Source organism: Rhinolophus ferrumequinum, chromosome 7 (assembly GCF_004115265.2).
Source record: "Rhinolophus ferrumequinum isolate MPI-CBG mRhiFer1 chromosome 7, mRhiFer1_v1.p, whole genome shotgun sequence".
NCBI classification, from domain to species: Eukaryota; Metazoa; Chordata; class Mammalia; order Chiroptera; family Rhinolophidae; genus Rhinolophus; species Rhinolophus ferrumequinum.
Window position 1 is genome coordinate 83,776,220 of NC_046290.1, and position 121,896 is coordinate 83,898,115.

The window sequence follows — 121,896 nt, forward strand, 5'->3', positions numbered from 1 at the left end:
TTCTTCTGTTTTAGTGTGTTCAGAAATGAATTCTTTGAGCATGAATTCTTTGAGCTCACAACTTGAACCAAACCACATATTCGTATAAAAACTAGAGGAAAAAGAACAAATCGGAACTCTTTCCTTACAAGAAGGTTTCAATAAACATGTGAGTATTTCTTCTTCTGAACAACTGCTTAAACACATTTTAATTTCTCTAAAGTGTTCATTTTGGGGAAACGGTCTATGAAAATAAATTCTTCCCTTGGAAATTATTTCATATCCGTGTGGACTTGTTCCTGTGTCCTGTGTGGGAAAATCTGTATCTCAGCCACCTGAGACATTATATAATGCAAGACTGTCATCAGAAAGAATGTATAATCACAATTACCCGTAGGTCAAAAGGAGTTTGCAATGGACACGTAAGATAAATTGATTTGTCAAGTGTCGTTAGTAGAGTCAAAGAGAAATCTTTAAAACCTCTTGGTGGCACAATTATTTCATTCATTTGTGCTCGACGCCCTCTCCTGGTCACTGTGAGTAATGTTCAGAAGCTTATTCTTTCTAGATTCTACTTTGCTATGAAACGTACGTGCAACTGCACATGTACTCCATGCTAGGCTTTCTATATGAGGAAAGAAACCTGAAGACAAGTGACTTTTAACTTTACAAGAGGTGGCGTCTTATTTCCCTCCTTCACCCTGGCACTTTTGAGCGTCAAGTAATGTCTGATTAGCCTTGTATGGTGAAATAATACTTTTGTTTGTTAACTGCTTTTTCTCGTGACCTCGCCATCAATCCAGGGGGATCCTGCGTATGGCCTGTTTGTACATCACAGAAGTGAGGTGTCGTACCGGAAGCCCGCCAAGGTCCTGAGCCCATCGGTAACTGAACATCTCCCTCTCCCCACGTTCACTCGCACCGCCACAGCACCTGTGTAAGCTCCAGGAGCATCAAAGCCCAGGAAAGGGGGCCACCCCAATGTGACTGAGTGTCAAAACTAACTAGATGTGAAAAATCGCTGAATTTTACCAATTTTGCATTACGTTTTGGGAATCAGGTAGAATGGAGGTCTCAAAACCCGAAATTATGTGACATTCATTATTGAAAAATTATAGCTTCGTAAGCTTGTTTAAAAATGGTGAATTAGGAACTCTTATGCCTTATGACTTCAATCGGAAAACACAATTTTCAATCACAGAGCTTAGCATACCAGAGTTGAGAGTGATTACAGATGTCCCCTAGTCCAATTTCTAGTCTAGGATATACTGGAACTTTCAGTCTCATCTGAGAGGATGAGGTAAGTGTACTCCCCACACAAAGAACAGCCTTGCTTACTGTTTGTTTAAAAAAAAAAAAAAAAAAAGAAAAGCAGCGGATTCCCCAAGTTCAGTGTTCGTTAGCTATGATGCAACCCGCTCTATGTACCGAGTTCATCTGAGCATATTGGGTCATGCTGGTGGGACTTGGGGACAGAGAGAACCACTGTAAATAAGCTGAAGCTGATGCGCTTCCTGTGCCATCAGTAATAAAGTCCTGTGTTTCTGATTCAGGCGTCTCATGCCGTCAGCCAGCACTCAGGAAACAGCAACAGGCTAATGATTAGTTTGTAAGCAGGGTACAATCAAATCCCAGACCTGGCAATCGCCTCCCCACCAAGTTGTAAATATTGTTTCACTGTACCATTCTACAATTAATATTTTATACCTTCTTTATATGTTAATGAACATAGCTTATGGATTAATCTTACTTTGATAGAAATCAATTTAAAAATACTCAACATGAAAATATGTTAATCTTATAAGTATATATTTCTTATCAGAAAGCAAAATTTTAATAAGGAATGCTGTACCCTTTACTCTTCCAAACAGGTTTGAAAAGAACTCAAATCTAGCATAGATTTGATGTCTCTTTCCTGCACTAAGATTTTGAATATGTATCTATTCATTTACCACAGATAATCCAAGTTCTTACCATACTGTTCCTGCTACATAGGAGGTGCTCAATTAATATTTGTTAAATGAATTAATGAACCAGAAATACTCAAAATTTTGTTAACTCTGTAATGATGAGCCCAAGATAATTTCTCTATAAAAATGACTCCCACGTGTAAATTACAAATAATCCCTGGAATGGTCATGGGAAAGACATCTTTATTTTAGAACTGGCTTTATTTCAATTGGATACATACTGTTCCAATGATCTTTTCTTTTCCATTAAAAAAAATGATTTTGAAACGCAAGTGTAATATGCCTAAAGTAAAAAACAGGAAATGAAAGGGGAAAAAACTTTTCATTATGCAAAATTTCAAACATAAATAAAAGAAGAGAGAATAATAATATAATGAGGGGCTAGATACCCACCACCCAGCCTCAGCGATAATCAAACCTGGCCAGTCTCATTTCGTCTATAGCCCCTGCTCCTCCATTCCTACGCTGGATTCTTTTGAAACAGATTCATGAGGACATGTCAATTTATCTATAAATACTTGAGAAAAAACACATTTGTGTAGGGGAAAAAAGTTATTTTTCAGAAAGGATAGATGATTGTCATGAACTTAATATTTCTAGTCAAAATGAAACATGGCCAAAAGTGCTATTTCCCACTACAAAAGTACTTGCGTGTCTTTGGTGTGGTCAGCTCTAACCTCCATTGAGGCAGAGACATATTTTAAAGCTCGCCTTGCTTCATTTTTTTTGGTTTGTTTTGTTTTTAATTTGTATCACTGAATTTAAAATGTATTGATGATTTAACTAGATCCAGGCTAATAAGAGAAACAAGTAAAACCATTTCAACTTGAAATAAAACTTTCCATCAGAATAACAATATTTTCCAATTACTACCACTTTCCGGATAAAAATTATTAATGCCTGACTTCTGTGATGGGAAGGCTAAAAATAATTATTTTCCTCTATGAGAATAGCCATATTGGCTTTTTAAAAATAACTTCTGATAGTACAACTTAGCAACAGAAACAATTTTGGAGAATTATGTTAGTATGTGTACAAGTATGTATTTGCATGTTTGTGCATCAGTTCTGTCGTTTGCTATTATATGTTCAGTCAGCACACACACATTTAGCTGTACTTTCTAAAATAAGAAGATACTTGCAGATAAATAGGTGCTATGCTAAGCCTCCTGTGTTCCAGCTGCATAGGCTACCTGGATCTCTCCATGATCCAGCCTTAAAGTTTAAAATTTAACACAGCAGAGAGCCTGGATGACCCAGTTCTAGCATTCAGCAGCCCCCAATCTGATTGATAGGTGCCCCTGCCTTACGGATCATTCAACATTTTGAAAAACTGCTCAGGTTTAGATAGTATAGAACTGATCCAGGGAATAGATAAAAAGTGGAACAAACAGTGGCAGGAAATTAAGGAATAGTCTTAGAAAAGCAGGGTAGAGATAACTAGAAAGCCTGGCTAAGAGCTTCCTATGTGCATTTAAAAAACAAAAAAAACAAAACAGAACTCATTATTTCAAAGTGGGGAGTGACCAGGTGGGAAATAGATTATGAAGACAATAATAAAAAACCACAATAGGACTGTATAGAGTGCCTGTGCTGAACACTGCAAAGCAAATACATGAAAACAGAGTTGACTTTGTTGATAAAGGAAGCTGCTGGTGTCCTGCAGTATGAGTTTACTGGGAATGGTTTTGTAAGAAACTGTTAACTTATGACTACCTCATCAATTTGCCATACTCACCCATGTTTTCCTTTCGTCTCTGTAAAGCACGCTGATTGGGTGCCACACCTTACTGAATATTCGTGGTCATCAGGCCGCTCTCCAGTCTACCAAGCTCCTCCCAGGTGAGGCTTATGTTTACCTACATAATAGTCAGTTGTGTTTGTTCCCAAACCTGTTTATACTAGCTGTCCTTACACTTTAAATGTATGAATTATTACATAAAGTAAAGAAATATGAGTGAAAAACATGAAAATAGTTGTTGTTTCTATGAAAATTAAGTTGACAACTTTTAAAAGACTTGCTGGAGGTGAGTCACTAAAAAGTGCTATTGAATTACACGTGGACAATTAGTGTAAAAAGTTGACAGAAGGGAAAATCATTTTACTCTAGGAGTATTTTACACTCATACTGCCTTACAATTATCTTTAAAATCTCAATCTACCCTAAAGAAATAAAAATTAGAAATTATAGACAATGAATGATGAAGTCATTTATTTTTTTTTAAAAAAACAGCATATATTCACTCATTTGACAATTGGCTATACAAAAAAAGATTGTGAATAAATATGCATTCATTTGCACAGTCGTAAATAAGTGTGTATTTTTTAGAAATAAAAAATTAAAGGTAAGTACAGTTTTTTTATGAATAAGTCATTAACAAATTGTTTGATTAATGACCAACTATCAATCTAGATTGCATCAGGATTTCTACTCTATGCGACAGAAGCCACTAGAAGTTCAAAGTTATGTATGAATTCTATTTTCATAAGTATTCTATATAGAACTCTTTATAAGATTAACAGAATGGAGTAAGAGACTTGTATAAGTCTTTCCTCATGTATCTCTCTCTCATGGACGCTTTCAGGTTTGAAGAGAAGTCAGAATAAGAGTTTAAATCCTCTTGCCCTCCCCTATGTGAGAGACAGTGTGAGAAGGTGGAGTTGCTCAGAGAGGGGAGTAGCCCTGGTGTTCTGGGCTCTGACTTGGGGAGACTGGAAGCATCTGCGTCACTGTCACCTGAGGAACCAGGCTTTCCCTGGAGAGTTCTGCCTGATAGATAACTGTTAACATGTAGGAATGAAATGTATAGTGTAGTGAGGGCAGAGGTCGAAAAGTACACCAACATTCAAATCTGCAACAAAATGGCGTTTCTTTGTTCTTTAAACATCTCATCTTGCCTTGGAAACCTTATTCCTGTTGATGGCAAAAAAATAATACTAATAATTGCACTTGCCAATTAAAGGCAAGTTATTCTCTTAAAATTCAAACTTCTTATCAAGGTTAATTTTCACTTTCAATATTTTCACTCCCTTTATTTGTGTCCAAATTGGCCTCTTAGATGGAAGGAGAAGCTTATGCAGACTTGGAGCGCGGGGTGAGGGCGGTCTCTTTTTTGCCAGCCTCTGCTGAGTTTCCCTCATGTTGCCTTATTCCTGGGAGAGCCGTGCTGGGTCGGCCGAGTTGTGGCTGGTCTTGTCTGAACTGGTGCTGTGGTGCTGTGCTGGCATTTGCAGGTCAGTGATCACGGATTTAATTATTGCCTTTATGTATGGTGGCCCCTATACTACATGCCTCCTTGATCTGCTAGTACTGCTAATCCTGTATATGAGTGCCCCGCTGGGAAGCTCCAGAACCTTTGCCTGCTTTCTGCACACCTCACTGCAAGGTGCAGGATTCTGTGAGACAGCTCAAAGCCCCACCCTCAGTCATTGCTAGTCTGCTCATATGGGCTGTGTTGCCCTAAAACCAAACTGGATCTGGACCTTTGCTAAGGAATGTAATCTCTGATTGATTTTGTGAACACAGACCACTAGCTCCAGTGCTTAAATCATCCCTTACCCTGTTTGATATCTGTCCTCCTGTCACCCCAGGGACACTGACCCTGAGAAAGGAGCGAGAATACTTACATATGACCAACTCTCACCCTTCTTGGTTCTGCTCCACAACAATTTGAAGAATCGTTCCTTATTTCTTCTGTAAGACAGAGTCTTCTTCTCTTACATCACATCTTCATTCCTCTCTTTTCTATGGCTTACAATAACTATGCTCAGGCCTTCATGTTTTGTTCTTGATACAGAAAGGGAAGTTTAGAATTTATTTTTAAAACCTTGGTTTCAACAAGGATTTCAATGTTATTATATCACAAAGGATTCAAAAGAGTCTACTTTTAGACTCAAATCTGAGTGATGGCATTTTTGATCTAGGGAATATCTATCTACTACTCCTTCCTTGGAGCAGTACATTTCTGGGTCTACCGTTAATTGTGGAAGGGCAATAGTGGAGGGGGGAACTTGGATTACAGAGTGGAAAAACACATTAAATACTGGTTTTCTTCAATTCCCATTAGATATGCTCTTCCCAGGTGACATATCACCCCTCCCACTTTAAGCCCTGTTGTTTCTATCTGGATACACACCTGCCCAAAGGCATTCCTTGTTCTGACCCAAGAAAGCAATAAAAGGTCCCTGAGAAACTAGGTTTCTTGGTGAACTAAAGGGGGACTGCAAAACTGAGTAATGAAAACACCAACAGTTGGGATCTATCCATTATCTGATACAGCTGGTGGATTCTGAAAGAGATACCACTTGCATAAGCCCTTTCGTCCTAAGACTGGGAAAACAGGGCAACAGGGCCTTTGATTCTGAACATCCTCCCACTGACCCCACGCATCTCTTGCAAGCATTAAACACGAAGGAGCTTTAATAGCCTTTTCTAGACCTCCTTTGCCTGTTAAAATACAGACATAAAGTACAGACTGTGCCACAGACGGGTGTTTCCTCATTTACTGTGACTGCCCTTTCATTGGTTCTTTTCCAAAGAGAAATGGACAGTACTAGTGAGCCAGAATTCTCAACTACACACATACCATGAAGCCCACAAGATGACTTACATATTGCCTAACACTGAGAGGATTACTAATAAAAGCACATAAAAGGACTGAGTTTTTCTTAAAATAATAGTGTAGGCGACTACTTTTTTTTTTCAAACTGGGAGATTTTTAAGAGTAAAAGAGAGTATATTAATAATTAGCTGGAAATAATGGGCATTAACTAAGCATATGATTATCTTAATAACAACACAGAAGTTATTTTCTGAAAGGTGGTAAACACCAGCAAGAAAAAGATTTCTTCATCTTATAGACGTTCTACTGTGATGATTGAGAAATACTTGATACCTCCTCTGGGATGCCTAATAATGACCAGGCAGAGTTCCTCCAAGATGGAGCCAAAAGAAGTATACATTACAAGTGTAGATTTATTTGCAGAAGAAAAAAATAATGAACTTGAAGACATAGCAGTGTAAACAATCCAAAATAAAACACACAGAGAAAAAAATAATATATAAAGTTAGCATTAAAGATCTGTGAAAACTTCAAGCAGCCTAATATACATTTAATTAGAGTCTCTGAAGGATAGGGAAAGCAGAGAAAATATTTGAAGAATAATGCCATTTCAAATATCTTCAAAATTTAGTAAATGCTGACTCATACGTAGTGTTTAAAATTTCCAAATTTGGTGAGAATTATGAATAAATCTATACGTCTAAGAAACTCAACAAACCAAACCACAAATATTATGATGAAAACAACATAATCATAATCATAATCTAATTGTACAAAATCTGTTTAAAAATTTTTTGTTAAGAGGCAGAGGAAAAGAAAACCTTACGTACAAAGAAACAAAAGTAAGAATTATCTCATATTTCTTAATGAAACAATGCAGAAGACAGTGGAACATCTTTGAAATACTGAAAGAAAAAAAATCTATCAATTCAGAATTCTATACTCAGTTTTTTAAAAACTGAAGGGAAAATGAAGTCTTTCTAAGACATACAAAAGCTGAAAACATTCATCACCAACAGACCTGCATTATATGGCATTTTAAAAGAAGTCTCTCAAAAGAGAAAGAAATAATAGCAGCAGAAATGTGGATATACAGAAAAGAATAGCACGAGAAAAGGTGCAAATATATATGAGCACATATATAAGGTTTTTATTATTATATAAATTTGTTTAAAACATAATGCCTATTTAATCAGTAATATATGTGTAAGAAAAATGTGTGAAAACAATAACATAAAGGCCACAGAGAAGAAATGAAGTATTTTATTGTAAGGTTATTAAACTACACGCAAGGTGGTATAATATCACTTGACAATAAACTGTGATAAGTAAAAGGATGTATACTATAAACCTGAAACAACTAAAATAACTAAACAAAGTTATAAATAATAAGCAGAAATGGAGGTTTAAATTGAAAGCATAAAAATACTAAATTCTAAAGAGAAAATATTAAAACAACAAAATATATGACTGCGAAGCAAACAAACAACATCTGATCTACTCAATAGACACATAAAAAGCATTTACAAAAGCCAATGTCCGTTTTTTATTAGAAACAAACAGAAAACCCAAAACTCTCAGCAGACCAGGTATAGAAAGAAACTTCTTCAACCTGAGAAATGGGATTTTTTTTTAAAAATACAGTTAGCATCTTAATGGTGAAATAGTGAATGTTTTCCCAAAGATCAGGCAAGACAAGGATGTCTACTCTCACCACATCTGTTCACAATTATACTAAAGGAGCTAGCCAGTTTAACAAGGCAAAAAAATAAATAAAGGCATCCAGCATCACAAGGAAGAAAGAAAAAAACAGTATTCACAGAAGACATAATTGTTTTCGTAGAAAATCTATTGGAATCCACAAAAAAGTTCATAGAAATAGTAAGTGAGTTTAAAGAGGCTGAAGGATATTGAATCAATATATGGAAATCAATTGTATTTCTATATACTAGCACCAATCAATCAGCAATTGAAAGGAAGCGCAATACCATTTTCAGTAGTATCCTTAGATAATATGAAATGCTTAGGGATATATCTGACAACAGATATGCAAGTCTCTTACACTGCAAACTATAAAACGATGTTGAGAGAAATTAAAGAAGACCTAAATTAATGGAAAGACATTACTCGTTAATAGGTCAGGAGATGTTAAGTTACTGTTAAGATGTTAATTCTCTCCAATTGATCTACAGGTTCCACACGACTTAAAAAAATAAAATAAAATCCAAGCAAGCTTTTTTTTCAGAAATTGACAAACTGATTCTAAAACTCTTATGGAAATTTAAAAAGACAAAATAGCCACAATAAAGTGGAAAACAAAACAATATTATGATGGTTTAAAGATAAAAATTGATCAATGGGACCAAGAGTCCAGAAACAGACCCACACATGCATTGATTTTAAACAAGATGCAAAGGCAATTCAATGAAGAAAGAATATTTTTTTCAACAGATGATGCTAGTACATATGGTTATTCATATGCAAACAAATTTTCATCCATATATCACACCACAGACAAAATTTAACTCAAATGTAAAATCTAGAACTACAAAATTTCCAGAAGAAACCACAGGAGAAAAAATTTTTTTTTATCTTGGTTTAGGCAATGATATCTTAAATATAATACCAAAAGAAGAACCCAAACACAAAAAATAAATTCATAAATTAGCCTCCATCAAAATTAAAAACTTCTGCTCTCCCAACAGACCCTTTTAAGAGAATTAAGAGAAGTCCAAGACTGGGAAAAATATTTGTAAATCATATGTCTCATAAAGGTCTTATATCCAAAAAACATAAGGAAGTCTCAAAATTCAATAATGAGTAAACAAAAATTTTCAGTGGAAAAATATTTTAGCAGACTCTTCACCAAAAATATCTATGAATAGCAAATGAGCACCTGAATAGATTTTAAAAATTATCAGTCGTATGGAAACGCAAGCAAAACTAAAATGCAATATCACTACATACCTATTAGAGCGGCTAGGATTAAAGGACTAGTCATATCATGTGTTGGCAAGGATGTGGAGGAACTTTAACTTTCATATATCGCTGTTAGCAATCCAAAATGATGCAACTGCTTTGGAAAGCAATTTGGCAGTCTCTTAAAAAGTCAAGTGCAGTGCTATCATATGATGCAGACTTTCCACTCCCAGGTATTTACAACAGAAAGAAAGCGTACGTCTATGCAAAGACCTATAGACAAGTGTTCATAGCAGCTTTATTTGTAATAGTCAAAAACTGGAAACAACTGAAATATCCATTGACAGGTGAATAGATTAACAAAATTTGGCATATCCATACAATGGAATACTACTCTGCAATAAGAAGAACTGAACTATTAATGAACACACCAACACTGGTGAATCTCAAACATCATGATAAGTGAAAGAAGCCAAACAAAAGAGGGCATGTACTGTACAGTTCCATTTACATACCATTCTAGTAAATGCTGACACATATATAGTGTCAGAAGATCATCTGACAGGGTACAAAGAAAATTTCAGAGGTGATGAACACGTTCACTGTCTTGACCAGGTACCGTGTTTCCCAGAACATAAGCCCTAGTTAAGGTCGTCAGCCAGGCAGACGCATTTAGTACGTCATGTTCCAGAAGAAGATGACATGACTGTATTTGAATAAATGTAGATTGTTGTACATGAAAAAATAAGACATCCCCTGAAAATACACCCTAGTGCGTCTTTTGGAGCAAAAATTTATATAAGCCCTGGTCTTATTTTCGGAGAAATAGGGTATTGGTTTCACGTGGATATACATGTTTGCTGCATCACTATGTCAAAGCTTGCCTTTTCACTCTGGTTTACTAAAATCCCCCAACCTGAACATCGGTAAGGGTGTAACTTGAATCTGCTAGTATTCAGGTATTAAAAGCATTTTATTTATGCATTTCCTCTTAATCTGCCTGTTGATAAGGCTGAGAACAGCTAATTCTTTCTCACAACTTTCTATTAGGCCAAATAATTCCAACTCTCCAGACTTTTCTTTAGTGTAGTCAAGCATAGGTTGTGTTCAGATAGGTTCTATTTTTCCAAGAGATCATTTGCTAGCATCAAATTTGAAAAAACAGACTTAATAAACATTGAACATATTTTAGCTGATACATCTAATATATGAGCCACCTCATAAGATTTAGTAAATTACTAAAGGTTTATGTGCGCTATACTTCATAATTTTAATTTTTCAAACTATATACAAAGTCCCACTTATGGGGAAGACTCAAATACTATATGTCTATGATCAGATCGACCTTACTATTATAAAATAATCAACCTCCAATCAATGGATGTTAGGAAACAGAGAAGAGGGTCTGGTTGTTATGTTGAGGATTTAGGATGAAATTAGGCTGCCTGCATTCAAGTATGTGATTGACTCAATAGGCTTCCTTCAACTAGTATCTTATTCTGGAACTTCTAATACTTGGGCTGTCTGTTCTTCCTTCTCTCTTTACACACTCACCAAGACCCCAATTTTAATGAAATTAATTTTTTTTCCTTTCATACTACCAGAATGCTAGACAAGTGTCATCATGCTACCTAAATGATTTTATAAGGGGCCAGGGGTGTGTGCTTATTTCTAAATTGCAATATGAAAATTATATTTTCAAATCAACAAAAACACATTAGGCCTATTAGATATAACCTATCGTACTAAGTATTATTAGGCAAAGAAATATAAAAAGCCATCTTTGCTATCAAAAAGTATGAAATGGAGCTAGAGGTTAAGGAACAAAAGCTTTAAGTGAAAGAAATTAAAAGTAGAATAAAAATCTTACATAACTATTCGTTACAAATGGAATAGGTACCACTGAGAAGGCAGTACATGGTTAAGTTTCCAGTGAACATTCCAGACAATGGTTTCCATAGGAAATCAGAGGTTATCATAATCTGGGCTAGCTGGGGAAGCTTTTCTTCAAAGAAGCAAGACTGAAGTTTGGTTTTGCAGGGTTGTATAACGTGCACCAAATGTTTGGCTACACCGAGGTAACACACAATTGCTTTTAATAAATTGTTGGGCTGATATTCTCTGTTCGGAGAGTCAGTGTGTTCAGGGAATGCACTTTGCCAGTAAAAAGTTGGTCCCTTCAGATGATGATGCCGACAACCCTGCCAGTGGGTTGCCCTTCTCCCAGGCCAAGCACTGACTGAAGTCTCAAGGCGTCAGTCAGAAATAGCCCACTTGTCGGAACTGGGATGTGTTTGTGGAACTGTGTTGAAGCACCTGTGCCCACCCATGTCTGGACGTAGTTATTAGTCCTTCATTTTCCCAAGCGGTCAACTTGTTCACAGATGTTACTGAAGGGAAAGAAAATGTTCAGTGTTTATGCAGCAGATCTGCTCTGAAGAAACCATTATGCTCAACTGAGGAAATGCCATAGTTATTTTGGTATTCCTTTAATTTTGGAAGTCTGTATTATTTGAAGGGCTGACCAAAAGGCTTTTTTTTTAAATCCACAAATAAACATGAAATTCCTGTTTCACATGGTGGATGGTAACTGGTTTTTGAAAAACACAAGTTCAGTCAGTCACCCTAGTCCCGACCCAAGAGGCCGTCCTGCTATTGACACATCATAATAGGAGGCTTATCTCATTTCTGAGTTGGAACACAGGCCTCCAAAAGGAGGTCTGCAGGAAGGCCCTTTCTGCTCTTCACAGGTCTGCAGCTGGTAGCAAAGAGCATACAGAGATAAAAATAAAGCTAAAAGGAAGCTTCCAAAATTCATCTCTCATCAGCAATCAAGGAATTTCCAAGTCAAAAAAATTATCTCTAGCTCTGTAACTTAAGCTTTTTTTGAGCTGGATAAATAGAGAAGAAAGCATTTGGGTTCTTTATTCTTTTTAATGCCTAAGAAAATGTTTATTATCTCTCAGGAAATAAAGACAAAGGAATGATAATTTATAATTTTTTTCACACATGTGGAACCTGTGTTAACTGGCAAATTTAAGTAATTTTAGACTCAATTAGGGTCACCTGTCTTTTGATTAGTTTAAATAAAAGTTAATGCAAGCTCCCCTCTAGGAAATTTTACATGGAGGGTTGGTTGGATTTCTGGGAGGGTCTCTTTTTTTTCCCTTGGTCACCTCTGAGCTTACATTCCCACTTCTATTGAATTTCTTATCTCTACTCTTCATTCCACCTACAGTGTGTGAGCTTGACTCATACTTCCCTAAATATCACTGACCCAGGGCTGTGTGTGGAGAAAACTTTCCTGAATATTTGGAACAAAGGGCATGGGTGGGACTGGGTGGAGTACTTCACACTGAATATTAGGTATTTGTGTTTGTAAAAAGACTCCAGCCTTTTCTACAACCAACAGGCCCTCCTTTCTAATTAGGACCTCCCTCCTCAGTGCCAGCATTCACACACCCACGTCAGATCTCCTTGCCTCTTCTTTAGAGTTTTATTGGCCCCCAAATTCATGATTCCTATATAACAGTTCCTCTCTCAAACTCACCCCAGACTAGTGCTATCCAATAGAACTTTCTGTGATGATGGAAGTGTTCTGTAATCTCCACGTATGGCTATTGAGCACTTCAAATGAAGTAAATGTCACACTGAATTTTAATTAATTTGTATTTACAATCAATAACTACATGTGGTTATTATATTGGCTAGCACAGCTCCAGACCATCCAACACTGACCAAAAGGCCGCTGTTTTCAAACTTGACAGTCTTATTAAAGTGTATTTCTCAACACAGATATGTAAAAACAGGAACAGCTAAAATGAAAAACAGGAATAGTTGTTTTTTTCCTTTCTGCTTACTAAATATCTAATATGATCACATGTGTCCATGTGCATGAAACTTAGCCATAAAAAAATAAAATAAAAAAGGAGAAAAAACAATCTTCAGTTCAGCCTTTAGTATTCTATTGCCCCAGCCTTGCTCTTTCAAATACATTCTTTTAAACATATGATTATACATCCATTTAATGCTAGTGTACAAATATAAATTAGTAAATCATGATTCTGTTTTAAAGTACTTGACAAGTAACTTCTTAGAACAGCCTAACAGTTTACTATATCTAACTGATAGTTTTAAAGTATACCGTGTTTCCCCAAAAATAAGACCTAGACGGACCATCAGCTCTAATGCGTCTTTTGGAGTAAAAATTAATATAACTCCCGGTCTTATTTTACTATAATATAAGACCCAGTCTCATGTAATATACTATACTATACTATACTATAATATAATATAATATAATATAAATATAATACCAGGTCTTATATTAATTTTTGCTCCAAAAGACACATTATAGCTGATTGTCCAGCCAGGTCTTATTTTTGGGGAAACACGGTATAATTCATGTTTCTAATTTTTAGGCTACACTCCAGTACTCCAGTTATTATATATATATATATATATATATATATATATATATATATATATATATATAATATATATAATTATATATATATTATGTATATATAATTATATATATAATATATGATACACATAAACAAAACACACACAGACACACACGTGCCAAAAAAATCTATACACATTTTAAGAAAGGAAAAAAACTGTATGAAAATTGTAATACTCAATATATACCAATAACAAGAGATGACTACAAGTCATGTGTATACATCTTTTTGGCACCCCCGGTATATTTTGTCAGTTGCCTCTAAGGAAGTTTGGAATTCTGTACAATAGGATCATGTGCTTGATTTTCAGCTTAATACTCCTCCCTCTCAACAAAGTGAATATGCTTCTGCTAATGTGGTGTCAGTGAAGCTAATTGTTATTTCTTTTGGTATAAAGTATAAGCTCTGGAGAACTACGATTCTTTTGAAGGAAGTTTTAGTTATCCCAAGAGTGTACATTTTGTTTTACAATATATATTTGCCTTCTACATTCCTTCCTTTAAAATGTTTATTACAAATGTTAAACAGATGGGTGCATTTAATAGATGCCATGAATACTCCCTTCACAAAAAACTGTTTACTTTTCAGCCAAGGCCTGAGATGATATTTCCTTCCTGAAACATTCCCTTGGTTGGCTATCTGCTTGTTCTACCTTTACATTTCTTCTGCATTTGGCACCCAATCATTCAAGTGTTTCACATAAAAATTTAGCATTTATATTTACCAAGATCAGAGAAGCATGATACATGCTGGAGCACTTCCTGTTGTGATTAGCATCGCCACCTGCCAGGTGTGCCTTCCTGCAGCTGTCCTTGTTTTGTGGGTAGAAAGAGTTCTGCAAAAGGACATTTGTTATTGGACTAACATTTTATTTCCTGTTAATTTAGCCCACTAAATAAAACCTCTGCTTTTATCCAGTCACTAGTAGTTCCCAGTCTGTAGCATTTTATCTTTTAAATTTTCAATCATAATGGTTATTGGAACTCTTATTTTGTCACCCGTATGTATAACAATTGGCCTTTTAAGTCACAAATACCTTAATTATATAGTATAGTTAAAAAAGTAACATAATCACATGAATTCAAATATGGACTAAAGGAAAAAATAACACACGATCCACCACTATAATGCAATTATTGATTTACTTCTTTTCATATGCATGTTTCCACATGGTTAGGATAATGATGTCCATATAATTTAGATCTTACTTTGTAATCAATTAACATTTTATTACAAGGTTTTTCCATGTTGTGACACAGTCTCCCCAATTCTCTTTTTTTATAACCATCATTTCAATGGCTACATATTATTTCCATTCAGGTGTCACACCATAATTTATGTAGTTAATCCGCTATTGATGAACATTTGGAATACATCTGACATTTAAGTTTGATAACAATATGCCTAGGAGCATCTTTGTGCTTATAACATTTTACATATATTATGTAACCTAATAGTGGGATTATTCATAGATAATCTATTAATCTGCCTAGATCTATGTCGAATGGAGTATATCTGTCCATATCTATTGATCATTGCTTTACTGAAATAGTTCAATTTTTTAACCCTAACATCATGGAAGAAGACAACCAATTAGTATATTAGGAAGAGACAACTTCCTACAATGTTAAATTTATTAATTTGCTCAGAGCACTTTCAGAGCACTAACTATATCAAGTGCTATTCCCGACATAGTAAGGGGGCAACAATGACCAAGGAAGTCTCCATCTCTGTCTTCAAGAAGCTTTTCTTATTATGGATGGTTCAGACCAGTCTACCAGAGTGACCAGTACTTTGAAAGGGGAAATAGGCCATCCCCTGGAAACATAGATGGAGCTCAGCCCCCTCATTCCAGAGCCGGTTAGGCTTTCCTACCGGAGTAAGTAATGTTTACACAAAGCCTCAAGAACAAGGAAAGTCAGCAAGATGTAGGGTGGGATAGGAAAAGAAACAAGGGCACTTCAGATGCTGTAATGGCCTGTGAAAGAGTACAAGCAAGAGAGCACCTGTATCTGGGTGCACAAAAAAACTAAAACAAAGTGCATGTCTGGAGCGGGGATCACGTGTAGGAATATTTGAATGTTTCTTTTGCATTGTGCTTAACATTCATCAACAATAAGATTTAATGCTTGATTATGTATTGAGTTGATAATCCAAGCTTTCTTTCCAACAAAAGTATTTCTATTCTAATACACAGCAATGTATTAGAGGTCCAGTTAAACTGCATCCTTGCCAGCGTCAGATCCTATTTATTTTCATAGCAGTAGAATAAAAAAATACTATTTGTATTTATAACTATCATCTCAAGGTTTATGGAGTAATGTGAGGGAAAACCCCAAAGGAAGCTCTGTTCAAAGAAGAGTCCCCATAATTCTTTTCCTGAATACTGAAATTCCTATTGTTTCTCCTTTGGCTTTGGGTATTGAAAGCCCTTGTTCACTTGTAAATTTATTAGTGGAAAGGATGACATGTTCTATTTCTTTCAGCCATGAACAGTTTAAGAAAAGCTATTTTTCCATATTGGTTAACAAAGAGGTAATCTGAAAGAATGGATCACAATAGAGTTAAATTTTGATTGTGAATTTTGAGATAGAAACAGTTCCCAATAAGGGTGCTCCTTGGAAAGTGAAAACTTAGATGTTGGCATTAGCCTTGTGGAAGACCTGGAAAGTGATGGTGGAGAATGGAAAGAAGGTGTTAACCCCAAAAAATGATGAAATGGCTCCAAGACATGTCCTATTCACAAATTTTCCTAGCTCCAACCTTCTCCACAGTAGCCATTCTAGAGAAAAGTAGAAAATTCCTTTTAAATATAACTTCTTTTAAACATTAATATGAGACTTTTTGTTGCATGGCCAATTTTTCAATGTGATTGTAAACCAACAGAATCGCGGTTCCCTTCATACTCTGGCTATTAGGCCATGCATTAGTAGGCACAACCCTATCTTAGGAGTCACGAAGAGTTGCATTAGGTGGAGAGGGCAGTGATTTATCAGTTGTTGGCACCAAAATTAGATGGAGTAATTTAGTTTCAATTTGGTTATAGCAATCATCATAACTGATATTTCCAGTTCTATCATATGAACATTTGCAATTCACTGTTTATGTACCTTGGCCGTCATTGGACTATCATTATATTCTGATTGTCCTCCTTCTGGGCATGGGGTAGTCATTTTCATTCCCTACCTTCCTTAAAGCTGTGACTTTCTTTGGCTAATGGAATGGGAATGAAAGTGATGTGTGTCTCTTTCAGGTGGAGGCATTAGCCAGAGGAAGATGGGAACACATGGGCCTGCTTTGAAAGATACCCATTCAGTAGTCCTTGGGAAATGTGGGATTGTGAGGATATTGAATGAAGAATAAATTCTCATAATAATCATAGCAAGAAGGAAAATGGACAATTACAAATTAGTATTTCTCTGGCTACACTCCACCTGCTTTGTGGAAAAGCCAGTAACATACAAATTCTTCCAAAGTAGTCCTGAAAGTTCTCAGGAAACTCTTGTGTGCTCTGCTGGCAAATCATTTGACTGCAATGTTCCATTTTTGATCTTGTGTTTTGCTCCAAATCGCTATGGCAGGGGCAATGAACAGAATAGCAGCTCTTTTGACAACGCACATCAGAAGTGTTTCTGCTACAATACTGCAATTTCTGAGCCAAAATGCAGGGTCATATGCTAAGGGCAATGGCACCTAAGCCAAAGCTCTGACTGTTGCAGTTAATATAAATGCCCCTTCACTTTGTCATGGAAGCTTCTAGCATAAATATATCAATGCTATGGACTCGCAAAACTCTCGTTTGTATTCGTTTTTTATTCACTTTTTTTCATTACAGTTCTCTTTGTCTCTGAGTAAAAATATGAGATCAAGGCAGCTAAACCAGAATAACAAACAGAAATCGGGGTGTGCTCAGACTCATCCTCACCCTCTGTCCTGGCACTGCGTACTCCAAAGAAACCAATGTATCTAAAAGATGTCTTCTTGCCTTCAGAGGGTTTCACTGCTAGGAGCTGTCGTAGGCCCTCCTGCAGAGACCTGATGGATTGCAGCCTAGCCATTCTCCAGACGTGTCAGTTTTTCAGGGTGATCATTGTTTAGACCCAAGCTGGGTATTCCCCTACAAATACCTTCAGAGTTTGTAGAGTTGCTGTGATGGACAAGAATGTTGAGGATCAGTCTAAGAAGGTACTGGATTAATAGAGTTGAGTTAGAGGGAAATGGAGGAAAAGAGATAATTACATGTGGAGCCACTGAGAATTTCTGTGCAAAGGTGCATCCCATTAGGGAAAGAACATCGTTAGAAAGAGGAGGAAAATGCTATCACCATGGAAACTAAACACCTGCAGTTGTTTCTAAGGAACAGTATTTAGGCTTTTTGTTTTTTTTGTTTTTAAATCACTGTTGTTCAAGAACAGCTACAATCCCTCTGAGCCACCTGAATGAATGTGGCATAGACTGGCCCCTAGATTCATTCTTCATTTCTTTAATTAGTAATAAAATTTGAGTTTTATGTGGGCACGTGCTCCTTAAAGGCCTACACCTCTCTGAATGGAAGGGACTTCCTTTTCTTCTATCACTGCTCTGGCTGGTTGGATTGGAGATATACTGGTGGGAATGTGAACAGGCATCTTAGACCATGAGACAGAAACTCCATGATGGTGGAGCAACAAGATACAAGAATGTTGAGTCCCTGACACCATGAAAACTGCCTACCTATCTTGGACCATTTTCACTCAGACTGTTAAATGAGACATAAGTAAACTTCTATCTCATTTAACCTACTGTTATTTTGTTTTCACAGCAAACAAGATTTGAACCTCACTGATTCAATGAGAAAATTGAGACTGTAAAAAGAAAGCTACCAAACATTGCAGCAAAGTTGGAAAGATCAGAGTTTTGAGGTGGTAAAAGATACTTAACGTAAAGCAAAGAAATTAAAAATGCATTGTTGACAAAGTTTCACCACCCAGTCTTGGTTTAATATGAGAAGAAGCAAGAGTGAGGTTTTTCCCAAATAATGTACATTAGCTAATTTAATTGTATAACTTACATCCTTAGTATTGAACATCAGAAGATGCCTTTGAATGCTGAAGAGTTTCAAGAGCTAACTTCACTTTCTAAGCACAACCATGGAAAACCACTTATTCTCTCATCCCTCAGAAGAGTTTCATTAAAAGAGTAAGGCAACGGAAGAAACTCTTCAGCATCTTTTCCTCTCTCCATTCTTCTAGTCACCACTTCTGTGCCAACGGTTAAAAATCAAACTGCTCTAATCCTGAGAATAAGTTTCTTTTTCAGCAGCACATGAGTGAATGTTCTCTATTCCTAGACTTGCCACCGTAGAATCACCATTCCCGAGGCCCAGTGACTCTCTGTAAGGCATGAGCTGTAAGAGATGGGATCTGCCTCTGGGCTGATTGATGATAAACCCAGTCCTGAATGGAACAGTTTAGTTTATGTTATGGATAAGAACTGTTTGGTTGCATATAATAGAAAATATGACAAACAGTGACTTCATCTATAATGATGTTTATTATCCCATTAAATAAAAAGTCTAGAGGTAGGATGTCCAAGTTAGTTAACTACATGGGCATAATGAGATCATCAAACACCTAGACACTTTCCATTTTTCCACTTTGCTATTCTCAGCATGTTGGCTTCCATCCCTCTCGAATACAGCATGGCTGATACAACCCACACGCTTATATCCTTCTTTAATCTCATTTGAAAGCAGGATGCAGGAGGCAAGGATAGGAAGCATCTTTCTCCTTGCACACTTCTGTCCAAATCAAGAAGGAAAATCCTTGCCAGCAGCCCTCTAATACCTTGCTACTAAAATTGTGGTTGTCAGGCCATCACATTGTTCATCACCTGGGAACTTATTAAAATGTTTCAAGCCCCATCCTGATTACTGATTCCAATTCTGCATGGTAACAAGATTCCCCAGGTGATTTGAATACAGTCAAGTTTGAGGTGCACTACTCTAACGATCTTTTTCTTCTATCTTTTAGCCAGAACTTGATGACACAGCTATCCCCAGGTGGAAGGAAGGATGAGCAATCAATCTTCCTTTTCTTTGCCTCTGTAGTAGGGAACTGGAAAGGGCAACAGAAGTAGGTAATGGCTGTTGGTGGGACAACTCCCAGCATCTCCCGCGGTATTTCTCTGAAGACAGAACGATGCAGAACGCCATACTCCCTGCAGTTCCATGTCCCCACTGTGGCTCTCTAAGTTCAGATAGCCTGTGAAACCTGCCCAGAAGGGAAAGTACTGGCCCCTTCAGTGGTATTTTTACCAGCAGGTTGAAACTTTACCCATGTGGTTTTGGGAGGGTTTCTCGTTTTTACGATCTTGAGGTTTAAGAGCACTGTCTAACCCAGCGGAAGTCTAAGGAAACATATTAAATCTAGTATAATTGAAAGGAAGGTGAAAATTGTAAAATAGCAGGTTTCTTTTCAGTTGGTATGAAAATTCTTTTTCACTAGAGCAGCCAATAAAATCTATTTTCATGTACATCTGTTTCTCTGTTATGCATTAGTTTTCTGGCCTTAATGAAAATTTCTGGCCTTAATGAAAATGAAGAAGGTCGTTTATAAATATGAAATAACTGTCTTAGAAGATTTTAGGCTGATTTTAGAAGTACAAATTGTGTTGTTTCAAGGTTGAACCATTAATAAGCTAAGCCTTAAGTATTTCATCAAGTACAATTCTAGTGGACTTTCCAATCATTCAAAGTAGTAAAACATAATGATAAAATAGCACATAGAAAAATATAATAAAATAAAGGGAAAATATGGAGGACTTCTCAATCTTGGGGCAAAGACCTTGTAAACTCTAATTTGAGCGGATTTGGATTTGACTTCCTGGTGATAATGTGATGATGTATGTGTGGTAACATAAAAATGACTGTTAACAACAACAAAAAAGGTCTAGGCTGTAGTAAAGAGTAAAAAAGTGTTTATTTGAGCAAAAGAGGGATTGCAATCTGGGACACAGATTCAGGTAGCAACCTAAATTGTGCTCCAAGGGAACAAAGAAAGGCAGGATTTATAAAGAGCGAAACCATAAGAGTTGTTCTCATTTAGGTCGTCCATGTAAATGAAGGAAGTTGGCTAGGTCAGTTGGTTCTGATTAGGCCTATTACGTAAATGAAGGGTGCTGGTTGTGGAAATGGATTGGTTCTTTTCAAGGTGAAAAATACAGATGGTCTGGTCATCATGATGAGGAGGAAGTAAAGTCCATATATGTCCATGTAGCAATCATGGATCTAGAATGTTTGTTGTTTGGCCTTGAGCTGAGTTTAACAACAGTTCAGTAACTTAATTATATTTCCAAGAACTGAGACATGAGATGTGCATAGACCCCGTTTTCTCAATGGCCTCCCACCTCTGTTTAAGTGATTCTCTTAGCTATGATTTTTACCATTTTATTTTCTCCATTATCGTAACAGATGTCTTTTTCATCTCAAAATACCTCGGCATATTTATTTGAAACCTCCTAAACCAGTCATATTTCCCACTGGTTATTTAAAGGGGATTTTGCGAATGGGTTTTGGGCTATACTCCCATCTCTTCCCAACGAAATCTTTATTTTGTTTAATTCCATGGAAAACTGGATGTTCCCAATGAACCTATCTCTCTTAGTTTCCTTTGCCTGTTTGATATGATAGAATAAGTAGGGTGTAACTCCAGAGAAAAAGAAATCTTCGCAGGGGAAAGCAGAAGACTCGTCAACGTAGAGATGGCTGTTTGACTTCAGAAATGCTGCAGACACACTCAATAGTGTGCCCTTAAGTCAAAAGTTAATGGTCGTGTGCAGGCGAGCAAAGAGTTAGAGAACAGGTCACTCCCTACAACACTTGGCATGTTTTAGGTGCACATAGTTCTCATGGAATTGGCTGGGAGGCCTCTACAGAGATCTGCTGGCAGACTGGTGCCCGCTAAAACAACTGTGACTTTCAATAAAAATTCATGCCATGGGTGCCAAAGCAAACTTGTGAAAATTGTCCACTTTCAGGCAACCCGAACAAAAACCTTAGGAGGGCTGAAGTCACTATTTAAAAGGCTCTCTATAGCCAAGAGAAATGTATCCCTGATTTATTCGAATACAGGTTCTTGTAAATGGCAAAGCCACAGTTAGCCAAATTTGTATTTCATACCTGAAGCCTGGATTTGGCTCAACTTCCTTTGGCTAGTCAAAACAATGAGGCTCCTTGGTCCTTATTCTCTGAGATGCTAAATAGAGATTTCAGGAATGTGGTACAACTGGATCTTAAATTTAAAGATTTGATGATTAATTGGGGATTTGGGGTGAGTCCTGTTTTTATTCTTTCAGATAGACTGTGTTCTTTGAACTGAAAGGAAAATAATATTTTCAACAAAGCGAAAAAGCAAGTTCAATTACGAAACCAGAGGCCTTAAGAAAATATTTTTTTTCTCTTTGGTATTTGAATTTCAGATTCTCGTCAAATGTGAGTTGTATCCAGTCTGCTTAGTGGTAAATCAAAATGTCACCACTTGACCTTGGCAGAGTTACCTGGTAATGAGGATGAAAGGTGTATGGAACAATTTGTGTCTGAGTCACCAAGTTTTCCTTCAACATCGTGAATGTGTCATCTGTTTTGTCATGGCTCGTCTTGAGCAATAGAAGCCGCAGTGGCCACAGAGAGGAATTGGAAGAACACTGGCCTGCAGGTCAGGAGGTGACATTCACACATAGATATACACATGTGCGAATACATAGACTTTTTGGAAGGATGCATAAGAAACTGGTAACACAGGTTGCCACTGGGCAGGGTCCTAGAGTGGGAACCTGGTTAGTCAGGGGTGGGAAAAGATTAATGATTTTCATGTATACCGGTTTTCATTTTTTGATTTTGTGTATATATATATATATATATATATATACACACACACACACCAGGGGTGCCAAAAAACTGTATATACATTTTTAAGAGATGTTACCACTTTGGTCAACGTTGCTCAAGCAGTAGTTGGCCATAATCAGAAGTGTCTGGATGCTGATGGTAACCACTCAGAGCACCTCTTGTAACTGCAGAAGTCAAACGTGACTTGTATTCATCTTTTGCTATCAGTATGTATTAATACAGTTTTTTCTTTTCTTAAAATATGTATACTTTTTTTTGGCACCCACTGTGTATATCCCATTCAAGAAAATGAATACGAGGTGTGATCAAACAATATGGTGAATGTTTAAACAAAAACAATTATTATAGTAAAAGACGCATTGCCATTTTCCCCCTCAAAATACTCCCCCTCACTTCGAGCACACTTATCCCGTCATTCTTGCCACTTTCTGAAGCAGTTCTGAAAGTCCTCTTTCATGTTTCTTTACTTCATCCTCCATCATGACAATGCTCCGTGTCACACATCACTTCTGATACAGCAATTTCTGTCACATGAAACCATTACAGTGTGTCCTTATCCACCTTATTCACCGGGTCTGTCACCGTGCAACTTCTGGCTCTTCCCCAAAGTCAAAATCACCATGAAAGGAAAACGTTTTGAATCAATTCAGGACACTGAGGCAGGCACGACAGCGCAAGTGAAGACACTCATGAAAGAGGACTTCCAGAACTGCTTCAGAAAGTGGCAAGAACGATGGGATAAGTGTGTGCACAGCAAGTGAGAGTATTTTCAGGGGGATTAATGGCAATATGTCTTTTACTATAATAAATTTTTAAAATTTAAACATTCACTGTATTTTTTTTTTGTCACACCTCATATAATATCAAAAGAAAGAGTGAGAAAGACCATATTTTTCTTGGCTCTACATTTAACTGGAGGGATAATTTTCTTCCTCTGTACCTTTGCTACCCTTTTTCTAAAATGAAGTGGAATAGAATATAGACTACAGAAATAGCAGATATTTGTTAAAGCAGGAACTCTACAATTATAGAAAATAACATTTTTCATTCTGAGTCTGATGTTGGAGAAATAATGTATTGTTAATAATAAAAATATGAACCAAAAGCAGTATCTTACTAGCTAAAAAGTTCAGAATTCAATGGTTGTGTATTGAGTGGGTGCTCTGAGAAGTATCCTTAGGGATGTAAGAAGGGAAGGGAGAAGTTGCTTGGGGTGGAAGCTCCTGTGGGGGACAGGAGAGCAGCATGGGTAAAGGTCCAGTGGATGTAACGAACAGGGCACGTTCAAGAGCAGAACTTGGTTAGACCATATTTGCTTTATTGGGGTTATCACTTCGCAAGAACACCTGCCAGTCTCTGCTTTACGTAGGAAAAAACTTTTATATGGCTACCAGTGAGCACCCTCACTGACCTTGTGTTGGTATTTTCCTGTAACCTGGCTTTGGCTTCATACCTCAGAGAACACATTTGCCCACACTTCAGACAGCTCCTAGCTTTCATTCCTGCCCACTCTAATTCCATTACAGCTTTCCTAGGGGAAGACTCGGCTTTGTTCTCTGTCCTTGCACTTTCTCTAATTGACTTTTGCATTTCAGAAGTGATTTCACCCTTAGTCACATACAGCTGAATGTCTGCCTCCGAGCTGCTCAGGGAAGATGATGTGGAAAAGAGCATAGGCTCAGAAGGCAGTCAGGCAGGGCCCGTGCTCACATTTCAAAGGTCTCCTCCCTTGTTGGCTACAGAAAGATGACTAAGCTACTTAGACTCTGTGCCTGCTGCTTCATTTGTAATGTAATCCCTTAGTTACGCATAGTGAGTGTGGAAAGAGCCTGTTGACACAGCCTATTCTAGAAAGAAAGCATTCTCGTTTGAACACGTGGAGCGTCTAGAGCATAAGGCTCCACCTTGGCACTACTGACATTGCAACCAGATCATTCTTTGCTGTGGAGGGCTGTGCTGTGCATTGTAGGACGTTTCGGAGCATCCCAGCCCTCTGCCCACTAGATGCCAGTAGCACGCCCTCAACCGCCTATGCGACAAGCAAAAATAACCCTAGACAGGGAGCAAGCCTCATCAGTTGAGAATTACTGATTCAGAGGATGCTTTTCCTATCAAGTTTCATTTTGATTCATACAGAGTCAGACTAGGGTGGATGTCTGGAAAATATTGTCTTACTCCGGTGTCCTTTACCATCTGCCCTCTATCCAGTTTCATTCGGCCACCAGCTAGGACGATGGGGAAACAGTCTCTACAAGAGTCAGCTTAAGGCTTTCAGAATTCAGGGAGAGCCTCTACACAGCAAACAAACTTGGTCTTGCTGATATCGACTTGGGTAAAGCTTTCATGTGTTGTTGCGCTAACCCAGTTTCTGTCTCAGCAAGATCTGTAGGAAATGAGGGAGTGAGGCGAGACAAAAAACTCCCTCCTATCACAGCAAAGGGACAACTCAGTAGCAAATTGCCTGGCACAAGACTTGGTACACAACAAGAGTCACCCTTTTCTTTCTTCCTATGTCTCAGAATACAGGGCTCCCTACTAACCAGCTGCCGTCTCGCCCCTCCCACCCTCAGTGTGGTGACCAGCAGGCTCCGCACCAGAAACTGCAGGCTGCGACAGGTTTTGGACCCTTTACTTCTTGGATAGATTATATTGATTAGGTCCTAAAGGCAATCTGAGGAATTTGTACTTTTTTTTTTTTTTTTAATCAATGGGTGGTTAAGAAAGAAGAGAATGTCTACTAGGTGTGAGGGTGACAGTATAAAATCCATTAAAGGTATTGTGGGTAATGGAAACTGGACAAAACCCTTGCATGCAGTGACTGAAATGCCACTGATGCTGTTCTAAGATGTTTCAAGTGAGACTGAAGGACGGAATCCAGACGATAGGCTAGAGAGAAGGTAAAAAAACCAAAAATGAAGGAAGACACCAGGAGAGTGCGGGCAGTGACTTAGCCCACTCTTCATCAAGAAGACAGTGGATGCGCAAAGCAAATGCAGATTCTGTTTTTGAAGACAGAGGACACCTGAAACTGAAGGTTGAGGGGAAGAAGCCAGGAGAATGGAAGAAATTAAACGTGCTAGAGAGGACAGACTAATGGGGAAGCAAATTATCCGAGAAGAAACACCCCTCCCTCTCTGAGACTCGTGGGAAGAATGAGAATAAGAAGGAATTCCCTTACAACTTACTGTTTTCAATTAAGCAGTTGAAATGCTTTTTATAAAATGCACATGAAGATGTAAAATATCAGACTGTTATCAGCCATGAAGAAACTGATTTAAACCAGCTTTAGAAATCTGTGGGTAATAAACTAGTGACTAAGTATTTATTAAATATTTATTGTTCACATGCTATAGGCATTGGACTTCTCCAATTCTCTAAAAAAAAAAAAAAAGGAAGCACAATTATTTCAAAATGTTCATATTATATTAAGTAGAAAACTTAAGTATTAATCTGGCCTTAACATCTTGCAATTTTAATCATCTTCAGCCAAGCTGGTCACTATTATTAGCACTTTTAACAAAAAAGGTGTGTACCCAGCTTAGAAGGTAAATATTACTGAGCACCTACTATGTACAAATACTGTGTGTGGTTTTGGTTTAGTAGGTGTTGAAAAAGAGGTGGAGGAGCAGGGTGGAGACCTGGGCTAGGACAGCTGGGCAACCAGAAATTGTGATGAGTTGTCTAGACACATCAGTTGTCTAGACTCAGGCCCTTGAAACAGGAGGTTTTATAACATGGTGCATACAAAATATTTTATTATCAGTGGAATACCAGATATAATACTGAAGAAAGATCCCCTATCCATAAGAAGGAAGATCAAAGGGGAAAAAAATTCTTCTATGTGCCCTGGCAATGTGTTTTATTATGCCAAAGATAAAGCAAGAGAGTCCTTTGGGACTTTTTTTTGTTGGAGTCTGAGTTTACATCTGTGACACATAAACAAATAACTTACTGCCTTCTGCTGAGATGCCTCATCAATTTAAAAACAAGTCAAGCCAATATCTTTTTGCCTGAAGACAGTTGGTTGGACTACAGGCTGTTTTAAAGTCTATTTCAGCTTCAAGAGTTCTATTTTTGTGATAAAAATACTCAAATGCATAGAAAACTATAATACATTTATTGTCCTTCTCAAACAAATCCATTTTTCTCTTGAACACAGTTAAGGGATAATCTGTTGTGCTTTTTTTATTTTGGCAATTTAGACGAGTTTCCATGGTTTCAGGTTTTCTTTGTGTCAGCTTGACTATCAGATTGTCTGAAGCCAACCTTGTCAGCTCTTTGGATGTATATCCCTCGGAGGCAGTAAAAATTCGCTTTGGGGATGACATAATTTTAGATAATACATTGGTTTGTGGCCCCCCAAAAGGCCATAATACATAGATGTAAGGTGTATCTGTGGTATTAAAATTTCATGGGGGGATTTGAAAAAAGTATATAGTAAGAGACTTGGAAGAGGAGCAATAATGGAAAAAAAAAATAAGGTTGAAAAACACTACCCTAGGGTAAGGAGTCCTCAGGGATGTAAGATGTGTTTATCAGGAGTCTGATATGTCAACTATAATACTTCGTTGTTGTTGTTGTTGTTGTTGTTGTTGTTGTTTTAGTTTTAAAAGTCTGTCGTCAAAGTGTATCCTCCCTATCTCTCTTTCCAATCTACCACAGGACACTTTTTGCAATGTTTTAAATTTAGACATTTTCAAATTCAACATAGTGTATAAAAGTCAATTTATGCCTAGACTTTTCCTGTGACAAAAGGCATCTCTTATAAAACAACTCTGTGGAGGTCAGGCTGTTCTGTGTGGCAATGTGACAGCCAAGGGTTGCAGGAGGCAGCGGAAGGAGAGTCATTAGGCACCAGTAAGACGTGCTTTTCAAACCCAGATTTGCTCTGGACTAGCCTTGCAATTAGGGGCAAGTCGTTTGGAGCCCCTACACCCCCATTTTCTCTTCTGTGAATACAAGAATACTGATGTTTCACCTTGTATAGGACTGTTAAAGGATTTGAGATAACAGATGTCAGGTGGCTGGCACTTGCTGTTTCTGAGTTAAGCGGTAGGGCAAAATAAACAATAACTGGGTAGAAGAGAACAAAACGCCCAATGGACCTATTTTACCAAACTTCACAAACATCCTGTTTGAGTTCCTGCTGCTGTTGAAAAAAAAAAAAAACTTTCATGCAGGATGTAGTCCTGCCCAGTTTACATAAACCCAAAAGAATTATCAGTAGCTCTCAGAGTAAAATTTGGGCTTTGCATCAATGAAGAGACATCAGGACCATCAGAGATACTGGCAGGGAGAAGCATTTCTCCTGCTCCATGAAACCACTATGATTTATTTCTTTAATAAAAAAGTCAGGGGCCTGTGCAGGCACAACAGCTGTAGTTTTATGAAAGGAAAACAAGCCAGAATTCCTTGTGGTGTGGCTGTTGCCACAAGGGGTCAGAGCTGGATTATTGGTGGAGGCTGGCATCATCCCACAGTGGCACAAACGTGATGGGACATCAAATAGCTTGAAACAACTCACAGTTGTTTTAGGTGAGAAAAGCTGAAGCAATACCAAACCAGACTAGCTCTGTTTAAATAAGGGCTTCAGTGTCTTTGATCCGAGGTGGAGTGGAGGGTCTGGGGTGGGAACAGGAGAAGGAACACAGTTATCTTGAAGCCTGCACTGGTTGCTGGTTACCCACTCAGCAGTTGTGAGCAGTTTCACTATGAATCAAGGGCTTTTTCCCCCACGTTATAAATAGAGATGGGTAAATATTTTGGATTCATCAGCCTCCAAGTATTTTTCAGATGTTTTGTGTTCAACCAAACAGAATACATCGTGCTGAGCACATTCTCCCTTGATTTTTTAAAGAACAGTGTGTGATTTATGGGAAATGGAATCCATATGTTTCTGCTTCATTTACACTTAAATCATCAAAAGGTTGTGTTGTAAGATATAGTTAATGTCCAAGATTCCTTTTGAGCTTGATTTTTTAAAAAAGTAACATAAGCCACTTAAAAGTTTGGGTCCCTTTAAAAGACAGAGAGAAGGAAAGAGAAAAGGAGGGAGGAATAGGGAGACAGAGAGAGGGAGGCAGAGACGGGGGGAAAAGGGGCAGGCACCTAGGAAGACCTGTTTTACCAAGATGAAATAAATTTGAACACCAGGAAGTTCAATTTAAGCAGAAGCTACTAACCCATGAATTTCAAATGGGTCCAGAATTAGAGAGAAAACAAAGGCTCCTCTCCAGTCAGTTTCCGAAGCAGCTCCAATGACTGCAGAAAAGCAGCAGGCAACTTGGCAACCCCACCAGGGAAAAGAGGGCTGTGAATGCACCAAACTGTTAGCTACCCAGCTAACACGTGCCCACTGGTGCAGGAGCTGTGGCTCCCAGGCCTCCAGAGAGCAGCCGTTCCTGTCCAGAGAAAGAACTCTTTGCCCTATTTTAGCTTGAAAATACCTGCTCTCTCTGGTGTTTTCCTGGGGTTGTCCTGTCGTAGGCCAGCAGTTCCTATCTGTTCTTCTGCCATCTGGCCCAAAGAGCTGGCCACTTGACTGCATCCTGTGTGAGAATGTGGATGCCGTTTATTTATTGAGCAATTTCTTTAGAGAAATATCTCATTTAGCTCACAATAGGGCTGAGAAAGCATATGGTTTGTGTAAAGTGAGAAATATGTGAACTAGGGGCCCACAAGTTGGTCAAAAGCCAAATGTAAAACTAAGTTTTCTTACCCTCATCTCAATATATAGTCACTCTTGCAGCAACTTTTAAGTCACCTTAGACCTGCCTCATCCTTTATATGTGCCATCTTATAAAAGGTTTCCAAAGAAAAGCATCCAAATTAGAACAATTTTATGTGATGGTATAATTGAGATACCTGTACATCTCTGTAGAGGATATAACCATCTTGTGAGCATTATGGAATGTTGGTTAAGATGTGGAACTTCGTTATCCAGCAGGGACTTCAGGCTGTGTGCTCTGAAGTCATCTCAACAAAATTAACAGTGCTGTGAATTACCTATATATCCCAGTTCAGTGATGGAGGCGAGGGACAGGGTTTGGGAATCTTAGAGGTTATAGTGCTCTTTTTATCCCCAACTCCTAATCCTAAGGAACATTTAATCAAATATTTCTTCATTTCTTCATCCAGCGATTACTACTGTTAATATTTTGGAGAATGTTCTTTGAGTTAAGAGCACACCCATGCACGTGCATGCACACATATGGAGTTTAATGAGATCATACTATTCTGTTTTGTAGCTTCACTGTTGAGAAATATATCGTACTTTTTCCCATGTTCGGGAACTGTTTTACCTTATGAGCTTTAATGTGCGCAGAGTGTTTCATTGTAGGGATTGTACCACAATGAGCTCACTGTCTCAAAAGATTTTTAAATATAAGGTTTAAAAAAGTTATGCTTTCAGATATGTTTTAAAATGTTGTTGACCTTAGTTTTTTAAAATGTTTGCTATATTTTAGGGCACGTTAGAAAACAAACTAAGCATAGTTTCTATATTGGGTACTTTCTTACGTTTTAGACAAAAGCACAGAGGTCTCCCTCTTGTAGAAGAGGCCAAGCTCTCCTACACAGATGATCCTTTTTAAAAACACTAGAAAAGATCAATAAGACACTCAATAAATGTTGCTTCTTTCTCTTCCTTAAGGAATAAATTTGTTTCCACCCCATTTCCACCCCAAGGACACCTGCGTGTCCTTGTTTGATGCTTAGTCCATTTGGTCAAGTTCCTGGAGTCAACTTCAAAGAAAGCTGAGCTCCATACTTATTTTGCTGTCCGCGCCTGTGTTCCTTCGCCCCTTGTTTTGGATTTTTCCTTTTGGTTACTAGAGAACTCAGTCGTGTCCCTTTTGTTGACAGGTTGCCAGGAGACATGCAGGCAACAAAGGCTGGGGTGCCTCTACTGACAGCCTCAAATACATCGGTGACTCCTGGAGGAGGGGATGTGAATCGGGAGCTCCCAGGGATTCTGCTCCTGTTTCCACCAGCCCCCTCCCTGAGGGGCTCAACCGGCTGTGATAAAAACCAAAATAGGTAAAAGGACAAATGTTACAAGGTGAGCCTCTCAGCTGTTCTCTTCCTTTGTTGTCTGGTAGCTAGTCAGTCTCAAATCTTACCTTCAACTAATCATGGCTGCTTATTTTAGACAATCTTGATCTCTTCTACTTTTTTCTCATCAGTATGTAATAAAATACCTCAAGTACTCTGAGATAAAGTAAGTATTTTATTTCATTGAATGAAGGGATGATTTTTAAAATACTTTTCTTCAACTAAGAGTAGACATTTTTAACATTGATCCAGGGTTATATGTTTATTAGCCAAATTATCCTTGAAAGAGAAGGGGTGATAAAGGCTATACTTACTCAGTTGGCAGATTTTTTAATTAATTGAAATGAAATCTGCACGGAGTGAAATGTAACTGATCTTAAGTTCTTAAATTCAAGTTCCTAAAAATCAGTGAGTTTGATAAATACATACAACCACCTTACATCATCTTACATTAAATATAGGGTATTTTTGTTACCCAGAAAGTGTCCTCACATCCCTTCCAGTCAATCTTCCCTCCACAGCAACCACTGTTCTGATTTCTGTCACTAGAGAATAATTTGGCTGCTCATGAACTTTATGTAAGTAGAATGCACTATATACTCTTATATCTGACTTCTTTGGCTCAGCAGAATGTTTCTGAGATTCTTCCATGTTGCTGTATTTATCACTAATTCAACTCTTTTTATAGGTGAGTATTATTACATGATAGGATTATTCCACATTTGTTTATCTGTGTCCTATTGATTGGTATTTGGTGTGTTGCCAGTTTGGGTCTTCTATAACTAAAGCTGCTATAAACATTCCTGCACAAATTTTTTGGTAGACATATAAGTTTTGATTTATCTTGTGTTTAGACCTTGGATTGAAATTCATGGATCATAGGGTAGACATATCGTTTAACTTGATCATGGGTATGAAATGATATGTCACCATTGTTTAGTTTGCATTTCCCTGATGACTCATGAAGTTGAGCATTTTTCCATGAGTTTGTTAGAGATTTGTATCCCTCTTTTGTTAAGTATCTATTCACATTCTTTGCCCATTTAGATTTTTTTCATTTATATATTATCTTTACTGATGTATAATTCACAAACAGTAAAATCTACCCATTTCAAGTACACAATTTGATGAGTTTTCACAAGTGATTATATCCATATATTGTTGGTAGTCACCAACAATATCAATTTAAGAACATGTCCATTAACCTTTGTAGTCCATTCTCCATCCACCCATCTACCTGCCAAGAAATTACTGATCTACTTTCTGTCACCTACATATTAGCCTTGCTTGTTCAAGGATTTCATTTGTGGAATAATTTAGTATATACTCTCTTGTTTCTGATTTCTTTTATTTTGCATAGTACTTTTGAGAGGGATCCATGTCATTGATCAGTAGTTTCTTAATTTTTATTGTGGAGTAATATTCTCTTGCATGAATATGCCATAATTTGTTTATCCATTCACCTATTGATGTATTCTTATGTTGTTTCCAGTTTTTCACTATTAAGAGTAAAAGCTGCTATAAACATTTGGTATATGTCTTTTTATAGAAACATATTTTCACTTTTCTTCGGTAATTATTTAGGGATAGAATACTTATGTCATCAGGTAGGTATAGATTTAACTTTGTGAGAAACTGAAAAACACTTCTGCAAAGTAGTTGTAGTATTTCACATTTCCACCAGGCATGTATGGGAGTTCTGGTTTTTCCATATCCTCACTAACACTTGGTATTAGCAATCTTTTTAATTTCAGCTATTCTAGGGTGTATATAGTAGTATGTCTTTGGTCTTAATTTGCATATTTCTAATGACTAACAACCGTGTTTCCCCAAAAATAAGACCTAGCCGGACCATCAGCTCTAATGCGTCCTTTGGAGTAAAAATTATTATAAGTATAGTAAGATAAGTAAAATAAGTAAATAACTAATATAGTAAATATAGTAAATATAGTAAAATAAGACCGGATCTTATATAATATAATGTAATATAATATAATATAGACTGGGTCTTATATTAATTTTTGCTCCAAAAGATGCATTAGAGCTGATGGTCCAGCCAGGTCTTATTTTCGGGGAAACACGGGACTAATGATGTTGAGTTTTAATTCATGAGCTTATCGATTATTTATACATTTTCTGTTGTGAATAATCTATTTAAAGCTTTCACACATTTAAAAAAAACTGGGTTGATATATGTTTGCATATGATGATATAAATCATTTTCAAATATATGTCTTGCAAAAATTTCTTCCCAGTCATCTGTGGCCTGCCTTGTAGTTCTTAATGGTGTTTTTCAAAGAACAGAATTTTCTAATTTGTATGAAAGAAAGTTGTAAATTATTTTTGTTTAAGTTTAGTGATTTTTGTACTTTGTCTAAGAACTCCTTATAAACATCGAAGTCATAAAGATACTCTCCTATGCTTTCTTCTAAAAGCTTTATAGTTTTTATATTTATATATTTTATATAGCTTTCATGTTTAGTTCTATGATGCACATTGAGTTAATTTTTGTGTGTGGTGAACGTAGAGAGTTGATATTCATTTTTTCCTTACATTTATTCAGCTATTTCACCATCGTTTAAAAAGATTTTCTTCTCTCCATTAAATTGTCTTAAAAAAAAAATTCGCCACATATGTGAATCAACCATGTATTTCAGGACTCTATTCTGTTACATGAATCTATTTATCTATCTCTATGGGCATCATTAATTTTTAATAAGCCAGCTCATCTTGGCTTATAAGCAGTGAAGCAAGTATTAAAAACAAATATACAACTTGAGTCCTTCCATAACTACTTTCCAGTGGAACTATGCAACAGAGTTTGAATGAAATTGGGCATTGTTTTTTTATTTTTTTCTTGCATGTTGTTCAGATTTTCCCCTAAGCAGTCCAAGGGATAGGGGGATAAATTCCATGATCCCCAGTGGATGCCTGAAGTTATGAATAGTACCAAACCTATATATACTATGTTTTGTCCTATACATTCATACCTATGAAATATCTGTCAAAATATCTTATTGTACTCCCACTTTCACTTAAAGGAAGCATGTTGTGGCTTCTCTTTGGCATATCCTAATTGCCAGCATCACTACTCTTGTGCTTTGGGGCCATTATTAAGTAAAATAGGTGTTACTTGAACACAAGCCTTGTGACACCAAAAGAGAAAGTAGAGCTGATAACCAAGAAGGCTACTAAATGACTAATGGACCGGGAGCGTTCAGCATAGATATGCTGCACAAAGGGATGAATCATGCCCAGGTGGGACAGAGTGGGCTGGCGTGAGACCTCTACTCAGAATAGCGCACGATTTAAAATTTATAAATGGTTTACTTCTGGAATTTTTCATGGAATATTTTCAGACTGCCGTTGACCACTGGTGATCTGAAACCATGGAAAGTGAAACCTCCGATAAGGAAAGATTACTGTAATCTGATTTTAAGTGATTCTATAATAAGCAAAAGCCAAAAATATAAAGTTATACATTTATTCAAGAATGATAATGCCAGTTACAGAGATGCTTATTTCAGACCCATTTATACAGAATGTGACTTAAACTTAATTTGTGTCCGTTCACTCATTAATTTATTCAATAATTTATTGAGTGTCTACTATATTCCAGACACTGTTCTAGACAAGGAAAGAGGGAAGAAGAATATTTCTTGGTTTATAATTTCTACAAGGAAACATTATTTATAATCTTTAGTCTATTGCATATTTGACAATGTGCTTCTCACAATTGCAGAGAAAAAAATTTATACTTGGTAAAATAAGCATCAGATTAAATGCTTCATGCATTCCTATGAATTGACAGAAAATTATCAGCACTCAAATGTTTACTAAGGAGAAACATTTCCTCAGACTTTCCAAGTTTGCTATCACTGTCATAAAATACCCATTCCTTTTGAGCCTGAGAATGTAAACTACCATTCCTTGCAGTTGCACTCTTCAGTTTATTTTAGAATTTTAATTTTATATATTATTTCTAAGAGAAATTTGTCTGCAAAACTGGACCATAATTTGGCTTTTTCTTCTCTGTGTCTATGTAATTTAAGTGAATGAGTAATAATATTTTCAATAATTTTCCCAAACTCTCTGATGAATAAAACATTTTCAAGAATATACAATTCTAACAAATTGTAAATGGTGAAGAATGTGAACAATGTCAGAACAGCTTTCCCAAGGGAGCAGTGGTGATTCCTGTGGAGTTTTAAAACCATTGAAGCATTTTTTAAATATCACAGCATACAAGTATGGCAACAGGCATACACCATGCTGGGGTCAGCAGGGAGGGAGAATGTAAAGGAGACAAGTTGTTAATAGGTTAAAAGTGATGGACCAGCTGCAGATAGAATGTCCAGGGTGTAATGTGTAGACAAGCATTTTTTTGAGAGAGCCCTCTAATAGAAGCCTGATAGAGTTCTATGCAAGTAAAACTTGGTGTAGGATTCCGACTGCATTGAGTGCTGTGTTTTAAATTCACGTTGATGAATAATTGGATGTTTCACTGTTAAAATGGAGTCTCATTTGTATGTTCTAATTCAGGAGTTGTGAAACTTTTTCTATAAATACCCAAATAATAAATAATTTAGGCTTTGTAGGGCATATGGTCTGCAGTTGTAGGACAAAGGAGGCAAAGACAAATGAGTCAGTGTGGCTCTGTTCCAATAAAACTTTATGTACAAAAAAAGTAGACAGCTGGCCAGATTTGGCCATTGAGCTGTAGTTTCTTGACCTTCGTTCTAATCTTCCAGGGATTCTGATGAAATCGTTTCTAAAATCATACATTGACAGTTAAAGGCCTGTGGCCTTGAAACTGTTCTTTCTCTGAGTGCCTGGTACATTTGGCTCTCTTCAAGAAGAGATGACTTCCCAAGGAGAATGAAACTTTGAAAATCACCTATGATGGAAAGAGAACTGACTCTGGGTGGTGAACACACAATGTGAGATATAGATAAAGCATTACAGAATTGTACACGTGAAACCTATGTAACTTGACGAACCACTGTCACCCCAATAAACATTAATTTAAAAAAAATTTAAATACAAAAAACGAAAGAAAGTCACTTGCATTCAGAACACATGTGGTCAAGAGGGACAATCTATGAATAAGCTCAGCTCTGGAAAGCCGGGCTCTCTGCTTCTCCTTTAGCTTTCTACCTAGTCATACAGCAGCCAGTGCACGCGTCTACCTGGTTATATAGCCATCTCTGGCGTGCCTGTCTTGCTCCATTCTCAGTGAGGAGAGGGAGCTCCATGCCATCTATGCTGGTTGCCCATGACATGATAAACAGTCTTTATTATGAGGCACACAGCTTGACCCAGTACACAGTCTCTAGCTGGATCTTCATTCCTCCTGGATGTGGTAGTTACCCTTCCAGAGTTAGAATATTAACCCCTTGAGTTAGTAGTGTAAGGAAGATTGAACAAGGATTCTCATGTATCCTTAAGACCTGAACAAATATGTACCTCAGAACTAGCTGTTCATTCTTCCTTTCTAAAACTCCTTACATGTTTTTATGCCTCTATTTTAATAATGAGCTTGATTTCTGTTTAAAAATTTAATACAAAATCAAGCTAATGTCAGCTCATAAAAGATTCAGTGTATTTTGTGAGCACGTACAATGTGCCTGGCACTGGGCTAGGTGCTGAATACAGCTATGGAGAGAACAAACAAGCCCTAATGTCTTGAAGTTTACATCCAAATGAAGGAGGTAAACTCTACACATGTAAACAAACAATCCAAAAACACTCAGCAAATGCTGTGAGGAAAAAATAAGCAGCAACATCACTGAACATAACTATGATGGTGGTGGTGGTAGTGATATATGTATGCGTGTATGTATATGGACATGTATGTATATGGACGTGTCTCTGCGTGCATGATGTGTGTCTGCTTGTGCATTTATGTGCATATGTATGTTTGCATGTGTGTCTGTGCACATTGTACATGTGTGCCTGCATGTGTGTGTCTGTGTATGTGTTTGAGAGAGAGACTACTTGAGAATGGGTAGTCAGGAAGGGCTTCTTTGAGTTCATGATATTTAAACCGAGGCCTGAAGAACGAAATGAGAAAGCTATGCCAAGAGCTGGAAGAAGATTCTGGGCAGTGACATGAGCATGTGCATAGCCCCTTTCCAGTCCTCCCCTAAACCACCCCTGAGTGAGTACAAATTTGGCTTGTTCGAGGATCTGAAATGGGAGCATGGATGAAGCACATCGCAGACAAAAGAAAGTGAAGGGAGACAAAGACAGAGGCCTAAGGAGGCGCTGGGTTCTAGAAGGCCTTCAAGGTCAGGAGTTTGGATTTTGTTTTGAGAAAAGTGGGCCAGCCATGGAACATGTAGTCAAGGGAGGTTTAGGATTTGTTTTGTAGATTAAGTAGTTAAATATGACTACACTGAAGAAGATGGATTAGAGGTGGCACAGGTGGGAGTGGTTATTCACCCACTGTGGCTAAAACAGCATGTGGATAGATGGTGAGGCCGGTCCATTCAGCGGCCTGGCATTCAACCCAGGAGTGCTGGCAAACAATCCAAAAGGGGAAACTGGCCTTGTCAGTGATCGATAAGGAAGTGTTCCTGTATGAGTTAATATACTATCACGAGAAGTTGTCCAATATCAAAGGAGTAGAATGAAGACAGGAGTGAAAGAATGTAGGAAAGGAGATACACGAAGATACAAAAAGCAAAAGCAAAAAGAAGAGGAGATGAGAAAGTGAGCAGAAAGTAAGTATAAGCACTGAATAGAGTAGGGTAAGATGTTTACTTTCTGCCAAATCATTAATAGGCAATCATATAGGGAATGAAAAGAGGCTAAATATTTTTTTAGAATGTCTACCAATCTCTTCTATCTTTTCTCCTGTCCGCGTCTCCCCTTCCCCACGTCTGCTGTGCAAGCCCACGATAAGATCAAGAACGTAGTGCGAGAGCTGGGGAAAAGGAAAGCGTCAGGGTCATCTCAGCCTGGCCTCATCGCCAGTGTGACTTCTCCCGACTCAAAGATGTTGTCAACGTTTATTTTTAAATTATTGTGAAATGAACAAAGAATAAAATTAGAAGAAGTGAGGACTAGAGATGAAAGAAATAAACAATTGGAGAAAAACTCAGAATTCCGTTTTCAGTGAGATTTATAGCCAAAAATTGTCCTGATTAGTACCATCTGAGCTGGTTATAATCCAGTATATTATGACCAAATAAGTGTTAGGACTGGCATCCTGGCACAGATTCATTGCTAGATGAAGATTATCACAATGATTATCAGTATATTCTCTTGAACTAGAAGGAATATGGAGAAGGATGTATACAGGGGTGTGTGTGAGTGTGTGTGTGTGTGTGTGTGTGTGTGCAATTGGAAGCTAGTGGTCGATGAAGTGATAGTAAATATAACTATTAATAATCAAATTCCAGCCTCTTGCTAAGCAACTATATATATTCATCGAAAGGATGGAAATACATACATTTAATTTGTGAAAAACTATTTACATTATAGCTCATTCTTAAATCAGAAATGTGTATTAAGAAATTAGTGTTTACATTACTTGAATCAGTTCATGGCGCTTCCTCTCAGAAATACAAAATGATTGTGCAACATTAAAATACATAAATCTTGATTTGCTTTATTCAGTTCCAAGTGAACCATCTTATATATGAAACACATGACATTTCAATCCACAAAAATTAAAACCATATTTTCCTTTTCAGTTAGCGTGTTTCCTATGTCAAGTACCATGTCATGTCAGGTGGAGTTTAATTATTTTAACTATTGGGGTATTTATGGGTGACAGGAAGTTTCCAAATAAAGTTTTCAACAGAGGCTTTCAGGAAAAGCTTATTGATAAGTTGTACAGGAATACTGTACTAGCTAAAGTCATTTAAATAGACACTATCTACTGCTTGCCTAAATCAAATAAGTTGTGATTCATCAACAATTTAATCATCTTTCAATGTAACTGAATCTATTTCAATGTTAATGTTAAAACTGGCATTTAGCAATTAACTAAAAAGGATCAAGACTTGTAGCCTGAAATTGCCTCATTCTTCCACATGATATTTATAGTACACCTCCTATATCTATGCGTTTTCAAATAGTGATTCTGTAATGTCCCCAGATATGTCAGTCTCGTCTATGTATTTTTCCATATAATTATGGTATTATAATATCCTTGTATTTGAAAATTTAGAAAACTAAGAAAACTAGGAAAAATTAATGAAAACCAGTTTACAACACTTAAGTGGAAACTTAAGAAGACAACTGTGAGGAAAGAATGGTGAACAAAGAACGTAAAGCTCTTGAGAAATTTCCAAAGTCCACTGAAAGCAAATGAGGACTTTTTAAGCACAGCTCATCTGTTCCTTCCCATCCTGGGATCTAGGGTTATGACATAGTTCTCAAGATAGAGAAGAAGGAAAAGCTTTTTTAGTCAGCATAGGAGTCATTCGCCATACTTGTCTTTTAGTGGAATAGGTGGGGTTTCTGGGAGTGAAAGGCCAGGAAAGGTGAAGGAGGAGAGTGGAAGGAAGAGGACGCTCACGAGGCCTGTCGTTGATGTCCCATTGACCTAGGCTGATGGAATTCTCTGAAAAGTTCACCTGGGAGCTGGGCTACCCACACACCATCACAGAAAACCCACACAGGAAAAGAGCGCCACTAAACCCTAGGATTGGGGACCCTAGGATTGGTCCATCCGTTCTGTATGAAGACGGTGGGATGCCATCATTTAAGTAGTGCCATAGTAGTTGCATCCATGAGGGAAAGGCCAAGACCATCCCTGAAGCATTAGTATCGTTGACACTCTGTTTGCTCTTTTCAAAAAAAGACTTCTTACTTTGATGAAAAAGATATGCCTCTATTTCTTTAAGTGACTGGAGTAGGATCCTCTTTATTTGTAGTGGCACACAATTCTAACAGATACATAACTGAAGCAAACATATTGTAATAATTAGCTTGTTAACTCATGGGTGGAAGGGTTGGGTTATTTGGAAATTTCTTTAATGAATAATGTGGTGATGGTGATGGGAACGCAAAAATTATGTCACAAAATCTCTCTCCTGGGCTCCGCTGCCAGAGGCAATATTCTGGGCCGAATGAATTATTAAATAAATCTAGTTCCAGGCAGGCCTTCTTACTGGACTCAAGTGTCCTTAGACAGTGGGGCATTTATTATAAGGATACATGTGCATGGAAACACAAGGGAATCTAACAACCAGGCCTCAGGAAGCACAAGAACTACATGTTCCAGAAGAATTCCTAGCCAAAGTGTTGAGTAGACTCTGTTCTCTGGTCCAGACACCAAGATAATTAATAGGTAATTTTTCATAAAAGTTTCAGAATTCTAGAGGAAAGTCGAAGGAGCTTCTCAACCATGCTCTTTTTATTTCTGCTGACTAGAGTTTAATCATGTCTTGCCTCCCTTGGTTTTTCAGCTCTATGCTCATCAGGTCTCTGTCTTTAATTGTTTCAAAATCTGAGCAGATCGAGAGACCCCACCCCGCTTCCCTTTTTAGGAGAGGTAGAGAAAGAGGCCCATCCACAGCCAAGCTCTGTGAACTGACCTGGTCAGTGCTTTTCCACCTGCGAGGTGACCTGCTTCCCCTTTTATATTTGATGTGATTGACAGGGATAACACCGAATACAATTGTTCATTTCTCATTTTGGACATTGTGACAAAGGTTTCTTCTATATTCTAATAGGAATATCACAACGTACCAGGAGCACAGATACTCTCTAGACATAGTGTAAGAATGAAAACTAAAGAGTATCACATGTCTTTTGTACCCAAGTAGTGGTGACAGCCGCTCACGGACTTTCACCTGAATGTCCCAACATTAGCCTGTTGCCAGGCTCTACTCTGTTTCACCCGCGGTCACTTCCTTTCCTTCTGTTCTGTCTTCTTCTGCATAATTTGTTTGCCTTGCTGTTTCATGCTACTGATCAACTTCACAACTCTTTCTCAGCCTTCTCTCTGCTCTAGCAGCCACTGCTGACTATTGTCCCTCCCAAGAGAGGTATATAAGGGGACCAGTTCGTCTTTTCATGTCAGGCCATGTCATAGACTGCTATTGAGCCGATGGGTTGGCAGCCTTTGGTCTGGTGTCCAGCTCTCTTCCATTCAGCTCAGATTGGGGGTGGGGAGCTGAGCAACATGTTCCATACGCATTAGATTTGACAATTTTAGAAAATGTAAACGTATTTCTCATAACTTGTCAGTATTTCTTTCCTTTTCGGGACTGCAGGTTACAATGTCTTTTAATAAAATGTGAATAAAACGTGATCTAAGTTAGTTGGACAATGAAAACTTTGCAATTCCTCAAAATACTTTAGCAAAAGAGAGAATAATTTCAAAATTCTATACTTAGTCTCCTAATTACATTTTACAGCCTGCTGTATTATTTATGACAATATGGGGATGAAGACAGGTACTATAACCATATAACAATGATGGCATCATATGTGTCACCTACCACAGTGTACTAAGCATTTTACTTTTTTTCAACACTTACAATAACCTTGCAAGGTGAATATTATCATCCCATAAACATAAAATGAAACTGAGGCACAGGGAAGTTATGTATCCCAAGATTTCACAGCTGATGGGCACTCTGGAGTTAGCATTGGGCTAGGTCTGAGATTACAGGAAGGGTATGTAAAAATTGCTTTGGCGTGCAGACCAGTAATGTGTTACTTGATTCTTTGCTATAAGCTACTTTTTCTGTTTTTACTTAGCAAATTAGACTTTAACAGTATCTTTCACAGTTTGCTTGAACTTGTGCTTTTTTCCTAGCGGTGATAGTATCAAAATTAAGATCTGAATGACCTGATCTTATGCCACACAGAAATGGGAATGGGAATTGGTTTAGCAACCAAAGAGAAGATGCCGTTGGAAATAAACTATTTCGTTGTTTAAGCTTTATCTAAATGTAGCAAAATTCTACAGCAGAAGTTCGCTTTCTAGTCCAAAAGTATTTGTCAAGATTTTAAACCAAAATATTTAGACATATGTCAGCTACTAGTAACATAAGATGGGACACGGAGGCAACTGTCTGAACCACCATTAAACAGAATTTCAGAATTGGAAGGAACATGCAATGCAAGTCTGGCTTAGTGTAATACACATAAGTCTCATGAAGTTAGAAATGAATTACATTTTGTAAATCAGAGTGATCTATTTTGCTACTAAAAGTTTACTTTTTGAGGAAACTCTGCAATGGATTCTTTTAGGAAACTAGACAGCCTCCTTTGTGTAGTCCTTCAGTGTTAAATGTTGATGATTTCATTACTCAAGATCTTTTCTCAATCATTATGTATTATAATAAAATCTATATTCCTCATTTCCTACATGGCAATCAAAATTCATGAGATTAGCTATAATGCTCTTCATAATTTGTGTCCAATTTACTTTCCCAGTTACTGACATCAGTTATTCACCATTCTTCAGCCTCTCTCATTTGACCTACCTCGTACTACCCACCTGTGCACACATACACACACACACGCGTACACATGCATACACACACAACCACTCACATCTATCTACAAACTCATATATATGCAGCCATTTACACACTCACATACACACATCCCTACACACCAATACTCCTCTAATCAGACCTATCCACAGTGATTCATCTGCCCACACACACCTACGCACATCCATACCTCATTTCACAATTCATACCCATCTCCATACTCACATCCACTCACATAATACCATCCATTCACATTTATCCATATACACACATCCACATATGTAGACGTGCACACACCAATGCACTCATGTCCATTTGCGTGTTCATATATACATACACTCAACTACACACACTCCTATACATACCCATAATCCCACCCATTTATTCACACTCCTCCTCACGTACTCACCCACTAATATCCATCTACATACTTATGCACACACTCATCCATTCACACACTCATTTACTCACATCCATATGCTCACACCTAATTGGATACCCGCACTCATCTACTCCCGTACGTAGCTATCTGCTCAGAGACATACGCACACACAAACCCGTCCCCCCACACCGCCCACACTATACGTACACCTGTCCTTCCTGCTACAAACCAAGTCTCACCATTTTTCAAACATGTGCTCTTTTAGGTTCCCACATCTCTGCATATGCTGCTTCTGTCAGCTGGAAATGTCTTTTCACTTCTCTCCCTATCTAACTTTCAAGAACTAGCTCAAATGACACTGTTATTTTGCACGTGGATGTTTATAGTAACTTTATTTGTAATAGCCAAACTGTAATCATCCCAAATGTCCTTGAACAGGTAAAACAAATGATGGTACCTGCCACAGAATACTACTCAGCAATTAAAGGAAGCTAATTATTAATTTTTTTTTCTGAATGGCTAGCTAGTATTTCCTCGATGTGTTTTTCTTAAGTTTTTAATTCCCATCCTCCCAACATCAGCTTGTTCTCTGTATCTATGGGTCTGTTTCTGTTTTGCTTTCTTTATTCATTTATTTTGTTTTGTTTTAGAGTCCACATATAAGTGAGAGCCTGCACTATTTGTCTTTCTCTGTCTGACTTATTTCACTTAGCATAATACTCTCTAGGTCCATCCATGGCAAGATTTCATCTTTTTTATTGCTGAATAATATTCCTTTGTGTGTGTGTGTGTGTGTGTGTGTGTGTGTGTGTGTGTGCACCATGTCTTCTTTATCCATTCATCTATTGATGAACACCTAGGTTGCTTCCATACCTATTTCTAGTAATGCTGCAATGAATATGGGGTGCATGTATCTTTTCGAATTAGTGTTTATGTTTTCTTCAGATGAACACCCATAAGTGGAATTGCTGGACCATGTGGCAGCTCTATTTTTAATTTTTTGAGGAATCTCCATACAGTTCTTCATAGCAGATGCACAATTTACAATCCCACCATCAATGTACGAGGGTTCCCTTTTCTCCACATCCTCAACAGCACTTGTTATTTGTTGATTTATCGATAATAGCCATTCTGACAGGTGTGAGGTGATATCTCATTATGGCTTTGACTTGCATTTCCCTGATGATGAGTGATGTTGAGCATATTTTCATATGTCTGTTGGCCATCTGTATGTCCTCTTTGGAGAAATGTCTATTCAGGTCCTCTGCCCATTTGTTATTTGGATCGTTTGGTTTTTTGTTGTTGTTGTTACCTTGTATGAGTTCTTTATATATTTTGAATATTAATCCCTTATCAGATGTATCATTGGTGAATATTTTCTTTTATTCAATAGGCTGTATTTTCATTTTATTGATGGTTTCCTTTGCTGTGCAAAAACTGTTTAGCTTGTTGTAGTCCCATTTGTTTGGTTTTCCTTTTGTTTCCCTTGCTCGAGGAGATATACCAAAAAAAGATATTTCTAAGAGAAATGTCAACAAGTTTACTGTGAAAACAACAAATTATTCATACATGTAATAACTTGGATGACTCTCCAAGGTATTCTGCTGAGAGAAATAAAAAACAATCCCAAAAGGTTACATACTGTATAATTTCATTTATACCACATTTTGGAATGAAAAAAATTAAAAATGGAGAACAGATTAGTGATTTCTGGGAGTAAGAGATTGGGACTTGAAGAGGGCAGTGAGAGAGGGAGGTGGGTATAAAGTGGCAAAATGAGAGGTCCTTGTGGTGTTGGAACTGTTCAATATCTTGACTGCAGTGGTGGACATGTACACAGGTGGTAAAATTGTGTAGCGCTTAATATATACACACTCATGAGAGCAGGTAAAGTGCATTGTATCGATATCAATATTCTGGTTGAAATATTATACTGTAATTTTGCAAAATTTTTTTATTGGGAGAAACTTGACAAGCGTACAAGGGATCTCGGTACTATTTCTTTGATCTGCATGTGAATTTACAATTACCTCAATATAAATTGCAATTAAATATACAATTATAATGTCATTATCAGACCAAAAAAAATAATAGGAATTCTTAATATCTGAGCATCAAGATCCATTTTAAAGCATCAGGACGTGATAAAACCAAATGAGGTGAAGTGCACTTAGGAAAATGTAAACTGTGAGATCTAAATGGTCAATTTCATCAGTGCAGACAGAAGAAGACCTGGCTCGACAGCAGATCACATGAGCACAACTGCGGCCTGGGGAGACAGTGACAGGCAGACCAACCACTCACCAAGGCTTTACGCGCCACTCTCTGAGGCTGAATTACTGAGTAGGTCTTTCTTTGTGAAGGAGCACACAGGCTGGAAAACAGCAAGGGATGGCCCATGTTTTGGGTGACTACATCATGTTAATGCAGTAGGTTTCCCTGTGGACTCTCTTCTGCTCACAGAGAAGTTCCAAATATGACTCAATTATAAACAAAATAGTCGCACCCCCGTATTAAAATGAAATCTACCTCTTCTTTCTGAGTACTACAGGCAAGGTCTCCAATGTCGTTATTGCTATTTGTATATTATATGCCAAATGTCATCTTTGCTTTGCTTGTGTTTATGTAGTGTATAGGAAACAACTAAAGAGTAATGACCATGAACTATTGATGCCATTTAATGGGGTCACATAGAAAGTATAATGGAGCAGCATGTTGGGGGATCCTTTTTATTCTAAAACTCTATAGGGGAGGAAAACATTTCTCTACGCTCTTTTGGTTCCATGGCTGGGCCTGTGAAATAAACTGACAAGAGATAGATTAACAAGAGTAAAACAGAGTTTACCAGGTGCATCGTGCATATACATGGGAGAACTCAGTGATGAGTAACGCAATGAGTGGTAAGAATTTGAGGTTTATATAGCATCTTAACAAAGAACAATAAATTTATGGAGAAGTGACAAGACAAAGGAAAAGGGATTTAGGCTTGTAGGGGCAGCAGAGTATGGGAAGGTTAATATGTGGGGGGAACTAATAGAAGATAAGGGCTGTTTAGTAATGCTGTCATATAGGTTCCTCTTGGTGTCAGTTTTGGGACTGATAAGAGTCTGATTTCTCCTGGTGAGTTCTGCCTTTCCTGATATAGGAAAATGTGACACCTTTACAAATGTACGGCTGCTTTTAGGCTAATAGAGGGAGGTAGAGTCTTATATCTGCTTTTTTTCCAATTGCCTTCAGCGCAAAAAAAAATTATAAAAATAAAAATAAATTATAAATAATATCAATAATAATCCTTATGCCAACACGGCATATTCTGATACCCTACAATTCCAAACACGGAATGACTCTACAAAATGGAAATGTCTTTTCCGCTCAGAATCCAAACTGGAAGTGACCCTTCCCACTCAGGAAGGTTTAAATATCCACCTCCAATTAGAGAAGACTGAGCATGTTCCTGAGAACACAGTGGAAAGGAGAGAAAGAAAACATTTCTATGTACTTAGCACTCTCATTAACAAGAAATGTAGTCAGTTAGCCAGAAACAGTGTGTATTTAAATCAAGTGTCTGAAGGAAATAGTCAATAAAGACTCTACCTGATGTACATATGCAGATGCCAAAACAAAGACTAGAGTCTGAGAGGAAAGGGGAGAACAAGCTTGAAATGCAGACCGCAACAATGTATAAACTACACTATACAGGAGAATGCAAAATCAGAGAGGGTTATTCCCTTAGCCACACTGGTTATGGGTTCTCACCAGAGCTAGACAGAAATACTCGACCCCACGGTGTAATGTTATGTGAATATTTATCCTTTTGATAATATAAAGTGAATTGTAATTCTCATTCTAGAAGGCTGATTGGGGCTTCTCAGCAAGGCCCCTGGGATGGAGTCCAATGGAATCTAGAGCTGGGTTACCGTGAGCTGACTAAGATTCTGGACTCAGTGTGGGCAAAACTAGCTGAGCAACATTTTTGCAGAAAGCTGCATTCACAACACTGATCTCTTTCTGTTGGGGTGTTTTAGTTTTTTATTATTGCTGTAGCAAGATGCTACAGCTTGGCTGACCCCTTGATTTTAGCCTCAGGAGATCCATGGTAGACTTTTGACTTATGTAACTACATGATTAGATTGGGCCCATTACTTCTTAGCCTGCTTTCTCTAGAATATAATGGAGTTAAATGTAAGCCACACTTTTCTAGAGGTGAGCTGGTTGGCATTGCCTTATTCCTCCAGAGCAAATTAGCAGTGGCCTCAACCACAGGATGCCACATTCTTTAGTCACTTCCTAATGACACTTTGTCCTTATTGTGTTGGATCCTTCTAGACTTAAAGTGGAGACAGCCAGATAATGGAAAAAATGAAACAAACTGAAATATAGAAGATGTGAAAAGAGCCTGTTGAAAACACCAGAAAAAAATAAATCAGAATCCATAAAGTTGATTTTAAATTGAATTCTTCTAATCGAATATCCCAATCTTTCTGATCCTAGGTATGACAATACACATGGATCTTCCTTTTGTTTACTAACGGAAAACAGAACGAAGCAGTTGATATTCTGACCGCTTTGTTATTTGATAGTTATTGGGTCTGGAGTGGAAGGTGGCTTTCGGTACATTTTAAACCACAAGAACATTCAACTATAAGCTCAGAATGCTTGCAAATAAAGAGCTGTCATCACATTTCATGTTTGGCTCAGGCTCTGGGGACATGGACAATGAATGACTTGCCCCAAGAGACTCCTGTTAGTGGTTTCCTCCAGCAGACGATATCCCATGTAAGATTCCCCAGCAATGAAAGGTTGTAGTACGGAGAATTCTGAACCATCAGTGAGCTCAAACCATCGAGCCTGTGAAAGACTGCCTTGTCCCTGAGGTTGCCAGATGTCAAAGAGAAGGACAATAGCTTTTTGACGACTTACTTACCTATGATGGTGAGAGATGTGGGGAGAACAGCAACAGAAAGCCCATGTTTAGAAACAGCTTTCAGCTTGTGGCACATAACTCCCAAGTCTCCAGAGTCATGACCAGACCAGGGAAGTCATGCGGAGCACATCAGAAAATAGAGGCACATTCATTACAGACAGAGCAGAAACCCAGCCTGCCTCATGGGCTTAGCCCTGTTTTTGACTTTCTTCCCAGGGACTTTCCTCACAAACAGCTTTGGGTGGAGAGAGTGTTATTAACAAAGGGTGTTGATGTCTGTAATGAATGGTAATGACGATCAATTTCAGTGTTAGCCAGGCTCTAGGAGGCACCCACCTCCTGGAGGTGGACAGCGCTAAGGCACCACTTTGAGGCTATTGTAGGATAAGTGAGTGATGTGGCTAAAAAAATGTTCCTCCAGGATACAGTGAGGCCCATCTCTCATATGCCAATCTGTCCAGGCCAACCCACTCCCTTCAAAGGCAGCTGGATTCTTCATTATGTTTGTTTCCACCTGGACTCATTAGTGCAGTGACGACACCTCTGATACTGCCACTCTGTGGCTTGGAAGTCTGTGCTAAAAATACTGCACTGAGTTAGCACTCTGAGACAATAAATCACAAGCGTGAAGACAGTGAGAACTCTGTGCAAGCATATCACATGACGGGCGCTAGTAAACACATGCATCTATTTGCATTTTAAAAAAATTTAATACTGAAACAGGAATATTTGTAGTGTTCCTCCACTTTTTTTTTTTATTATAGTACATCAATTTTAGACACTTAATGAATATCAGGTATCTCACCCTAGGGTGAGAAGGAACTGTTGTGCTGTTCTTATACCTTTTCAATTCAAACTAATTTAGTGGTGGTACTTGACAAGATGGTCAGCTTGGTAGAAAGAGTGCACCCGATTCTGTAATCCCTACAAGGAAGCACAATTCTCTTACTGTGTATTTTCTGAAGTATTTTCAGCCCAAATCTTGGAATTGTTAATAGTTTGTTTATGGTTCACTTTATTGATGGATTTTTTTCTTTAGACAAATAAAATATCCAACATTCTTCTTCTGGGGAATCAATTAATGGTCAATCTAGGACCATTGGCTTAAGCACAAGAGTAGCTCTTATACTAAATAATTACGGGAATGTCTCCATAAAGTTCAGATGGTCTCCAAAACACATTTCTTGCTCCTTTTTGTTTTCTTTTTTCTTGTTTTCCTTCTATCATCTCTCCTGTGGCTGATCTCGAAACACTGGCTGCTCATTTTTTCTTTTTTTCTCTCTAGAATTAGATGTACCATTTTCTATGGCCCTCCAATAATTCATGAAAATTCCTTCTCAGGTCACTGGTTCTTTCTTTTCCCCTTGGATATTTCCCTCCCTCCTAGAACCAAGTATTTCAGCCTCCCTCTACTTTCATTAGGAAGTTTCCTTTCTGAATTTTTACGAACACATGTGTCATACTTTTAGTAATTGCCTCCCATAGAAAAGACTTCAACTGGATTCTCTGTTTCCTGAGGTCAAGTGCTCCTGGAAGTAATTTTCAAATATTTAATTGAGGAGAAAATAATTTAAGTGAGGTAAAGGGACATTTAAAATGGTCACAAAGTCAACTGTCTTTCAGAATCAAGCATGAATTGTAAGTTAATGGATCAAGGGGCTGATGAGAAATTTTGGAAGAGTAAAGACTTGCTCTCTGAGCTATAGGCACAGCCCTCACTCGGTGTCACCTTATGTTGGATGTTGCCTCATTGGCGTGTGGGCTCCGTATGTCCACTTTTCCAAAAGAAATAAAAAATCCAGATTAGTGTGACATCTCCCAATTTTAAAATACTGGAAGTTGATTCAAACATCTATTCAGGCCAAAAAGAATATGTCTATGGGTCAGATTTGACCTATAAATCCCTGCTTTAAAACCTTGAGCAGGAATTTGGAAGAGAGCTATGTTATTGGAATAGAACTATCCCCAATGTCAGAAAATATTGTATGTAGACTTGTGTATTGTTCTATGGCCTGACTCCCCCACTATTTTTTCTATCTTTTGAATTCTTATGCATTATAGGCCTCCAAGGTGATTATACAGATGTTTTCCATAACCAGCTCTCCACCACTCTGACTGTCAGTATTGCAATTACATGGTCATACCTGTGTGGCATTCGTGACTCTTGAGTATTCTGTGATTTGGATACTCAATATAGAGTGAAAATTACAGGCTCAATCTGGCAATAGCTGTCATGGGGTTATATTTTGAGCCTCAACAACATAAAATGTCTTTGCAGAAGGCTCTACTTAGAAGCGTAAAGAGTTCATTTCTCCCATTTTCTGTTTCCACAGCTGTCCTCATATCATAGACTATTATGTCTAGACCTGACAGATTAAATGAACGTGAAGGAACTTATTTGTTGGTTTAACATACTTTACAGTGAAAGAGGGACAAGGAAGGCGTAATTTTTCATCATCTTCAAAATCAGCATGGAAATGCTGATGTGGACAGCCTTTGAAACCATATGCCTTAGGCTAAATTATTTGCATGTTTTATCTTTCAGATACTGTTCCTGTCTTTCCCAAACCATATGGCCTTCAGTTCCCAGTTGCTCTCACATGGCCTTTTGTATACTCACATCAGAATTACAGAGAACTACCAATGCCATTGGCCCATGCGCCACCCAGAAGGGAGCATGGAGAGCCAGCTAGAGTGAGCTGAACCTGCTCCCCTTAACACTTCCTCGTCACTCTTGATCTCTGAATAAGATCATTGTATTTTGACTTCCTCTGTGGCAGTGGCGGCTTTATGGTTGAGCAGTCAGCAGCAGAAGAGTGTCATAAAATTTAGAAAAATCTGAATATGCTTAAAATGGCAGGTTTCTCCTTACGATTCAATTCAGTCACAAATGGAAGAGCAACATTTTCTAGCTCTTGAAACATGAGGATGGTGTAAAATAAAAAAAATGTGTTTTCAGTGGTCTGAATGAGTTCAGTGAATGTTAAGGTAAGCATCATATTATTTTCTAAGATGCTACAAAATAATTTATTTGAATGTATATTTATTGCAATAGTAGGGTAATGCACAACTCAACTATCACCGATTTTGATTACTTATATTCTGAGGGTGGTTATATCAATTGGAAGACAGAAACCACGCTGAGTATTTAAACAGAGAGAATTTAATATAAAGATTTGTTAACCAGGAATGAAGTTGTTACCTAGGTAACCAGCAGAGCAAAAAGAGAACACTACTATGAAAAGGAGGTGACAACTACCACCCCTAGGGGGAAGTATCAAAAGGAAGAGGTTTGAAATGTGAAAACTTAGACACTTAGAAGAGGTGCCGGATGCAGCTGAAAATCAGCTCTCCAAGGAGAAGACAGACTGGCTGGTGATGTCTGTCAGGAAGGAGGAGTGAGTCTGGTTTGCAAGTGTTGGAAAACTGTAAACTGGTTTCAGCTGCTGCTACAGGAAAGCACTGCTTCTGCCGGGATGAAGAAGTGTTGGGGGGATATTCATGGAAGCCACAAGCAGACCAGAAGCCTTTAAAAAGGAGCAAGTCCTCTCTTCCTCCTCCAACTTTGCATTCTCCCTCCGGTACCACTATTGGCAGAACATAACACAGAGCCAGCTGGCGAAACAGAAATGGGGTATGCAGGGTCGCAGTGCCAGCATCACAAAGCCGAACATCGAAAAGAGCTTTTGGAGTATGGAGACAGTATGTTAATAGCTGGCACCGCAATGATGCCTCCTAGATCTTTCAAAAGCTCTTGGAAAAAATAGGGTTTTAATTTCCTGAAGTAAAATATATTATAGAAATTTGTTCCAAAGAAAAATTCTAGGAAAGGATGGATTGTGAATCAATTTCTTAAGAACCAGTGGTTCATTATTTACAGTTTCAAGATTTTTATTTCTGATTTTTCGGGAAAAAGTATGTATTTCATAAGTGAATTTTGCCCCCAAATATATACTGTCTCAAAAAAATTTTTTCTCTTGTTAAAAAAAGAAGGTCCTAAAATTTGAAATACCACAATTGGGATTCATTTGATGTTAAAACAATGACAACTATTAAAATACAACTATATCTCGATTAGTATTAGGTTTTCATGTAAGACTTAAAAAGTGGCTAAAATACAAATTGAAATTTATTTCTTTTATGCACCTAAAGCCCAAGGGAGGCATTTCTATGGTGGTTCCAACATTATCGGGGACTCAAACACATCCAGGACTCTGCTCTGTTGTGTCAAGGTTACATGAATGCAATCTGGTCCAGTGTAGCTGCCAGAGCTCCTGCCATCACATTCATGTTCTAAGCATTAATATGAATGAAGGAAGAAGAGCATGTCGTGCCCCTACTTTTCAAGAAGAGCTCTTACAAGTCTCACCCAATACTTCACTAGCTACAAAGGAGCCCATAGACTTAACTGGGAAATCATGTGCCCAACTGAAAATTGGTGCCCTCCTTAATTGGAGGGAGTTGGGCAGAATAACTGTTGGTAGGGAACTAGCTGTCTCTGCCAGACTCTGGGAGGGATATTACCTCATCAGTCATAAGCCTTGGTGTGAATAAGTCTATCAGCTCCATTTGGAAAGTGAGATCTCATAGGTAAGTAAGACTGGACAGTATGTGAGGTTGAGGGAGAGTAGAGGCTCCTGAGCTGAACAGGGTGGATGGAGGATATTAAATACAAACCTTCTCAACTGTATAACTTTGTCCAGAGCCAGCATCAACCCCAACTCCATCTTTCTTATTTATTCATTTGTTCATTTAAAGAATTTGGATTCTACACCAACAGGGAAGGGATCACGTATCACTTATTTTGTTTCAAAGGGCAAAATTATGTTTTTTAAGATTTAATCATTTTGATCGTGTTCTTTCCCTTCTTTTATAGAGAAATACCTTCTAATGCTAAGACGAGTTTTGGATTTCCATGGTTATCATATTCATCTTTGTGAGTTTGTCTCTCTCTTCCCATGAACCCCAAAGCTCATGGGAAAATAGCATCAGATTGATAAAATGTGATGTCTTCCAAGACATTCTTTAAATCTCCTATGTGCAAATATGGTCAAAATGAATAATTCGGGCCAATTGGAGTAAACCTTTCTCCATGGGTGCATGGGGTGAAACTAGCTGGCTTTGCAAAGTGGTTCTCTTTATAAACTATCAACATTTCTTTATGATGTGTCTGGGTGACAGGCCAATTTCTTAAGCAATTTACATATATATGTATTTAGTGCTTTCCAGCACTTTTGCTTTTCAAACTAACTTACAGGGTAGAGCAGCTGACCATGCTGTGCCTTGTCAAAATCACTGGCAGAGGCATCATACGTTTTTCAGTTTCCAAAAATTTCACTCCCAGATACCTCATCTTTTATATTTCGATGCATTTAATCACAATAACATAGAAATTTCAGGAGGACATTGGTGGCGGAAAAAAATGGTAGGTAAAGAAAAGATGAAAATTCAGTTGGGAATTTTATGATGCTTACTGTGTTGGCTGCAGGGAAAATATGTGTAGCACACACACATCTACATGCATAAAGATCCATCCATAACCAAAATGATGAAGTGACTGCAAACTGAACACCATCTGGCCTCTTTGGGCGCCCTTCCCTTTCACCCACTGTACCACCCCAGTTCCCACCCAACCATTCCCGCCCCTGGTTTCAGTAATGTTGGTTTTTATGAAGGATGTGGGTGAGATCAGGAAAAAGATCTGTACTGCACGTCGTGCACGGAAAAACTTCATCTAGAAAACCGTTTACCAGCAAACTAAAACGATCCCTGTCACTTAAGGAAAAAATGCCATCTTCACTAGCCTCGTTCTCTCTCTCCCGCTTTTTCCACCTCAGAGGTTTTTCTTCTCCCGTGCCCTATTCCCCTCCTGCCTTTTGCCTCTACCTTCTTCTAATGAGGAGCATAAAGGCTGGTGAAGGCTTCGTTCCCTCTCCAGGGGGCATAGGAATCGTCCATTAAAACAAGGATACAAACTAGGAGAAGAAGCTCTGCTCGTGGAATTTTAGGCAGAATGAATAATGGAAAGAGCTGAGTATTGGAGCCAAAGAGAGTTGGCACTGACTCCCCGTTCTGTCATTTAGAAGTTGACTGCCTTGGGCAAGTTACCTGTCTTTTCTGAGTGACAATTTCTTCGTTTGTAAAATTGAAATAATACCTGCCTCATAATCATTTGAGAATTAACTAAAATGATGTATATAAAAATTAGTATAATACTTGATGCAGAGTTGACAGTCAATAAATGTTAGTTTTCTTACTTTATCCTAAGGGAAATGGAAGGAGTTGCTGGGGCAAGTCACGGGGATTTTTCAGTATTATTCTAATTTGCAGGAAACTGTATGTGCGTGAGAGAGAGAGACTGTGAGCAAGTTTAAGGGAAAGTGAGTTCATTTGATTGCATTAATGTTTCCAGTTTGTCTTCTTAACTACTTTAGCGAGCTTCAACTTCCTGGTGTCAAGGAAAATGGGAAATTAAAATGGGAGATCCTTAGTGAACAAGAAATCAGAACAAAGTAGAGTGGTTTGGGGGTTATTTTACTCATTTGCTGAGAAAACATAATGAAATAATTTTACCAGTTTCTTTGTGTTCTCTAGAACCACTTTCTCTTTTGGATGGTGCTGATCAAGCAATACATTTGGTCTCTCTAAGCTTCGTTTTCTGTGCTGGCCACGCTGGGCCCACACATTCTTTTGTCACATGTGTTAATATCACTGTCTTAGGATCTGTCAAAATGAAGAATAACTTCTTTGTCTGTGCCAGATCTGACTTGATAGTCTTAATTGCAAAGATTCAGACCTTTCTTGGCACCAAAATACAGTAACTGGGCACAGATCTCACAGCTGTTTTTGTCCTCTCTCAGGTGCAATGCATAAACAGTGTTTAGCTATTACCAACACATACTTTCAATATGGTAACAGTGCCACTTATAATGGATATTTATTTATTTCATCACTAACTGAACAAATCCTATGCACTAGTTGCTATGCTGGCCAGAGAGTATATTAGGTCAAAAAAAGAAATACTGTTTTTTATCAATGTACAGTCTAACGTGTGTGTGTGTGTGTGTGTGTGTGTGTGTGTGTGTGTGTAAAATAACTTCTTGATTTATGTTTCCCCCGCAGATCTTGGAGGCATCTGGGGTTCATGGGGCCTTTCCAGCATTCCACACTGCTGCCCTACAATGAAGCTCTGAGTCACGGTCTGTGGGTTTAAGGTTCTGGCAACGATGTGAACCCCAGGACAGCCAACCTGACTGACCTTCACCGTAAAAAGAAGCCCCAAATGAGCCCTGGCGTGGAATCAGAGCAAGCACTAGAGAAAGGCAGCTTTGTTAATGGAGAGAGGAAAGCAGAGAAGGGTTTCCAACAGATTGCAACAGACTTTCCACCATTGTAAGGAACCCACCTTCCTTATCAACCAAGCTGTTCACTCTAGTGACTCCTACTCTGGCCTTTTGCCAGAAACAGAGCATGTCAATCCTGGTGAGACAATAAAGACAAACCCTCAGAAAAACAGACCTGGAACTGTGATACTCTCAAAACGGTCCAGTAAGAGAATTATGTCGGAAAGCCAACCCAGCCCACCTGTGATCCTATCCCGCAGGCCTGGGTTCCGGATGTGCTACATCTGTGGCCGAGAATTTGGGTCCCAATCACTTGCCATTCATGAGCCTCAGTGCTTGGAGAAGTGGCATATTGAAAATAGCAAGTTGCCCAAGCACCTGAGGAGACCAGAACCCTCCAAACCACAGCCTCTCGGCGGCGGCGGGTTCTACAACCTTCAGGCAGCGAATGAGGCAGCGTTCCAGAGTTCTCAGGCTCAGCTGCTGCCCTGTGAATCCTGTGGCCGCACATTCTTGCCAGACCGTCTTCTTGTTCACCAGAGAAGCTGCAAGCCGAAGGATGAGAGGCCCAGAGCGCCAAACCCCAACAGTTCTGATGATCTTACTGGTCTTAAGAAAGCTTCTGGTGGCATCCGACCCCAACCAAGGACTCTCATCTGCTACATTTGTGGTAGGGCATTTGGCACCCTGTCCCTTCCTATTCATGAGCCCAAATGCCTGGAAAAGTGGAAAATAGAAAATGACCAGCTCCCCAGGGAGCTCCGCCGGCCGCTCCCACAGAAGCCTCAGCCCCTTCCAACCGGACAGTCCAGCCAAGAGGGGCCAAGTGAAGTTCAGCTTGTGCCCTGTCCAAATTGTAGCCAGACCTTTGCCCCCGACCTTCTTCTGGTACACCAGAGAAGTTGTAAAGCTCAACCAAGTGAGCCACAAGTTCAGAATTTGACCTTAGGGAGTAAAAGTGGCCTAAAAGCATCCACTAATTCCAAGCGGCAAAGGAACATGGCCACGCCTCCTGTGACCGATAAGGTAATTCATGGCACCTGAGATGCACTGGGTGGACCTGGGGGTTCATTCTGCCTCCAGAGAAATGAGAGGAAACTGTCCTCAACCCCTAGGATGGTGCCTTTTAATGCCTTATTTCTGACTCGGTGCAGCTTGTCCAAGTTGACCCCCTGTCGGACTCTGGGGGCTATATTTCTGTTGGCAAAGTAGACAGACATAAGAACGTCCCTGCCTAGTGGGTTCATAGTCCTCTTCTATTCTGCTGCCTGAAAGCAAGAGAGATGGACTTCTTTCTTCCCTGCTCTCTCAGACTGATGATCTTTGGGAGAGACTGTTACTTAAATGAGTCATTAATGCTATGTCCACATTACAGAACTATAATTCCCGTTCCAACAGCCAATATTTATTACCAGTTTATTTTAGTCATCTACCTTAGGAATTCATTTTTGGCAATGCTGGGTTATGCTGAGTTTATCTTACTAAAATAGAATCTGTGTCAAAAACCCCAAATGACTTTAGTAATAATTAAACACTGGAGCACTTGCAGAAATAGACATGCACTGCGGGTACGGCATGTTTCTTTTAACACTTAGGTGGTTGTGGTATGTTACGAATTAACCCCCGCTTGGACACGGAAGCAACTACACATGTGTTCATGGTTCTGGCAAGTGCTGAATTGCCGCTGCTGCTCTGTACCTTGTGTTTTGGAGGGATGTCATGCCTTGACCCCTCCCTTGGGCAATTGTAAGCAAGCATGACCTCAGGGGTCCCCAACCTGTGTGGTGAAGTGTTGCTGGGCCTTTGCCTGAAGTTTTGCCATCAATCAGAATTGGGGAAGGATGCTGATGAGCTTGGCTAGCTGTAAGACACGGCATGGCCCGTGGACTTTGTCATACCATGAAGCCCGGGGAGTGGCTATGCTGTCCTGTATCACACCTTACAGGATGTCAATTCATGAGAAATAGGAAGTAGTCAATTTTTTTTTCCCTCTATGGCTTGCTACTTGAATCACCCCACCTGTAACATTTTTTAAATGGACTGTTTTTGGGAAACTAAGGTTCCTTGAGCCATTGTAAAGGATTAAACCAGAGGTAGTGGGGGGACATCCTTTATTTTTAATCCAATTTTTTCCCTTCATCATTGCATCATTTTAGCAAATGTCTAGTACTTTTCCCTAACTTCCATGTCTAAAATGAAATGAGTATGGGTTTGGAAGATTCCAAGACAATGACCCTAAAGCTGAAGAGTCAGACTAACAGAAGCTGGGATAAGTTTTCCGATGAACATTGAAGAAAGAATGGCTGGTTTCTTTGCTGAATGAGAACTCAAACTCTAAGTGTGTCATGGACTGCAGGCTGGCCTCGTAAACATGATCTGTTTTTCCCATCTTCTGGCTGTTGCTTTTCTTCCAAAACGCGTGAGGTCTGGATTCAGAGAGCAAAAGGATCTGTGTTTCAGGGTCACAGTGAGAAGCTCTGTTCATGTGTGACTTTGAGCCCTGTTTCCTGATTGTATGCATTTACTTCCAATACTCTCATTCCAGATCTTCAGATAGGGACGAGTGGGGTCAGGGTTCCTGGGCTTGTTGTTGTAACACATACTTCGTGGTCCCAAGAGTGGAGCCAACAGGCTGAGCACAGCATGTTCTCACTCAGTCACGACTGCTAACAGAGGTTGGCCTGGGCTCACAGCTTCACAAGAAGATAACTCTTGACTCACCCCGTCATCTGGACAGGAGGAAGTCAGAAGGCGAGGCCAGCGATGGCCCTGGACTTGTGCATTTAGATCAGATTCCGGGGCGTCCTTTGGCACACAGACACCTAGAGGACATGGCTGGGTCAGAACTGAAAAGGCACGTGTCGGTGAGAAACTGGCACCCACTGCTATGAAACATGTGCTGAACCACTTGGGGACCACGAAGGCTTTACTGGAGGGCATAGAAAGGTCATCTAACTCAGGGTCCCTTTAGTTGCCAGATTGAAAGCAAGCTTGGTTTAATTACAATGGAGAAATCGAGACTTCAGAGAGGCATAAGATTCTTGAAGCAATGGACTCCCTTCCTTCGCTAAAAAAGACATTTGCCATGCCACAGTGCTTTCAGCAGGAAGCCTCTCCTGCGTACTGTAGTTTTCTCTTTTGGTTACAATTTGATCCTGTCTGTTGCTGTATTTCTTTCTTATGTCATTTAAATTTTAGATAGTGCAGTGAATCGTATATTTTCCATAAAGATCACTGCCCCATGCATTATTAGATTTCAGAATTTCATCTGCCTGTGACGGCTGACTTTTGGCTGACTGTGATGCACATGCATTCTTTCTACAGTTCAGATGTTTGCTTCCTTTCTTCTCGTCAATTACAACAGGTTCCCTCTAGAATCCTTGATCTGACTTCCGATTAGAATCATCGATCTTGCCTGATATTCTCAGGGGTCTCAGTCTTGTTGTAAATTAAGGTGGTCAAAAAAAGAAAAAGAAACATTTTCAGAACCACAATCACAGTACCTGGAAAACAGTTCATTCCAGTTGGGCAACAATGACTGTTTCGCTGGCAGAGTGAATTACCCTCTGCTCGGAATGTTCTTCCAACATAGATTGGCGCAGTTCTCTTATGACACAGATGCTTCTGTCACCTTTCAATGAAATCTAAACACAGACAAACGCCACTAAGGCAAGTTCTCCTCCAGGACTTCGGTGGGCACGTTGTTTTAGCTCTGCTCCACCCTCTAAGCACTGTACCGGCTTGTGATGTCCCATTGCTTCTCATCCAAAGCATAGGGCTGAATTCACACTTTTTGATCTCACAGGGAAGTCAGGAAGGATACTACCCATATGTAAGAGAAATAAAGCCCTCCGTGTGGATGTTTATGTAGAAGGTGTGACTGCCCTGAGCTTGTGGGTCTCCCTTATAGGGTGTCACCAGCAGCACCGAACTCCCTTTCTTTCTTCTAAAAGAATGAAAGTCTGAATAAGCAACATACAATTTAGCAAGGTTTTAACAGTGGTATTAATTCTAGGTGAAATTTTGAGGCATAATATGGAGAACCATAGATTATAATTTTTAATTTTCATATTGCAGTTATTTAGGGGGATCCGTTGATGTCTATTTTAGTGAACAGTTTCCTAAGGGATGCTGGGAAGTACAGTATCAGAGGTCATTATTGCTCCTTGTTTTAATGTGAGTGAATAAATTTTAATATTTACGTTGAATATTTGGAAAATTGTGGCCCTTTTCTAGAAGCCAGTAGTATTTCATTCTTCAGCTTTAGCTAATTGGAACACTGGTTGACACAATTAATTAAATATAACTACAAACTAAAATGAAACCTTTGTCTAATTATCTTTTATTATTTAGATGATGCTTGGAGCCATTTTGTCAGGATTTTGCTTGTAATATGTGAAACACTGTTCCTGAAAATCCTTTACTATATTACAAAGTAGGCATTATTTTTCTTTAGAGAAACTATCTTTTTTGTAAATGATTGTCTCTCTGAACGTAGTTTTAAGCTGCCTTTGCCATTCTAGATGCTCCGGTTAGAGCTCAGATCCCATCAGATACCTCTTTAGAATCTGGTGCTGCCATCTGGTGTTTTAAAGCAATGTCTTCTACACTATCAAAAATGCTGTCTTTCTGTGTTTTCTCCAGATTATATTTGAGGAGGTGCTCTTAGAATACAAACTCGAATTACTTAGGGCTACAGTTACATATTAGGTTTAATGTTATGACTTCTGTTCTGTGGCTAAGTATCTTATTCTCTAAAGGCAAAACTCTCAATAGGAAGGTCACAGCGAGAAAGACTTAGAAGGGCAGGATGGGTGTTCTCACGTTTGCAGATCTTTTGAGTGTGCACGTGTACCTATTGGGTAAGAAGTATTTGGCGTTTATTAGGAGGCACGGAATAAAGGTAACTTTTGTTGTGTACCTTTATGATCAGCACTCTACATGATCTCATTTTAATCTTCATAATATTACTATAAGACACACATTATTTTCCCCACTTTCCAGGTGGGTAGACTGAGGTTAATCAACTTTCCCAAAGAACTCAGTAGGGTTTGGTAGTGGGTGTCAGAGTCAGATCTACTTAATTCCAAAGACCCACATCTTTTCATGTGACTAAGAGAGCAGCACATGTGTGATACGAAAAGGGTATGGCTATCTTATCAGACTGTGAATTTTAAGTAGGAAACAGAGGACAGAAGTTTGTTCATTCAATACATATTGTTAGGCATTGGCTAAGTACTAAATATAGACTCGTAATAAAGAAATACAGCTCTTGAGCTCATGGGGTCTTATGGAGGAAATGGTATGAAAGAAATAAATACAAAATTTCAGATTGTCCTATGACAGTGTCTATGGTGGTGGTTGAAATTCAGGATCTTTATTAGAGAAAACCCCTGGCAGGAAGTGACATTTCAGCTGAGACATGCAAAGTATGCAAGCATTAGCCAAGAGTAAAGGTGTGGGAGGAAGGTAATGGCAGGAAGAGGAGACATTCTGGCCAAAGGTAACACGTGTAAAGGCCTTGAGGTAAGAAAGATCTTCAAATGGAACTAAGAAGTACACACGTTGCCGGAACCTAATAAAGGAGGGAAGAGGAACACAAAATAAAGCTGTAGAAACAGCATGGTCCCTTCAGCTGCTCTGGGGACAGAGGGACGTCCTTGGTTTGGGTACTGCAAGAATCCAGGTGCGAACTGATGGTGGCTTGGCCTAGGGTGTAAGTAGCAGAGATGGAGATGAGGTAAAATGAGTAGAACGTGGTGATAGTTAGGGTGTGGAGGGGTGAGGAAGGTGGTCAAGGATGACTCCTAGGTTTCTAGTTTGCGCAACTGCACCAGTTGTGCTATTTTCTAAGATGGGCAAGACTCGAAAAAGGGTTTGTTCTTGGATATTAAGATGAACAGTTCCATTCTGGGCATATCAAATTCAAAATGCTTGTGATAGATCTAAGTGAGGAAGTCCAGCTGAATATGTGTCTGGGTCTCAAAAGAGAAGACTGGGCTATGGTGTACATTTGTACAGTATTAACATATATTTAAAGTTACCAGAATTAGTATAGGGTTAGAAAATAGACCCAGGGCCGAACCCCAAGGCAGTACCATATGTAGGGGTTACAGGGGAAGGAGCTGGATGGAGAATGAGTGCCTAGAGACACTACAGAAATGACAGGAGAGTATGGTGCCATGAAAACTGAGATCAGAGAAAATGTCAAGAGTAAGAATGTGGAGATTACGTGTGTGTGTGTGTGTGTGTGTGTGTGTGTGTTGTGTATACAATATGGTCATGAGATGTAAAATACAGCATAGGGAATATAGTCAATTGTATGTTAACAGTGATGTCAGAGGGGTAGTAGACTTGGGGGGTTATCACTTTGTGAGGGGTACAAATGTCTAATCATTATGTTGTTTTGTACACCTGAAACTAATTTAAAAACAAATTGTGGAATGCTGAGAGAGGTACAGTAGGATGAAGGCCAAAAAAATATCTGATTTGGCAATGTGGATTTAGTGTGATAACCTCGGAGAGAACACATTCAGTGTAGAGGTGGGGGTTGCAGAGTATATGGATGCTAAAGATAGAATGTGTTTTTAGAAGTTTGGCTTGGAAGAGTAGGAGAGAAATAATGGGTAGGCGAGAGGTAGAGATATCGGGTTGAGAGAGGTTTCTCTAAAAGATGGGAGCTTCTAGACTATATTTGAATGTTTAGGATCATGATCCAGTGGAGAGGTGATAAGGCACATATAAAACCTGAAGGAGAAGCAGGCACCAGGGGTTGGAATCCCAGCGTATTCAGAGGGTGGGGTGTGACAGGAGGGGCACATCTGTATTTTAGCAGGAGCTTGGATGTAGAGGAAGGCAAGTTTGTAGGTGCTTGTGGGAAGATGAAGGAGTTCAGTGAAATACCAGGCAAGCTTATCAGACCTATCACATGAGAAAGAGAGAGGTATAAAGAGAGAAAAAAGGTTAATTTTAGGGGTCTACTTAGTCCTTTCTCTCTTCACGCCTTTAGTAAATGAGTTCCTGAAATCAAGATTAAGGCTCCTAGAACCCTTTGCCTCAATGATTCCTGAACACAAAATGATGTGGACGTCCTTGGAGGGAAAACATTCAGCGGGATCTTGCTGGGGGTTCTCACTCTGATAATCCTCTTCAGTAGCCCAAGTTCACCTCCTCAGCTCTGCTGCTGTCATGGAAACCAGCCTCGACCTCACAAACTGCCCCTGACGATGCTGGCCCCTAGACCACTGATATCCAACTCCGTGTGCCACTTGTTTATCTTTCCTTGGTGCCAACCATGCCTGCACATCAGGGCAGCGTTCTAGGATCCCATAGCTCTCAGGTGTACAAAGCACAACTTGAAGGTAAAAGACCAGTTTTCCTCTGCACGGTTGAGTCTAGAAACTGACCTGAAGGAATCTGTGTGTGTATATTGCATGTGTGGAGTCAGTGTGTGTTGAAGGTGGGGGAAGTTACAAATTTTAGAGCAACAGTGTCACCAGTGAACTTGGTATATAGCTTCCTAATATAAAAATTTGAAGGGTGATACTTATCTATACAAGTTACAGTCTGCTGATTATTTTTAAAAATCAGCCTCAAATTATAATTATATATCACATATCTGTGGTGGGAGAGACCATGATAGATATGGCTACCTTTCCCAGAGCCCAAAGACCAAAGCAAAAGTAGGTGGTCATTGCATCAGTGCTCTAATATGTGGCTTTCTGCTTCCCTAGAAGGAAAAATAGTGATTGTAACCTGTGTGAAAGGAGACGATCACATATTACACATTCAGATAGTATTCAGGCCTAAAATGAACAAAACTACAATATGCCCAACTCTCAAAGAATTAACCTAGCTTAAAAGATTTCATGTGTCTTCTTAACCAGCTTCCTCCTCTCATCCCCATCTCCCTGCCTCCAGCCCCAAACACAGACACCTGCATTTTTTTACTGATAGATGTGTAGTAAATCCTTCTGTCGTGACTGAACGAAGGCCCATAGTTCCTAGAAATCTAAATTCCAAGATCAACAACTAAAATCTCTCCCCAAATTCTTAGAACTTCACCTAAGGCAAAACAACGCAACCTGGAAGGAGTTCCTATTGAAACAGAGGTGATTGCCCCGTGACTAGAATCTCGCTGTTAAATGTGAGGTACAAGTTCAGCTTCCTGACCAGGTGGAGCACTGAGAATATTTGACTTAGGGCACCATCTCTTGCTTTTTCTTTATATTGTGTAATTCATCTCCTTACATCTATTGTTTCTTTCAAATATTACCTCTGTGAGGTTGTCTTATATATAAAGAAATGTCCTACAAATTGAAGAAGGGCCTAATAAATCCAGGAACTCAATAAGTTTCCATTACGCCTGCTCCAAGCATCAGTTCTGATGCCATGATCCTGTCATCTATTAATTTATAATTAATTAATTAATAATTAATAAAAGCCCCAAGAAGCTCTCATATCCCCGGCTACCTTTGTTTAGACAGTGAAGATGGAAAGATAAAAGTATCACTGGTCTGAGCCTTAAGCTTCAGGAAATCAGAGGCAGAGGGATAGGGCAAGGATAGGGTGGGATTGGGGTCAAGAACTCCGATAAGAAAAGGAAAGAAAATGTCTTCCAAGGTTAGAATTCTTTCTGGCCTATCCAAAGTGATAACTTTCTTCTTCGCTTGATTGGAAAACTTCCTTGGCTTTCCCCCTGAGCTGGGGGCCCTTTAGCGTGTAAGTTGTAGACAAATTAGGCGTTGGAAATAACCTACCTTCCCAGTGCCAGGTTGGGTAGTATCCATGCTTTCCTTCTCTTCTCCTAACTATAGTAGCTTGGAAAATTGAGTGGCTGTCTCAATTTGTGGGTTTTTCTGTCTTGCCTCCATTGCTTCCTTGTTACTTCATTTTACCCTGTGACCTGGAAGCCCTTTGACCCTGAGGGTCAGGCCTGGTGCCAAACAGAGGAGCACAGAAACCAAACACTGGGGACATCCTCTGTTCACGTTCTTCAAGGCATGTCATTCTTACAAGAGTTTGCAAAGCGATGTAATCAAACACCTTGCCTTCCAATCCATATCCTTCTAAGGAATCAGAAAAAAAGCAGTTGTATCTCAAATGAGAAAAGGAAAAGAAAAACAATTCAGCTAAGAAACCGTATTCCTTTCAGAAACAGAGACTCTTATTTGGAATTTGTTCTTTGACTTATATTTTTCAGCCTTGTATCTCAGGATGAGCAATTAAGTAATGAAAATGCCAAGCATATATTCAAAATACCAATAGTTTTTTTTGTTTATTTTTTTTAAATCAGGTACTTGACTATTCACAGCACTTCCAAAGGAATGGCCAAGTCTTTCTTACACTTAAGAAGAGCCAGAGAAAACTCCAGATCATAGGTAGCAGACTCTCTCTCTAATAGTTGGCCAATCAGTTGGTTTGGAAAATTCTTTTACGTGGCACCCAGTGATTTCCAAAAACAATTTCATTTCAAACAACGATCCTTCCAGATGTGATATTTGGGTAGAATGGTTTGAAAACCCCAGAAGTAAATGTGAAATACCAGTGGTTTCTAGACAATCAAACTCTGCAATTATTGCGGTTTGAGACGGAACGATGCAGTTACTCCTATATATTAAAATGCTACTTATACTTTGTCTGCATGTATAGGTCAGCCTGGGGGAAGGCAAACGTAATGATACACATCCAGTCTCAGTCATGTTTTTTTGAAATTGTACTTTACATGCCCACAGGCAAAATCCTGACTTTGGAAAATGAGTCTTTGGTGACCTGGCCTCATAGTCTGATCTCCTTTTTCTCTCAACACCTGTTATACCCTCCCTGCCTCTACCAACCCCCACCCCTAGATATTATCGGAAGGGAGTTGGGATAATCTGATAAATTCCTTCATAGAAAAATCTCTCATAGGACCGTTTGTGTTCTGAAAGAGGGTCAGGGAGAGGGCAGTGTTCAACCCAAAGATTGAGCTTTTGAGGCGATAGAGAGAGCAGAAGTAGGAATTCCGCTAGTTTGTCTCAAATCCCAGCCAATGGCTAACTCTAGACACATAAAGCAGAGAATGATCCTCCGCTAACCATTGATGGCCTGTTTCTAGAAGCAACTGGAATCAGATGCTAGATGCACAATGAAACCACAGGTCTTTGGGCAAATTATGTAATGACCCCCAGCCTCGGTTCCCCCACTGAGAGAGGCTGAAATGAAAGAATGTCTGCAAAGGACCTAGGATGGTGCCTGACAAATCCTCGCTTGTCAGCTCTTTCCTACCCCCTTCATAGATCCACTGGCTGGAGGAACACCATCTTCACCACTTATTAACTGCTCTGTGCCTCCATTTACTTGTTTATAAAACAGGGCCACTGAGTTTTGTCCAGAGCATTATTATGGGAATGACTGCGATAGAGCATGGTAAGTGTTTCACACAGGGCCTGATCCTTAGAAAGTGCTCGGTAATAGTTAGCTGCTACTTGGTCAGACATTTTTCAATATTGGAATACTCACAAAGATTTCCAAAAGAGGTTTTACTCTTCCTCAAGTATGGGGGGAGAAGCACTGTCCCTTTTATTTCCCCATCCAAACTTCTGCATTCTGTGATATGCCCTGTGGACTGACCACAGACATTTCAATTATTTGGCCTAATCGAAGGGATCAGGAGTGTGGAAAATCCAAAACAGCAGCTAAGGCCCAAATTCTTTGTGCAGTTTTGTCATGCGGAAAGAGGAACACTGTCAATGGAATGACACCCATTCCAACAGCTGCACATTCACAAAATTCCTTCAGACCCTGGCAGGATGGGCCCTGTTTTTGATAGCCTGGAACCCAGCTGGGAGTGACGGAAGCCAAAAATCCTCCGGCAAGTACATGACTTGAAGATTACACATGGTTACTATGTGCATGTGGTCTTGGAAATTGGTCTCATCCTTTAAACTCGGTGCTTCTGAAGCCTAAGGATAGGCTTCAAGCTCCCTGTCAAGTTCTGTTGTAATGGCCTCAGTGCTTCGATTCAAAGAGAGCAGGGAAATTTCAGTGTGACAATCACTAATGCATCACTGCATACCTTTTTTCCTCAAATGCCTCCCCTTCTACCTGGCATGCTGTTGTATTTCCACAATTAGAGATTCAGTCTTTTGACTTAAAGTACTGACTTTATAGGAGATCCCAGCTAGGATGCGAAGATTTCCCTAGATAGGTCACAAACCCTTTTTAGCCACTAGCACATTCATGTAAATTAACCATAAGTTTAGCCCATTTCTTAGAAATGAGATAGAAGGCAAATACCTTTTATGGGGAGCTGAGTGAGGAGAGGGGGTGAGAAAATAGCCTGCTCAGGCTCACAAGCTCAAAAGCTGCACATTCGGCAAAGCGAGTGGTGGAGCCTCTGGTATCCCGGAGTGTAAGTCCCACCTAAAAGATGTTCATATTACAAATGTTTAAAAACATTGTCCTGGTTGAGGAACACACGCCTGTCTGTTGGCTGAAATGGCTGTTGATCTATCCATTTATACTCTGAGCTCCAAAGGACGAGGCAGAGGGGAGGTACTTGTGAAGAGGGCAGCCTGGGTCATGAGGGACAGCGTGTGTGTGAGTTCTGTGCAGGGACCACAGGTAATATGCTTCGTGACTGAGCATAGGGTAACTCACCCCAGCAGCCAACCGGCATTTGGATCACCTGTGGGAGTCTCCAGAACAATGAGGCTCCGACATCTGGGAACCAAACCTTCTAAGAATTTTACAGGGCCACAAAAAGCCCAGGATGCTAAAGAGTTTCCACATCTGGAGAGAAGTTTTCAGAACTAATCAGTCTGAGTTCAAATAGACGAATGGACAGAGAAGTGGAGAAAATACTTCCTCCACTCAGCAGGTCCCTTTCTCACTCTGTCCTTGTTTCTTGACTGATTTTGGGTGGAACGGGCTCTGTGCGTGCCAGACAGGGACCTGTCAACCTGACTTACTGCCCCCGAGAGAGAGCTGAGTAAAAACTAAAACATAGTTCCCAAATAAAGGTGGGAAGTTAAGTATGGTCGTCCGCCCTGTTATGGCCAGTTCCCGCTTCTGAGTCTTGCACGATGCCTGGCACGTTGCCTGTGGCCAGAAAAGTCTTCCTGAGACACACATCTGGGCCACAATTGTCCTGAGGACAGCATTTTCCTCCAGATGAATGTCTATTTAGTTAAGGTCTCATCTCCCGAATCACTCTCAGCTGTGTTTTCAGCAGATGTCTCTGGTATCCTTCTTCTCACAAGGCAACTTGAGTATCAATATTTAGAATGCCATTGCTTTGCTGACTGTTGTGCAGCTGAGAGAGATATTGAACCCAGATATTTGCAGACTGGCCATACTGTGCTCGTTTCCAGTCACGCTCCGTCTGAGAAACAAAGTACCATTAACGCATAGGGCTGGTTCTAGGTCAAGTCCTGAGACAAAGTGAAGCTTGTCATCTGTGTCTCTCCCATGGCCGCCATGTTCAAATGTTTCATCTTGTGACTTGTATCATTACGGATTAATTAATAGTTTGAAAGTGTGTTAAGGTGGAGCATCATCTTTTTCTAATTTACGCAATGTCATGGTTCCATTTCAGGATGTTTTCTCACCTCTGGATTCCTTGATTTCTCTCTGACTCTTAGGCGACCGAATGTTCCCCAGTGAACACAGGGCATATGGCTGTGTTGATGCAGGGATTGTTCTGATGCAACCCAAAACAAAAATGACCATTAAACTTTCTGACTTTTTTGTTTGTCCGCTTGTTTCCAAGCAATGTGCAAAACATGTTCTTTGGGGTAAAGAGCCAGGCATTTCATTTGCATAATACTTGGTAATAAAAACAGACATCTTTTACATTTGGATATGGCTGCGTGGGCCCAGCCACTAAAACATCCTCCTCAAAAACAGAGAAAGAAAGAAAAGAAAAAGAAAAACAGGCCAGCTGCCTCAAATAAATCCAGCCCACTACTGCCTTCCAATGAGTGTGAAGGAAGGCTTCCTTCCTCTGATCTCTGGTGGTACCAGGCAGGTGATTGTGCCTGTGACCTTCTAGAGCCAAAGCTCTTGGCTCTTTCTTCATGAAGGGAATGAGTCTAAAGATGATAATAGGCTGGAGGGATGTCAAGGTCAAAGCCGAGGAAAATGTAAAGGAATGAATAGTGTGAGTCAGAGGGAGCCTTTCAGTATTCCTGAAATCAACTGAGGAAAGTGACAGAGTGTGCTTTCTCTAGCAAAAACTTGTACACACACAATCTCTCTCTCTCTCTCTCTCTCTCTCTCTCTCTCTCTCTCTCTCTCTCTCTCTCTCTCTCTCTCTCTCTCTCTCTCTCTCTTCCTCTCTCTCTCTCTCTCTCTCTCTCTCTCTCTCTCTCTCTCTCTCTCTTCCTCTCTCTCTTCCTCTCTCTCTTTTATATACTATAAGACCAAGGAGTTCCTCTTACTGAAAGATGAGAAAGTGGTATCAGTTATGTTTCCAGCCGCCCAGATGCCATATACATGGGGACAAAGGAATATCCCTGCTGTTAAGCTCCGCATCTCTGCTGCAAGTCTCAGGCTCTGACACCCTAGACTTGGGCTTTTCTTGGGCTTTTTTGTATGTGAATGGCATTAGCTGCTGAGTGTGCTTTCTCTAGCAAAACCTTAAGCATCCACTGGGGTGGGGAACCTCAGTAAAACATTTTCTAATTTTCTTCAGTTCTTTTTCTTTTTAGAGTTTTCTTCTTGTGGGGACAGAGCCCCAAAAAGCAGTTTCCAGGCTCTCAGCCTCACATAGAAAGGTGCTGGCTCAGGTAGTAAATGGCCATTGACTGTGATCAAATGGCCATCAGCTGTGGCTAGTTGGCCGTCAGCTGTAACCAGTGAGCCATTAGCCACTAATATAACTGCCGTGGCTAGGCTAGCAGAAAGAGGGGGGCTAGCAAGGAGACGGTGGCTGAGCCTGCAAGCGGCACAGTGAGGGTTGAAAATTGTGTGGCTGCTGGTTCCTGTTTCTCCAACCCAGCCGCCAGCGAGAATATAGTGGTGTGACTCCCCTACTTATGGCTCCTTGGGTGTTCCTTTTTGGCCTCACCATGTCCTGCGTTCTTATGTGGGGAGCGGGAGCAGAGACCCCACCTGACACCCCACACGACACTTCTATAGTATCGTTGTTTGTTTTTTTTTATTTTATCAATTGGAGGATTTCTTGGAAGATCAATTAAAGGGTTTAGAATCTAGATCACTTAAAAATATTCTCTAGTTCCTAGCAAAAGTCACTCAGAAATACATTGATTTTGGAATTTCAACTGACAATGTGTGCTGTTGACTTTGAACTGACGAATGTATGAGTATGGTAATGCAAAAGCACTCCACTAAACTAGGTCTGCATGAGTGGTTTTTAATCTGCCTTATTGAGGAATAATATAGAAACAATAAACTGCACACATTAAATGCATGCAATTTAATCAGTTTTGACAGTTTCATACACCTGTTATATTACCAGCATAATCAAGATACAGAACATTTTCATCTCCCCCCGAAGCTTCCAGGTAACCCCTGATTTTATTTCATTTTTTAATCATAACAGATTAGTTTGGATTTTATATAAATCGAATCATACAGTAATGTACTCTTTTGGGTCTGGCTTCTTTTAGCATAACAATTCTGTTTCATCTATGTTGGTACCCATAGCAGCAGTTCTTTTTTTTTTTTACTGCTGAGTAATAGTCCACTATTGTGTAATAGTGGTATTACATATTATCTATTCACAGATGTTTTCAGTTGATTGGTGTTGTTATTATCTCTTGGGAGTTCTTCAGTCTATTTCAGGGCAGGCAGAACCAGTTTGTATTTCTTCAATATAGAAGAACAAAAATGTTTGAGTATATGAAAATTATAAATTGCCCCCTGGTTCATTTCTTGATCTGATGCTGTCTCAAGGATAATAAGTCTTCATCCTTGTACTCAGGTGTCAACAAGATCAAGACACTTTTTGTTACTTTGCTTCTTTGCCTTCTTTTTGACTGACTCCCACAACAACACAATGCCTTGATGTGGTTGATTAGCTCTCTTAGCAGAGAAAGTATTTACTAGTACTGTCTGTCAAATCCCTACCCAGCTCCTGAAGCAGGGCTAGCTTCTAGTGACAGGAGGATGGAGTCTGGGGTCAGGACCAAGGTGGGAAGATGGAAGGACACATAGAAAAGGTGTCAACATTGTATTCTCAAAATCTGACAAAACTACCCATGTTTTGAACAGAGTGATCCTGCTTTCACACTTCCTCTAATCAGTCTTTTCACTATTGGTCTTTATAGCTTTCATATTAACAGACTACAGTTCTATTACCCAGTTGTTGAATATATCATGTTGTTTGCCTGAGGGAATTCTCCCCTCATCAGTACAGTTTCACTCATTCAACAAACCCACTTCAAATATCACCCACTTCACTGGCTTCTCATCCAAACTCTACCCTTTTTTCTTACTTCAGACTCCCTTGGCACTCTGTCTCCCTGTGGTGGCATTTAGAAATTTTGCCTTCTGATTTAATTAATAGTTTATATGCTTGTCTTTATTACGAAGAAAAGCTAAGGTTCGGAGTTCCCCGTAACCTCCAGCATGATGGAGGTGCTATATTTAATTTAAATGCTGGTTGCTGGAAGGAACAAATGAATAAAGTCACGAAGCCACCAAAGTGGAAAACTGTGGCCTCCAGCTTGGGGAATGGTGCTGAATTTGGTGTGGCTCACGACCTGATTCATGGGGCAAAGGCTGGGCATGAAAAAAGGCAGTATAAAGTATTTGGCCTTTATTCTGTAGCCATGGAGAACCACAGAAATTCCTGGTATCACATCAGACAGTCCAGATTTGTGCAAAACATTGTGAAGTGCAGAGGGAAGGGGGGCAGGTGGGACGCTGAAAATTTTTGGTGGTTTCTCACTCCGGCCACAATGGGCAACACACAGGACCCAAGGGACAGTTCACTGCAGCCATGCCCCAAATTATCTTTTTGGCTGTCACCTTCAACACAAGACGTCTAATACCATATGGTCTCATTTAGTTATTTGTAAATTCATTTTTTGACTAATGCAACCAAGTCAGGAAAACAAGCCTGAACAGAATTAAAATATCTCAAAGAGCCATATTTAGATTATCTTATGGTAGAAACGGACTCATACTACATCCTGTCCTCAGATTAATTTTTTAGGCCTTTGTTACTGCTTTTTAAAGTGATGGAGCAAAGTAATAGGACTTCAACTAAGTTGCATCACGCAAACATTTAACTGATGTATATTCAACTATGCAGAGTTGACAAAATAAAATAGTATTCTTGGAATAATGTAATTTAAGGTACTATACATATTTTCATTTTACATTGTACTTTTATGCTATGCAAAGCTGTATGCATTCCTATTATTAATTCTAATTTCAATTACTAGTTAATTCCAATATTGAACTGTATTTTATGCAAAGACAAATATCATCTTTTATCAATTATTTAAGCAATTTTCAGAAAGTTATTTGGTCTCCACTTGATTTTTCCTCTTACGACTGATGTTATTACCTAACTCCTGCTTCAGTTTTGACTCTGGAGTTGATTTTTTTTTAATTATTTTGTTTTTCTTATAAAAATGACACAATTCCATTATAAAATTTCAAACCATTAGAAAAGTATAAAATTGGCATAAAATTACCCCCAAATTAGGTTGACCTTAGTGAACATCATTTCAGGCATATCTCTATGTATACAAACGTATGTAAATTAATAGACATGCAGATTTTTTTATACAAGTGAGATCAGCATATCCAAGTTATTATTAAGAGATGTTATATTTAATTTCACTGGAATTTGGCAAAAAGAAACCAAAGTGAACCTGATGATATTACTGAACTTCAGAAAAATATTTCTTCATTAGAATGTTCTCTTTTAAAGAACTCACTAAAGTTAAAAAACAAAACAAAACAAATATACATTATTGAAAGATTTGAAAAAATTTTTTAACTCCAAAGCATGTTTTAGTTCCATACTGCTTTAATTGACCATTTGCCATGAAAAGTGAAGAACTTGGCATCATTTGTACCTCTCCTTCCCTTCCCAAGTTTTATAAGTATTTTTATTTGTCAAGGTGTATTCCTTTTATATTCTCTTTCCTAACCATAATTTCTATAGTCATTTTGCCTTAGTTCTATATTTGAATGAATATATTGCCAGTCTTATAGTCACAGCTTCAATATTTTTAAGCTTTTGTTGTTATTGTTTCATTTCTTAACTGCTTATATTTTATTAATTGATGTTTTTCAAAAAGGATTGGAAGTAGAGTGACTGTATAATTTATTGACTAAACAAGGACAATTTAGAGAGTAAAAGACAATGGGTATAATAGGGATTGTTTTAGGCAAAGCAGACTTAAGTTTACCCTAAAGCCACAAGTGGTATATTTTTCATAAGTTCCTGTGTGCTGCAACTCAGTACTTTTTGAGGCATTTAAATGGTGCCAGATGGCTCCTTAAACAAAGGAACAACTATTTGATAAAAAAGTTTGGCTCTGACTAAAAACCCAACGGCTCACTTCCTGGGGTTAATGGGTGGGTTTTTGGGAGTCCACCAATCATTCAAAATTATATGCATAATTCTGTATACATGTGTATTTTTTCGGCAGAGATGATCATAGCAGTCCTTAGATTTTCAAAAGGGCATATCGCCCCATAATATCACTTACTACTTTCTATTTCACATCAAATCTTCAAAATGCTACATCCTTGGATCACATTCCCCTAACTCTCCTGTAAATAATATTACACAACTATAATTTTACACTATTATCACTTAGTATTCATTGTGGGATTAATGGAAGAAATGACCAAATGTAGACTGTTTCTCATCTTTTATAAAACTGCTGGTAGTGGCTTCCATTTTAGTTTCAATATCTTTTTTGTTAAGATTCATGCAATAGTATTTAATGTTAGAAATATTTTGTCCTTCTGACCAATTGTTACGCTCCCTTCTATAAGGTCTATTAACTATTGAGCTGTGTAGTTCACTGTGGTTTCCTTTCAACCTGAGCTATCAGGGCAGGGAGGTCATCAAGAACTATTTGAAGCTATTTGAAATAAGCATCTTAGTCTAGGTTTTCTGGAACTATGTCCATTTTTCTTCTATCAATACTTTTCTTAAGGTTGTCAACCAATCCACTCTCTTTTCTTGGTCCTTATTCTTCCCCCGCCCTTGCTTTAATGGTGGTATTATAGCTACTTATTTTAAATTGTACAAATGCATGGATGGATGACAAGTCATGTAGCATGATTAAGAGAAAAGTTGTTAAATGTTCACTTTCGTTTGCACTGTGCAGTCCTGGCCTAAAAGATTGAACATGAGGTGTTCCTGACAAAGAAAAGACATTAACAAAAAGGATACAAAAAAATGCTGCATGGAAAATAAAATGATAATTCCAGTAGTGGCCAGCAAAATGATTGAAAACACATGAAAGTGAGCAGATTCAAGTTAAAAGAAGTGCACACATGAAAGCGTTCCCTGAAGTGTTCAAGTGCCTCTGTCTATATCCAGCCTAAATAGACTTTCCCAGGAAACTGAAAGAATAAAAGCAAAATTGTGATGAGCCCTGATAAACTTTTATATGTAGGGGCATGTGGTTGAGCCCCACCCACTCCCACACACAAAACCGTTCGCACCTGACATAGCACTTATGTCGATTCAAAGATTACCTTTTTAAAACGAGATTTACCCTAATGTTAAAAGAGTGATGCCTTGCCCCCAAAATATTTGAAGTGTTGACAGGAAAAAGTTGATTGACTCTTTTGCTCTGCAGAAACTTTAGACTTAACGACTTCCCCCTTTACCTTCCTTTGTTACACTTTCCTGGAGTTGGCAGTCCCTGGCAAGACCCCACGTAGACAGGCCGTTGGGCAAACCTTCCCCTGACCCTGCCTTGCTCTGTTATGCCACGTGACATTAGCACAAAAGCCAAGAAGGGCCTTCTTTCTGCCAGGACTGTAGTTTCCTCTTCCTATTCTTCCTCTCCACCCCCCACATCCACTTCCATCTGAAAACACTGGAGAAAGAGGCTAAAGGGTAAAACCTTGGCAGTTGGGGTAGTGGCAATAACCACAAGTCGGAGATTGTTCCACTTTCCTTGGAAGTTTCAAAGTAACAATCCTGAAATGAAGGAAAACTACCAGAGGTTCTCTTATCTCCGTTCAGACCCATGAGAATGGGCTGTGTCTGGGTTGCTTGCACTTGCCTAGAGCATGGCTTAGGAGTAAGATGTTCAAAACCCAAGAATATGGAGTATGTTGTAGGTTCAACTGCAGTTCAACCACAAATATACAGCACGCGGCAAGCTTTGGAAAATATAATACAGAACAGCTTAGCCTTTTTATGGTATTAATTTTCTCCCATATCCCTTTAAGTTATTTTGTGCATGTCTTCTGGCCTCTGTGTCTGCCTGTTTTCTTCGAATTTTTCCTTCCAAAAGAAACCTTCTGACAATGTGAGGTGAATGCCTTCATTTTATGACCCATGCCATTTATTTTGCTTATATGCTTGGTTACATACTGGAGTTGGCTCATACTTTCCACATGGAATTTTAATAAATTCATTATTCTCAAAGTAAAAAGAATAACTTCTCATTTGTAAACTAAAAACCTGCATTTAATTAATCTTTCAAGTCAATAAATATGTAAAAAAAAATAGTAAGGAACTATTGGAGATTTTGAAAATTATTGCTCTTTGGTCTTGAATTTCCCAAATATTTTTAAAGTCACCTTTTAGGTGTTAGATGCTACATGGCTAATGACAAGGAATGATAAACGCTATTTAGTTATTTTGATGAATGTAGCCTTTTGGCATAATTCAGTGCAGAACAGTAGAATTAAAATATTCTATCTCAAATAATGTGCTGTTCTAAAAACTTGGATCATCTAGGAAGTAACTTCATTTTCCATTTTGCTTGATCTGTATTAACTGTGGATTTACTCTGCTAGAATCTGCTCATGTATACAGAATTTGTCAGTGTATTTCCTTCTGATTTTGATCTTGCTCTGTGCTCTCTCCACTGCAGGTGTAACCCCCAAGAGTCTTAGCTCACAGCAGGCTGATTCTAAAGGATGCACATATTTACTATGTTTTATTTCCCCCAAAGAGACTCCACCCCTAACTTAGTTTCTGCTTTCATACCATCTAGTGCTACTTAAGAACATATTGCAAAAGGTCATTTAATTCCACCGAAATTTCTTGCAGCTGAACTTAACTGGATCTTTGCCATTATTGGGCGAGTATTCTTCCCTAGTTGCATCACTTACATTCCCCGCAGTGCCATATCTCAGTATTCTTAGCTATTCTGTTTCCCAGAATTTGAATCTCTTCATTTTCTGAAGATCACTTTGCTTCATCCTCAGAAGACTAAATTCGTCTTATGTGAGCCCCACTAGCTAGTGCCTCCCATCTCTGCAACATTTCTCTAACTTCATCTGTTTCTTCTTCCTTCCCCTTCTTCAGAGGCTAACATTCTCAACTTATCCCGCCTCCTCCTGCTTCCTGAGATCCTTTTTAAAATTGATTATTCCTTTTCTTTTAGGCCTTCAGTCTCTATCTGCGAAAGACACTCCTACCCCAAAACCAGCAACAAAACAAATCGTTCTTCAACTCCACTTATATCTCAAATTTTCCTTCTGTTTGGAGGTGCAGTCTTCTTGTCCTCTACCTAATCTTTAACGCTTAACAATTTAGTTTTTATCCTTAGTTCTCCATTGGAACTGAACTCTCGAAAGTCACAGATTTATAATCTATTGGTAACCAGATCTAAGTAACTTTCTCAACCACTCATTCTTTTGGAGCATTTTTTCGAAGTAGATGACACCATCTTTCTGGAAACCAGACTGTTTCCAGAATTTTGAATGAGTCTTTTTGTCTCCATGCCCTGTTTTTTTTAACTGCAAACTTGAACCTTTATCTCTTTAGGCCGCAATTTCCCTTGCCCAATCTCTTTAGTGCAGATAGTCTCCCAAGAATTTTTCTCCACACATTCTCTCAATATTCCTTTTCTAGAATTGCCAAGGTTCTAAATGCCTTTTCTGTGTGAATAGCTCTGAAACCCAGTAATCCTGAATTGCAGGCCTCTATTTCCTGTTTTGGCAGGATTTATTCACATTTCAATCTATTAATATGTCAAACGCAACAGGTCAAGAACAGATTCTATTTTTTTCTCCTTCCCTAACCTACTGTTCCTGTTTTCCCCCCACTAAATAACAATCACCATGTTCCTTGTTACCTAGAATAAAACATTGGTGTTCTCTTGGACCCCTGATTTCCTTACCCACAGAGCCATGAACTGTGAACCTCTCAGAGATATGCTGCTGCCCTGCTAGCCTGTTTAGATAAGTTGCATCCAGACTAATTTTCTTGAAGTGCAGCTATATGTGATTCCTCTAAATAACAGTTCACTAACATTTTGGTTTTCTTGAATAATTTGTACCTGCTTTTCATCTCTCAGCTTTAATTTCCCATATGCTGCCCACCGTTTCCTCTAGATCCATTAACATATTTATTATAATTGCTTTTAAAATATTAATTAAAATAATTATGTTTTAAATAATTATTTAAAAACCCTGATAATTCCAATATCTAAGCCATAACTTGGTCTGGTTATATTTAAGATCTGATAATGATGGGTCTTATTTTCTGTGTGTGTGTGTGCATATGTGTGTGCGCTTTTTAATTTTGATCGAATGTTGGATGATGTGTGCAAGAGAACAGTAGATTCTGAGGTAAAATATACTTATGCCCAGAAATGGATATACCTCCTCTTCTGTCAGGCAGTGAGTATAAGTGTTTGTGTCAATGGAGTCTGTAATTTAGCAAGGTTTGGGTCTTGCCATTATTTTAGTTACATGCAGTGGACTACAGCCTTAAATTCCCCAGGGGTAAAGTGTCCCTGCCTTGTACTTAGTGTAAGGCGTGGAGCCAAAGGGCCCCTCCCAGTTTTCCTGCTGCACTCAGATTTCTGTGGACCCTATGTGCCTGCAACAGAGAAGGAATTCCTCTTAGTGTTCCCACCCCTCCTTAAGCTGTAGACTGTTCTTATCTCGTACCCGGTGCCAGGCCTAATTCTCCAGCTCTAGCCTCAGATTTAGGCAGCCCCGTGTTCTTGATTTGGTGATGGTTTCTCTCAATGCTCATGCCTCTCTCCTGTGTTAGACTGTCACCTCTAACTGTCAGGGTTCCTGGGTGTCAGACCTGGCATTTCATTGGGAGACTTTATATAGACAGTCCCTGCGTGCCTGCTACTCAGTCGGGTTCTCACTGAACTATCGTGCTCTGTTATGAGGCAGACAACTTCCGGCCATAATCACGTAAAGCTGGGGGTGTGGAAGGTTTTCTCTTGGGTCTGCTGGTCTATCCTCAAACTTGGGCAGTCCTGTTAGTTCATTAATTTATCTTGCAACTTTGAATCTCCAATGAGCTCAGAATGTATGATTCTGTAGGTTATCTAATTTGTTCTCATTCTTTAGGTGGAGGTAATATTTCTTGGAACTTTCTACATCCTAGACAGAAGCAGAAACTCCCTACTGCATTTTATCCTTAACTCTTCCTTAGGTTTGGTTCTCATAGAAACAAATGCTAAGGAAAAAAATGGAGGACAAGTATTTTATTCTATTTGGGAGGTGACCCCAGGAAACCCCAGTAAAATAGTGGGAAGAGAGACAGGGAAGAGAAGGAAGCCTATATAGTGAACTAATGAACAACTGTGGTGCAATCCCAGTGGGGACTTCTGAAAGACTGTATGAAATCATCCTTGGGGAGGCAGCTGGGTATTTATCCACCAATTTCCATCTGAAATTGATTAGCTACTCTGGTGGAGCTTACTCCAGGTCAAAAATGGTAGAGAATCACAGGTGTTTGCAGAAGAAAGTTGTTTACATGAGGGAATGCCGGCAGGCACAACACTGTCTGTTATAAACTCTCCAGTGACATTTATCACGTTATTTCTCAGACATTAGGGTACTAGAGCCTTATATTTTTGAGAAGACGATCTATACCTGATTTATCGTTGTACTCTCCCAGCATGGAGACTAGTCAGAAGACAATTGAAAATACATTTTTATAAAGTACCAATATGTAGAATTCTGGTTAGGTCGTCTTTATGTCCTATCCTCCTCCCAAAGTCACATCCTGACCCCCACCTTAATCACTCAGGTAACCTAATTTGTTCCCTTAATTTTCAAAAAGGTGAAATTCACCAGACTGGTTGGAATTAAATATATATATATTTTTCTAGCTAATTTGAATATATTATAATTTTAAAATTTAATTTTCAAAACTGAACTTTATCTAACAGATATTTTCTGTTATTTGCAGCCAACAATGATCAGGCGTCCACCAACAATTGTTTGCTACATTTGTGGTCGTGAATATGGAACAAAATCTATTGCCATCCATGAGCCACAATGTCTGAAAAAATGGCATAATGAAAACAACTTGTTGCCGAAACAGTTAAGGAGACCAGAACCTATAAAACCCCAAATCACGACCATTAGTGGTAAGTTTTTAGAAGAAAAGACTTGAGTTCATAAGGAGAGACTTTTCTCTCTGAACTTATGAATAGGGATATTCTTTTCTTTCTTGTTCAAACTGAAATCCCCAACATATACTGTCGTGGCTGCAGCTGAATAGAAAAAATAGTTCTGAAATGCCTGCCCTAAGTGTTGTCTTCAGATGCTGAGACATAAAGACACCACATCCTGGAAAAACTGTGCAAGGAGAGGGACCTACTTAAATTTACATATTTCCCCAAAGTTACTTTCATATATTATCAAACATAATACTTAAAAAACATGAAACTTAAAGAAACGTTGGGGACATCTGGAGACATGTTTTCAAATATGAATATGTCTTAGTGGTCATAGAGCAGAGGTATACCAAACTCAACTGCATTCAGGGTCCACTAATCAGGTTTCAAAATTGGATCAATTTCTCCGTGTATGAAAAAAGGAAAGGTGGGGACTATGGTGAGCTAGAGAGAACTAGCTCTCTCTAAAGGAGACGGCTCCTGCCCAATTCCAACTGGTGTTATTAAGAAATTTAACCTAGTGTGGTCATCTTTCAATAATACAAAAGAAACTGGAAATCTAGAAATTTATAGGAAATGTCAAGATTTTAAAAATTTTGCCATTAGTTCTTTGCTAAGCACTGCAGAAGCCAAATGAAACTGGAACTCCATGCACTACCATGTGTGGTCTGGTTACAGAGCCTTACGTTTACTCATTTAGGAAATGAGAATAAAGGAGTTCAGAAATTATTTTTGTCATACAAGCTCTGATTTTCTCATCTACCATTGTCATTTTCCCAGTTGATCCTCTAATTACCTTCAAAGGAATATCATTCTTAGTTTTTTAGAAGTATATCATTCAATTCACTCATTCTCCTTATGTAGCTATTGATTTTCAGAGCTTGAAGTTACCTCAGAGACTATATCATTTCATTTAGTCCAAAGCACTCTTATTAGATATGTGATCTAAAGAGAAGTTTTTTTTTTTTACAACCCATAGAATGGAATTTAGATTGTAATGATAAAGTTCTAGATGCTTCTGGAATTCAATGATTCACAGTTCTTGCTAAGAGGAAGGCTCTGCATACAGGTGGGAAAACAGCTCAAGATGAAAACATCAATCCATTGAAATTAGAGCATCTGCCCACAAAGAAATTGATTACTTCAATGAAACTCTCTTCCCAGAAATTCTTATTGGGTATAAAAAATGTGGTTCTTTTCTTCGGATCTTTGTCACTTTCTCTGCTTGAGCATAATTATCACAAGTCTAGAAGAGGTGAAAGAAATGACTGGTTTGAAAGCCCTGGTGGGTCCCTCCACTGTTATTGCCCACAGATGGAAAAGGTAGGTCCTATAACAGCACTCCCTATAATTTTCCTCTGGGCCTCACGCTATTTTTGTTTCCTTCCTCTCTAGACCGAGAGAATCCCCACTACCACTCCCACCCCATGGACTTACTGTAGTCACAGAGTTCAAATAACACTTCCCCCAGAAACAAAGTCCATGCCCTCTGCAAACACTTTTAGAAATGTGATGAATCATCTTCAAGTGAATATCAATGAACACTCGGACATTTTGAGTCCATATTAAAACTCCCAAGTAAGAAGAAAGTCAGTGCCATTCTTTTTGCCACAGTTTTAAAAGCACTCAAATTACATCTTCATATCCTACGTAAAAAGTGATACTTGTTTTGTCCAAAGGAGAAATGACTAGGTTTGCCAGGGTTTAATTTTCCATGGAGCAAAAAAAGAAAAAAATATTAGGAGTAGGCATGTTAAGAAATCTAAGGTTTGCTATGGTTGTGTGAACCATTATACAAATCATATAAGAATTGCCTGGGTTTTAATGAAATATATGTGCTATGAAAATGATAAAAAACTATGTTATATGCATTTTGAGGGCCTGGCTACATTTGGGGAGGGGGACTATTTTGTGAGAGTCGAAGACATAGTCAATTTGATGTACTAAAGTTATTCTATTTAAATAAGGTTCACTAAAGCTAAATCCCACACTGTTCTCTAAAATAAAGCCATATGCCTTTTTTTCCTGTGCTCTGCCAATGAAGATTATACATCTTTCGGTTGTCTTTATTGTTTTCATAAGGGCACTTCTTTTTGTCAGATTAACCATTCTGTTTGCATTCTTCACTTTAATTACTTTAAGAATCCCTGAGTTTATGGCTTTAGAGAGATGATAAATTTTTAGGATATAATTTATCTTAAATTCACTCTCAACTGTCAGTTTTGGCCTCTAAAAACATTCCACTGAAGGATTACAGAAGAGGAAAATACAAATACATGTTCTTTTCCCTTTGTAAGTTTATATTTAGAGTCAACTGAAAGAAGGCCAAAAGTTATATTTGCAAGATAACAATGTGTAAGCAGATATGTTAATAATTAGTAAAGAATGCATATAATAACACATAAAACGATGTCTTCCCCTTCTTAAAATCCAATGAGTGAAAAGCCTCTAGTACATATAGTTAACTTTATTCAACCCTTGTGTGAGAAGTACTTTTTTCTTTTTCTTTCCTTTTTCTTTCTCTTTCTTTCTCTCTCTCTCTCTCTCTCTCTCTCTCTCTCTCTCTCTCTCTCTCTCTCTCTTTCTTTCTTTCTCTTTTTGGCAAAAGTAATAGGATTTGTTTAAAGCCTCAGTCAACATGTATTTCCTGCAAATATTTTCCATAAAAAGTAGAATATAGTTCTCCAGAATGAAAACTAATCCATTTTACCATTTTCTTTTCATTTTCTTTCTGTTTTGTTCTTTCTAATTCTTTTTTTTTCTTTTTTCTTTAACTTTCCAGCCAAGGGTTTCTATGATCTCGAAGCCTTAAATGAAGCTGCTTGGACAAGTGCCCAGAGCCAGTTGGTTCCCTGTCATATTTGTGGGCGTACCTTCCTGCCAGACAGACTGATTGTTCACCAACGATCCTGTAAACCAAAAGTCGCCAAGTAAAGTCCTTTCTCCCATGAAAGTGTTACAGGAATTAAATGGTTTTGAAAGCGATTGGGGTATGGTGGGAAGGAGGAAAAGTTGGTGAAGAGAGGAAGCCAGGAAAACTGGGATGAACCACAGGCCGTCTAGCACAAGAGCCCCAGAGTGCGTTGGTGGTGTGAGTGTGACCAATGTATGGTGGGGCACATGATTTTCTTCTAACCAGCACAGCATGTCATAGACACACTGGGGGCCATGCATGTCACACTTTTGTCAGGCAGAATTACAAGCGGGCTGCCCTTCATCAGAGCTGGCATTTTTGTCTCAGAGCCAATTGTTGCCATTTTTCTCCCAATCTGTTTTCCTGAACGAGATTTTGAACCTCACAATTAGGACTATTATTCAGTGAACAGTGGCTTTGGGTGGCAATTTCAGGCAACTCCTCAGTCCCAAGAAAAGCTGGATTCCTTCCCATCCTTGGGCTTATTGAAATAGCATGCCCCTCCCTGCTTCCTCTGATCCAGGGAAGTGTTTTTAATTGAACTATTGATTTGGAATCTTATTTTGTTTGTAAGATCATTCAACTGGAGAGACATTCAAAAAAGAGCTGAAGACTTCAAGTGTTAGAATCCTATAAGACTCGTTTTCCCTTACTAATAATGCAATAGAGAAATTTCAGAACCAGTGCCAGCCTCATATGTCAGGGGACTGCTGCGCTGCGATTCATCAAATGGGTGGAGGTCCTTCCTTCTGCAGAAGTGCAGCAAGAGTTCTACATGCCCTCATAGAGGTTTATAGGTGTTTTATTGTTGAGGTCTAAAAGCCTGCCAGGAAGTTCTGTGCCTCCCCACCCAAGCTCTATGCACAGTAAGTGGGTTGTGAAACTGCGCTGTGTTTTAGAGTCCTTGAATGTGTATTCATAGAGACAGGGCTGTCCTGGGAGGAGGCCAGGGCCAGGGAGGTGCTCTGCCCAGGAAATTCTGCTCCCCCAGGCAGAGCTGCTTCGTCCGGACTCCCAGCAGTTTTGCTTGAGATCTTTGTTCCTTTGGTGGCTGAATTTCAGGGCCATTCTGGATTCCCTGGGTTTCTGCAAGCTTGCATTCATGACTGTACACAGCACAGTTAGCTCCAAATCATACAAACAAATATATTCAACCTAATATTTGGGTTATACATCTCTGGATTATAAAAGGTTAGGTTAGGATAATGGTGCCGATTAGTTTTTTTTTTTTCTGCTCATTCCAAAGGAAGCAAGAGATGAACTTTTAAAAAAGTCTTTGGGTACCCTCCCATAAAATGATTGTCTTCTGAAAGACACAGTATGTAATGACACATAAGTAGATGATTTAGGTTTATGAACAAAAATGACAACATCTAACATATAGTAATTATACTATGGCTTAGGCATTGTGTTGAGTGCCTCCTATGTATCAGTTTATGTAAATCTCACATCTACACTACAAGTAGATATCATTACCTTTATTTTACACATGGGGAAACTGATAGACTAAATAGTCACTCAAGGTCATGATGAACTTGGGTTAAGGAATGCAGCAGGGAAGTAAACTCAGGACTGTTGGGACTCCAAACTCATAATTTTATTCATTGCCATTTGTATGCTAGAGATCGTCATTAATTATACTAATTATACTAACGCAAATGAGCTGACAAATATGAAGAGTTTCGTGCAATGTTTAGTACCTGAGGCAATTGGGAATCTTAGCATACATACAGGGTGTCTGCCAGTCTGCGTTTATCTTAAATTGAGGTGAAAAGTAATGTTCGAACTTCCTGGTGTTTCAAAAGATTCTTCTGCATTCTGTGAAAGTTCCAAGTCAAAGAGCAAGGAAATAAAGAAAAAGTTCTGGCCTCAACTTTGAAGTGAGTTGCCACTCGGGGTCATAAAAAGAGAATCTTGAGCACTTTGCTTTCAAAGCATGACAAAAAAATAAAACAAAACTACTTTATCTGTAGGAATTATGAAGTCTGTGACTTCTTGAGGTGGTTGCAAAGAGGAGCTTTTGCAGGACTCGTCACTTCCACAGGGAACTGTGAGCCCGCTTGAGGTCTATCAAAGGACTGACTGCAGGATTCCACTCCCTCAGCTGGCCTGCAAATATCCCATGGAATTAAACCCAGAGCAATCTCAGTGATAATGACATCAATCTCAGAGTTCCCGCCACTATCAAAGCAAGTCATCAACATCTCACCATAACCAGGAAAGAGCTCACCCGCTCTCTGCCAACTGCCCCTCCCTCCATTAGTTCCCATGTGTGCAGAGCTCTGTACTCTCAAAAGAAAATAATTTCTTTAACAATGGTTGGCACCTCCATGAGCTATGACTTTGAACTTTGAAATGGTTCCCATAGATACACTCCTAGATGATGAAGAGCAGATACTAGATGAAGGTGCTTGGAGCTCTTACACTCACCCAGGCAGTTATTGATCTGGGATGTAATGTTTTTACAGGCATCAACAACAATGTAATTCCCTCACTGCTCTCTTAACTGGTGCTGCACAAACTTTAATTGAATTCCCTTTTAGCTGAGGTTATGGGAAGAATTCCAGAATTTTTTGATGCTTATTTGCACATGAATTCACATCAAAGATGCAGGGCATGTCCTATCAGAAGGGAACACTGGGGACTGAACACGCATATCCTGGTAAGGGGAGTGGGAAGAAAGGATCTCCTACTGTGAGTAAGCACGGAAATCTGTTGGAGCTCCATATGGAAGGTCTTCAGGCAACCTCCTTATCAGGCAGCCCAGGAAGTATTTCCAGGTCGGGTTCCAGTACTTCCAAGAATGGCTCCCAGGTGACACTGCTTCAGCCCGGGGAATACTGGCCTGAGCCCTTCATGGAAAAAGAAGCTGCTACTGTTAAGCAGACCCCTGTATGTACAGGGAAGAGATAGAAGGCAGGTATGCAAAGTCCTCTACCCTCTGAAAACCTGACAACTGCCCTTGGTCTTTCTGTACTTCTTCTAACATTAGTAGCATTTTTTTTTTCTTTACACCCCTGTCTAAACCAACAACTCGTATGGCTTTAATCTTGTATCAGGTCAGGGCAGGAAGTTCAGCCCTTTCCCTCCCCAATCCTGAGGGGTCCATTCCCTTCTCTGGCGATGGTCCACCTTCTTTTATCATTTCTTACTTTCCTACTGACTCACTGTCTGGCCCACACAAACTGCTATGCCTGTTTCTGCAGGCCCTGCCCACTCTCTGTGAGCAGTATAACCAAAAATGAGGTTTTCCTGCACTTGGAAGAAACAGCACAAATGAAAAGTAGTCAAGTTTCCAGGGGGGGCCAAGTTGGGTGTTGTACAGAGAATGTACAGCAGGAAAAACACTGCTAAGTTATCATAGGATGGTACACGTTTATGCTTAGTTCTTTTATTTTTTTTTTAATAAATGCATTCAAATAGATACACTCATGGAGAGAAGGATAATGTTCTCTACACCCAGACAAACATAGTTCTTGACTTAGTTCTCTTAGTTCAAATTCACCAAGGTTGAATTTGAATGGTTTAAATTTCAAATACTACTATTTTGGGTATAAGAGAAAGATGGAGGTGACAGGAGAGGTGCTTGGGGGTACAAGATTCCAGAGTATCTCTGATGATGCCTTCTAATTCTATTTCTGGAAACACGAGGTTAAGCCAGCATGTATATAAACCAACCGCAAATGTGATCAAAAAGCGAAACCTGTCCTAGGCATCACAGGGGCTAAGTCCTCTCGTTGTCTCACACTGCTCACCTCACAGGCCAAGGCTTTTCAGATGATTCTTAGTTGAGAAGGTATTCAGTAAAATAATGGCCCCCAAAGACGTAGATGTCCTCCTAGTCTCCAAAACTTATGAATATATTGCCTTACATGTTTAAAGAGACTTCAGACGTGGTTAAGGTTATGGGCCTTTTGATGGGACGCGTGTCTCAGATTATCAGGGTGGGCCCACTCTACTCTCATGAGGCTCGAAAAGGGGAATAAGAAGGAAAAAGAGTGGGTGAGAGAGATGGCAGCATAAAAAGGATTCAACAACCTGTGCTGGTCTTGAGATGTAAGGAACTATGTGCAAGGACCAGAGAAGCCTCCAGGAGTTCAGGGCAGCCCCAGCAGACAACCAGCAAGGAAAATAGAACCTCAGTTCTATAACCACAAGGAACTGGATTCTGCCAACAACCCCAATGAATAAGGAAACAGATTCTCCCCCGGAGCCTCCAGAAAGAGATGCAGCCCTGCCAACGACTTGTTTTCATATGTGGAGTCCGAGGTTGAACTTCTGACCTACAGAACTGTAAGAAAAGAAATGTATGTTGTTTAAGTTATTGAGTTTATAGTAATTTGTTATGGCAGCAACAGACAACTAATGGAAGAAGCATCTATGTGCCATAGAGCAGGACCAATAAAACTTCCTATTGATCAAAGAAGTAAAGCCCTCAAATCCATGAGGTTTGCTGGCACCTCCACTGCTTGCATTCGTAAGAGGGCCCCATAACTAACACTCGGTTGGGGCAGTGAGCCCACGGGAAAGTGGCTCCAAGTTTCCCCACCCCTGAATACACAGCTATCTCATACAACATGTACAAAGTCTGGATACAGATTTTCAATGTTCTGCTTAATTACTGTAATTTTAAGTTCTGATAATATTTTTAATCATAAAACTGATTCTGCCATATGCACGTGCTTGTTTTAAAAATAGTCGGTGGACATATGCCTTTGAATTATTTGGTAATTGACTTTTGGTGCCGACCCTATGGCCTTTCCCTGCCCACTGTCCATCCTTTCCATGAGCTACAGAAGCAAAATAACTGCATGAGCTGAAACAGTGGATGGTTATTGTGGGGACAGAGCCCCAAAAAGCAGTTTCCAGGCTCTCGGACTCACATAGAAAGGTGCTGGCTCAGGTAGTAAATGGCTATCGACTGCGATCAAATGGCCATCAGCTGTGGCTAGTTGGCCGTCAGCTGTAACCAGTGAGCCATTAGCCATGAATATAACTGCCGTGGCTGGGCTAGCAAAAAAAGGGGGAGCTAGCAAGAAGATGGTGGCTGAGCCTGCAAGCGGCACAGTGAGGGTTGAGAATTGTGTTGCTCCTGGTTCCTGTGTCTCCAACCCAGCCACCAGTGAGAGTATAGTGGTGTGACTCCCCTACCTATGGCTCCATGGGTGTTCCTTTTTGGCCTAGCCATATCCTGCGTTTTTGTGTGGGGAGTGGGACCAGAGACCCCGCCGGACGCCCTGCATGACACATGGCAAAGTCGGCAGGATCCCCTGCACTACAGTTATTGTTAGAGGAACCTCTAAATAAGGCACTGACTGAAAAATAGCCAAAATGCCCAAATTCTGAAGGTGTCAATATTATGGTTACAGCAAATCCCACAGTTCTCTTTATGATTTTTACCAGGGCTTTCCTGAGGGGCCATGTATAAATCTAAAAAATAGGCTGGACCATCAAAATAACTTGCTTAAAGTATATGGAAAGGGTGGACAAAAGCACCTGATTTGAGGACCAGCATTCAGCAAATTATCAGGAAGAAATGTGCCTTCATGTCCCCTCTTTGAACCTCTTTGAACCCTCACTCATCAAGTTTCTCTAGGACTCCACTGTCCCATCTTCTACCGACTACTGCCCAGATTTCTGTTTCTTTTGGAGCAAAAACTCAAGTGCTCCATGCTCCAGACGTCCCTCCATCTCTCCCAAACTGCCCTTCAACATTTTACTGCCTGTATCCCTTTCTCAACTTTTCGCTAGGTATTTCACTAAAAAGAAATTTGAGAAAGTCATCTATGCTAAGGGGGTCCATGGAAGACAATGGGTTAATGTGTTATCCTTTTCAGGTGATATGGTTATTTTAAAAGAAGTTTCCTAGAAGCACTATGTCTTTATCCAAAGTAATGAAATCCATGTGGTGGAATTTTAGGCAAAATGTTGGAATGAAAGTCAAGAAGGCATGGGGAGTGGGCCTCTCCTTGGCCACGAGTCTCCTTTATCACGACACCCAGACTTCTACCAACTCCACATCGGTGGAGCGGAGGCATCACTAATAGGCTATCCACTTACAGCTTGTATTAAGGTGCGCTAGGTGCTGTAACAAACAAATCCAAAACAATATAATGGCTTAAATAAGACAGATGGTGATTTGTGCTTTAAAAATGGCCTGCACAAATGAACAGTTCAATGAATGAGGGGTCTCTCCTTCCTGATGAAGGAGATGAAGAAGTCTCTGCCATTTCTACATGTGACACTCCAAAGTTGCTCTGGGAGGTCCCCTCTTTTCAGCCCCTCCACAAAGAGAAAATAACATGGAGTTACCCATTGCACAGCTTAGTACAGGGCCAGACCTGGAAGAAATGCTCATGTTTTCACTCACATTCATTGGCTAAATGTCAGTCACACGGCTTACTTTAGTGCAAGGGAGACTGGGCATTGTGTTCTCACTGTAGCAACAGGAGGAAGAGGTGAGCTGGGATTTGGAAGAACAGGTAGAAGTCTCTGTTATGCACTTCAAACATACATCTATACATGTCTTCATGTGAGGGGACCACTTTCCCTCTTGTGGAAAATTGACAATATTTGGGCATAAATCCAGGAGGGTAAGACATTGTTCTTACCATCAAGGCAGACAGGACTGGTAAATTGGGACACAAAAAAATTGAAACTTAAGAATTGATGCCATTTTTACATATTGTAAATAAGAGCATCATTCACATTTGAAGGATTTTTTTTTTTTGAGGAAACAATATAAAAGACATTTTTAATATGCAAAGCTTAGTCCTCGGTTTAGTCTGATAAAATTAGTTGCAAAGAGGAGATAAATAATTTTGCAAAAGAATGTGAGTAGCCACCTTTATAGTGGGGGGAGCTCCAATTTGGAGGAGTTACTGAGTAAACCAGTTTTTCATCCTCTAGCTAAAGACTGACCAAAAAAAAATTGAGTTTGAGACTCAGGACTAGGTCCAGGGGAACTCCCATCTATATGAGGAGGGGCTAAAACCATAGCCACGTGCCAACAAGACAGACTGAGGTGAGAGACAGCACGTAGGGGACTCCCTGCATTGCGATAAGAATGGTGGACTTAGGAACAGTGGTCACTGTTCTCAAGTGTTAAGTGTTCCTTTCTTGCATTCTGGTTCTAACTCTGTATAATATCTTCAAGCCTTCACTCTGCATTATTGTTAGCTCTGCTGGGGTGTGGGATAGGGTTGTGAAATAAGAGAGAAGCCAATGTCAATACATGGACAGGAAGTCCAAGAAAGCCCTTGAAACTGCACGGAACGTGCCAAGCAGCCGTTAGGAGCGACATAGGACAAGCAACAGCCAGGACAAGTGCGTACTCTCCCGTAATCCTCAGAATTGTCTGAAGAGAGGTCGGTTTTCGGACAGCATCGAACGGGGGCTTAGATCTTGATGATTTGGCTGGCAAAGGGATATGTAAAAATGGAAGGTCAGAGAACATGGGTATATGGTTAAACACGCTCCAATTAAACATTGGGGAACAACACAAGACTGTGTGACTGTGCCAAGTGGCGGTGTACAGGCTCTAACTCCTGTGACCAAAGCAGATGGGAGAACTGACATCGTTAAGAAGACCTCCTAGCAGAGGGAGGTTGGAGCTGGCCCTGAAAGGATGAACAGGTAGAAGCAGTTGGGGTATTAATGGACACCCCAGGGAAGAAAGCCACAGAAATTGTGGTCTATTCCAAGAATTGCAGCGTTGAATATGTTTTGTTTCAACTCTAATTGGCTTGTTTTTCTTTGTCACTCCCTCGGGTTTGTCTGCAGGATTTCCTGATACCTTGATAAGGCCTGTTACTTTGCCTCAGTCTGTAGATTTTCTAGACCCCAGCTTCCTGTCTAATGTGCCCATTATTGATGTGCTAACCCATTAATCCCTTTGGCTCTCGGGCTACCTGTCAGGGTCTGCAGTGGATGGTCACCTCTGTCTGTAAGCAGCCTCATTGGCTAACACTAGGGTGCAAGTACCAATATGAGCATTTTTCTAGATGTGCCGTAAAGTGAAATATAGTGGCAAGCTCTACATCCTTTATGTTGATAAACGACATTGACCGTGGGAAAGATGAGTACAGATCTTTAGACTACTGCATCCACTTATAAAAAGTTATCAAAGTTCACATTTCAGTTACTTGCTCTGGCTAAAGCTGCCATTTTTTCCCTCTTTTTCTTCTTGCATCCTGCCCAATTTCTATCACCTGTATATTTTCCGGAGAGATGAATAACCCAGACCCAGAAGGTGGTAAAACAATGCCATGTACCTTTTAGCGTTGACGGTTAGAGGGAAACCCCACATACAGCTGGGGCAATCAGGCAAAGCTCTCAGAGGGTTTCAAAAGTAGGCACGTTGTGTGGAGGTTTCTGGGAAAGCAACCCAGACAGCAGTCAGGAGCCACCAAAGCAAGGACAAAGGGCTCATGCAGGATTTGCGTACAAGGAAGGTGAGAGGTGGTGACAGTGAAGAGATCGGAGCGGTCACGGCTTCCTCTGTCCAAGCCCTCAGCTTGCGGTAGGTGCCGAAGCAAATCGGACAAGTTGTTGGACTTGTCTGTTTTTGTTTGGGAGGGCATCGAATAAGACAACCTCTAAAGGAAAAACGAGTGTGAGTGAATATAAAGGTTAGGAGGGTTATAAATATACCTTTCCCATTTTGTTCCCAAATTTGCCTTTTCCCAATTTCCACTCTCACAATATCATTGTGTCTATCCCCAATTTCACTTCTCTTACAAGCAGGCTCATTTCACACAGCTCCAGCAAAAGGCACCCTCTAGCCAGAAGAGGGCAGTATTCGGAAGCAATGAAGACAGAAATCCTCACAGGGCAACCACAGGCTTCCCATTTTTTGTTTACTCTAGGAGCAAACTCTAAAAGGGGCATAAATTTACTCCTGAAGTCGTGTCCAGTGACTCTCTCCTCTCCCCCGCTCCAACTTTTAAAGGAATAATCATAAATATTTAGGGTATAGGTATCAACTTGGCTTTGAAATAGGCCATGTTTTGGTCAGTTTCCTGACAAAACTTATACAGAATATAGAGTACAAATATCTAGATATTGTGAGTGATTCAGGCAAACGGGTGCTTTGCTTAAAGTATGTCTGCTCTTCCTAATTTGGCAAGTTCGATTTGTATTCTACCCAGTTTTTCTTCCCCCCCCCCAAAATGATCATACAAGTCATTTATTAACTTTCTCAGCAAATATTTCCCAAGCACCTATTCGATGTCATATACTGGATGGACAATGGGCAGGTATGGAGATGGCTGTGACAAGGAGAGATACCAGATAGTATTAATGGAAGGTATGGGGTTGAAAGAAACTGGATATTTGAAAAAGGTAGAGAAAGTTCTAAAAGGGAAAGAAATGGGAAACAAAGAGTCCACCTACCCCATCCCCAGGCACTGTGAGATGTGGGATATGGAAATCTGACAGTGTCCTTGGGGACAGATAAGATTTAGTTAGAGTAAGAAGAATTCTATTGAACATTTAGAGAAGAAATTGAGGATACAGAGCATTTTGCTTATAACAACCTATGAGGCAGGCAATAAAGAAAGGATTTAGGGAACATGGGCAGCTTCATGATTGTATAACCTGTGCAATCACACAGAGCCCCACACTTAGAAGGGCCCCATTCTTGGTTTAATGTCATATTGTTACCATCAAGAAATTCTTCCTAATTTTTGAACAAGGGGTCCCACGTTTTCATTTTACATTAGGCTCTGTAAATTATGTAGCTGGAGGTCAGGACATGTGGAAGTCTGGGTAAAGTAAGGCTGGGGAATTTACAGATATGTCTATGGAAAAGAGTCTCCGTGAGGTTCTTGGGAAGCTTGAATTTCTGGTAGTGTTTACAAAAGGATGTCTTCGCAACAAGGTTAGTAGGGATGGTCTTTTAGGGAATGATGGTTTACAGTTCTAATTAAGGAGAAATGTCAGGAGACCCAGTGTTCTGGGAACACTTACTCTTCTGTGGGTCAGGAAAGGTGGGTCTAGCCTAGAGCGTTTGACCTCACTGAGGTTTAAGGGTACTTGGTGCTCAGTCCTTTTCTTTCTAGACTGCAGTGTAAAACGTAGAGGGAATCAAAGGGAGCTTTGTGGGCCTCCCTTAAATTCCACCATAGGCAATGCTGTATCTGGAAAAGAGGTGTCTCCTCTGGAGCCATACAGCCAGTTAAACATCTGAATGTGGTTAAAATATGTTAGCCTTTTCCTTTGTGCTTTCTGAGTATGATGTCTAGATAAAGAGTCTTCTCCCTCGCCAAGATTATACAGTCCCTTAAATTTCTTCTAACAGTTTTTATTTTTTATATGTAGTCTTTAATTCATCTGAAAATTTATTATATTGTGCATAGTAGGGATCTAACATTTTTCTTCAATGAAGTTCTCCAGTATCATTAATTAGTTTATCCTATATATAAATGGGTCCATTTTTGATGTTCCATTCTGTTCTATTGATCTATTTTCCTATCTCTGCAACGTTATCACACTGTTTATATGACGCTATATCTTTTGAGTACATTTTGATATTGTGTGGCAAAGGCCTGCTTATTTTTCAAAAATTTTTGGCTCTGCTTGTTTCTTCTTTTAGATGAATTTTAGAATAAAGCATGTCAAGTAACATAAATAATTCTAAGATATTGATTTGTATTGAATCAAATTAATAAATTCTCTTAGGAAAAATCAGCATTTTTACAATATGGACTCTTTCCATTCAGGAACACTATATGCAGTTTATGGTTAAAATCATAAATCTTCAATCCTGAATTCCATTCACCCACTCATGATAACTTGTTTTGCCAATAACAATCTTTTTGCATGTCTTCTACTATTTTGTGGAACCACTGGGCTCCCCTTTTCACAGTCATGTGTTTTCAGAAGACTCTGAGGGGCAGTAAATATACAGGGAATTAAGAGTGAGAACAGTAAAAACTTCACACCAAAATTCTGTAACTACTAGGAACTCTTGTTTATTTCTTAAATCTATGTTAAATTGAATTGTTTATTCTCTTAAGTGCTCTAGAAAAGATTTGCAAAGTTTTGTCTTTTGACCCTAAGATGTCCATCACATGTTCCTCTATAATCAGATAGTTAAAATACAAAGCCATATGAAATTAAGCGCCAACATCATTGCAAATCAATACACAGAAAAGCACTCAACATAGCTCACTCTATTTTTCAGGAAACCAAAATCTTCAGCAATGCCCATATTATAAAATGAGGATACTCAGAGAGAAGAAAATCATTTTTATCCAGCAATTAACTTATTACACTATCCAAGACTAATCAAGACATGTGATTAATACTATTCCCTTAAAATTGCATCCTGGGAAGTGTTTTCACTTAGGTTTAATGAAAAACACTTGGAAGCAATTAAGTGCTGTGGCGAAGTGGTTACTTATGATTCTTGTTTATGAATTAGCATGAGTTTAAAGAGTAGTTGATGCTGAAGGCTAAAGTTTTTATTTCTTTTTCATAACAATGTTCCATCCAAACTGAAACAGAAAGATTGACAAAAAAGTCAGAGGGTATTTAGCCTGCAAAGGAAGCCAGAAGCCAGAGCTGGTGAACTGGAGAGGCTGAGGGAAACCTTGGAGCCCAGCAGGTGGCAATAGAGGCTCTTCTCTCTCCTCCAAGTGCAGGCATTTAAAGTTATCCAGCTCTTAAACCATCAGGAAGACGAACCTAATTTCAATTTTCTAGGCTCTCCTTGTTGTCATGGAAACAAGAGTAGAAAGAGTCAGGGTAGACTAGGAGAAAGAAAAGCTTGTACGTAAAATCTGAGCCCTTGAGAAGGACTTTGCTTTCCCAAGTCACTGAAGACTCCTATTCATAAAGAACATGCATGTTTTAATAGCCCCTGTACATGTTACCATAATAAGAATTTTTTTTTAGTTGGGGAGGGACAATAAAATTTTAATCATCAATAGTTTTCAGCTTAATAGTAAGGCTCTTGGCAGACTGTTTGGTGTGGCCTATTAGTTCAAAGGGAGCTCATTGCAATGCTGGAACTACTAATGACTGTTATAAAAAGTGAAAAAATTTAAAACCCAAGTGTTTTCATGTAGAAAACTGAGAGAACTGAGTGTTACTCACAAGAAAGATTTGGAAGAAGGATATTTCAACACTAGGTTAGATTAGTGCTTTCAGGTCACACCTGGAAAAGAAGAGATTATTCTAATGGGTGTTTCTCAAAGATCTGTGTTGAAAGGAAACAGGCTTTTCTGTTAGGGTGTTTATTTAAATTTTTTAAGTATAGTTGGTGGAAATAGCATAGACTTTGGAGCCTACAGCTTAACTTCAAATCCCACCTCCACCAATTGCTACCCATGGGATTTTGAGTAAATTACTCATCTTTTTGTGCCTCAGTTTCTTTTTCTGTAAAGTTGAATTAATATTAGTATTTCCTTCATAGTGTTGTGAGTAATCAATGTAAAGCACCGTGATATTGTGATTTATAATAAGAAATATATTTTTTATCTTAGTTTCTGGTACAGAGCTCCTAAAACCCTTGGAATTTCTTAAGAGATGAGAGCCCACAGAGGTGTCTTTGCTTATGTTAATTAGGCAATTTGGGGACTAAACCTAAAGATGGGGGCTGGTTGCCAGAACAACCAAACACGTGATTGGAAGGGTGGACCCTTCAGTCTCACCCTATGACCTCTGGGGATGAAAAAGGGGCTAGAGTTTGAATCAGCTGCCAATGGCCAGTGACTTAATCGATCGTGTCTGTCATGAAGCCTCCATAAAAATTCAAAGGGATGGGGTTGGTGCTTCCGGGTTGGTGAACACATGTAAACGTGGGGAGAATGATGCACCTGAAAAGGGCATGGGAGCTCCAAGCCCTGTCCCCAGACCCTGCCTTGTGCATCTCTTCCATCTGGCTGTTCCTGAGTTAATATCCTTTTATAGTAAGCAATTTATCTGGTAAGTAAAATGTTTCTTTGAGTGCTGTGAGACACTCTAACAAATTAACCTAAACCAAGGAAAGGGTCATGGGGACCTGAAATCTATAGCTGGTCAATCAAATGCACAGGTGACGACCTGGACTTGGGCTTGGTGTCTAAATTGGGGGGAGAGGCAGTCTTGTAGTACTGAGCCCTGTAACACAGGAGCTCGACTCCTGGCAGGTTCTTGGATTTGGTGAGGCCGAAAAAAGACAACGGAGCCTTAGGCAAAGGGTTCATACCACAGGTATATTCTCGAGGGGGGCTGGTCGGTGGAGACACAGGAACAGTGTCCGCATATGAAAGGGCATCCGCGCCCACTGGGGCAATCCCTTCAGTTCAATAACATGCAGAACAAAGGAGACTTACAGCCAGCTGGTTACATCAGGGGGTCATCTAGGAGGTCTGAGCGGGCATGGGAACAAGACAATGGCCTTGTAAGCAAGGGCAAGAGCCCGGGAACTGTTCTCCTGGCCCTTCTCCTACCGCCCTTAACCTATGGGGTCTGAAACTATCTCCAGGTAGAGTGTCAGAATTGAGTTGAGTTGTAGGATGCTCAGCTGGTGTCTGAGAATTGTTGTTCGTGTGGAATCTCCACCCTGGTGGAATTAGGTGCAGAACCTTTAAATGGTGCAGCATCTTACAACGGTATTGTCACATGGAAGTACCGGACAGATATTAGCTATTGTGGAAGAGACACAGTGCTCAACACTTATTTGTCCCTTTACATTTCCCAGGCTTTACAGTTAGTCTAAGGATATGTGCCTAATTATAGCCAATGAACTAGAGCAGAAGGATTGAGGCAGATCAGAGCCAGTGTGCCTTTAAGATCTCTCTTTCCCTGATGAAGAGAACTTGGAGGCCTCATGCTCCAGATGGTACAGCTCCAAGATGGAGGAGAGCAACCCAACCCACATTATGACGATAAGGGTGACAAAATGTGTTACATCACGGAGATTTCAATGTTAATTTAGTACCACAACATAGCTTCACTATGTAAAGAAAACATAACATTTGTTAGAGTTTATGAGTATTTTGAATTCTAGATAATGACTAATAAAATGTTAAGATAAAATAAGTAGCAACTGACGTCCAGTTCTTAATAAGCAGAATGTAATCTCCATGAAAGTAGGGCTTTTATCTATTTTATTTACCACACGTAGAAACCTAATTACCCAAAATAGTGCTTGGCACATAATAAGTGCAGTATATATTTTGTGTGTGGGTACTGTGCATTTTCATAGCACTCGTCATATATTGTGTCGTACACAAAAAATGAAAACCATGGTCTTTGCCCTCAAGGAAGCTATAATCCAAATGAGGAGACAAATATACCTCAGCTGAAGAGGGCCATAAGGTCTCATCCTCTTTTCAGGGGCAACCCATATACAATTATTGATTGATGCTAAGACATAAAGGCTGGGCTTCTTGCCTTAATGAAAAGGCGGCTCTAGAGCTATCGCAGCTCCAAGTTCCCCACGGGATTACCAGAGGCTTTTGCTGTGACTATCACAGCCTAATGTATGTTTCTGCCCAATCCTGCTTCCCTCACTTCTCCACAGGTGTCAGTCCCCAAAGTAGGCCCAGTGCTTCCTGCATGCATATCGCCACCTCAAACTCTGCAAAAGAGGAAGGCTGAGACAAATTTATGGAGGGTCACACCAAACCAGAGGAGCTTAGACTTAATGGAGTAGGAAAAAAAGAGTCACTAATGACGTCTGAGGAAAGGAATGGGAGTCTGGGAAGGATTTGGCGTGGTAATGGAGTGGAAGGTAAGTGGAGGCAAAGATCCTACGTTTGGAAAGACAAAAATCACTTACAGGAATTCTGCTAAACAGTCTGCGGAGCCCTTCAGTGCAGTTCCACTGTCTAGACCCCAGGATATTTGCCTGAAATGTGTCTGGTATTTTGAAATCCACTTCACGCTCTGAGCTACAAGTCTAATGAATAAAAGGGAGTCCTTTCTTGACTCCATTTCAAGTAGGATCGTTTGACTGGAGATGAGTTTGAGGAATAGCCAAAGGTAAAAGTGAACTCTAGGTTTCTTGAGGAAAATCTCAGTATTTTGTGATGGTTCACAATACAGAATTGTGAGGGAATGAGGAACTGAAGGGAAGACACATCCTTATACGGAAAATTGACCACAGCTGCCTCATTCTTACCAGTCGGGTCTTAGTGTTCAGTGCTAGTGCTGACCACAGAATTAAAAACCAGCTGATAGGACTGTTCCGTGAGAGTTAGAGGGGGAGAGGGAGAGGGAACCAGGGAAGACAGCCAAAAGCATCTAAGTGGGCAAAAGAAGCTATGGAAAATATTGATCAATGAAAATTGCTGATTGATTGCCGTAATGTTTTCAGACAATTTATGTAACATTTAGATCTTTTCTCTACACTATTACGCAGATATTTTCTCTCTTCCTAACTTTCTCTTTATTTCTTATCTACTGTTATAAATATGGTTCTAACGATATTGGGAGTACCAGGATATCATGTCTTAGGTGTCGATTGCTATTAGCCTAATGCTCATTTGACAGAAACAACATGCAATTCTGGTAAATGTTATCGATGGAGTCTTGGGAAACTATTATTTTCACTGGAGCCGTTCTAGAAGTGGTGATTGGATATTTAAATAAGAAATTTGTAGAAAAAGTTATCCTTCTAAATTGTTTTTTTTAACAGGGCTATTAGCTCAAGTGAGCTTGGCACGCTATACTAGTGATCCCAGACAGATGGAGGAGATGTTATAGGGTGTAAATGTGGGAATTTATTTAGTTAAAAGAAAGAACAAAGGTGGGACGTCCTGAGGCTGGATATATGCAATGAATGTTTAATGTTAATGAGCCCAGTAGGATGGAAATCATCTGCCTTCTGAGCTCATTCACGGAGCATTTCTTGAGCCTCTACACCTTGTGCCAAGCACTGCATGGGAGTGTGTTTGGCAAGTTTATGAAGAATTAGTACTGATAAAGCTTTCCGAATTCAGAAAGATGAAGGAAAAGGTGAAAGAGGAAAAGGTGAAAGAGACAAAGGGTTTGAAAAGAACTGAAACTTGTAATTAGGCAAATTAGAAAAGCTGAATCTGGACTGAGTGGCTATTGTGAGAAACAGTTGCTCAGTGAAATTTCCTTGGAAAATTCAGGAATCACCAAGTGAATCAGCCGATGGACCCTGTGACTTCTGGAGGAGAGACATATGTGGTAGCATTTTGGAGTGGTTAGAAGAGTCTGTCCTAGAGTCAGGCTGCCTGAGCTTACATCTCAGATCTGTCACCACAACCACTGACTTTGATGAGGTTCCTTAATCTCTCCTTCCCTCGGTGCCACATTTGTGCCGTGAGGTTAATAGCAGTACTTGCTGGGACTGTTGCTAGAAATTAATAAAATAATTCATGTGAGAGCTCTGCACAATACTTTGCACTCTGTAAAAGTCCATGAATTGATTTGCATGTGTTGTATGACAGTAGACCTACAGTGTACAGGGAGAGATGTCACTGGAGAAATGAAAGGGGCACGTGTCCTTGGGATGCAGTCTTTTCCAATGCCCTCCCTAAGTTTCCTAGGGGATGGGAAAATCACCCAACACAGCAGTGTGAAGAGTAAAGCTGGGATACATTCTTTTTGGGATCATTTATCTTACTGCAGACATCCATGTAGACATGCAATTTCTTTTCTCTTCAGTTTATAGCTTATAGAGTGTCTTAGCTTCTGATAGACTGCAGGTACCTTCTGGTGAGACTTAAGCAATTTTCTCAATTTTTGCTTAATAAGAATAATTCATTCTAAGTGCCAAGTCAGCATAAATGGTTTCTGACAGATGAAACAGTTTATAAGTCCTCAGGAGCTTTTTATTATTCTTGAAAAAAAACCTACACTTACTATCTGTGTGCCCTGCAGGCCTGTTGTATGGGAAGGGCTCTCATTCTAAAGAACAAAGGCAGGCAACGGTTTAAAAACAAACAACACAATAAAAAGCAGGCATAATTGTCTTGCACGAGGGCTCTTTTCTACTCCAAACCTTCAAAATAGTGTTCACTTTCAGCATAAATGCATTAGCAAAAGCAGGAGTAAGCCAAATTCACAGATTTCCATGTCAGCACTTCTGGGTCCTTGCGTGACAGGTGACAAATGGCTTTTCTTTTTTTTCTTTCACCCTTGCAACCTCTGACATATCTGAACTCTTGCTCTTATATCTGCTCTGGTCTTTCAGGATAAACAAAGCTGCCACGTGTTAAGAAGAGATGAAGTAGACTTTCAAAGAGTTATTTTGATTTTTATAAGCTCCAAATAGGAATGAAGTAAAGAGATGATTTGCCCCAAATGACAGTATATCCTGACAGGGGAGAAGAATAGCATATTTGGGGGTTTTTCCATCTCTGTTTTCTATATCAGTCTGTAACTCCCATCTGATACGCCCAAGCCAGTTGATAAAAATGGTGTTCATCTCTTTCCCTCACTTCAGGCTGGACTCTTGGCTTTCTAGCTGTTCACTCATCTTTTTCCATCCTCTTGAAGTTAATGTGTGTGTGCGCGCACACTATGTAGAATACTGGAGGATGTCTTTGTACGTATCTTTGTGTATCTACTAACTTAATAAAAGCCCTGGAAAAGAAACCTTCCTGAGACATGGTGTTGGGAGACAATTCTCCACATTTCTCTCATGTTTCTGCACATCTTACGAAAGAGATGCTGACTGTCCTTTCTTCTGGACCATATTTTTAAAGATGTTTATGTTGTGAACAGTCTTGGACTATATCATGTCTCCCTCTAGAGCAAAGCACAAGCATGCTCACTGTTCACATAACAGATTCAGATTCCCCGAGCATAGGGTGCCTCTCCTGTGACATGCCCACTGTACGTATGGGTTTATTATGGCTCTTCTCCCAGTGCCCTGTGGGAACTGGGCCTCTGTGACCAGTGTAGAAGGGGCTGCTGCTGTTGCTGTGTGTAATAAACTGTTCTTTGTCTCTGATCCAGGAGTCTGGTGTCTTCTGCCAGCCTCCTTGGAATCGTGGCAAGCTAACTTGTTTGTACATGAATTGAAATCTCAGACCATGCCTAGTTCTTGACACATAGTTCCAAATTTTAAATGATTTCAAGAGATACACTAATGTACAAAACCCTCACAAGGACTCTGAGTGTGTTGACCACTGTGATGTTATACCAGACTGCTCAGCATGTCCCAGGGCTTTCTCAAATTCTCAGAAATGTATCCTATGTGTGGGTAACAGTGGCTGTACTCAATCACTGTTCTTGGATCATTATTTCTGGAACCTTTTTAAAAGTTGGCAAAGAAGCACTCAACTTTCAGACCACTTTCTAAATGTTATCAGATGTTTGATCTAGGAACTAAGGATTAAGCCTCTGTAAATAGCTTGGTCAATTTGTGTTTAGCAAGAACACAATGGGTGTCTCTGTTCCTACTGTATAGATTGACCTATGTATGCATTTTGACCCATTCGTTTCTTCCACTCCATTTATGCATTAACTTAAAAATATATTTCACAGAGGTAAATAAGACAGGCACTTCCTGCCTTCATGAAACTTCTAGGTTAATGGTAAATAAAATATTAGAAATAATTACATAAAAATATTGTCATAAGTATTAAAAATGAATCAAATACTATGAAGTACTATGAAGCATGATAGAGAATGTGATGGGGGATTTTTATCTTCTCAAATTTCAAAAGTACATAGATTAGCAATTTAAAATGCTACAAAATTACAAAATTTTTTGAACAATTGAGATCTTTTGTCTCTTTCTTTTTTTTTGCTTTGACTCTTGCAGGTAAATAAGAAATAAGAATTAAAATATATATGTCCAAATAACATAGCATTTCCCCTGGATTTTTAGAAGGTTGCATGATGATCTCTAAAGAAAGAAGACATTGTTCCATTGGCAATCTTTGAGGAGAAGTTGAAGCTTGTTGGCCATTATGTAGGAATTAGAAGCTGGAGGGAATGTGAGAAAACATTTCACTTCTCAAATCAGTAAGGTAAACTTAAGATCTGAAAGAATGTTCTCACCTTTCCCAGCAATATCTTATAACTGCATTTGAGTGACTACAGCCTGTGATTGTAAGAACATAATCTGCTAAGTATTAAAATAAGTCAAGTGAAATAATGAGGAAGAGTGCAACACATATAAACCAGTGGTTAGTTACAAGAATTCTAAATTAAGATTTCAGGAAAGCAGAAACTTGGGACATTTTCTAGGCAACTCTCAGCTTCATTCAATTCACAAGTTGATTAGAGCAGAAAAAATTGCAAAACAGTAGGAACAGCTGGTATTCTAGAGCTGTGGGAACAGTCTGTGTATCATATTAGTCTGTATCTGTCTCTGCTTGCATGTGATGTATATTTATCTTCTCAGTTTTCTGAATAATTCAAACATTTGTGTTTTAATTTATAAATTATTCCAAATTATGCAAATAATTTACTAAAATCTATATTTTTGTCTAGTGTTGGTAAGGTTTAGTCATAAAATCCAAGACATAAAAGCTATTTTTAAAATGGGAATGAAGAAAGCATGGGATAGGGAGGGATTTCACTGAGGGATAGTTAAAAAACAAAAAGGTATTATTATGTTCATCTAGATTAAAAGAACATAATCCAATTGAAATTCTTCTTTTAAGATGGTGCCAGAAAGGAATTTATTTTTCTTTGTAGTAATGCTACAAAGACTTGAAGTAACTTACCTAGTAATTAGTTACATCATGGGAAAGAAAAATCTCATTTGTGTTTGCATTACTAAAAACTAAGGCAAAGAAACCAAGATGGAGTAGACCAGTTCTCTTTATCTGTCAGCAATGGTAAATGTTGATCTCTGTTTCTCCATGAATGCTATATGTATATCTGGAGGAGGCTAAAACTTTCTGCCAAACATGCAGAACTGATACTTGCTATCCAGCAAACCATACTCCTCCCAGCTATTGCTTCTGGCTTGATGACCCTCACTACACTACACAGTTCATTTTGGATAGGAATTGTTCAATACGGTTGTCTCTTGCTCCTAAAAGCAAATACATTACAAATTGGTATAAGATTTCTGGTTTCCTTTCAGAGCATTGTCAGATAAATGTGTTTTTTCTCCCTGTACTGGTACAAATGTCCTCTCCTTCACTATTTTAATTTTATGAGAGCTTCGATACTGCCATCAAAGTCAAATAAAAGTTCGAAAGGCTAAACTCTTTCTTTCATTTCTTTATCCCTGTGAGAGAGGGAATCCTGGGGTGAGTTATAGGGGAGGATAAAAGGCCTTTTTGTGTAAGAAGCAAGACTTCATTATATTGCCTGTGTTTGGAAATATCCACATGGTGTTCAATTTCTTTTTTTATATCCAACACTGGCAGTTTCTGGCACCTAACAATAAAATTCTGGTGTTTCCTATTGGATTCTTGGTAAATGCTACTACTTCATCTGAATTACAGTTTATAAAATAATATAAGCAACTAACTCATATTGTATTAATAAAGGAAATTCTCCTGCTGGATCCAAGTCAATCTCACTATGCCTAAACAGAAAACAATTGTATTGAGTTTATATTGGCATTCTTAGCCCTAGCTGTTTCTACAAGAGTAGATCTAAGTGATACTGCCTTAAGAATTTTGTATAGAGTAAGACATTTCCATTTAATGACAATTGAAACGAAAGCAAGCATTTCCTTCTTTAGCAAGTTATTCTACAAAGTTTTCCAGACAATTTGAAGGGTTATACTTCAGTGAGGATTATAGAAGCTATACTTTTAGCTGTGTTTTTAAGTGGGGTGGAACAGTGACTCTTTCTGTTCTGTATATTCCCCTATGTCTCCTAGGGTTATAAGTACAGAGACGTTTACCTCCAGTACTGGTTTTTGGATTAACTATATCATCATCAGTTGGAGAACTTTAAAAATAATACATATTTGAAGACACCAGTCCCAGGGATTCTTATTCAGTTGGTCAGAGGCAAAGCTTTGGAGTCTGTTATTTGTAAGTCTCTTACTCAATTTTCAGATATGCCATGTTTGGGAAACAGTTTCTAAATCCATAAGATACTTTAATTACTTTTTCCTGAAATACTTTTTCCTGAAAACATGAAGAAATAAAATAATGACTTCTGATCATGCCAAAATAAATGTCCCCCTGCTTTCTTTGTGGCTTTTATTTTTTCAAAGAAAATGTGGTGGTGGCAAAGCACTAGATTGTTCAAGAAGAGCCAGCTCAGCCAAACTTACGTAATTTGTCAGATATATTTTAGGTACCCTTGGGCCCTCTCTTTGCCCGTGGTTGCCTAGGTGTCCGTACCAGTTAGGATAAACTAGGTTATACTGTAGAAACAAACAGCCCCCAAATCTCAGTGGTTTAACCCAGTAACATTTATTTACTACACATGCTACAGATCCATATGATCGACTGTAGCTTTGCTCAACAGCATTTTCTGTGGAGCTCAGGCTGACAGAGAAGCCTCTGTGTAGAACACAACACTGCTGGTTAGTGTGGCCGAGTGGCAAAGAAGACATGGTGAATCATGTGCAGGCTCTTAAAGCTTCTGCCTAGGGAGGGTCACACAGCCATGTGTGACTTCCACGGGGAAGGGTGTAATCCCCCAACAGGAAGTGGTAACAAATATTTGAGAATCAGGCAGCACCACATCATTCTCTTCAGAAAATGAATAGTGCTCATCTTAAGCCAACAGAAAACAAGTATTTATTGAGTACCTACCATGTCACAGACACTGTGAATGCAGCAATAAATGGAAAACACAAAATCCCTGACCTATTGGGGGCTTTCAATGAAGGAATGAGAAGGGGAATCAAAATATTTTTCTTTGAAGGAAAAAAAAAAGCAGGATAGGAGAATAAGACTGATGACAGCGTTGGGAGTTCTATTTAGACAAAATACTCAGGGAAGTGTCTTGTGAGCTATATGAACATAGAGTTTAAAGAGAATGGAGTCTATGTCAAGACCTGGAGGGGATTTTGAGACAGAGAGTAGAGCAGCAATTGCAAACGTCCTAAGGCGAACATTTGTTGCCTGATGAGAACTATAAGAAGGCCTGAGTGGATGGATAGACACTTCCATTCCAAAAGGGAGAAATAGGAAAGAAAGAAGGGTAACAGCTTCCAAAACCGTTCAAACTATATGGTCAATTCCATGAAATCTTAAAACTCAAGTATAATCCTCTTTGGCTTAATGCTCTGCCCTCCAGGCCCAGGTGGGGCAAAGGTCCTTCCTTCTAGACATAGTGGGGGGAAGTCCCAACTTGTGGACCCAGTAGTAATGATCTTGCCTCCAAAGATTGGCCAGCCTGGCCTGTTGAAAATGAGGTGGTCTCTCCTTTTGAAACCAAGGAGGCAGTCCTGATGATCCCCAAATTGCCTTCGGGGTTATTCCTCCCTTGTCTTAAAGAACAGTACACATTTGCAGTCAAGTAGCTCTAGAGTTCTGTCTTGTAAAATCCAAAGTCCAACAGTCTTTCTTCATTCTTTCCATCTCCTTTCTCTTTAGATCAAATTGGCAGTTTTCCTGTTGAGGAGGCTGATTAAATCCATGGTGTACACACGTACTAATCTCTTTTTCGAAGGGATGCTTGGCCATACCCTCACTGTTCTCTGCCTAACAAGTTTTCTTATTTTTTTACAATATGGATAGACTGCAAAATTTTCAAATCTTTCCTTCTGCTTCTTTGTGCTAAACAATTTCATTTTGAAGTCATTTCTCTCTTCTCACATTTGACTATAAGCAGTCAGTAGGAGCCAAGCCCCGCCCCCGCCACACACACACACTCTTCAACATTTTGTTTAGAAATTGTCTCAACTAAATATTCAATGTTTTGGCTTGCAGGTTCTACTTTCCACAAAACACTAGAACACAGTTCAGTCAATTCTTTGACGCTTTATAACAAGGATTGCCTTCTCTTCAGTCTTCAACAATATGTTCTTCATTTTTGTATGAGACCTCATCAGAATGTACTTTACAGTCCATGATTCTACCGACACTCTCTCCTGGATTCCTTAGGTATTCTCTAAGAAGAGTGGGGCTCTCTCTATAGCTCGCCTCCTCTGCTTCTGAGCTGTTCACGAGAATCACCCAAAATGGTCTGTTCACAGCAGTGTAGGCTCCTTCTCTCATGCACCTCAAACCTCTTCCAGCCTCTACTCCATTACCTAGTTCCAAAGCTGCTTCCATATTTGTAGGCTTTTGTTATAGCTGCACCTCACTCTCAGTGTCAATTGCTGTCTGAGTCCATTCAGGCTAAAACAGAATACCGTAGACAGGGTGGCCTTATGAACAACACAAATAAGAAATTTATTTCTCCCAGTCCGGAAGCAGGGAAGTCCAAGATCAAGGCACAGGCAGATAGATTCTCTGTCTGGTGAGGGCCCACTTCCTGGTTCATAGATAGCTGTCTTCTTGCTGTATCTCCACATGGTGAAAGGGGTGAGAGAACCCTCTGAGGCCTCCTTACTTAGGGCTCTAATCCCACGTATGACATAATCACCTCCCCAAGGCCCCACCTCCTAATACCATCACATTGGAGGTTAGGATTTCACCATGATTTTTGGAGGGACACAAACATTCAGTCTATGGCAAGATCATTGGTCATTTTGGCAAGAGACGATTAAGTGAAGTGGTAGAATTTAGAAAGCATGACTGGAGCAGTAATAGAATCTGAGAATTTGGAGGGTAAATACGGACTTTTTAAAAAGGTGTCACTGTAAATGAGAACAGGTAGATGGGCTCACTGCTTGGCAGTTATCTTTTCTGTTGTAATTGTACCACTTTACATAATTGCCAATAGTACTTTAACAGTTCCGGTTGCTCAGTGCTCGTTTCAGCAGCACATACATTAAAACTGGAACAATACAGAGAAGATTAGCATGGGCCTGGCCCAAGGATGATATGCAAATTCATGAAAAGTTCCAGTTGTTCCACATCCTTTCCAACACTTGGGATGGTCAGTTTTGTTAATTTTAGACATGTTAATGAGTATATAGTTGTGTTTTTAAGTTGCATTTCCCTGATGACTAATGATATTGATTATCATTTCATGTACTTATTAGCCATTTATATAGCTTTTATAAAGTGTCTCTTCAAATTTTCCATTTTTTTATTGGGTTTTTACTCTTTATAATTGAGTTATAAGAGTGCTTTATGTATTCTGAATACAAGTCCTTTGCCAGATATTGGTTTTGCTAATAGTTTTTCATCATCCATGCCTTGCATTTTTGTTTTCTTAGTGGTGTCTTTCAATAAAAAAAGTTTTCAATTTTGAAGAGGTCCAACTTAATTTTTTTTCCCCACGCTTCATGCTTTCAGTATTCTAAGAGATATCTCTGTACTCTAAGGTTGCAAAGATTTTCTCTTATGCTTTCTTCTAAACATTTTCTCACTTTGTTTATTTTATTTGTGTCTATGATCCTTTTTGAGTTAAATATTAGGTATCATGTGATGTGAGTGTTGATGTTCATTTTTTTCGTAAGGCTATCCATTCGATCCAGTAATATTTATTAGAAAAACATTCCCTTTAAATTGCATTAACAACTTTGCCAAAAACCAGTTGACCATACATACTGGCTTTACTAAATAGTTGGGCAGTGATCCCTCTTCCTCTCTATATTTTTTCCTCTCTATATTTGAATAATATTGGTGTTATTTCTTCCTCCAGGGTTTGATAGAATTCACCAGTGAAACTATCTAGGCCTGGACATTTTCTTCTTGGGAAAGTTTTGGTAACAAAGTAAATCACTTTAATAGACGTAGAATGATATATATATATATATATATATATATATATGTATATATATATGTATATATATATATATGAACATATTTTTTTCTTAAGTCAATTTTGGTATGATGTACTTTTTGGAAATTTATTTATTCATCTCCAAATTCTAATTTTTTATGCATAAAGTTATTCATAGAATTGTCTTATTCTTGAAGATCTGTGGTGTTGATAACCCCTTTTTAATTACTAATATCGAAGCTTTACATTATCTCCTTGATTAATCTAGCTAGAATTTTGTCAATTTTCTTGATCTTTTCAAAGAGCTAGTTTTGGGCTTTGCTAAGTTTCTCTTTGCTAAGTTTGTCCATTTTCCATTTCATTGATTTCTGTTCTTTATTATTTTTTTTTCTACTTACTTTGAGTATACTTTCCTCTTCTTTTCCTAGTTTCTTGCAGTGAAACTTAAGTCATTGTGTTTAGATCTTTCTTCTTTCTAATATAACAATTTAAAACAGCTTTTCCCTTTAACCACTGTTTTAGCAGTATCTCACTAATTTTGTTGTATTTTTGTTGTCATACAACTCAAAACATTTCCTGTTTATCCCCATGATGTCATCTTTAACTCATGACTATTATTTCACTTGCAAATATTTAATATTTTCCTAACATATAGTATTGTTGCTGGTTTCTAATGCAATTCCTTTATGGTCAGAGAATTCACTTTGTATAATTTTCCCTTTTAATTTTATGAAAATGTGTTATATGCCCCACACATGGTCTATAAACACTTGGGAAAGAAAATGTGTATTCTCTAGTTTTCTATAACTTAGGTCAAGGTGATTGATAATGCTGTTCAGATCTTCTATATCTTTACAGGTTTTTAGTTTTGTTGCTTTGTTTTGTTTTTGTCTTATTGTTCTATCATTTGTAAGAGATGGGTGTTAAAATCTCCCATGCCTCAGAGAGTAGCCTTAGACTTGTGCGGGTTCATACGGAGAATCCGGGTATGCACCTCTCCTCTGGATTCTCTCTCACTCTCCAGCCTCTGGGGACTCGTTTTCCTCATTTCATTGGCCAGAAATACCAGGTATTTCTTGGAGTTATAGCCACTTACAGTATGCTGCCACAGCACTCCAAGGTCAGGGTCTGCTACTGGAGCAAAACCACAAGAGACTAGAGAAAAAATGAAAAATTCATTCCTGTGCAATCACTTGTGAAAGTTTTGACTTCTTTCCACAATCTACTTACTTTGGTTTACTTTTCAGAATCCTGAAGTAGTTGTTTTTTGTATTTTGTTCAGAGCTTTCTCTCATAATTAGTGAGAGGGATGGGACATGTGTGAATGGAGCTTTTGTATCACACCAGTACTGACACACTGAAACCATTTTATAAGTTTTATGTAGAAAAACTTTAGTCTTTTCACCAGGGATTCTGAATTTTGTGTTTTTTCCAATAAGGTCTTCCATATCCCAAGAATATAAAATATATATATTCTATCTTGTTTCTTACAGTACTTTCAAAGTTCTTTTGTTTGTTTTGTCTTAAGCTTACTTAATTTTTAAATATTTGTCATGGGATGAAGTAAAGATCTAACTTTATTTTTTATTTAAAATAGATGATTAATTGTCCAAACACCTTTTATTGGGCAGTACATCATTTCCCCACATGAATTTGTTTTTGGATTATCTATTCTGTTCTTTTGATCAATTTCATTATTAATTTTCCAATATCTAACATTAGTTTAATTTCTTTTTTGTGGTCATAATCTGTTTTAATCTTATTTTACTCATACGCTTAACTTGTTATTCTAATTGAAATTTCAAAAATTGTATGAAGTAGGAATTCAACCATTTATTTTTAAAGAACAGCCAATTGTTCAACACCATTTTTTGCATAGTCCCTCATATAAACACACATAAATGGATTTCTGGATTCTGGATTCTCTAAACTGTTCCATTGGCCTATTTGTCTATTACTGTTCCAATACAGAGCAATGCTATGTTACACTGTTTTAATCATTATGTATATTATTGTTTTAATGAATTTCTTCATTAAAAGTGCTAATATTTTCTATATATGTGGTGCTGGATGTTAACTAGATATATTATGGTGATTATTTCACACTATACAAATATTGAATCATTATGCTATGCACCTGAAACTAATATAATGTTGTAGGTCAATTATACCTCAATGAAAAAAGTGGCGTCATTTTATTTAGGGTTTTTCCATCTAGCTTTGTAAGAGAAGGTCTATTGTATTCTCATGTTTTAAATTTTCTGATCTGATTCTGTAACATTCATGAAATGTTCTCGTCCTGGCTTTTGACTATTTCTACTTTGTCTATGCTGCTGGTCTATTCCGTTTTTAATTTCTTGAGCACTCTATTTAATTTATATTTTCTATGAAAATCAGTCATTTCTATTTAAAGAATTACTTTGTGTAAAAGTATTCTCTTTTTAAAAATTCTTGAATTTGTGATTTTTATTTCGTTATCATTCTAATGTTGCTGTTTTTTTTAAATTCTTGATCAGGTTACCAAAGGTTGATTTATTTTATTGGCATTTTCAAAGCAGCAACATTTGACTTTACATATATATTCAATTGTGTTTTTATTTTCTAATTAATTAATTTCTATTTCAATCTTTTGACTCCTACTTTCTTTGGGTGTGTTTTTATTTCTCTAGTTTATCTTGACTATACAGTTCATTTATATTTAATTTTTATTTATTTAGTACTTTTAAGCCTAGATTTTATTATTATTATTTTGTGTATTTTTAAATTTCAAAATTGATAGATTTTTCTGTTTTGGTTTCTCTCTTTTTTCCTATCCTTGAGGAGTTGTTTGTTTTGTTTTATTGTAATTTTTTTGTCTACTTGTATTGTCTACTGAGAAAAGTTTGTTAAAAATCTCCCAAGTTACGATACTCTCTTGTTGCTGGACTAGTCCCAGCGCTTACATCCCCTGATACCTATGGATTGCACTCAGAGATCCAGAAGGAGAGAGCTGGGAAAACAATACCTTGATGCAATGCCTGTTGCATCATCTCTTTACTTCCCTAGCTAGATCCAAATCAGCAGTACTCTTGGCAAGCCAGACTCTCTCTGGAGTAACTGTATGTAATTAATGAGCAAAGCAGTCTCTCAATATATGACATTCTTTGTAAGATTTTCTTGATGTGATGAAGGACATTGAAAATTCCCTGGAGAAACTCTTTGTATACACTCTGAGCACTCATTTACTTCCTTAAGATATAAATGTCTGAACTGTAAAGCAACCAAACAACTTTGAGAATAGTACCTCCTTTTAAAAGGAAGAAAAGAGGTTGAAAATATCATGGCTTCAGAAAAAAATTGTCCAAAGTGAATTATAATTAAAGTTTATTATTTATTATAGTTCACAGAGTATTTTCATATACACTAGATAATTTTACACTAACAACAATTCTGTGCTAGTATAAATTAAAAAAACAAAAACATAACTATCATCACCATTCTGATAGATACCATTGAGTACTAGGGATCAGAAGTGACTTGTTCAAAATTACAGAACTAGCACACGATGAAATCAGTACTGAAATCTTATGACAGCAAATGTCAAGTTACTTTCACTTTATCATAACAACTTCCTACACATAGAGACTAAATTTTCATGGGAAAATGCTCCTTGGATTCCAGTTTATATAGATGATGAAATTTTCGAAATGAGGAATACTAAAAGGTAGTTAGATATTGGTTGATTTCAACAGAAATGTGCTAGATCTTTTCCAGTTGCCCCCTTCACCCTTTCCGCCAGGCTCTGCACACCAGAAAGCTGACTTACACTCAGCATCATGGGCTCCCTTACCCTATGAGATCTGGTAGGGTTGACCATGGGAGAGTAGCAGGAGACCTGATTGAAGAGAGTGAGATTTGGGCATATATCGGGGGTGCGAAAAAAATGTACACATATGACTTGTATTCATCTTTGGTTATTGGTATATATTGAATATTACAATTTTAATACAGTTTTTTCCTTTGTTAAAATGTATATACATTCTTTTATGGCACCCTCTGTATTTCCACTTCTTCCTTGCAGGTTAATTTGGGCTGGCCATGTAACTTAACTGAAGACCCCAGCTCTTGTCAGGGGCTTTTTCACCAATGTCTTTTTTTCCTTATTCTAGTAGCAATTTCCTCCCCTTGCCTTCTGAGACCTAGTGTGGGAGCAGGTCCCTAGTGTTATTTTCTCCAAGTACTACACCATCCTTTGAGGTTTCTCCATATCTTGCTCACACTTCTGTGAAGGTCTCTTTTTAAACAGTCCTCAAATTATCCCATTTGAATGTGCCAGCTGTTTTTCTGCAAAGACCCTGACTGATAAAGGAAACAAATTACTCTTAAAGTTTATAGCTTAAGTAAAAAAAGATGGAGTGAAGGGACAAGTTTCCTAGCCAAGCCAAACGCTATTCATATACTAACATCTGATTACTACAGTTTTGGAAAGAAGTTGGCTCTTTTAATATATTCTTCATTGGGGATTACATATTTTTGAGACCAAAATCATGATCAGATCCAAAAGATTTCTAATACTTTATATATTGTTAATACAATTTAACAGTAAAGGAAAAAACGAGAAAAAGGAAACAACCCTTTCAGTTTCCAAAGCAGAGAGAAAAAACAGTCTAGGACTCCTAAATCATTCTGTTCCCATGAAGCTTCTTTGTCATATCTACCACCCAAAGAAATCCCTTAGAAGAGTTAGATTCTCCTGATCCTGATTCTTTGGCTGATTAAAACAGACATGGGGCACAGCAAGGGCTCACTTTCTAAAATTCAATGTAAGAAGAGAGTGGGAATGTTGATTATATGTCAACACAGGGATTGACACAATACATTTCTAGCAGATATCTATGTATGCATGAGGATTCACACACACACACACACACACACACACACACACACACACACACAGAGTCAGAAAGGTGAAACTGCAGAAAAAATGGTACGATTCTCAGAATTCATTCTGGTGTTTGGGGACTAGATGGGAATGGGGGCTATTACTTTCCTTCTGAGGCAGAGCTGGGTGACATGCTGACATGTTTTGTATTTTCTGCCAGTTGGCCACAATTTGGGTGGGTGGGAAAATATACTTCACTCCCATTCTCCTCCCTGATTCCCCTGCCATGGGTTAATTTTTAATATAATGCCATAAAGAATATTATAATTCAAAAAATAAGAAAGGAATCAAGCTGCATAATTGCTTAATCAATATAGGATAGATCTCCACTGTCAAATTGGAGTGGAGCATTGTCCTCCAGTGGATATTTTTTCTGTTGTTTGTACAGGAGGAAGACTGATACATTTTCCTCTTTTGCATTTTAATGAGAAGGGGGACTGAAAACTAGAACATAATGGCTGCAGTCACTGAGGGTTGTGAAGTAGAGCAAAACAAGAGTAGATCATTTGTACTAACAATTTTCAGTTTTGAAACAGTCTCTCTGTTGTCGTTCAAGGTAATAGGATCAAGTAGTCTACTAGAAATTCAAGTTTTAAAATTTGTGTTCTTGAACAATTATGATGGAATGCTATTTCCTTGGTTCCATTTTTAGCAGGGTAATAGGTATTTCCTCAGGCCACTAATTTAGGGGTACAAGCAGGGCACAAATTAATAATAAAATAATTTGTATGTCAGCCCTTCTAGGTTTGGAGCAATGATGATGAGAGGAAGCACTTAGAAACTAAAATTATGATTGTCAAAATTAACGTTTGTTTTCTAATTTCTCAAAGTGAGGAGAAATAGCTATACACTTTAATTGAAAATTGGTATGTTGAAACCATAGGTTTAAACATATTATTTAAAACTATAACTGCAATTGCTATTTGAACTTCAAATTGTCTGTATTTTTTCAAATGTTAAAGGAGACAATGACAAAGAAAGGAGATGCAAAACATTAAAAGCAGAAAAAGACATAGGTATGATAAAAAATCTAATATGTTAGCTTGATGATTCAAGTAAATGTGATAATGATTTATTAATTAAACAGAATGGTGGAAGAAACTTTATACTAATATCAGGTAGAGGTGAATTCAAACTGAAAGTCTGATTTCACTTGATGCAGGTTAAAATCTACAGAGAAGTTATAATTATTCCTTATTTGTTATTAACGAATATGAATAAAATATAAAATTACAGATAATAAAATATATATTTCGAAGAACGCTATGATAATGGAAGGCAACACCTCACTTTCAATTCTTTACGGATGAAAAAATGCAAAATTTAAATACAACAGATTTAAACAGTAATATGTGTACTAGTAATTAATGTGTACTAGTAATTATGCATATGTCAAATACTAAACTCTAGAAACAAGGAAATGCATCTTTTTCCCAAGGACCTATAGATATTCACAGAATTTATCATATTTTTTGAAACAATAAAACTACTATATTCCCAAAAGTAGAAATACTGTGGGCAACATTTTCTGACCAAAATGCATTCAATGCTAGAAACAAATAAGAAAATTAGAAATAAAACAAAACTGCTTTATTAAATAATACTTGGGTTAAAGAAACAATAAAATCACAATTACAGGATATCTAAAATATAAGTGTGAGAGAAAAAAATGTAAACCATATAATTTATATTACTAAAAAAGAAATAATGGAAACAAGTAAATAAGGTGATACTTGTTAAGCTAAAAAAAATGAATACCAAAATAACCTTTAAAAAAACAGAAGGAAGAAATTCTTAAATATAAGAAGCAAAAATCTGTAGAGAGACAAATGATAAAAATTACAAATGAATTCACGACTTGTTTCTGTGGGAGAAAGAAAATCAAACACAAATATTAATCATTTACCAATACTAAATATGAGGGAAATCAAAAGAGAGAAAAAAACTCAAATTCAAAAATAAGCAATGAAAAGTAGAATGATACAGATAATGAAAAAAATCATCACCAGAAAATACTTTGCAGAACTTTATACTAAACACTTTTAAAACTTGGATTGTTTTTCAAGAAGAAATAAATAGACTGCAAATTGTGAAAGAAATTGTGAATGTTGTCAAAATTTTCCAAAAAGCTTCTGACACAGAAGGTGTCTTTGGTAATTTTTTTTTATTCTTCCAAGAAACAGATGATTTCAATATGATTTAAATTTGTTCCAAAGCAACATAAAATATGAAATTCTCTTCAAATTCTTTTATGACACCAACGTATGTGTGATACTAACATAGAACAGTTTCTCTCTCTCTCTCCCCGTCCCCCTCCCTTTCCTCTGTTTTTCCTCACAGAAATTCTGAATGATGTATTAGCAGAGAGAATTTAGCAGTACGTTAAAAGAGTAATACAACCAAGTGGGATTAATTCCAAGAATGTATCTAATTCAATATTAGGAAGTACATTAATTTGTTTCAGTCAGTCAAATCACACTGATGCTAAAAGGTATTTGATTATATTCAGGACCTGCTCCTGACTTAAAAAAATTTTTTTAAGTATCCCCCAAATTGTAAATAAGATATTCTTATCATGATAATCCACATTTGGCAAAAAAAATAATGTAAGAAAAATTGTATTCAAAATAGTAATAAAAACATAAAATGAAAATAAAAAACATATGAATAAACTGATGAAGAAATATTAATTTTTTTAATTTGAAAAAAAATTAAAATTTAAATAATTAAAATTAAATGATTTAAAATTATACTAAAGGACACTAAAAATAATTTAACAAATAAAAATACATGTCATGTTTTGGATTACAAAAACTCAGTATTTTAAGGCTATTCATCCATTCGTTGTCTTCCAAATCATGCATACTATCCATGTATTTTTACTTAATATTGAAGCAATATTTTCTCAGGAATTTGTAAGTTATTCTAAAATTAATTAAAAAAACAGATAAATCCACTACTACGTTTTCTAGGAATAGTTGTTTTACATATTCGAATCCATATTACCATATTCTAACCCTGACCCCATTGCCAAGGAAATTTGGAAGGACTAAAAAGAAATAACTATAAGAATACTTATCCTACTAGATATTAAAATTTATAAATTACAATATCTAAAACAGAACTGCTACTGGAGGCACAGAAGCAGTCTGAATTGAAACATAATAAAATAGTCAGAAATAGACTTAAGAATATGTGGTAGTTAAATATATGATAAGATGGCATTTCAAATTTGTGACAATATGAATAGAATTTCCAATAAATCGTGTTGCAATTACTGGCTAGACGTTTGGGGAAAAGAAACTGAATCCCTTGTGGAAAAATAACTTCTAGATGGATCAAATATTTATATACATATTTTTAAAAGATAAGGAAAGGAAAGAAAGCAACCATAAAATACTAGAAGAAAATATGGGTGAACAATTTTATAATCTTAGAAATATAAGCAATATAAGTAATTAAGTTTTGTCAAGTTTGGTTACATAATAATGTAAACTTTGTGTACCATGAAATAAACTTTTAAAGTAAATCCAAAACCAAAGTACAAGCTGGCAAATATATGAGAAAGAGTCAGTGAACTTTATTTATGAAGAATATATGAAGAAGTCTAGCATATCAATGAAATAGTCAACCAATCCAACAGAAATATGGGTTAAAAAAAAATCCCCAAAACAGGCAATGCAAAAAAAGGAGAAATATAAGGACTTATAAACATGTGGAAAACAGTCACTCTCACTAATAGAGAAATGGAAAAAATATATATATATATCTATATTATTTTTCACTCGTGAAATTAGTAAATGTTTATGTGACTATGGGCAACAATGATGTGTACAAATCTTATTGGTGTGAATGTAACTCTATAGATTTCTGGAAAGCAGTGTGGAAGTGTGTATTATATCTTAAATTAGATACCTTTGACCTAACAACTTCCCTTCTAAAATTATCCCCAGGCGATCATTGTATAGGTTCAATTAATAGAGTATATGCATGAGGATTTTCTTTAACATATATAAACAATCTGTAAATGTCCCTCAGCGTGAAACTGATTCAGTAAATTATGGTAAAAATTGTAGAACATTATATATCCAATAAATAATATAGATCTGAATACAATTACCCAGAAGGATGCTTATGACATATTTTTTGGTTGAGAAGGATAAAAATAGTAGGTAAAGAATAAACTGCATGTGTAATTATGTATAATAAGATCCAGCTATGTAAATGTACACATAGAAATATACAAACTTTTACAATTATGTATCAGTTATCTTTCCCTTGAATACAAGTAACAGAAACTCAGTTCTAAGTGATTTAAGCAGAGGAACTTTTTGGCTCAGATAGCTAAAAAATGTAGAGTTTTGGTTTGCTTTCAGGCATATCTTTTTCAGTGCTTCTACCAGGGTCGCCAAGAAGAGCCAGTTTTTCTCTGTTCTCAAGTTTCTGGTCTATTTTCTCTGTGGTGGCTCTATTTTCAAAACATTATCTCCCCTCCTGGTGACAAGATGACTGCCACAATTTTTGTCTCTCCTCTTCATTTCAGCACTACCATGAAAGACTCTTTTTTTCTGATTACTCAGTTGAAAGCTCTGTGTTCATTGGACCTGGTTGACTTAACTTGGGACATTTGCCCATACCCAAATCAACAGTGTGATCTGGAGAATGGAAGATTCTTACTGGCTTAGGCCTGTGCTGGTCCACCATATATCCACTATATCCATAGGTAATACAGGATAACACCTTTAGCTTATGGCCTCAGAGTTGGATGGGGTGGGGGTAGAGAGGAGAAGTCTCTCTAAAGGAAAACTGGTGGTCTTATTATTACCTAGAGAAGGGTAAGGACATGCTTGGCCACTAAAAGAACAAAAGTTGATCCCTTCATGATGATGTTACTGGACATATTTATTTTTTTCCTTCCTACTTTCATGTGTTATTTAAAACTTTGCCATTTTTTAAATTAGCAACAACTCTGAAAAACTATGAGCATGCATCATTTTTGTAGATAAACAATAACTCTGTTTTCACTATAAATAATAGAGAGATTTATTTCTCTAGTCCATGCTATGTTTGCTCTTTTGTATTTCTGCCTTGCTTTTTTACTTATTTTTCACTCCTGTAAACCTCTCAGTATTAACTTCTTTCTGTTATCTTGCAATAGCTGTTATTCAAGTTTCCAAAGTCATGTACAAAAGAATCTGTGCAAAAACTGAAGCTATTACCCTAAGAAGTATTTCAGAAAAAGAAATGTAGAAGTAAAGAAAAAGGGGGGGCTCCAGAACGTTTGAAGGGAGCATTAGGGGACTCATTTTGAAGTTATATTCACACAAGACACATAATTTTTACTTTGCTTGCAATTTTATATGCTGTTGCTGGAGGGAAAGGTGGCTTTCCAAAACCTATTTGATACTGACTTTGGTGAATGGTTAATTTAGATCAGTGCCTCAAAAACTTTCATGTATACACGAGTCACCTAGGGATCTGTGAAAATACTCATTCTAATTCATATGTTCATGATTGGACTTAACATTTAAGATTCTTCATTTCTCATTAGCTCCCAGGTATGGTTAATGCAACAAGTCTACAGGCCATACTTTGAAGATGAAGGATTTGGACAACATTTTTCTATCTATTAAATAAAAAATTAAGCCAGCCATATGATCTGCATAATTTTTTATTAAAATTCGAAATATATGAAAATATACTTTAAATGATTCCAGGTTTATCTATATATGCTATTATTTTTCTACTTAGGGCTAAATTTTTGAACGTCAACAAAATTTGATTCTAAGTTACCTCACCTTAAAAGAAGGTAAATACTTCAATTTTCTCCACCACTTGTTAAAATCCCAAATCTGTTTTTACATTAATTCCATAAGGAAAAAAAATGCTTTCTTCCTATCCTAAATGTCATTTTTTTTGTTCTGAAACTAAAGATTACACAATTCAACTTCAAATTATACTTGGATTGTGGAAAATTCTTTCTTGAGATTTTGACAAAGTGCTCTGTCAAGGGCAAACTCAAGAGCCATGGGTTTTTACTTTATTGCTGCCAACCAGTACGATTAGTAAGGCAGAAAGAGCCAAGATACAAAGAACTTGTCTTGGAGGAGTATTTTCAAACTTAGATTACCAATTATGCAAAATGATGGCTCATCTTCCTCAGTCTGGATCCATGTGACCTTGGGCAGCAGACACAACTTAGCCCTGGTTTTCAACACCAATAACAACTGAAGATTCAAGCCATTTAACCTGTCAGAGGCCATTTTTTGTGGCTGCATATGAATTCACTTTAGGTTACACATATTTTTAATGATTTTTAATAACATTTATGTTTTTAAACTTCACATCCCCTCTCCAAACCAGGCCATTTGTCAATCACTCTTGCCTATGATAAGACGGATGGAATCTAGGAATAAAGATTAAGGGTAAGATTCTGCTTTGTTCAAGAGACAGTGTGTGTGTGAGTGACAGAAACACCCTTCTCCATGCCTCCATTGGTTCGCATGCCTTTCTTTTAGCTTGCCCCAGGAGCCAAACTTGCTTTTGAGAATTTTACTAGGCAATTCCAAAATGTTGGCTCTGCTATAATTTTTACTTAGGTATGAGCATCTCACTTGCCCTTGGGTTCCTGCCTGTTTTTAATATGGCTTCCCTGCTGGGTGAGCCATGATGCTATCTCCCTTGGGTCCTTGATGCTATCCTGACTGCATATACAGACTACCTAATCTTTGGGAGCTTAACTGGGAGCTTTCAGACTGTACTCAGCACCTACTGGGTCTTATATTAATTTTTGCTCCAAGAGATGCATTAGGGCTTATATTCAGGGGATGTCATCCTGAAAAATCATGCGAGGGCTTATTTTCTGGTAAGGTCTTATTTTCAGGGAAACACGGTACAACTACCTATGTTCTTTGACTCCTACTGAGGCCCACTGGCTAGGTATTTTTTTTTACCTCCTTTGGCTATGACTCTGTGAAAGTTATTGGGACTTGCTAAGAAGACACAATGATGTGGTAACATAAGCACTTATAACAATAAAAAAGCTTGTTGATAAAGAAAAATATTACCAAAACCTACATTTATTTTTGCCAGAGACATAGAGCTTTAGTAACCAAAACTATCTCACAGTAAACAACTTATTTTTCCTGTAAAATCCTGACACTTCTTTGATAACAGAAGTTGGATTGACCATTGGTACAGGTAGGCCAAATCCTACTATGCAAATTTGACCTTTAGCCTTGCCCCCAGAGCACAGAGATCCCCAAAATACTCTCCTGTGGCTTTGCATTTCTTTCCCACTTCCTTCTCTAGGCCTTGGACACCTTGGTGACCAGGGACCCTACAGGAGTTGTGAAGTTAATGACTCTAGCTTTATATGTGGTGGAAAGTTTGCAAACTTAATTGTCCGACCTCGTTCAGACAAAAAAAAAAAAAAAAAAAAGAAGAAGTCTTGCATATGCATGTGACTACTTTTTATAAGGAGAAAATTCTTTTATAAGTTCATTGGTCTTTGGATACAAAAGTGAAGCTATGGAAGAAAACATAAAGGCTTCAAATATGTTTTGAATAATAATTTATTCTAGAGCATCTGGCAAACATAAACTTGGAAGTATGGAATAACCTCCATGTTAACAATGGCCACTTTCCAAAGAACAGTAAGGGACATATATTTAAAAAAACAACAACAACAGAAAAGCACAAACCACAATCATCTGCCACAAAAGTAATGACTGCAGGAATTATAAAGGCTGGTGATAATAAGTGGAAGTTTATGCCTTTAAGTACTGCCAGTGAAATCCAATTTAATGAAGTGAGCGTTTAATTAGAAAAACAAGATGACTTTCACTTCTATTTTTAATTTTATGGATGCAAAGTAAGCCTCAGAAATATGAAAGAACCAAATAAAGGCATCAAGTGAGAATAACTTAGACTCCTTTTCTTATCCTGCTTTGTGGGGGGAGGGGAAGGGAGTTTTAGAGCATAGGATCATTTGGCATGCGATAGATAAATATAAGCAAACTGAAGTCCTTGTCTTTGCCTTAAGTGGCAAAATGCATGAGGAACACAAGACTGAGGGAGTCTGAGTTGTATATAAACATGGAGGCAATTATTGTTCTTATTTATTGGCTTAGGAAGCACATTTTGCTTAATACAAGGTGCTGTGCTGGAAAACAGAAAGTCTATTAAAACCTCCAAGTGAAGACATTTTGAGAGTGGAAGTCCTGCGAAGAGTAGTTTCAGTGACTTCAGAAAAGAAAATATGATATGTAGATCTATGTGTATGAAAGAGTTTCACTAAATTAGGACTATAATTCCAAAATGAATGTTGTACCATATGCCTGGATGGCAATCATATGTTGAACCTAAATAAAGAATTTAGGCTAAAGCATCAAAGCAAGTTAAGAGATTTAAAATCAACTTTATTATGATTCTTATATTTAAACGTTTTTTTCTGGGTGAGGGATGGTGGAGGGGTGGAGAACAGGCAGGAAAAGAGTTACAGAAAGAAAAGCGCCACGGTGGTTAAGTAAAAATTGGTTAAGTTAATTCAGAGGAACTCAGTAGGAGGTCTATATCATATTTTTTACATTTTGTAAGAAACCCAAAATTGTATTGGTCTTCTTTTTATCCTAAACTTGCAACTTTATGTGGCTGTGTTCACCTACACCCAGTCTGAGTGGGCATGAACACAAACCAAAACGTTAAAAAAAATTTTTTGCCTGTCTCCAGGACATTTTAAAACTAATTTATTTTACTTTACATCACCATTAAGGAAGATTATTTAAACAGAGGCACAGTCTACTCTTTGAATATCCTACCCTGGGACTAAAATTAGCAACTAAACCCTTGAATTTAAACCATTCCAAGTCTTGGATCCAATCGTATTAACCTTTCTACCAGTTTTCCTGCTCAGTTTAATCTGATAGCCCCAAGAGATGGGTTCTGAAGGAGTGCCTGAGCTATTGGGGAAGGAAGTGGTTAAGAAGGAAGAAGTACATGTCTTGGCAGAGTGTCTAAGCATGCAGTGACCTTACTCAGGGCTGGAATAGAGAGAGTGCCTCCATACCACTATATCTAAAAGTATAATGTAGAGGTGTCAAAAGACTTACCAGCTTAAAATACCTGGTAGTCTCACCGTAAGTTCACTCAACAAAGATACATTTGTTAATTAAACATTTTGGGGGAGAGAGGGCACTTATTTTGTGCAGAGTTTTATGTATTGCATTTATTCACATGTGGTTAGGGGGAGAATAAGACATGGTCTTTAATTTCAAAAGGAGATCCACCTCACATTTTCCATGCCTTGTCAAGAGTGCAAGCAGAAGCCCACATATTGTATGTTTACATAGTTTGAAGCCATAAAATAAATTTTTAAACAACTTTATTGAAATAACTTTGATCTACAAAAAACTTTGATACAAAAATTGTGTATATTTAAGGACACAACTTGATGTTTTGATATGGTTGTACATTGAGAAAAGAGCACAATCAAGCTAAATAACTTATCCATCACTTCTACATAGTTATCATTTTATGTGTACAAGAGAATGTATGTGTATGCGTGTGTGTGTTAGTTAATAAAATAGTTAAGTCTAAAATATATACGGGAATGCCAAAGATCAAAAACAGCCATGACAATTGTGTAGATAATAAACTTGAAAGATTTACACTAGTGGATATCAGGACATACGTCAACAATTAATAAAACAATACGGTATTCAGAAAAAGAGAAACAAGTCAAGGGAACATTGTACAGAATTCAGAAACAAGCTCATACCTAAAGGATATTTGATTTGTGATAATAATCCTGCCCAGAGTAGGGCAATGGCAGGCAGTCTTTCCAATAAATGATGATGGGTCAATTAAATATCTATACATGGAAATAAATAAAATTGGATTCTTGCCTCACCTCATACCCAAACATCAATTCCAGGTGAATTGTAGATCTAAATGTGAAAGGTAAAGCAGCAATGTTCTAGAAGATAGCGTGGGAACAACTTTCTGAACTGGAGGGATGAAAAGATATTTTAAAACAGAACATAATAGCACTGACCATAAAGAAAAAGATTTACAAATTGGACTCCATCAAAATTAAGAAGTTCTGTATATCAAAAAACATCATGAATAAAGTGAAAACTTAAGCCAGAAGATGTTTTCAATGCATGTATCTTGCTGGATACACATCCAGACTCTATAAAGACCTCTTATAAATAAGCAAGAAAAATACAGATTATACAATAGGAAAAGGGGGAAGAAATTTGTGTAGGTGCTTCATAAAAGAAACTACCCTAATGGCCAACAATCATGAACATGTGAAGAACCTGTCAGTCATCCGAAAAACGCAAGTCCAAACTCAGTGAAACACAACAACACATTGACCAAAGTGGCTGACAATTTGTAAATGATTTTCAGTATCAAGTGTTGGTATGAATGTGGACCTTTTGTACTTTTGTGGTGCAAATATAAATTGTTACTACCACTTTGCAAAACGTCTTTGCAGCATGTATCAGGGGTGCCAAAAAAATGTATACAAGTGGACACTTTGGTCAATGTTGCTCAAGCAGTAGTTCACCGTAATCAGAAGTGTCTGGACACTGATGGTAACCACTTTGAGCACCTCTTGTAATTGCAGAAGTCAAACGTCACTTGTATTCATCTTTTGTTATTGACATATGTTGAGTATTACAATTTTAATATAGTTTTCCTTTCTTAAAATGTGTATACATTTTTTGGTACCCTATGTATTAAACCTGAAAAATACTTATTCAAAGACCTAGTGATTTAACTCCTAGATATGCATGTGCATCAAAACAATGGACAAAAATGTACATAGCAGTATTATTTGTAAGAGTCCCAAATTTTCCATAATGGTAACATGGATAAATAAATTGTGGTAT

At 38.3% G+C, this 121,896-nt stretch overlaps 1 protein-coding gene and 1 non-coding gene across 2 annotated transcripts; both read left to right on the top strand.

Moving 5' to 3' along the window:
- The first annotated feature begins 30,689 nt into the window (after nt 1-30,689).
- On the top strand, nt 30,690-115,629 carry LOC117025251 (zinc finger protein 474-like). The gene is made up of 6 exons (XM_033111091.1): nt 30,690-30,841; nt 54,728-55,974; nt 78,278-78,458; nt 81,271-81,418; nt 98,558-98,645; nt 115,542-115,629. The coding sequence occupies exons 2-5, from the start codon at nt 54,940-54,942 to the stop codon at nt 98,580-98,582; spliced, it is 1,389 nt and encodes a 462-aa protein (XP_032966982.1). The 5' UTR covers nt 30,690-30,841; nt 54,728-54,939; the 3' UTR covers nt 98,583-98,645; nt 115,542-115,629.
- Nucleotides 105,154-105,260, top strand: LOC117025409 (U6 spliceosomal RNA). Its single transcript, XR_004423612.1, has one exon. It is a non-coding gene; the product is annotated as a U6 spliceosomal RNA (small nuclear RNA).
- Nucleotides 115,630-121,896: the final 6,267 nt, after the last annotated feature.

Excerpts from the sequence above, each read along its gene's own strand:
- LOC117025251 (XM_033111091.1), top strand. The coding sequence starts at position 54,940 with ATGGAGAGAGGAAAGCAGAGAAGGGTTTCCAACAGATTGCAACAGACT. Across the intron at positions 55,975-78,277 it reads CGCCTCCTGTGACCGATAAG|CCAACAATGATCAGGCGTCC; the intron begins GTAATTCATGGC and ends TGTTATTTGCAG. Across the intron at positions 81,419-98,557 it reads TGTAAACCAAAAGTCGCCAA|GATAAACAAAGCTGCCACGT; the intron begins GTAAAGTCCTTT and ends CTGGTCTTTCAG.